This window comes from Artemia sp. Qi Xiang Cuo, chromosome 12 (assembly GCF_049724085.1).
Source record: "Artemia sp. Qi Xiang Cuo chromosome 12, ASM4972408v1, whole genome shotgun sequence".
In the NCBI taxonomy this organism is placed as follows: Eukaryota; Metazoa; Arthropoda; class Branchiopoda; order Anostraca; family Artemiidae; genus Artemia; species Artemia sp. Qi Xiang Cuo.
Window position 1 is genome coordinate 11,100,035 of NC_142805.1, and position 138,521 is coordinate 11,238,555.

Sequence of the window (138,521 nt, forward strand, 5' to 3'; positions counted from 1 at the left end):
GAATTTCAGCCCCCCCCCCTATATAGGCTATACCTAACCGAACCCAGAATTGGCATATATCGGGGGGAGACTGAAATTAATTTCCGATAGAAATGCTTATTATATTCGTAATCAGCAAAAAAAAGGCATTGAATGGTGTATTTACTTTAGTCCTAACTCAATAATATGATTTGGTATATATTGACCAAAATTCCAAATAAAGAAAAAGCTAAGACTGAAAATTCAAGTTCTTTTAGCCCAGTTTCTAAGCCCTATTTCACAAAAAAGATTTAAGACAGCCTTTGCTATATGAGTAGGCTAGCCTGTTGGTTGCTTATTTGCATAACCTACAAACCTGAACAGGTTCTTCTGAAACAAATGAGCATATAGGACAAATCAGATCTCCAACAATGTCTCCAGAAAATCTTGCTGTATATAGTCTGATTTCAAGTGCTACCTTAAATGGATTAATTAAGATAAATTTAAGACCTTAATATAAATCATTTCCAGTAATTACCAGGGTTGCCACTCAGCAGGTTTTTTTGGTACCCCTTTCGGTGGCAAAATAGTGTCACTTTCCTATAAAAATGTCAATTTCCAAATATTTGCGGCTCACGACACTTCGCGTCGCTCGCGCTGGTATCAACAAGCTTTTCAAATTGAAAATAATGGCCAATCCCCTTGGGATCCCCCCGCGCAGTTTTCCACATTTTTAAATTCTCCAGCAAGAAAAGTCGGCTCTAATGCCTTCTATCAACTATAAAAAAGTAAGATTGATTTTACCTAGGTGGTGCTGATTCTCCGCTTTGTGCAGCACTTCCACTCTTCTCAACTTTAACGCCAGCCCCCCCCCCCCATTCCTCAGAACCCGCTTAAACGTAAATGAGGCTTACTGTAGAAAACGGGAATTCGTCCCACTGAGTACTTTCTTTTCTTTTCTTCTGCGTAGTCTGCTCATAGCGTGTAAAAGGAACAAAAAAAGAAAAGAGGAAAAGCCGTCAGCTTATTTTCTTTTGAGAAAACAGAAAAAAGGGAAAGCAATACTCGTTTACACTGATACTTTTTCATCCAGTTTTTCCAAAAAATGGACTATCTGGACTATTACAGTGCGTTCGGGTAATTGAAACTTTTCTTTCCTCCGAAAATACCGAAGTGAATTCCACGAACATAGATCGTAGCTATTGATGACCTTATGATTAATACAACTAATAGTTGATCAGAAACTAACTCTTTCAAATAATTTATGTGGAAAAACTAAAGGATATCCTTCTGCTGAGGTATATGGGAGACAAAACTTAAGAAAATTATGATTCATTACACTAAAACTTCGTGAACAGGAAAAACCTAAGAGGAGGGAAGTGGGTCCAAATTCTTTTTATAAGACAATGCAGCAAACATTTAATACCGCCAAGGGTTTAAAGAAGAAATATGACAAATCCAAATGGGAATGTTGCTTTTCTTACTTTTTTCTTCTTTGAATTGCGGTTGATCTTCAACTTGTCATACATAAAAATTGGATTTGGACCCACTCAAGAATTGCGACCTGCTTGGCTGTTTTATCATCTATGAGCCTACGAATTATTGCAAAATTACGAAATAGTTGACAAAAAATGACTTCAATAAAGACAACTATATCATCTAATCTGTTTATCACAACCTTAATAGAATTGGTTTCACGAGAACTCCCTTCACTCCCCGTAAATTTTTCTTTCCGATGTCTCCAGGGACTAAAGCATAGGAATATTCAACGAGCAATTTAAGCATCAATATGAAAGCACCTTTTTAATAAGAAACGAGCATTTAGAATATCAGTATAAAAGCACATTTACAATCAAAAATTAGTGGGACTGAAATAACTAAAATGAGAAAGTGCGTCCAAATTCAATTTATGTAACGATGTAACATAAATTTAAGTAAAAAAAAAGGTGAAATTAGATTGTGATTTTGCCAATGATTGCATTGAATTTAAGATAGTGGAAGTCTTGTTAGAATTTTTGTTTTTAGTATGATGGTTATGTATGACCATTATATTTGTTCATTGCCAAGGGTTCAAAGAAGAAATATGAAAAATATAACCGGAAATGTTAGAGCACATTTTTGCGTCACTGGCCTAGTCACTGAAGAGATCACTGGATATTCTTGCGGGACACCAGTGAGCTCAGTGGATGTTTGTGCGTCTTTGTGTAATGTCACCAGTGAGCTTTTCAGTCACTGGGCTTTAAGAGCTCCAGTCACTGAAATCGATGAAAAGACGCGTAAAGTTAAGCAGTCATTGGCCCAGTGACTGGTTAACATAGTAACGGCTATTGACATAGTGGCTCAAAAATGCGCTCTTAACTTTTCTTGCTCTTTTCTTCTTTGAACTGTAGTCGACCCTCAACTAATAAAACATAAAAATTGGATTCGGACTCACTAAAGAATTTCAAACCGCTTGACTGCTTTATCATCTAGGAGCCTACAAATTATTGCAACAGCACAAAATAGTTGAACAAAACAACTGATTTGGAAGATTTCAACATCAACTAAGACTCGGCTTTAACCAATTACATCAAAATTTAGTGGCAAGAAATTTGACAAGAGTCTATCAATAAGGGAAATTATTTTATTTTTATACAATTTTGAAAAAGGGTTATGCCAGCTTTGCTTTTCACTGAGACTATTTGCCTTGGCTTTACTAAGCAAGCATTCCAAGTTGTACTTGGAAATGCAACTTTTGAGCAAGTGACCTCCCAATCGCCTCCCATGCATTTTGCTTCATCGAAGCATTCTTGTAATTTTCTTTGTTTCATCATATAGAAACCTTTTGTTCTCCACATGCACATTAAGTTGTTCAAGAAAATCAGCTCTTATGCCATTCCATATTTTACCATTTGCTCACCCTTCATTCCTGTCAAATCTCTTGCCATTAATCTTCTATGTAATTGGTTGAAACCTGGGCTTAGCTGCAGTTGAGTGGATCCAAATTGAATCATTATTACGCCTATGATTGTGACTCTGAGACCCGTGTGAATAAGAAGTTTTTGCCAAGTCGTAGTCGTAGTTACGACTACAACTACAACTATGCCCCGTGTTAACGGCCGCTTAATCCTTTCGACTTGACAAAAACTTCCCGTTCTCACTGGTCCCAGAATTATAGTCCCAAGCGTAAAGATAGTTCAATTTGGATCAACTCACCAGCAACAAAAACTAAGTTTTAACCAATTACATTAAATACATTCTAAGACCAAACTGGCTATACATGACAAATGAAACTAAGAGAGGAAAGGAAATAAGCTAAGAGAGAACCTCCGCCAAGTCGTCCTCAGTGCAAAAGAAAGAAAAAAAAATCTAACCTTTCGAAGTGTGCTTGACAAAGAGAGAACAGATACTCAAATCTGTTCTAGTATCTGTTCTCTCTTTGTCAAGCACACTTCGAAAGGTTTGATTTCTTTGCACTGAGGACGACTTGACGGAGGTCCTTGTTGAAAAATTTGCTTGTTCTTCATCTTCATATTTTGCCACTGGCTGACAAAATCCTCGTTTTCTCACCTTTTTGATTTTATTTTTCATTTATTATTTCCTTCTCTCTCTTAGTTTCATATACCAATTACATTGATGATTATCGGCAAGAAATTTAACAGGAATGGAGGGAGAACAAGTGGTACAGGTATAGAATTTAATAAGAGCTGATTTTCTTGAATGACTTATTGTGCATGTGGAGAACAAAAAATTTATCCTTAAAAGTATCCAATATACAGTGTCCTTTTAAAGCATCCATTTGATTTACAGCTGGAATTGACATTCAAACAACGTTTTTGGCTCTCTGAAGATTATCCATATCCTTCATTTTGCTTTGTCAGCTTTGCCTTCCATTGGCATATATAGTCCAAATCCGGACAAAACTCCATACAAGAATGTTAAGTCCTAAGCCTCCTCATCGATATATTTCAACTTTCAATTCTTACACCAAATTCATAAGCCATGATTGGCCGGTCTCATAGAACCAGGTTCAAGAAAGAACCCTCTGTGTGAACGGAGAAGCTTGGAAGCAAGGTGCAACTACCATTACGCCTAAGTGGTGTGAATGACCACTTAAAATTTGAAAACAAGCTTCAAAATTCAGAGATTTTCGGGAATGCCGGTGCAAAAATTTATTCTGGTAAGAATGTGAAAGTTCAATATTTTGTGGTTCTTATCAAGAACCATTAGTTTTTATCAAGAAATTTTGTGTATAAAAATAATGTGAAATAGGAAGATACTTTGCAAAAAAAAATAAACTTGGCATAGAGACTTTGCAAGTTTAAGCAGGGGTGAAGCTAAGGTTTTGAGTTTGGAGAGATATATAAAGAATACACAAGCAGTTGCCTTTAAATAGCTCACAAAACTGGTAGCTAGTAGTTTTGCTCTTTCCTCTCTTGGATGAATAAAGGTCAATGCCAAGAAGGAGCATCAGCCAACTTCGAAGCCTTAAGGACCCTAAAGTTGAGTCAAAGTGTTTTCTGCCGAAGAAGAGGAAGCCGATCTGAATTACCTTCACTGTATGCCTATCAACCTTAATTGTGCCCTAGGATGACAAACTATCATCAAGAGGGGGAAAATAATAATTTTTATACAACTCTGAAAAAGTAAGGCCAGCTTTACCTCTCATAGAGACTGCCCGTCTTGGGTTTACTCTAATTAGCCCTGGCTCTCAAGTCTTTCATCACAACTTTACCAAGCTGTCCTCATACTTATCGTTTTTCTGGTTCGTTTTTCTATGTGTCCGAACGGACTATAAATTTGCTTCAGTTTTGATATTAGGCTCAGTGGGGTTTAATACAATATGAATTTGGATAGTGAATATAATGTTTTTACGAAGTAGATTCTAGAACCAAAGCACAGGATTGGAACGTTTAGTTGTAAACAGATTGTGCTGAAATGTCGACATAAATTCCGAAAGTGTTTTGAAGTAAAAAAAATGGCTGAAACATACTTTGATACTCTATTACTTTAGCTTGCACATATATTGTCTTTGTTACTTTGTTTTTTTCCTCAAAATGAGGCTTTAATTTGCTTATTTTTTAGAAGGATGGCAACAATAAAGCACATAAAGGCGATAATCATATATAGGACAACTATATCTGCATTATTTCAAAACTAATGAATATTCTTTGACTGATGAACAAGAACTTACGCCAGGAATGATTGTCATACAATTGATTTGTCCATCAGATAAAATCATCGTATATTTGGTTCATTATCCCATAAAATAAAGCTATAAAAATCATATGAAAAGAATTTTGTCTTTTATCGGTTTGCCAAAAACGAAACGGGTGTGAAATTTTTGTAAAAACAACCTGTAAATAGAAAAACTAGAAATGTATTGTGGAACAGGTGTGGCATAAATTTAGAGTTCGGAAACAATCGCCACTGTTTCTTTGTCAGTGTCTGAAGCCTTAACTCATGCCAACAGTTTTACGATCTCATATTCACGGCAGGAGAGGATGAATCTACATAAAATTACTTATTTCCCAATTTGGTTTAATGAACGATCCATAAGGGGGAAAGGGAGGGGCATCCCCCCTCCGTGGCTGAATGACATTGCCTTATATTTTTATAATTTGGTTTGAAATTTCTATTATATAGTATCGAAAGTGCCAATTAGACTAAGTAAGCCCCCCTAAAATTAAGTATATAGGCGCCCATGTTTGGTTTGCAGGATTGATGCTATTAAAATTGTTGCCAAAGAGTTTCTTTGCCCGTTTTCGTGTCATTGTCCGTTTCGTGTTATAAAGAATATTAGTACATATATGTGATCCAAAACATATCTCAGATTTAAACAATAGCTTTCTTTAGGGGTGGGTAAGTTTTAATAAATTTTCAATAGTCTTCAACTTTCACCGTATGAATATCGATATCTTTCAACAAAACCGCAACTTTACTAGCACCACAACCAAAAAATTGAAATAGATATTCAATAGTAGAGCCAGGCGCATCACTACAGAATGAAAAACAGATGGCCAAATGTTCTGATGGACCCACATTCGTCGGTTCATCTATTATTATAAAAAATGGCATTTTTTTTCGATTCGTTATAGTTGCTGTTCTCACCATCGCTTAATAAAGTAGCTACATAACTTGAGAATATCATCTATGAGAATATTGCTGATTACTTGAGATATCAATGTATCACTTAATGTTCTTCCCATCTCAGTTTCATACTTTCCTCTAATTGAGGTCCTGGTACTAGCTTTAAATGACACAAGTCCAGACTGACTACTTCCTCTCACTTTCCATAACAAGGAGAGATGCTAAAAGCTTTGGTCCTAATCATCCTTATTAATCATATTATCATAATAATCAAATATCATAAATTATCATGATAATCATCCTATCATTGTCTCATGACGTTTTTGCGTGCTATGCACGCAAAAACGGTTAGGAATATTACGATTAAAGGTCAGCGCTGTTAATTATACTAAAAATAGAATAACGTCATGAGACAACATGTATGCTTTCAGTAAAATCTATAGATTAACCTTTAGTGGACAGAATAAGAGATTTAGATGGGGGGAGATGTAAGTTCCACAGAATAATTTGATCTCTGTTTGCTTATGAATAGCAAATTCGCTGATTCTTTTTTACGTGTGGTCCTTTTCTCGCTTTTTATGTGGGGAGCAAAGCCCCTGACTAGAATAATGAGTGTGTTTCTTGCCCTATGCCCTTTTTATAAACTTGTGTTGGAAGTATAATTTATACTTTATTCTGTGAACAAGAGGAAAGAAGATAAGGCCAAGACGAGCCGTATAATTATTTAACAAGTCAAATAACTTCATTGACTCTCAAATTTGACACACAACGGTTTAGTGGTCGGGTACTTATTATAGATACTGTTCAATTCGCGGAGGTAGGATCAGGGGAAATCTATAATATCTGAAAAAGCAAGAACAATGTATGTTTGTTTTTATCTGAGAAAAGGGTCCAAAATGGAGAGAGCACCATTGCACATGGTTTAACCGTCGGCAAAACCGATTGGGCTCAAATATCCCAACTGTATGAAGCTTTTGAAGACACATGCATACCATAAGCTTTCCAGATCTTGCAAGTAGTCATCTTCTAATAAACTGCATGTCAACTTAAAGTCATAATCAAACAGTGGCCTTATACTATATATTAGACCTTAAGCTGTATACCTTATTTATACTATATTAGGCCTTATACTATATTAGGCCTTATACTTATACCTTATACTATATAGATTAAGACCTTTACTATAGATCCTGTCACCCAGATTTACATCTTGGTCAAGATTACAATTGAAAATATGAAACTTAGTTTCAGTATAACTTAAATAAAGCTCAATTTTCTCATATCAACCTTTCATCATGTAAAAAAACATTTCAAAACAGGAAAACGAACAACTTAAATTAAAAAACTCATTAACATAAAATGACCCTTTGTCCCGTTTCGTTAAGAACGATTTTTTGAAACACAAGGACCGTGTAATTAGAACCTTTTTAAAAGTGCTTAAAAAACTTTAGCTTGAAAAGAAGGGTAATAAAAAAGGGACAGTCCCCCTCACATACGGAATAATTTATGTTCATTTTAATGCTGCTCCTTACTTTCAGCATAAAAACTTATTTTTATTATATATAATTTCTGATCTTTTTTCAAATAATTGAAAACAAGGACGATCTCTGGCATTTTGTGGACGATCTCAAAACCCCTATGCTTTCCCAAGGCCAGAACATAACTTGCACTTTGCTGAAAAGATATAAAAGTTTTTACTTTAATAACTTTAATAAATCAAATAATATTAACATTTTGATTACTAAATATCAGTATATGTATATTAAACTGACAATGCACATTCATTTGTATTTTTCAGTAAAGTTAACATTTTTTTCTGGGCTTGGGAAGGCATAGGGGGTTTGCGCCCAACTTATGTTAATTTCTGCTCATTTTGAGTTTGACTTGGTTAATTAGTGTAATTTCTGTTTGCTTTGGGTTTCGTTTATTTATCGATGCTGATTTGTGGTAGTTTCACACTCGGTAGATTATTTGATTTTATTTTTGCTCATTTTTTGTTAAATGAAGTTCTTTACTTTTCTTTGAAAAACTCATTTTGTGGAAAAAGTTTTTTTTAATTAATTTCTGTTCATTTTATATTGACATAGTCTTTTCAGGGAAAAAGAAAATAATAATTTAAATTTTTTCGTTTTTTAAGACTTTATAGTTTGGTCTGCTATTTATATGCTGGAGAAAAATTTTCAGCAACTTCTAACAACATACACCCTTTTAAAAATCTGGAAACAAATAGTACTGTTTTAATTTAGTTTCATACCTCCTCTAGTTGATCTGAAATGGAAAACTTGATACCATTAGCAAAAAAATCTGTTTACTTTCTTTGATAGCTTGGATAGACTTACGCTATTTTGATTCGGTTAAATTTTAAGAGCAGAAACAGCCCCGAAAGTTTGAATATAATACCCTCAGTCATTCTTGGGATACTGCCGAGATGCCTTATTGGGAATTAGCATTATCACAATGCATTTTGATTTGATCTTAAGGCATTATTTCGTTTTTAAACATAATGGGCAAAGGGGAGGGTGGAAGTGGAAGGAGGATTAGTTGCCCTCCAATCACTTTCTACTATTAAAAAGGGCACTAGGCCTTTCAATTTCCAATCGAATGAGCCGTTTTGGAAACGACAACGCTTTCTACAAGCACCTTATATGCCTCCAGGGCATTAATTACGACCCTTACCTTAAGGTCTGTTAGGGTGGTTGTCATCCACTAAGACCAAATTGCCAGAGCTTTCAACTATGTTAAACAAAATGGCTATCTCAAAATTTTGATTGGATGTGTTTGGGGAAAGGGTGGGCGTGAAAGGGGCGGTAGTTGTCTGCAATTACTTTTAATTATTAAAAATGGTTCTAGTCCTTTCAATTTCCAATCAAATGAGCCCTTTTGAAGTTTCTACGACAAAAATTTCACTAAAATTTTATATACCCCAAGGGCATAACTTACAACCCTTGCTCTTAGTACTGCGGGGGGGGGGGGTGTCATCCTCAAAGACATAATTTCCTGAACTTTCTACTACGGTTAACAAAATGGCTATCTGAAAATTTTGATTGGATGTGTCTGGAGGAATGGTGGGCGTGAGAGGGGAGTTAGTTACCCTCCAATCACTTTCGACTATTACAAAGGGCACTAGCCCTCTCAATTTCGAATAGAATGAGCCCCTTTTGAAGTTATACGACAATTCTATCTATAAAAACTTATGCCCCCAGGGCAGAACTTACAACCTTTGCACTTGGGGCTCTAGGGGGTTTGTCATCCTTAAATACATAATTTCCCGAACTTTCAACTGCGTTGAACAAAATGGCTATCTCTACACTTTGATTGAATGTTTTTGGGGAAATGGTGGGTGTAAGAGGGGGGGTTAATTACTCTCTACTCACTTTCGACTATTAAAAAGGGCAATTTCAATTTCCCATCAAATGAGCCCTTTTTGAAATTTCTATAACAACTTTCTATATAAACTTTATATGCCCCCAGGGCATAACTTACAACCCGTGCACTGAGGGCTCTGAGGGGGTTAAAAGACCTAATTTCAAGAACCTTCAACTACGTTGAACAAAATAGATATCTCAAAATTTTGATTGGATGTGTTTGGGAAAATGGTGGGCGCGAGAGGAGCGTTAGTCGCTCTCCAATCACTTTGAACTATTAAAAAAGGCACTAGCCTTTTCAATTTCCAATTCAATGAGCCCTTTTAAAGGTTTTACGTTTTCAATAACAACCTTATATGCCCCCAGGACATAGCTTACAACCTTTTCCCTTAAGGTTGTCGGGGGGGGGGGAGGGATTGTCCCCTTTAAAGACCTAATTCCCAAAACTTTCAACTACGTTGAATAAAATGGCTATCTAAAATATTGATTGGATGTGTTTGGAGAAAAGATGGGCGTGAGAGGGGGTTAGTTGCCTTCAAATCACTGTTGACTATTAAAAAGGACACTTGCCCTTTGAATTTCCAATCGAATGAGCCCCTTTTAGAGTTTCTACGACAAAGATTTCAATAAAAACCTTATATGTCCCAAGGGCATAACTTATAACCCTTGCCCTGAAGACTGTGGGAGGAGGGTCCTGCTCAAAGATATAATTTCCTGAACTTTGAACTGCGTGGAACAAAATGGATATCTCAAAATCTTTATTGGATGTGTTTGGGGAAATGGTGGGCGTGAAAGGGTGTTAATCGCTTTCCGATCACTTTCGACTACTAAAAAGAGCACTAGCCATTTCAATTTCCGATCGAATGAGCCCATTTTGAGGTTACTGCGACAACGCGTTCTATAAAAACCTTATATGCCCCCTGGGCATAATTTACAGCCCTTGCCCTGAGGACTGTTGAGGTGTTGTCATCCTCAAAGGCCTAATTTCCAGAACTTAAAACTACGTTGAATAAAATGGCTATCTCAAAGTTTTGATTGGATGTATTTGGGGAAAAAGTGTGCGTGAAAGGGGGGTTAGTTGCCCTCCAATCACTTTTGACTATTAAAAAGGGCACTAGCCCTTTGAACCTCCAGTCGAATGAGCTTTTTTTGAAGTTTCTACGACAAAGCTTTCTATAAAAAATCATATATGCCCCCAGGGCATAACTTAACACTCTTACCCTAAGGGCTGGGGGGACTGTCCTCAAAAACATAATTTCTATCTGAAAATCAACTACGCTGAACAAAATGGGTATCTCAAAATTTTGATTGGATGTGTTTCGGGAAATGGTGGGCGTTGAAGGGGTGTTAGTTGCCTTCCAATCACTTTTGACTATTAAAAAGGGCACTAGCCACTCCTATTTGAAATTGAAAGAGCCCTTTTCAAAGTTTCTACGACAACTTCTTCGATATGAAGTGCCCTGCTTTAAAGGTTAAAATTGATAAATAATACATTGTGCCAACATCGTTCTTATATGCCCCAGGGCATAACTTAAAACCCTTGCCCTGAGGGTTGTGGGGGAGTGTCTTCCTCTTTACTCCCCGTTTCTTGTCTCTTTAGTCCCCATTTCTTGTCTCGTTCTCGAGTGTCCCCGTTCTTTACTTAGGCAGCGCGATCGCCCTGCCTATGATTAATACAAAAACTTTCTATATAAACCTTATTTGCTCCCAGGATATTACTTGAAACCCTTGCACTGAGGGCTCTGAGGGGTTATCATCCTAAAAGACCTAATTTCCAGATTGTTCAACTACGTTGAAGAAAATGGATATCTCAAAATTGTGATTTGCTGTGTTTTGGAAAATGGTGGGCGTGAGAGGGGCGTTAGTCGCTATCCAATCACTTTCAACTATTAAAAAAAGCGCTAGCCCTTTCAATTTCCAATTGAATGAGCCCTTTTGAAGTTTCTACGACGACGCTTTCAATAAAAACTTTATATGCCCCAGGGTATAACTTAGGCTACAACACTTGAACTAAGGGTTCTGAGGAGGTTAACATCCTTGACGAGTTAATTTCCAAAATGTTCAACTTCATTGAAAAAATTGAATATTACAAAGTTTGGATTTTAGGTGTTTGGAGAAATGGCCGGCATGAGAGAAGCGATAGTTGCACTCCAATCACTTTCGACTATTAAAAAAGGCACTAGCCCTTTCAATTTCCAATTGAATGAGCCCTTTTGAAGTTTCTACGACAACGCTTTCACTAAAAACTTTATATGCTCCCAGGGTATAACTTACAACCCCGGCCCTGAGGGCTGTGGGGCGGGAGGGGTTGTCATCTTTAAAGACCTAATTTCCAAAACTTTCAACTACGTTGAATAAAATGGCTATCTAAAAATTTTGATGGGATGTGTTTGGGGAAAATTTGGGCGTGAGAGGGGGGTTAGTTGCCCTCAAATCAGTTTCGACTATTAAAAAGGGTACTAGCCCTTTGGATTTCCAATCGAATGAGCCCTTTTTCAAGTTTCTAAGACAAATATTTCAATAACAACCTTATATGCCCCCAGGGCATAAATTATAATCCTTGCCCTGAGGGTTGTGGCGGAGTGTCCTCCTCAAAAATATGTTTTATATCTGGAAATCAACTACGCTGAACAAAATGGCTATCTCCAAATTTTTATTGGATGTGTTTAGGGAAATGATGGGTGGGTGGGGCTAGTTGCCCTCCAATCACTTTCGAAAATTAAAAAGGGCACTAGCCACTGCAAATTCCAATCGAATGAGCCCTTTTCGAAGTTTCTACGACAACTCCTTCGATACGAAGTGCCCGGGTATGGAGAAAAAAAACACATTGTGCACACATCATTCTTAACTTAGGTAGCGCTAGCGCGCTGCCTATGATAGTATAATCATTTATGCCTAACATAAACTATTTTAAAATTGTGTCTTTGAAAGCCTGTATGGCGCAGTGGATGTAATGCAACCTGAATTATTTAAACCCTGATTACAAACAGGAAAAAGCCTATGGCTTTTTCTTCTTTGAAATAATAAGAGACGAACCTCAAAGAATCAGGTAGCTAAAAAAGTCCAATATATGCAATCGTTAGTTCTTCTAATGGACTTATTTAAATATAACTTTTATATAATCCATTTAGCATAGACTAGAGTTCGTTCTTTATTATAAATACAAATTTCATACTCCCTATTTATAATGAACTATATCAATCCAATATGTATGTCTTATATTATCTTGTCGAAATATAACCGCGTATTAATTTTGCATTCACTTATTACTTTATATATTGACTATCTACGATTATCACGATGTATCATACTGTTAGTTTCACAACTTCCATTACTGATGTCATAGTGCAAGTGGCTAGCACGATGGGCCGTTAGCCGAAAGGTTGGAGGTTCAAAGCCATTCGGGGTCGATTACTCTTAATTTGTGATTCAGCTATCATTAAAACCATGATACCGACGATACTTACAAAATTCCAATTTACAGCATCGATCCCTTATGTATGATCTCCTAATGATCATCTTTTAATATAACTTCAGTTACTATGGACTAAAGTTGGTTCTTTCATGTTATTTTTGAAAGAATTATTTTTCGAAATTTTTTTTTTATTTAATTTTTGTTCGTTTTTCATTGCAAAAAGTTTCAAGTTTTTATGGCATGGGGGAGTGCTTACTGTTCGATTATTTTTGACTTTAAAAAACGGATCTAGAACTTTCAATTTAAATCGAATGAGGCTTTTTTCAAAGTCTATACGATTACCTCTTTGATAAAAACCCTATATATGAATAATAGACAGCTTGCATAACTGGTGGACAGCGATTGATAACAATGAATGGATTAAAAAATAGCTCCAATAAGAGGGTTTAGACCATTTCCCTTGCTGACACAAAGGGATCACGACTGTTTGGAATTTACCTTAAAAAAAATTTGTGTGCCAAAGCAATTTTGCATCTATCACAGAGTATGCATTTTAACCTTACAATTGGATAATTATAATAGATTTCCTATATGTTCTTCCCATGCAAAACCCCTTCCCATAAGTTATAAACCCCCCTTAATAAGTTACATCGCCTACAACGCCTACCCCTGAGCCCTGGTGGGCTGTGTCGACACCGGAGTTTTTTTGTTATCAGAACTTTGAACGATTTTAACAAAATGTCTATCTCAAAATTATTATCTGATGCATTTAGGGCGTGGAGGAGGGAGAGGGGCTAGTTGCCCTTTAATATCTTTTGACTCTTAAAAAGTGAACAAGAACTTTCAATTTTCAATCAAATGAGCCCTCTCTAAAGTTTTTACGAGCATCTCTTCCATAAAAAATAATATGAAGGACTCGGAGAATCCTTAAATTACAACCCTTGCCCTAAGGGCTTTGGGGGAGTTGTAATCCTCAAAGACCTAATTTCTAGAACTTAAAACTACGTTTAATAAAATGGCTGTCTTAAAATTTTGATTGGATGTGTTTGGGAAAAAGGTGGGCGTGAGAGGGGGGTTAGTTGCCCTCAAATCACTTTCGACTATTAAAAATGGCACTAACCCTCGGAATTTCCTATCGAAGGAGCCTTTTCTCAAGTTTTTACGACACCGCCTTCTATAAAAACCTTATATGCCCCCAGGGCATAACTTAAAACCCTTGCCCAGAGGGTTGTGGGGGAGTGTCCCCCTAAAAAACATATTTTCTATCTGGAAATCAACTACGCTGAACAAACTGGCTATATCAGAATTTTGATTGGATATGTTTGGGGGAATGATGGGCGTGGGGGGGATTTGTAGTTGCCCTCCAATCACTTTCGACTATTAAAAAGGGCACTAGCCCTTTTAATTTCAAATTGAATGAGCATTTTATGAAGTTTCTACGACAAAGCCTTATATAAAAACATTATATGCCCCCAGGGCATAACTTGAAACCCTTCCCCTGAGGGTTGTGTGGGAGTTTCCTCCTCAAAAATATATTTTCTCTCTGGAAATCAACTATGCTGAACAAAATGGCTTTCTCAAAATTTTGATTAGATGTGTTTTGGGGAATGATGGGGGTGGGGGGAGGGGGCTAGTTACACTCCAATCACTTTCGACTATTAGAAAGGACAGTAGCCCTTTAATTTCCAATTGAATGAGCATATTTTGAAGTTTCTACGACAACACATTCTATAAAAACCTTATATTCCCCCAGGGCATAACTTAAAACCTTTGCCCTGAGGGATGTGGGGGAGTATCCTCCTCAAAAATATATTTTCTCTCTGGAAATCAACTATGCTGAACAAAATGGCTTTCTCAAAATTTTGATTAGATGTGTTTTGGGGAATGATGGGGGTGGGGGGGGGGGGCTAGTTGCCATTCAATCATTTTCAACTATTAAAAAGGGCACTAGCCCTTTAATTTCCAATCGAGTGAACCTGTTTTGAAGTTTCTACGACAACGCCTTCTATAAAAACCTTATATGCCCCCAGGGCATAACTTAAAACCCTTGCCCTGAGGGTTGTGGGGGAGTGTCCTCCTCAAAAATATATTTTCTATCTGGAAATCAACTACGCTGAACAAAATGGCTATCTGAAAATTTTGATAGGATGTGTTTGGGGAAATAATGGGCGTGGGGGGGCGGGGGGCCAGTTACATTCCAATCACTTTCGACTATTAAAAAGGGCACTAGCTCTTCAATTTCCAATCGAATGAGCTTGTTTGGAAGTTTCTACGAAAACGCCTTCTATAAAAACCTTATATGCCCCCAGGGTATAACTTAAAACCCATGCCCTGAGGGTTGTGGGGGAGTATCCTCCTCAAAAATATATTTTCTATCTGGAAATCAACTACGCTGAACAAAATGGCTATCTCAAAATTGTGATTGGATGTGTTTGGGGGAATTATGGGCTTGGGGGGGCTAGTTGCCCTCCAATCATTTTTGACAATTAAAAAGAGCACTAGAACTCTCGATTTTCAGTCGAATGAGCCCCCTTTGAAGCTTCTAAGACGACCCCTTCCATATGAAGTGCCTCTGGGAAAATAAATATATAATAAAACATTGGAACCGTATGGCCTTTACTATAGGCAACGCTACAGCGTTACCTCTGAAACCTCAAACAATCAAGTAGCTAACTAAGTCCAATGTATGCACTGGTTTGTTATTCCAATGATCGTCTTTTAAGTTAACGGACAAGGCGGTTCTAATTGTGTACTTCTTGTTTTAATCTGAATCTATTTTTAGGAGTTTTGGGTTACTTTAGTTTTTACTATAGGGCCTGATCGTCTCTTACTATGTTGTTAGCTACCGCTGCAACCCGAAAATAAGGGGGAAAAGGTAACATGTTGTGCGTTCATTCACGTTCATTCTAGTTACGAAAAGTTTGAAACTATATACATTAGCCATTAAATTATTATTGATTAAAGTAAATTAATAAAGTTATAGAAGGAGTAATGTCAATAATACCCTGCGATGACGGGGTGGATATGGCTGCACTTGTTTGCTCGTTGGAGTCTTAAATTATAATCTTATTTTAGTAACTATGGGCTGGAATTTTGTTATTTGCTGTAATAGAGGAAAAAGTTGAAGCTTTCAGGGAATTTTGAGAGGGATGTTGAACATAATTAAAACGCACTATATACATGAAGCCTACTAAAGGGATGTATCAGAAATATCCCTGTCTGGCCAGCCATGCCTTAGGGTATTAAGCTAAACTTTCAAGGCTACTAATATTACTACCGCTTTTGCTACTTTTTCTACTATTACTATTGGTACTATTGAACTAAATCATAATAGTTTAAGTGCATCCAGGTTGTCAAAATGGCACAGGCTGGATATCTTATGACTTAAATAGGGTATAAAGTAGAAAGTTTTAGGGAAGTTGTATGTTGCTATACAAGTAAATCAAAAGGCGCTATCTGCATGCTGGTTATCAAAAGATGTACCAGCAATATCTCGGGAACCGCTGTGTGTAATTAATTGAAACTCTCAGGGCCCATACTACTACCGTTCTCACTACTACTGCTGTAATGGAATCAATTTTCAAGACCCCGAAATTTTCCTAGTAAAATAAAATCGCCCAAAATACGAACCCAAAAATTCGAATAGCCTATATATCAAGGAACACTTATTCGTAAAACTTAAAAAGTAGCGAAACAATTGTATCACAATTGTAACTCTATCGTTTCCACGAAAAATATGGCAGCAATAAATAATCAGCGTGACCAATTGTACATGACAGGCAACCAACAATGTAATTTAAATCTTGAGTTTGAATTCCCAAGCAATCAAGAGATGGTAGAAATTATTATACAAAAAAACGGTCACGCGAGATACAAAATAAAACTATGTATTCCGCTATAAATACAAGGTAAAACTTTAAAAAATGGTTTCTTGAGATATATAGTAGAACTATGTATCCCGCTGTAATTACAAGATAAGACTTTAAAAAAATAGTTTCTTGAGGTACAAAATAGAACTATGTATCCCGCTCTAATTACAAAGTAAAATTTTATTACGCTAAGAAAAATTCCAAAGTGAAGTTTTAAAAGTCATAAATCGTATCGAAAGTTAGTTAAATTTGACTAGCCGATTGGTACATCCCTGTCCAATAGTAATAGAGGGCATAAAATCTGAACCAATAGAATCAGTGTAATGTACTTTTTAGTAACGCCTGAATGTAACCTTCGGCTAAATCTCAGGGTATAGTACCTTCGAACTTAGCAAGTTTGAGTTAGTCTATTGGGAGTCTTTGGGAGTCTATTGTCAGTCTATTATGAGTCTATGATGAGTTTTATGTGAGTCTAGAATAAGGCTTATGTGAGTCTATTTGCAGTTAGAATGAACTTCTGTAAACATTTATTATTAGTGAATTAACTGTTACTTGTATTGCCCCAGTCAGCAACTTTATCTTAGTATCTTTGACTGCGAAGTGCTTTTGGTATTCCCATCAAGCTTTGTACCGATCATGTGAGTAAAAATAAATACATTACTTTCTTATTTTATTCTCTTTATGTTAGTATTTCTCAATATAGTTTGTCCTTGTGGCTCCACTCGCTCTCAAGGGAACCTGAATCCTTTCAATCTGATTTTGACTCAGTATGGCCAATAATATATGCTCCCCATTTGAACCGCTAATTTAACACACGAAGTTCCCCCTCTACTCTGGTATGCTACTCGCGAACCGCCAACTAAGAGTTTAATTGAAAATACTCATAGAAACAAATAATTGAAAACTCCTATATAAGGATAAACAAAAAATTGAACCCCCCCCCCCATTAGAAGTGGCGCGGCGCTGTTTAAAGGAGCAAAACACAAGGACAAAATTTTCTACAAAAAAAGATTATTGAGAAATATTAAGCATAAAGAAAGTGTAATATTTTGTGCAGTATTTAAAGTGCAATATTCAGTTAGGCCTAAGTCCCCTTAAAAAAAGTAACAAAAAAATATAGTTTGGAAGTGCCAAATTTGAATTATATAAAAAAAAATAAAAACCAGTGCCGAATTTAATTTATTTTGAAAAAAAAAAAAATAAAATGCCGTTAGATCCAAACGAACAATTGTTAAAATAAAAACTTATTGCCAAAAGAGTGGAAATTTCAAAATCCCCTCCCTCATATACAGGAGATTCAGACGTAGATGAATTTAGTATCCAGTTAAACCAATTTGTAGAAGTAACCAAAACGAACTTAAAATCATTAGTAGGCATGTTATTAATGAGACTTAAGGGGCAAGCATTAACATTCCTAAAAAAATAGAAAATACAATAGGGGAAGATAACAACCTTCCAATAAACTCAATAGAAAAATTGCTAAAAGCGTTCCGAGAAAGATTTGTTGAAACCAGTTCAACACACAAATTAAAGCACGGAACGGTGTGTTTTGACGAAACCCAAAATGTTAGAAAATATCTACATAAAGTAATGGTATCAATTGAGTCTAAATATGGGAAAGAATCCGGTTCCTTATATGATGAAATTGAACTAAATGCTTTCTTGTAAGGATTAAGCCCAAAACTTTACCGAATGATAATATAAAAAAAATTAAAACATTAGAACTGGCAGTTCAGGAAGCAGAGAGAATGGTTGAAATTGACACGATTGTGGCAAGTCACAATAGGTCAAAAATAAACAAAGTCGGAGAATCAACTCCGGGACGATCACGAGGAATTTCACCCGAATTTTTCTCGAGAGATAATTCACCAAAACCGAACCAAAATAGGGCCCCAACCCCTACCAGGCAAAGAATTGTACGTTTCGTACCCACGAATACGGCAAACTACGTAAATAACCCCCCAATTATATGCTATGCATGTAATAAACCAGGACATATTGCCAGGAAATGCCGTACTAGAAACAGCTATACACCAGCAACCCCAAGTTTTAATAACCGTTTGTTCGGGAGAACAAACTTAAATGCCAGTGGGTCAGGAAGTTATAGAAATAACCCCCCACGCCTCCCATCGTTCCACAACCCCTACCAACAAGGATTTGCGTATTCAAATCCTTCACCCCACCGACAAAATAATTATCGGTTTCCCAACCCAAATACGCGACAGAACATGTACCAATTTAATTCACGGACAGAGTATCCGACTAGATTTAACAGGAATACGAGCAACGACAGAAAATATTTCTTGCCGTTGGGAAACGAAAGAAATTTTTCGTCAACACAAAATGAACAAATGCCGCGAGCCGTCGGCACAAGAAATTCCAACCCACGCAACAATACGTGGCAACCAAGACAATCAAATGTCAATAAACTTGCTAGGGAAGTTCCCAGCGAGCCCCAATGTCAAACGCCAACCTACCAAATAAGTGCACAGGGAAACAAATTAGGCCCCCAAGAAAATTAACTGGGACCCTGGAGGCCAGTATTTTTTATAGGTCCCTTCCAGTAGTGGTACCTTCTTTAAGTGATAAATATGACATATTACCTATATTAAATGATTTTGGTGTTGCAAGTATTAATTTCAAAGCGTCAATAGATTCCGGTGCATCAGTTAACATAATAAACTCGAATGTATTTAATAGACTACCAGTATATATTAATCGACGGAAAAATTTCAATATTTCCAGTTTAACTAGCGTCACAGGACATAAACTGGAAGCAATAGGCTCCATACGCCTAGATGTGACAAAAGATAACAGAATCTTTCCTACAAACTTCATAATATGCAAGAATTTCCCATATGAGGCTATAATCGGTGCTAATTTTTTGAAATCTAATAAAGTGTTATTAGATATAGCAAATCACAGACTCGTGTATCCATACGATCCTATTCTCCAACGCTGGAGGAAGGGGGAGCAACAGTGAATAGAATAAAGTCTTTTTTACTCCATTCCTCGTCCTGTGGGAGAAACCCAAGCAGTAAATGGATTGAGTCAATAAAAACAAAAATAGGGAAAATGCAGGAGTATAGACAAACAGAAATAAAGAAAATAGCAGAATTATGGAACGAGATAATAAATCTCAATACCGTCCCCTTACAGCCAACCCCACAAGCGGAAGATCTGACGCAACCAAGCGCCAAGCTCAACCTAATAGAAAATGACTCGGAAGAAAAATATTATGGATTCGCGGTGCGTAAAACAAAAATCCCCCCAAAAACAATGCTAAGAGTTTAAATCTCACAAATGGTCAACCCCGTAAACGACAATTCCGAAATTAGGTTTGGATCCCCGTGTGGAGAAATCCCCGAAAATCTATTTTGTGAAGAACAGATCATTTTATATGAGAAGGGAGAAGGTTTTATTTGGTTATCTAATACACATGAAAATGATACAATTACATTAAAAAAGAGAACATGCCTCTTCGAGATACAAGTGATTTCTGAGCACGAGCTAAACAAATGGAAAAACTCAAAGAAAAGATTAGTTAATAGCATTGGTGTTAGCAATCCAAAGAATAGGTACCCACTAACAAGACCCCAATTTCTGTAAAAATTTAAATTAGACCATATCCAAGATACACAATTAAAAGAAAAATTATGTGACTTGCTTTGGAATTTTAGAGACATATTTTCCACATGTGAAGAAGACATTGGATTGATACCGTTCTATGAGCATTCTATCCAAACTACAAGGTTGCCTGTAGCTAAACAGCCCTATCGCATCCCTCATCCTTATAAAAATTAGTTAAAAAATTAAATCCGCGAATTAGAAAGAAACAATATTATACGCCCAAGTATAACCCCATATTCGGCCCCTGTTATACTAGTACCAAAAAAGAAAAAGGACCTTAGGCTCGTAGTGGACTATAGAGCCCTAAATAAGCAGGTAGTCAGTGACAAATTTCCTCTTCCCCGAATTGATGAAATCCTAGACTCCATCTCAACCAAAAATAAAATTTTTACATCTCACGACCTCACACAAGGTTATCATCAGGTTAAAATAGCAGATAATGACGTTTATAAAACGGCCTTCTCGACGACTGAATGTGGTTCTGATGAATATTTAAGACTACCCTTCAGACTCAAAACTAGTTCGAGTGCACTATGTAGACCTCTGTTACACTTATTACGCGGTATAGAAAATATCATCCATTTTGTGGACGATCGATGTGATCTGTGTAGGAGAAACCCCAGACGACCATTTATACAAATTAACCAAAGTGTTTGAAAAATTTAGAGAGGGTAATCTAAAATGTAGACCTGAAAAAGTAAATTTACTTCAACCCGAAATAAAATTCTTAGGAATGATAGTGACCCAAGGTCAAATACGACCGGACCCTGAGAAGATAAAATGCGTAGAGAATCTCAAGCCGCCAAAAACTATAAAACAATTGAGAGCAATTATTGGTTTAACAAGTTATTTCAGAAAATTCATACGCAACTACGCCCAAATTGCAAAACCCTTAACGGACCTGACTAAAGGGACCCACCAAAATATCACCTGGTCGAATGAAGCTCAAACTTCCTTAGACAATCTCAAGAAAGCACTTACTTCTGAACCAGTATTTTCGCTACCAGACTTTGAAAAAGGACAATTTGTAGTCACCACTGACGCCTCAGCTATGGGCATAAGTGCAATCCTCTCCCAATTAATCCCTGTAGAATACTACCCCGATCCTTTACAAAAAAAACCTCAGTATATAGAAAAAAAAATATGCTATTCAAGTAGAACTCTATCGAAAGACGAAAGAAGTTATTCTGCAACCCAATTGAAGCTACTATCTATAATCTACCATTTAGACAAATTCAGACATTATTTAGTGGGCCGAAAGCTTAAGCTACGTTTGGACCATAAAAGCTTGCAGTACCTAAGCACATTCAAAAATTCAACTGGAATCTTAGGTAGATGGATAATGAAAATCCAAGATCTGGATAACGAATTTGAACATGTGACCGGTAAACAAAATGCCCCCTGTGATTACCTAAGTAAATATCCTGAGAATAACTCCTCAGATAATGAAACTAAATAAATGAATGCCATTCATTCCAGTAAACGAAAACATAAGAAGAATAAACCTAAAGTCCAAATAGAAGGAGACAAAGTCAATCATAGGCTCTTATTAATAGCTAACATTAAAAGAAACCAAGATAAGGATGAAATGTGTTTGTCTCTCATTAATTACTTTGTGAGTTCTGATAAACTCCCTGATAAGTTCAAAGCCCTGAGAAGGGAAAAGACAATTTTTATTATGATTTGGACGATGAAATCCTTTGCACGATAGTAACAGGTAAAACAAATAGAAATAAAACTTTAGTAGTCCCAGCGCTACCCCAAAGATTGATAAGACCTGCCTTTAAATATTTCAATTCCGATATAGGTGGACACTTAGGACTAACTAAAACCTTCCAAAAGTTAAAACAATATTTTTACGTACCGTCGGCGTTAACAAAACTTAAGGATTTTATAAATACATGGGAAGCGTGTAACTTAAGGAAAAATCCCCAAAGGTATCCTAATCCCCCGATGGGAAGAGTGCCAGTAGCAAGGTTTCCTTTCAATATCGTTTCATTCGATTTATATGGGACCAGCGGAGAATTTCCTGTTTCCAACAGAGGTCATACTTGCGTTCTTTCAGTCACAGACCATTTTACCGGCTTCACTTTTGCCAAAGCATTGAAAAATCAAGGCGCATATGCCAAAAGTAAAGCGTTAGCAAACATATTTTTAAATTTTGGTGTCCCTAACAAAGTTATTAGCGATAATGGAAGTAATTTGTTTCTAAAGTAACAAAAGATTTAATAGGTTTCCTTAAAATAGACAAATTGGTAACCTCCCCGTACCAACCCCAAGCTAATGGAAAAATTGAAAATAGGCACAAAATATTTTCCAATGTCTTGAGTATTTATACAAAAGACAAACGAAACGATTGGGACCAACATCTACCTTACTTAACCAATGTAATTAATACCGCCTATTCAGAAACAACTAAAGATAGTCCATTTTATCGTTTATTTGGACGCGATTTTAAAATACAGTATCAAGAAATCATAGAATCCAGACAATATTTCAATAATACAGAGGACTATAAGCAAGATTTTATAAATAGGATGAGGAAAACCTATAAAGTAGTTAAACAAGAGTTAGAAAAATGTAAGATGAACCAAGAGCTGAGAAACGAGTCCAAAGTCAAAGGGAACATAAATTTTAAAGTAGAGGATTGTGCATATCTAAAAAATGAGGCAAAGATAGAAGGCAAAAAGCTTTCCAATAAATATTCGGGACCTTACAGAATAATCAAGAAATACGACAATGATTATACTTTTAAAATGATAAACCCTGACAACGGAAGAACATATAAGGCACATGTAAGCCGTATAAAAGGGGCCAAGTACCCAGTCAGGTGGGCACCCAAACCCTCATCTACTGATTCGTCAAACACGGAAAATGAGTTCTCTAAGTCAAGACTAGCCGAATTAAAACCCTTTAATTTCAAACAAGACTATGTCGAGAACCATAGGGACGAGGAAAATTTTGAGGAATTTTTGGCCATGAAATATTTAGTCATCCCTAAAAGAAAATCCTTAATACCTATACCAATAAGAACACCAAAAAGCCCAAAGAGTTCATCATCAGAAAGCTCGGAAGAGTTAGACTATACGCTGTCCCCAAAAACCCAATTTTTCCCCGATAGAATTTCGACCGCATGTCCTCCCAAAAGATTTCCTGATGACATGGTATCCCCAGAAACCCCGATAGAAAGACCTTTATCGTTACAGGATGAATTAAACAGAGCTATGGAAACCCCAGGTGCAAAAATAAGGAAGACTCCACCCAGGGATACAAATAAAGGAAATACAAAAAATTTGAGAGAAGCTATGGACATTATCAATTACCCAATAAAAACAAGGCAAAGTACCTTGCCTTGGACCCAAGAATACCCTGAAGATGAAAATCTAGGACCATACCACCACATAACGGTATCCAAAGTCAAGCCCAAGGAATCAGCCTCCTGGCAGCAGACCTTGTTACAAAAAATACCCCACCCCCCAGAGGATATGGCATTCACACAATGGAGATACTCTCCACAAGCATTTAACTCCTCCCAGAGTTCCCAAGAATCTTTTAACTCCCCCGAAACAGGACTTCAGCGCGAGGAAATGGAAAATAAACCCTCTACCTCGAAAAGAGACGAAATATATGAAGCAAGGGCGGGTGATACTCCTAAATTGCAAGGGACCACCCCAGAAAGTCCTAATAATGAATACTCAGGAACTAGTTCGAATGAATCCGACGATGAATCAGCTCCCGATGAGCCCCAAGACACACAAAAATGAAAACCAACTTCGGCTACCGCACATGCAAAACAGGCTAAAATGAAAGGTCAAAAATTCCTATTAAAACAGTACAAAAAATTTGACCTAATCTCTATGGGAAAGTCAAAAAAGAATAAAACGCCGGAAAGCGAACAGGAAGTTACCACAAAGTCTGGCAGAGTAAGTAAAAAACAAGATAAAAGGAAATACGTCTAGGGATCAAGTACCCCAAAAACTAATATTTTAATATTAAGACGAAATGAGCAGCTTGAAAAAAACCCTTAAAACAAAGGTATATGAATAAGGTATTCAACGCAAACTACCCGTAAAAGGTCGAAAGAAATTAATAGCTAATATTTCCAGATAAACTGAATCCCGGCTTGATAAAAAAAAACCTGAAGATAGAAGCAGAAGAAGAATCGTTCAAGCCCTCCTCCAAAAAAAAAATACCTAGTACCACCTCGTTACAGACTGAACAAATATGGACCAGCTATTTCAAATACGATCGAAGCTTCTAGACGCCTCGGCACAATTGATAAACGAAAGACTGAAAATCGAGAATATGATAGAAACCACGCTTAAATCTCTTAGTGAAGTTAAGGCTTCCCAAGAAAAAATGAACAAAAAAATAAATGAGATCCTAGTAACTAAACAATTCGACAAATTAATTGAGACCCAGTTTATGGAAGTTAAGGAGCACACCGCCAAAATCCAGAATGAAATGGAATCAATAAGCGACGCCAAGCTTGTTAAGGGATATAATTATCCCGACAAGGTCCTAAAATTACAAGTATTATACAATAAAATGCAAGAAATTGGTAAAAAAAGTGCAAGATTACAGAAACAGTACTGTTCTATCCGCGACAATGGCGATACAAGAAGCCCTGGCACCCGAACGAGTAAAGCTCTTAGACTTACAACATAAACACGACCACTTAAAAGCACAAAAAGAAATAATTAAACTACAACAGGACAGTTTAGAGAAACAACTGAAGGAAAACCAAGCCGAAATTACCAGAGAATTACAAAAACAAAGAGACTTCTGCTCAAACTTAGAGAAGATGGTGGCAACATATTTTACAGTTGAAACTGACCTACCCCTCAATCCCCATTCGGAAAATATTCTTGCTAACGATTACAACGATGGGCCATCACAACCCTCGTATTTCACAATCCCAAACCAAGCTCGTCATCACCATATGAAACCCCAAGTGGAGTCTATTCAACAAAACCCCCCAACGGACAACAACATAATTGTGAGGACCCAATACCCCAACGCCCAAGCAAATGTTACAACGGGCCAAGATTTCTCAGAAGTCTCTGCACCACAAGGAACGCCCAAAAAACAACCATTACCAGATGATACAGAAAACTAAGGAATATCAACCAAGGGAATTAATTGAACTCCAAAAAAAGGAGGTAAAAATTCCTTTCTCGTTTAAAAAAATCTTTTTTATAAGCTAATATAGTAAAGTGGGTGCACCTTATAGGGTATAGCGTTTAGTGACAATATATAGCGAATAACCTAATTAATCGAGAGCAAACTCGTTAAACTAGAGACCTATACAAACTGCTAAAACAATTGGTCAAATGTAAAACCTTATTTTAGTAATATCTTGTTATCATCATTAGCATTATGATAATATCCACTCAAAAGACACGCAACGTGTAATTGCCTAAATAATAAATAACCGCTTCGAATAGTAAAGCTAAACAAAAACTTTAACCCAAGCATCAACGAAAATAACATGCTTTCGAAAAACAATAAAATTGTCCGAATTTAATCACAAGAAAATATGATCGGAAGTAGCCAACCTAACTCGCCGTAAAATTTATAAAATACTCGACAACCTAAAAGTACTTATTCGACAAAAGAAATACGTACACGTTTTTATCGCGTTAATTATAACCAACGTTGTTTTTAGCATGTAGAAACAATTTCCGTCAATCTAAATAACAGAATCAGGTTTGACTAATCCTTAAAATTCGTTCATATAGGCTTACTAAAAGAATTTTTTTTTCGCCAATTATTTGAGCTGACACATGAACTCAAGAAGTTGGCAAAAACTCCCTAATTAAAATTAAATTTAAGTAAAATTACATCTTTTCCTTGGCAAGTTAGATGGATCCTTAATCCATATGCTAGATACGTGATGACGAAAAGATTGAATTATCAAAAAAAAAATCATCCCTATTAATAAAATAAAAAGGAAATTAAAAACTGCCAATGGGAACTGAAGGCATTCTTCTGACGTTTAAAATAAATTTAATTATTTAAAGACTCCTGTAAATCACCAAGCGAGACAAAAAAAATCTCCTTTCGCAATTTCTACCAAATTGATATCACTTCTCTAAGAGTTATAAGTTGCCTATGCAGTTAATGCGACTCTATGTAAAATGCTAATTCTTAGCAACCTATTCTCACAGTGAAATTCAAAAAGAGCTTTCGTGCAAATTGTAACCAGAAGTATTCTTTCAAATAAAAGTCAACAAAAAAATGAGCCCCTACAAATGGCATTAAACATCTCTCATAAATTGACCCCATGTAAAGCGTCGATACGATAATAAATCAAAGCCCGTAACTTCCAAATAGTGTTGAAATAACAAAGATTTATGACAGTTTAGTTACCAAAGAATATTGTTCTCGAATTAAAATACTTTTCCTTTCTCATTGCTTAAAATGAGAATAATTGACCTGTATACCGCTATGTAATCTAAGCTAAGTGGATTCCTATAACAAACAGTCCTTTTGCTTGAAAACTAAGATCATAGGAATAAATTAATCAACGTGTTAAAATGATCCTTGAATACCAAGAATTAAAAAACGCTACTCTCGGTTTAATGAATTTCCTATGTGCCATAATTCAAGTTAAGTACACATATATTGTAAGATAAGTGTGACAACCACCCTAAATAAAATTGTTTCGACAAACTGTCCTCGTAATCTAGGACTAATCACGTGTCACTCGCACAGATTAAACAGACTTGAGAGACAAAATTAGGTACCTTCCATAAGTAAAAAAAAATACGTGAAATTAGTTAACAAAATTCTAAAGTATCGTACCTGTGAGTCACAAATAAGACAGAACTAAAGCAAGAAACAGGACAAATATTGATCAATTTTTTCGACTTTTGATGGCCCCCTATAGAACCAGTATTTTTGCTATCAAAAATTGGTGTACCATAAATTAAATTTGCAACCAACGCTTAGCTAACTGAAACATTAGTTTTATCATCGTTAGCAAAAATAGCGGGACCTATACAGCCGATAGGCAAAGGGCAAAATAATCGTAAAAAACCCTAACAATTGCAGCAGTAAATTCAACCAAAATTATCTTAAAACGAATCAAAGCGTATATAACAAGACAGTATTTAATACTAGACATAACAAGACAGTATTTAATAATTAAGACAGACATAACAAATGCAGTATATAATACTCGTATAACAAGACAGTATTTAATAATTTTTACTAACCTTATAAACTAGTCACGGCCTTAGTAATTGCTAAACCTTATCCTCCAAATAAGAAATGTAATATAAACTAGTCAACGACATATTATTCACCAAGTCAAGCCTTACGAAATGCTATTTAAGAGTTCAAAACACTACGTAGTCATTAACGCACATAGATGTTTGAACTAAAGTAGATAAAAACGAAATTAGTATTTATACGCGAACATGAAGGACTCAGAAATAGTTTCTAAAGTAATTGAACAAAGAAACTAATTAACCAACCTGGAATTGGAAGGTGTAACAAATTGCAAGTTTTTGTAACAAATTGGAAGATGTTGCGACCTGTAATTACCAAAACTTAATCTTCAAATCAAAATACCGCGATAGAACACAAAAAAATAACAGATCATATAAGTAATATTATAATCAAATGTATGACCCCCCCCTCCCCCTAGTCGCGTGGCACTTTCGTGTGGCACCTTCGTGGTACCGACGTACGGTGCCGCGAGGTCAAAATACACAAATCAAACTAATTCTTTTCAGAATCATCAAACGCACAAACATATCCCTGCAAAATTTTAGGTAATATCATACCTCTGCCATGTGGCACAATCTCTGCCACAAAGGAAAAATGATGGGACGTAGTAGATGTTGACTATATAAAGAAAAGAAAAAAAAACAGACTAAAAGCAGCTATTCGCGCATTTGAGGCTCCAATGCTCCAATTCCTGTCTATTCACCCCTAGTAAAGGGACGCGGTGTGCCTTACAACAACCCAGTAGGGTTATGATTAAAATACTTTACTTTACAATATTATAAGACCGTCATTTAAGACAGTTTCTTGCACGTAATGTTTTGCTTTCACAAAAATTTAAAACAAACAAGTTTTAAAACAACGCGTTTCGATTTGATTCCAATATTTTTCAGTCGCATTTCCAACGACTTTATAGCAAAAGGATTACATCTTGTGGTAAATTATTACATCCAAATTAGGTTAAACTGGTTTCAACCCTCCAATGAGTCCACTACAAAACGTAAATATATTTTAATTTCATTTGGGAAACACAAGGTAACTAAATTTATATGCATTATGACAAACTAGAAAACTTTTAGGTAATATCGCGCTTGATAATAAGTACCTCTGCCACATGGCGATAACTCCGCCACGGGAGAAGAAGAATAAGTCGACATGTTAAACATTAATGTTTTTTTAAATCATTTGAAAGAGAAAATTTAATCCCAACTAACAAGCCTTTTTGTTCTACCAATTTTGCACAATTTTGAAATACCCTGAAAAAAAGGGGGAATTTAATCCTACATATTCTGAAAATGTTATTTGAAAAAACATGAATAAACAAATCTATTCGATTCAACTTAATCGATAGCTATCAGAATAAGAAGTTAAGCAAGAACCGCCTTCAATATAAAATAAATTAACTTTCTTTAATTAATCGATTACAAAATGTAAGAAAATAAATCAATAGGTATTTTCATCCATTTCATTCTGAATTTTGGCGGTGTGCTCCTTAACTTCCATAAACTGGGTCTCAATTAATTTGTCCAATTGTTTAGTTACTAGGATCTCATTTATTTTTTTGTTAATTTTTTCTTGGGAAGCCTTAACTTCACTAAGAGATTTAAGCGTGGTTTCTATTATATTCTCGATTTTCAGTCTTTCTGTTATCAATTGTGCCGAGGCGTCTAGAAGTTTCGATCGTATTTGAAATAGCTGGTCCATATTTGTTCTGTCTGTAACGAGGTGGTACTAGGTATCTTTTTTTTTGGAGGCGGGGTTGAACGATTCTTCTTCTGCTTCTATCTTCAGGTTTTTTTTTTATCAAGCCGGGATTCAGTTTATCTGGAAAAATTAACTATTAACTTCTTTCGACCTTTTATGGGTAGCTTTCGTTGAATACCTTATTCATATACCTTTGTTTTAAGGGTTTTTTTCAAGCTGCTCATTTCGTCTTAATAATACTTTATGAGTTTTTTGGGGTACTTGATCCCTAGACGTATTTTTATTTATCTGGTTTTTTACTTACTCTGCCAGACTTTGTGGTAACTCCCTGTTCGATTTCTGGCGTTTTATTCTTTTTTGACTTTCCCATAGAGATTAGGTCAAATTTTTTTTACTGTTTGAATAGGAATTTTTGACCTTTTATGTTAGCCTGTTTTGCATGTGCGGTAGCCGAAGTTGGTTTTCATTTTTGTGTGTCTTGGGGCTCATCGGGAGCTGATTCATCGTCGGATTCATTCGAACTAGTTCCTGAGTATTCATTATTAGGACTTTCTGGGGTGGTCCTTTGCGATTTAGGAGTATCACCTGCCCTCGCTTCATATATTTCGTCTCCTTTCGAGGTAGAGGGTTTTTTTTCCGTTTCCTCGTGCTGAAGTCCTATTTCGGGGGAGTTAAAAGATTCTTGGGAGCTCTGGGAGGAGTTAAATGCTTGTGGAGAGTATCTCCATTGTGTGAATGCTATATCCTCGGGGGGGTGGGGATTTTTTGTAACAAGGTCTGTTGCCAGGAGGCTGATTCCTTGGGCTTGACTTTGGATACCGTTATGTGGTGGTATGGTCCTAGATTTTCATCTTCAGGGTATTCTTGGGTCCAAGGCAAGGTACTTTGCCTTGTTTTTATCGGGTAATTGATCATGTCCATTGCTTCTCTCAAATTTTTTATATTTCCTTTATTTGTATCCCTGGGTGGAGTTTTCCTTATTTTTGCACCCGGGGTTTCCTAAGCTCTGTTTAATTCATCCTGTAACGATAAGGGTCTTTCTATTGGGGTTTCTGGGGAAACCATGTCATCAGGAAATCTTTTGGGAGGACATGGGGTCGAAATTCTATCGGGGAAAAATTGGGTTTTTGGGGACAGCGTATAGTCTAACTCTTCCGAGCTTTCCGATGACGAACTCTTTGTGCCTTTTGGTGTTCTTATTGATATAGGTATTAAGGGTTTTCTTTTAGGGATGACTAGATTTTTCATTGCTAAAAATTCTTCAAAGTTTTCCTCGTCGCTATGATTCTCGAAATAGTTTTGTTTGAAATTGAAAGGTTTTAACTCAGCTAGCCTTGACTTAGGGAATTCATTTTCCGCGTTTGATGAATCTGTAGATGAGGGTTTGGGTGCCCACCTGGCTGGGTACTTTGCCCTTTTTATACGGCTTACATGTGCCTTATATGTTCTTCCGTTGTCAGGGTTTATCATTTTAAAAGTAAAATCATTTTCGTATTTCTTGATTATTCTGTAAGGTCCCGAATATTTATTGGAAAGTTTTTTGCCTTCTATCTTTGCCTCATTTTTTAGATATGCACAATCCTCTACTTTAAAATGGATGTTCCCTTTGACTTTGGACTCGTTTTTCAACTCTTGGTTCATCTTACATTCTTCTAATTCTTGTCTAACTACCTTATAGGTTTTCCTCATCCTATTTATAAAATCTTCCTTATAGTCCTTGGTATTATTGTAATATTATCTGGATTCTATAATTTCCTGATAAGGTATTTTAAAATCGCGTCCGAATAAAAGAAAAAATGGACTTTCTTTAGTTGTTTCTGAATAGGCGGTATTGATTACATTGGTTAAGTAAGGTAGATGTTGATCCCAGTCGTTTCGGTTGTCTTTTGTATAAATAGTCAAGACGTTAGAAAATATTTTGTGCCTATTTTCAATTTTTCCATTAGCTTGGGGTTGGTACGGGGAGGTTACCAATTTTTCTATTTTAAGGAAACCTATTAAATTTTTTGTTACTTTAGAAACAAATTACTTCCATTATCGCTAATAACTTTGTTAGGGACACCAAAATTTAAAAATATGTTTGCTAACGCTTTACTTTTGGCATATGCGCCTTGATTTTTCAATGCTTTGGCGAAAGTGAAGCCGGTAAAGTGGTCTATAACTGAAAGAACGCAAGTATGACCTCTGTTGGAAACAGGAAATCCTCCGCTGGTCCCATATAAATCGAATGAAACGATATTGAAAGGAAACCTTGCTACTGGCACTCTTCCCATCGGGGGATTAGGATACGTTTGGGGATTTTTCCTTAAGTTACACGCTTCACATGTGTTTATAAAATCCTTAAGGTTTGTTAACGCCGACGGTACGTAAAAATATTGTTTTAACTTGTGAAAGGTTTTAGTTATTCCTAAGTGTCCACCTATATCAGAATGGAAATATTCAAAGGCAGGTATTATCAAGCTTTGGGGTAGTACTGGGACTATTAAAGTTTGATTTCTATTTGTTTCACCTGTTATTATTCTGCAAAGGATTTCATCGTCCAAATCATAATAAAAATTGTCTTTTCCCTTCTCAGGGTTTTGAACTTATCGGGGAGATTATCGGAATTCACAAAATAATTAATGAGAGTCAAACACATTTCATCCTTATCTTGGTTTCTTTTAATGTTAGCTATCAATAAAGGCCTATGATTGACTTCGTCTCCTTCTATTTGGACTTTAGATTTATTCTTCTTATGTTTTTGTTTACTGGAATTAATGGCATTCATTTATTTAGTTTCATTATCTGAGGAGTTATTCTCAGGATATTTACTTAGGTAATCACAGGGGGCATTTTGTTTACCGGTCAAATGTTCAAATTCGTAATCCAGATGTTGGATTTTCATTATCCATTTAGCTAAGATTCCAGTTGGATTTTTGAATGTGCTTAGGTACTGCAAGCTTTTATGGTCCAAACGTAGCTTAAATTTTCGGCCCACTAAATAATGTCTGAATTTGTCTAAATGGTAGATTATAGATAGTAGCTCCAATTGCGTAGCAGAATAACTTCTTTCGTCTTTCGATAGAGTTCTACTTGAATAGCATATTATTTTTTCTTTATACTGAGGGGGTTTTTGTAAAGGATCGGGGTAGTTTTCTACAGGGATGAATTGGGAGAGGATTGCACCGATGCCCATAGCTGAGGCGTCAGTGGTGACTACAAATTGTCCTTTTTCAAAGTCTGGTAGCGACAATACTGGTTCAGAAGTATATCTAATATCAGTTGTATTAGTAATATCAGTTGTATATCTGATTTCAGTGAACTTTATGAAAAGAAAGGGGTGATTTTGTAGAAACAAATCTTTAAGTTGGAATCCTGTTTAAATCCTCTACATGCTATCCTTCAGTCTAGTATCAGGTTATTTGATAATGCTATCGGAATCGAGTCAGACTTCAAATTTAAATTTATTTAGCTTTTGTATTTAGTTCTGAAAATTCTGAGTTTAGTGACTGCGATTCCCATAGCTTTACGATACAATTTTACACATTATATTATCAATTTTTGATACGTTTTTTAAAGTAATTTTGTAATCCCCCTCTCTCTTTCTCTCTCTCTCCCTTAGAGAGGCTAGATATCTTGGGTCTAAAAATAGTACTACTGTCTACGCTTAGTGTCTCCAAAAGGGGTAATTTTGTTGATAAACTTTTCAACGTTAGTAATCATTTTAGGTTTTTTCTTCTAAAATATGAATTAGAAGCTAAAATTACAAAAAACCACGGTACTTGTCTATTATATAAAACACACTCGAGAATTGAAATTTGGTGACTGCTTGAAATAAAACAAAATATGATGAAAATGCAATGCTTTAGTAACAAAACCTAACAAAACCTAACCTAACCAAAATACCAACTAAATATTAAACTAAAATAACAGCTATTATTTGGTTTCTCAACAAGCCGAAGGTTATTGTCTGGTATAGACAGCGTGAAAAACCGGGTAATCGCAACACAAGTTCTCGAGTGTGTTTTATATTTTGGACAAGTACCAAAACCATATATAATTGACTAGGGCGCATTCAAGATTGTTGTTTGGGGGGCTGAAATATTTTTTGGAGGAGGGGAGTTACAAAAAACTTTCAAATTGATTTTGTAAAAATTGTTGTTACATTTTTGCGAGTAAGCCAAAACATATTGGCCGAAGGAGGGGTAAAAACCTGGTAAATCTTCCCACTTGGATGCGGCCTCGATCATTAATAAAACTTTGCTTTTTAGTCAACAAACGTGACTTTGATGCAGCCCTGGCATAAAATGTCGCAATATCGTCTATGCTTGTCTCCTTAGGAAGTAAACAAGTTTTTACGATACAAAGCTGGATTTTGCCTTTTCAAAAATAATTTCAGATTGAAAAAAAAAATTCTGCCACTGAAATACGTGTGGTCAATCCCTCTTTACCACATTGCTTGGGATCAGTACTTCTAAATCTAGATATTAGGTTTCTGCTTCTGAAATATGAGTTTGACGCTAAAATAAAGAAAAACCACATACGATTTACAATGGTGCATCCAGGATTATTGTTAGGGGGGGGGGTGAGACTATTTTTCGGGGGGGGGGGAGGAGTTACACAAAAAATGAGTATATAAAATTTTTGTTACTTTTTTGCGAGTAGGACAAACATTTAATGGGGGCAGAGATTCAAACGCTGTAATTCCCCCCCCCCTTGGATACGGCCTTGGTCATTAATGAAATTCGGCTTTTTTGTTGACAAACGTGACTTAGATGCGGCCCAGGCATAACATGTTGCAATATCGTCTATGCTTGTCTCCTTATGAAGTAAACAAGTTTTTACGATACAAGGGGGATTTTTGCATTTTCGAAAATAATCTGAGATTAATAAAAAAATTTTCCCACTGAAACACATGCGGTTAATCCCTCTTTGACACATTGTTTGAGGTCTGTACTTCTAAATCTAGATATTTCTAAAAAGCAATGATCTGTTTCTGGCGTTCTGGTACGAATGTTACAACAAATACTTTTTTTTCAATAAGAAACCTATCACCCCCAAAAAAGCAAGGTAATTGTTTAGCCTTGGCCCCCTCATATGTAGACATGTTAAGAAAACAATTCTTACTTTAAAATATGTATAATGATCCTAGTTCTTATATTATCCAAGGGGAGAACCTTTATCATCAAGTCTTTCCTCTAAAAATCCTCAAAACTGAAAAAGTTTCCAAATATCACCACGTTTTGAATTCAATGCTTAAGTCTTTGGAAATTGCCGCTGTAGCTGTAAACTGCTACCAAATAAGTTGTTTTATAGATAGGGTTTAGCACGTGTTTAACACGTGTGTCAAAAAACGTGTTTAAAGAAAAAGTAGTGGTATATTGAGATTATAGAAATTGTGAATTTTGTTATAAATCATGCCATTAACAAAAAATTTTTTTATATTACCAAATTATTAAAAAATTTTATAAAAATTTTTTTATATTATATTATAAAAATTTTTATATTACCTAACCTAACCTAACCACTGCTATTAATATTTTGCATTTACGCCACTGCTATTCGCCCTTCGCCACTTCTATTCGCCTTTTGCCACTGCCATTAATATTTTGTATTTACGCCACTGCTATTCTCCCGTCACCACTGCTATTCGCCCTTCGCCACTGCTACTTAAAAATTAAAATAAAATAAAAAGAGCAGCATGAATACTATCTATAAAAGAACTTATTAGGTGGCAATTTAAAGCGGCAATTTAAAAAGACTTAAGCATTGAATTGAAAGAGTGGTGATTTTTGGAAACTTTTTCTCTTTTGAAGATTTTTAGAGGAAAGACTTGATGATAAAGGTTCTCCCCTTGGATAATATAAGAACTAGGATCATTATACATATTTTAAAGTAAGAATTGTTTTCTTAACATGTCTCCTTATGAGGGGGCCAAGGCTAAACAATTACCAAAAGCTAGGCAACAATATGGCACAAGCTTAACTGACGGGAAAAACAACCTAGTGGTTATTGACTTAAAAATAGCATTTCAAATTTCAATTACTTTTGTTCTGGTACGTATGTAAATAAAATATTTTATGTTACAAAAGGAAACGATTTTCGAATTGCGTAAAAATGTTTTCTTCGGCTAAAAACTAAAGAGAAGAAAAAAAAAACTCGAGAGAGAAAAAACGGGTTAGTACTTTTCTGTTATAGCAGCCCCACTCAAGAAGTAAAGTTAGGCAATTCCTAAAAAAAAAAAAAAAGGGATGAAAATATAATGCTTTAGAAACACATTTGGCTATATGTTTACACACTAGGGGGTGGGGTTAAGATATAGCGGGTCTGCATGCAAAATGTATTACCTGCAATTACTCTGCATATTATGAAATAAGAATTGTTTTCTAATTTCACATTATCCAAATAGTTTAGCCCCCCCTAATATGCAAATATATAGCCCAAATTACATAACTCTCATGTATTCTGTCACCCGCCATTTTTTTTTCATTGAGTATAAGCTAATTGTCTTTTAATACAGATACAAGAATAACCGGTTCTAGGTTTGTTCTTGAATTTTACACAGCGTAATTCTTGAGTGGGATCAAGCTTTATTTAAATTAAACCCATTTTTATCTTTTTCATTTTTGTAAATGAAAAGGCAGTGTGGTCTAAGAAATAATTTTCCTTCTTTAGAAAGAAATTTTTTGATTACCCCGGAGATGGCTAGCCTACTCGAGTCAACTATATCGCGCAAGCATCCGCGACGGGGAAAAACTGGCAATTTGATTTTAAAATAAGCATTTCATATTTACAGCTAAACAAGTAAAAAATACCAGGCACTAGATACTCCTGATCCTTCATTTCTTTCTTTTTTTCAATCTTACTTCAAAATATACCTTATCCAAAAGTCGTCGGCTCCTTATATCGTAGTCAAATCTCCGCTAAAATTTCGTACTTTGGCGAAATGTCAAGTCTAGATGTTAAACGAGAATGAATTTCATTGGTTGGCATGGGTTCGCCCTGCATCTTACTTTTGACCAATAAACTGTACCGGGTGAAACCTATAGAACATGATCAAAGTTGCAAATAGCGCCACCATAGCGGAAAAATATGAATGGGCCCGAATCCAAACGTAAACGTTAAGAAATAAACATTCTATTTGTTTCAAAATATAATTTTGTATTCAAAAAGGCTATGCCTATAACACACATTTCCCTCCATTCCAAAATTTAGGAAATTGTTTATTATTTGATTTTTACTATATTATTCATTGCATGGTATTCTGTCAATTGGTCTTCTAAAAGTTGTACAAAATAAAAGTAGGGGACAACTTCTTTTTTCTAACTGTATTCTGGTTACATTAGGCAGTAACTGTAATCTTTTTGTCAAGGGCTGTACTCTACAGCCTTTGACACAAGAGCAACCACTCCTTTATCTTTCCCACTCATGTTTTTGCCTCGGTTAGTTATAATACATTTCAAGTTTTTCCATTGAAGGTTCTTTGGATTAATGGCCATTTCAACTCCTTTAAAAATATCTGTACCAGTAGTTGTGTCATGAATACTATACATATTAAGAAGTTCTTCATGCACTTCATAGCTTTTATCTACTCCTCAAATATAAATCAACACCTGAGCAGTATCTGACACATCTGTTGACTCATCCAAGGCCAAAGAAAACCACTCAACATGTCCATTTTTGTTGAACAGTTGAGAGGATATATTTTCAGCAATGTTTTCCACCCTTCAAGCCACAGTGTTTGCTGACATGCTGACAGTTTTTAATAAATTTACCTTTTCATGGCACATTTCTTCAGCTACTGCAATTGTGTATTCTTTGATCATTTTTCCATTGCTGAATGGTTTTCCATGTTTTGCAATTTCAAGAGCCACACAAAAGCTGGCACGAGTTGCAGCCTCTTGTTCAGTTTTGAATTTTGTCAAAGAAAATTGCTGCAATTTCAATCCGCACTTTATAGCTTTGAATTTTTCTGTCTGCATACTTCCTGTATATTTTGATTAATTTTGAAAATGTTTTGTTTCATAATGACACTTAATGTTATATTCCTTGAGAACGCCTGTGCTTTCATTGTAAATCCAACATAGTGCCTTGTTACTGGACTCAATTATGAAGTACTGAATGTTCCACTGATCTTTGAATTTTCTGCATTCACTATCAATTTTTTGCTTCTTTTCCATGCTACTAAATCACACACAAAAGCAACAATTCAAATCAAAATACTGTTACAAAGGTGTCTTAAACTTAAACACGCACTTACACGTTTTAAGGAGGTGCTCACTATTTTATTTCACAACAGTGTCATAGGAACTGACTTGTGGCTGTGCCACTAGCCTTCTTATATATTCCAATTTCTGCCATCTAGAAGTGAGTTCCTGCTTGTGTCCACCAGATGGAGTGTCGCGTTACTTCCATGAGTGGTACTATAGGACTAATCTAGAAATTACAGATAATGACAGGAAAATAATAATATTTAGTGCTGCCGTTTTGCAGACTTTAATCCGATTTGCAGCCTTTTTTAAACATTGCGTAATTTTTTGGACTTCTTTTTCATCAGTGGACTATTTCACTTTTTACCACCAACAACAATGATAATATGATTTTGGCCCTTGGAACTTACTGGAGTAATCAGTGTGGCCCTAAGGCTGGAAACTTTGGCGACCCCTGCTCTAGGCAATAAGGCTAAAGGAAAACTGTACTAATAAAGTCATTACTTTATAATAATTAAGGGTAACTTAATATATAAAATAATTTTGGTGGCTCCACAGAAGGAAATTTGTTGATAAAATAAAAGCATTGGGTTTCTTATTTTTAACAATTTTCAAATTTGATGTTGACATTACTTATAAAGCACCCCAGAACCCCTGATGGTTCCAAATATAGCCAAAGGATATACAAAAAACTAAAAGAAAGCACGAATACAATGTAATCCTTAATTTATGCTATGCAGCATGTTCCTATTCCTTCCATTAACCTTGGCGTTTTAAAATTATTTCAAATAGGCTAACATTTTATCCACAATTTAATGTTACAACACTTCACAAAATTATTATCAACAAGAAAAATTTTATTAAGGCTACATATGGGGCAATCAGGAGGAGAGGGGTGCAGTGTCAGAGAAGAGAATATTGTATTTGGAAAGGGCATTGATACTGAAGTGATTTGTCCTTTAATTTTGTAGCTAAATTCCAATAGTTCACCAGTGAACCATGTCCAACTCAGTAAACATCTGTCAAACTCAGTTCTAAAGATAAATCCTTTAGAAAGAGATCTAGGAGTACAAAATGATGAACAACTGAAACTCCATGACCACTAAAAACGTTCAATTATTTGAGCAAATTCAAGTCATGATTTTCTCAAATGGACCATAACTTGCTACTCATCTACAATCTTTCTATGGTTATAATCAGGCTTATTGTATTTCGGGCCATGTCTTACCTCCTATTTTTTTGAAAAGAATACTAGCCTAATCAAAGGAGTTCAGAGGTATGTCATGAAGTGTATATCTGGCCTACAAGATCTTCTAAACAACAAGAGAACTGAATGCTTGCAGCTGCCAACTTTTGTTTCTAAATGCCACCTTGGAGACATTATGCTGGTCAGAAAGTATAATGTGCAACTAATTAATCCCCTTTACCAAACACATAAGGCAACACCATATAAGAGGCTACTTGCAAAAGCTGTCCAAATGTCCTGATAATGTTCAAGAGTGGCAATATTTCTTCTCTGAACATGTTGTCAACAGCTGGAATAGCCTCAAAACTGACTCAGTGACTTTCCCCTCAATTGTTTTTCAAGTCTAGACTTATTGAGTCTTATAATATTTTAAACTTGTCAATGAATTTAATAATGATTTGACCCTTGTGAAAAGTGTTGCCTCTGTCTTATCAATCACGAGTGGTCAAATATCTGAATCGTTATTCCAATCCTGTCCTCTAATATGTCAATAGCACAAACAACAATGTCAAGGGTACATATGGAATTAAGGCTAAACAGAATTTAATAAATGAGAAGAATACAGTTATTGATTTAGATAAAAGGAAAACATAATAATTAAATAATAATGCCATGACAAAATATCACTATTTAATAACTTACTGCAGTACCGAAATACCCTAGGCAAATACAGCTGCACAATATTTTACTGTATCACAATCTATTCAAAATTTCCCTCTCTACTCACAACCAAAAAGTTCCAATTTCCTTTAAATCCTTTTGTATTAGATTTTTCCAGTTTATAGGACTTTCATTGTGGTTCATAAACCCTCTTGCATTATTTGCAAGTGGCTAACCTTCAGAAGTCAAGCTCATAGCCTCCCACAAATTAAACAGGCAGCAGTAATCTCTTCATCATAACATCCTATCAAAAAACCTTTATAGTCAGCTTATCATCTTTTTGTTACTTTGCTCCTTATAAAAGCAAAGTAGAATTTCACCAGACAAATGTACAGCACTGGGTTTCAGGATGTACTTGTATCTAGTTAGCTTTTTGTAACTGGGAGATTCAATTAATTGTTCTTCAATTCTGAATGTGCCTACGTATGCCTCTGTATAATTATGGTCTTTATATTAAAGGCTCCAACATGTGAACATGCATTTTGTAATAGCTGCATTACTGAGTGGCTAAAGACAAACAAGACTTGTCCTATAGAAAGAACACATTTAACTATTAAAGCTCTGAAGCCTGCTCCAAGGATCCTGAGAAACTTGCTTTCAAGGTATTTATTTATATCAATATGTTATGAACATTTATGTTCACAATCCGATACTAACTATATTCAATAAATCAATAGAATGGGACATCAACCCCTTTAACAAGTTCTGAAACAACATAACACTCAGGCTTTTCTAGCTAAAACTGCTTTCTACTTGACGGCATTACAGAAATCAGCTGCTAAAACTGCTTTCTACTTGAGGGCATTACAGAAATCAGCTTTTTGACAATGTTGAATTTCTTATCAGAGTTTATGCTTTTAGCACTGACTTTTCTATGCATTAAGGGGGGATTCAATCTGAATTTTTGTTTCAAGTAAAGTCACAGTCTATATTGGGATTGTCAGTCTATCTTAATTTTCACTTATTTTGTTTCTTTTTCAGAGCAACCTTCCAACTATATCATGTAGGGTCACAGGGAAAGTTCTGAGTTCCTTTTCAATTTTCCATTCTCTGAAATTTTTGCATGCCATTTCTAGGCAAGTTATGATTAATTTAGAGATAGCCACAACTGACTTAAATTCCTGTATATGTCATAAATGCCTTCCTGGAATGCATTTTACTTACAATATTTCCTTGGTTCGTCAGCAATCATCTGTTTCTGTCCTTTAATCAAATAGCAAAGTGTCACTGACAAAAAAATCTTAAGTCTCATTGTTCACAAGGAGTTTGTGAGCCGTGATGAGTACATAGCTGTCATTTGGCACTATTTATGGTGATACCTCTACATAGAACACTTATTCTGTGGAACTTTAAATAAATAGATTTAACTTCATTAACTTTAATTAAAAATGCAGTCTTGTCATTGGTCCTTCAAATATACTTATTTGGGCTAGTGTAGTTTTGGAGCCTTTGATTGGTCTGTCAGATACCCTTTTTGGGCTAGTGACTGTTTTGGAGCCTTTTGATTGGTCCATCAGATACATTTTTTTGGATTTGGAAGTCATGTGAAACTGTAGATAACCTGTAAGATTGAACTGCCAATCTTCGAAAAGATAGTTGATACAACAGTATATCAATATATACTTCATATATACCAATCAATTCAGCACAAAAAGTTACATAACAAGCTACCCGTAACTCAAAATCGAGAGAGGGTGCAGATACACTGTTTTGGGATGAGACAGCCAAGGTGATACAGGAGCAAATTGTTTAAGTCTGTTTATATATGCTCATTCATTCCATTGTCCTTGTTTGATATGTAGTGGATGTTTAAATGCTTGAGCATTTCAATATTATCAAACATATATATATATATATATAGATAATTAATATATGATCTGACATTTAGATGATAATTGAATGTGCCCAAGCTGTAATTGTGAAATTGTGGCATTCTTTCTTTAAATGGAATAAAAAACAACTACAGAATGTTTTCTTAGAAGCAGAAAAGCCCTTAAGTAGCTTTCAAAATATAAGACCAATTTGTAGTCTCTCACCATCCTTGACCATTCATGATGCTGATAACTCTTAGAATACGCATTAAATTATCAACAAGAGACTGCAGTTTGTTCTTTACATGCTTTAATTTACAGACGGCCGTAAAAAAGCAAAACAGTTCAATATTGCAAGTCCTTTTTTGGCTGTTAACCTAAAACATAAGTGAAGTTTTTATTCCTGGATCAAATTTAGTGATTTTTTTTTTCATATGGCAGTTTTCTTCAAACTTTTAATTGTAGTTTTTGCCTACTAAGGGGCTTTGGAGGGTAGGTGTACAAGAGGGGGTATTGTTGACCTCCAGACTAGATTTTTTCAATAATATTTTTATGGTGGTACCCTTGTTGCACTTCCTAGCCTTTCAAATCCAAAAATGGAACCAAAGAGTTCATTTTTATTGATGTATGGCACTTTATAATGATATTATCCAGAAGAACTTACAAAAAAGCACGCAGATATGATCAGTGACCTTAAGTGATCCATTCAAAATCTCCCTATGAGATTGTGGTAGCAAGTATGCAAAACCCAGAGTGTGGGTTTTTGACAATGGGGATTCCAATAGTGTTCATATGATTTCGATCAGCCATCAGTTTGAAAGGATTCGAGCTCTTTTAAGAATTTTGGAAATATTGTTTCTGCAATGAATTTTACTATTTGAGTTTTACTAACATGCATAATACTTTGCATTCCTTTATTACTTATAAAAAAAAAATCACATTTGACAATTATTATCAAGAATGACTTACAAAAAACACGCAGATATGATCAGTGGCTTTCAGTGAGCCATTCAAAATATCCCTATGAGATTGTGGTAGTGTGCTTGCCCTGGCGGAAAGAAAAGAAGAAAAAACAAACCCATAACTGCCAATAAATTAGAAGAATTTTCTGTCTTTTCATGATTCAGGCCCAAACTTAGAGTTAGGGTTTTTGACATTGTGGATTCCAATAGTGTTCTTTTGATTTCGATCTGCTACCAGTTTGAAGGGATTGGAGCTCTTAAGAATTTCTGAAAATTTATTTCTGCAATGAACTTATACTATATGAGTGAACATGTATAATACTTTGCATTCTTTTATCACTTAAACTCCAAAAAATTCATTTGACAGTTATTTTAAAAATGTGGTTTTATAACTTTTGGCTACTCTGGAGTGTAATTTGCTTCTTAAAGATTGCAGCTTTTGCTACAACCATGATCTAGTAAATATATAGGACATGCCAAGTCAGAACTTTAAGGGAAGATTTTACAATTATCATAACAGTCATGGATGGGTCTCAGAGTTAGAAAATGTTATTACTGCTCTAAGCTAGTTAAACTTGGTTATCCTGTGTAGTATTATTTATGTTATCAACAGATATTTCTTTTTACGTAGATTAACCTTGACATGTAGCAATCAGACGCATGGATGTCCTGCCAATTTGACATTGGAAACATTTGAGGCCCATCTTCTAGAATGTAATTTTGACCCTAAAAGAGTTGTTACTTGCCGATTGGGATGTGGGCTTGCTATCCTCTTTGGTGAATTAGTAAATCATAACTGTGTACAAAGTTTGAAGATTGAAATAGAGTTCAAATTGGCAATAGTTCAAATAGAAAATGAAGAAAAAATTAAAAAAATGAAAGAAGAGAATGAAGAAAAAATGTCAAAGATGCAGTCAGAATTGGACTTCCTTAAAGCAGAAATTGATGCATTAAAAAAAGGAAACCCAGAGAAGCAGTCAACAATTTCAGGTTCACAACTGTTACCAACAGCTGGACAAAGTCATGCAGTAAATCAGGTGATTATTTATTGTTCAGTGGTTTAAATTCATAGAAATTAAAAGGGGAAGCAAAATGTGATTTCTCAAAATCTAGGGGGGAGCATTATTTTTGTTCTTTGTTTTCTGAAAATATTAAAAAAAAACTTTTTGAATGGTAATACTAAAAAATTATTTATCGAAATCTTAAAGGGGTGAAAATGTTCCCTTATTCCCCAAAATGGAGTCCACTGTTACAATTTGCCACTGGATACTTAATTGTTTTTTATAGTTGCAACGAAACTGAAAACCTTTTGAAGAGTAATCTGTTTTCCATACTTATTATAAGAAATTGCAACCACAAAATAAATGCATAGGTGGAACAAATTCGTTTACTATTGCTGGCTAAAAGCAACAAATTATAAAATGGGAAATGGCTAATTTGGGAGAAGAGCTAACATTTGTCCAAATAAGAAAGTATAGATTATGTTTTTTTTTCTATTATGTTTAGCCTGCACATAATGATAGGTATTTGCATTTCTTTTCCGACCACCCTCCTTGTATAGAAAGAGGAGTAGTTGCATCTTTAGTTGATCGTGTTATAAGAATTTGTTCAAAGCCTCATATAATCCCAGAAGACATTTTATTTAGAAATGGATATCCCATCAAGTTACTGGAATCCATCACAGAAAAAAGACAAAGAAAAAGCAGAAAAGGATTCATCATCTCCAGAACCTCCAACGGATATCATCCCTTTAGTGGGTGATAAAAAAAAGTCTTTACTGTTTTGCCCTTTTTTCCCAAATTAGGTGACAAGCTGCAAAGAATTCAAAATAAACATAATTTAAATGTCACCTTCAAAAATTCTAATAAAATTCAGAACTATTTTAACAGCAGCAAAGATAAAACGAGCCCTATTTTGGGCAGTGGTGTTTATAGGGTTCCTTGTTCTAGCGGCTGTTTCTATGCTGAAAGAACCCACCAACAATTGAGGAAGAGATTGTTGGAACACAGGTCCTCAATCGAAAAAGCTATGGAGCTACGCCAAAGGCCTGAGACTTTTGATTCTGCCTTGGCTCAACATGTGTATGACAACCCGCACCATTTCGTTTTATTTGATAACACCTCCATTATTGCCCCTGTTAAAGGTCTCGTCCAAGTTTTCAGGGAGGCAGTTGAGATAAAAAAAAAAGTACATTCACCAAAAGGTAGCTCTCAATAGAGATACTGGAGAAACCTATTTAAGCCCCATTTATAATGGACTAAATAATTCTGATCGTTTTTACTTAAATATTAAAAAAAAAATCACATTTTGCAACCTAACCTAATCTGTGACGATGTCTTACCTGGAAAGCGTTTAGGTTTTAAAAATGCTCTGTATAAATAAAAAAATTGAATTCCCATTCATTACTGTATTTTTTCATTCAGTTACCCTTTCACCGTTACATGGAAAGGGTCTTCAAATTTTAGTTGTGCTTTGTTTTAAGGTTTAAACTTTTTTATAGTATCCTTGGATTTTATTAGTAATTTTTATTTTATTATTTTGCACTGAGGACGGTCAAGCGGAGGTCTTGACCGAAATATTTACATTTTAGTCCACATTTTTCACTGGTTTGTATAATCCTCGGTTTCTCTTTTTTACAATTTTTTCGTTTTATCATAATTGGCCAGTGTGGTCTCAGAAATTATTTAAGGCAAAAATCGATAACTACAAAAAAGGGAAAATTATTTTATAGATTGTCCTTCCGTATAAATATATCTTATTGAATCAAGATCTTCTCTGTTGCTTCCGGTGTGCTTTTGTTCAGTATTGCAGCAAATATAATATGCTTATAACATGTATAAGTATAACAAACATAGCTAATATTGAATTTAACATGGAACATGTACAACATACTAGGGGAAAGTGGAGAGTCGTAACATTTTGGTGGGGTAGATACAAGGCCTTCACCTAAGCTGACTTGCCTGATCGCTACCATTGACGTACTGCTGGCTCAAGTTTTACTCCCAAACTTGTTCAACAGAACTTTAAAAAATTTTTGGGCGCAGTTAGGCTACGTTTAATTCTGATCTAATAAGTTTGGGAACCAGCAAAGCCGTTTTCTTGGTTAGCTTAGATTTAAAGGAGCAATAAAAAAAAAAAGGTACTTTTTTTGGAAAAGTAAAATAATAGTTTTTGCCCAATCACTGTACTATTATTAAGTATTTACTAAGGTTATTGAATCATTAAAGTACCAAGGACACCAAAATGAAAACAAATTTAGCCCTCTTAATCAATTTTAGGTCTATACATACCTGAAAATCCGGGTTTCCTACGAGTTTTTGTTTAGCTGCTATTACCATTTTTAGTTTGAATAAATTCGCAAAACAGTTTTGTCAATAATAAAACAACGATAAACTTCGGAGCTGAATAATATTAGCGAAAACTATTTCCTACGAATCCGACACTGTTTTTCATTTGTGAAAATTTAAATTTACAAAATCTGTTGATTGTTACATATATAAATTAGTGAAAATACATTTTGTGAAAAAATATGACCTCAAGTTCAGAAAGTGACTATTCTGATGTGTCAGAAAATATTTTGATGATGACCAAGTGCTAGATGGTATGCAAGATACCATTTCAGGATACTTGTTCCAGCTAGACCCCGACGCCGTGCCGGCGGATCGACCACACGCCGCCGACGAGAGGCCTGGCGCCACCGATGTGTCTTAACGCCGCCGGCGCACCGCAAGCACGCCGCCACCGACAGAGGCGGTGGCGGCGTTCGGTAGATTTCAAATTAATTTTGCGGCAATTTTTTATTGCGTCAACCGCAAAGTCGGGGCTTTTCTTTCTCGTGTGGTTTAGTGTTTCGATTTTCCTGATGAGCAATCAAGCAGGGCCTGCACTATCCCCGAATTCTCGGATATTTCCCCGAAAATCTATGCGTTACCCCGAAAAAAAAATTGGTTCCTCTAATTCCCCAAAATCACGCAATCACGGTGCCACCCCTAATGATTTATCACCAGTGACTTTCCCTGACAAATATTACTTGGCATGCCATAAGTCTTCTCGACTCTCTTGTTCATTAATTTTCGTCTCTTTTGTTACTTTGCATAAATAATAGACAGATGCAATTACAAATATTGCAATATACACAGTTCTTCATATGTTGACAAAAAACAGGATCGTCTTTATGAAATAAGTTCAAATCATTTCGAATGCAGTTTCCCAATCGCTATTTCTTACATCGTTTGTAGTGAAGAATTTTATTTTCAAGTTGAATCCCCCAAAAAAACCTTCTATTGTGACAAATTTAGCTATAGACTAAGCTATGTACAAGGTTTGGGAATTAAGATTGAAATGGAACTTACCTAAAAAATATGATTCAAAAATAAATTGTAAATTATTGCCTATAGGAGGGGGGATAGGGGGCTATCATTTTTAAATGATGATACCTAATTTTTTTATTGAAAGCGGGAATGAGAAAAGGTTAATTATTTTTTTAATTTAAAATGGCCACAAAAGAAAATGATATCAAATTCACTAGGAAACCATTAAATTATTTTGATAGACCCAAGGCCCCCCATTAGGACTTGTTCATTGTCTTGGGTATTTTGCGATTTCTCATAGGCTACTGGCCTAATTTGGCTTTTGTGTGTGCTCCCTTTTAATTGTATTCTTTGAATCTTATTGAATGCCACGGCAAATCTATGACTCAGTTTTCCAATAATTTGAGGTATATCTGAGTAATTTCGACATTTTTGTTGTTGTCTTTGTACCCCCTTACTCATACCCTCAATTTTTTTCAAGGAACACTAAGCTTTTTAACGTTATTTTGCGTCTTTGTTTGAACCATATAGTGGCCTAGTTAATTGTTAAGTAACTTATTTTTCTAATGAAAGCTGAGATAGTATCCTATCAATGTGGTATCCAGAGGGGGGGGGGAGGGAAGTATTACATTTAAATGATAATATCTCGAAATTTTTTTTATTGAAAGCAGGGATCCCCAAAATTCTTTTTTTTTCTAATTTAAAGCAGAGACGGTATTTCATCAAGGTGGTATCCAGAGAGGGGGGGAGTAGTGAGCTATAATATTTAAATCATAATACCTCGATTTTTTTTAAAGAAGGGGTACCAATAAGTTAAATAATTTTGTTATTTAAAGCACAGATGGTATCCTATCAAGATAGTATCCATGAGGGGGGGGCATAGGGAGCTATTATGTTTAAGTGATAGTACCTTGATAGTACCTGTTTTTAATACAAGATATCTTTTTAAGAATCCAAAAGAGCAAAAAAACAATCAATATCAAACTCACCCATTTCAACTGTTTTAAATGTGATAGGCAAAGGGCACTATAAGAATAACAATCTTCTAAGTTCAAGGCTATATTAAAAGTTTTATGATTAGAATAATTTAATATTTATATGGTCTGACCTAAAAAACAAGACACAGGTATAGTCAGAACTCCATTGCAAATCCATATCTAGCTCACTATATCACGACTCTCCCCTCCCTCCCTCCATAATGGTGAAAAATATACCCTGAATTATAAATCAACACCATATTTTGTGCATAGCCTAGACTGCAGTTTTCAACAAAATTTAGCATTTCAGCACAATTCAAAATAATGAGTATTTTTCATGCTCTTTTATAATTAAATAATCACTTTACAGGGACTATTAATTTTGAGCCCTGAAGGGGCTAGAAGGCTCAGAACAGCCCATAGAAACCTAGTAACCCTATGCTCAAAAACTTGCTTCTTTAAATAACTGGCTAAGGAGAAAAATAGGTCATATGTAGCTGACTAATGATTGAAGCTGACTTAGGCTATATATTTCCATATTAGGGGGGAGTAAAGCAGAGGCTCGTGGTATCAACTTCAAAGTCTAATAACCATAATAATTTATTTATTATGAAGTAACTAAGTAAGAGTCTTTTATTCAGGTTCATCACTAAACAAAATATAACCCAGTTGTGCTGATGATTTGTATCTGGTAATTATGTCAGCGATTCCAATCCTCAAAATGTAAATGGGGCAAAAATAACCAGTTAGCCATGATAAAATAAAAAGTAGCAAAATAGAAATAAGAAGGTATTTTTCAAAGTCTAACTGAGGCAACTGCTTCCCCTCACATAATTGGCACCCCAAAATTATGTGGCTTAATGCTGAATTAGAATAAACAGTGTACAATGGCAAGTACAGACAATACAATAATATATTGTATATGATTCATAATACAATAGTATATATCACATAATAACGATGACAGATAATGGTCTAATGGTATTGCTTTATTTAATCAACATTTTTCATTCAGAGAAGCCATGACTCTCTAATTTTGTTCTTAATATAATTCCTGTTTTGTTCCACTAAATTTTTTTTTGGTGCTGTTCTAATATTTAGGCAACATGCAAGAATGCAACTAGAGAAAAGCCAAGAACAGATAACATTACCCAGTAATTTCCTATCTTATGCTCTATAAACAAGGGGTTTCTCACTCCAGGAACTATATTCAAGCTTTAGTTTTTTGGGGTTTAGGAGGAAAAAAAGTACCTAGGTTAATTTAGGTTATGTATTCATTATATGCTATGCTATACCCCCACCCTCCTAATGTGCAAATATACAGCCAAAATTTGTGTCTAAACTATTATATTTTTATCCTATTTTGTTTTATTTCACTAGCATTAACCAAACTTCACTTCTCGCATGTTCCCCAGATATTAGAACAGTACCTTTTTTTCCTGCATTGCTTTAGTGTAACACCGTGACATCCTTTTCACAAATAAATACCCATGATTTTTTGAAGGCCTATAGGATATATGTTCTGAAAATTCAATCGATTATTATTATTGTTGCTGGTTTGCCTGTGAGTCCAGGCACTTTGATGTTCATATGTTAGTCCTAAGACTCAGCTGCCCTTGCCTGAGACTATAGGCAGGCAGAACGTATGTCACTTGTTCACCTGCAAATCCAGGGTACGTGTTGGGTCAACCAATTATAAATGAATTTTGTTTTAGTGTAACTGTCTGACTTATAAACTTGGTTGCCTGTCTAAGACTTTAGGCAGGTAGACCCTATGCCACTTGTTTGCACACAAGGCAAGGCAACTTTTCAGTGAACCAATTTTCAATTAACTCTGTTTTAGTGTAACTGTCTTGGCTTACAGATTGGGTTTTCTGACTGAGGACTGCAAGTCCTGGTGACTTAGTGGTCGTGTTAATCATAAAACTTGGTCAAAATACCTTAGATTCTAGGCGGACAGGCCTACTTGGAAAGTCTACTTGAATTACAATAGAGATGACTAAGATTTTTGGGCTGACTCACAACAGATAATCTCTATGGAACTTGCTGATGAAGAAGCATCCTAAGCCTAATTTTCCTGTCAACATAAATTCTCAGGTAGGTTGACTAAGTCTTTGGATTGATATGTGACCACCAAGTTGCCTGAACTGCAATTGAAACTATGAAAAGCCATCTGTATGACTTTGTTGTTTTCTCTATGTATCAGTGGGATAATGTAATTTCTTTTGTGTGAAATTTTAGTGGATCATATATTAAATAAGAAAACCAAAAAGCTTTCTGTATAACTTTATTCTTGTTTCTCTATAACAATTTCATGTTTAAAAAGTCATACAGAAGACTTTATATCATTCTCAATGTTTAAATGAAACACAATATTGCCTATTGTTTTGATTTTATAGTGCTTTGTATATAAAAGTAAATGAAAATATTTGTTGCTTAGAGTATAAAGAAACAATGACTTTGTCTAGTCAAACTGTGCTCACCCAAGTAATATGTGTTTCAAATATAAAAAAAGCATATAAGGTATATGCTACTATTATATAGTAACTATGAGGTAGATTTATATCACAACTTTCAAGCAAATTGCACAACCTACTAGGTGTCTTACCTTAGCCTACATAAGGTAGGCTATCAGTGGAAGTCATTAGGTCTGTAAAACTACCAATAGGGTAGCCTATATATTGATGATTCCTTTTAGAATCCTTAATATTTAACTTTACACTGCTTCATGGTTAAAAGATCCTGGAATGCCAAAAATCCTAGTAACATAAAGACTAGAGAAGCATTCCTTAAAAGTATTTTTCAAAGAAAAGAGCTCTGCTGAACTAGGTTCCGATTTCTGTTTTACCAGAACATACAAGAAAACAACACTTTCTGAGGCTAAATGCTGAGTTTTTTATTTTTTGGTCATTTTCTACTGTTCTTCTGCTTTTTTAACAACCCACATTCTTTATTTTTGAAATTGGCCACGAACTTTCGTATTGGAATACATTATGTAAATAGGCGATCTATCTCCTTAAATTAAATAAAAAAAAACAAGTTTTTCTAACTGAAAGTGAGGAACGACGTTAAAACTTAAAACGAACAAAAATTATTGTTCATATGAAAGGGGATGTCCCCTCCTCTATGCCTCTATCTTTCCGCTAAAGTTTTTTTATTGTTTAACAAAAATAAGAGTTGTGAGTAAGTAAAACTTCAGCGTAAAGAGCGAGGCGTTGAGGAGGGGACAGCCCCCTTCATATACGGAATAATTTCTGTTCGTTTTAAGTTTTAACGTCGTTCCTTACTTTCAGTTAAAAAACTTGTTTTTTTTTATTTAATTTGTGAATGTTTTTGAATTAATGCAGGTTTTGATTTTGGCTCACCGTACATGAATAATTAAAACAAAATTTGCATATTATATTTGGTTAAATGGCTTTCTCGAAACTTGTTTAATTTTATTTACGAACGTTTTTATTAGTAATAAATATACGTAACTTAGAATTAACTTACGTAACGAACTTCTATATTCATAAATATTTTAACACGTATATTAGGGGGTTCGCCCCCTAGTCAATACCCTGCTCTTTAAACTATAGTTCGAATTTTTTTTCCAGTTCTTTAAAAATGACCTCTTAATCACAATCAGTTGATCAGTTGAAAAACTTCTTTTTTTTTATTTAATTCCTGATCTTTTTCTTTAATAATGCTGGGAAATCCGGCGCCCCCTTCGTAGCAATGTCCCTTCCCCCATGAAAACTTCCTTCATGGAAAAATCCTTCCATATAGCCCCTGACCCTCTCCTTCCCCCACCTACCAGAAAAAATCTCCTCTGAAAAAGTCTGTATAATTCCCAATAACCAATACTATATGTTAACATTGAGTAAAGTTCATAACTTTCAGCCCTCCCCCTGGGGACTTCGGGGGATCAAGTCATCCTAAAAGACATTTTTATCATATTTTCGACCATGCTGAACAAAATGGCTATCTCAAAATTTTGATCGGGTGACTTTGGGAAAAAAATGAGCGTGGGAGGGGGCCTAGTTGCCCTCGATTTTTTTTGGTCACTTAAAAAGGGCAATAGAAATTTTAATTTACATTCCAATGAGCCCTCCCACTATATTCTAGAAAGACTGGGTCGATACTATCACCCCTGGGGAAAAAACAAAACAAAAAACAAACAAACAAACAAATAAACACGCACCCGTGATCTTTCTTCTGGCAAAAAATGGAAAATTCCACATTTTTGTAGATAGGAGCTTGAAACCTCTACATTAGGGTTCTCTGATACACGGAATATGATGGTATGATTTTCATTAAGGTTCTATAATTTTTAGTGGGTATTTCCCCCTTTTTTCAAAAATCAGCCAAATTTTCTCAGGCACGTAACTTTTGATGGGTAAGATTAAACTTGATGAAACTTATATATTTAAAATCAGAATTGAAATCTGATTCTTTTGATGTATCTATTGGTATCAAAATCCCGTTTTCTAGAGTTTCGGTTACCATTGAGCCGGGTCGCTCCTTACTTACAGTTCGTTACCACGAACTGTTTGAAAATGAATTATCGGTTTTTCACACTAATTTAAGACGTATATGGCTGTGTAAGTTTGCACTTGACCAATTTAATGATTTAGTTTTCATTTTAGGTGTCCTTGGTACTTTAAGTATTAAGTATTTACTAAGGTTATCATTTACAGAACAAAATTTTGAACTAAGAGAATGGCTCCAGATAGCTACAATCTGTCATTCAATAAAGGTTAAACACAAAAAAAATGGAGCAAAAAAAGATTAAAAGGTCAATGATCATACCTTTATTTATAGTAATTTCTGTTGGATCCAATTCTTATTTTTCTCTTAATCTTATGTTTCATATATTTTTCAAAATTTATAAAGTTGTATGTGTATCCATTTTATATTCTTTTCGCTTGAAGTTTAATTTTTATTTATAGCCATTTCAATTCCTTTTAGTTTTCACTTATTGCATGGCTTCATGTCTGCTAGTTATAGGGTTTAAAATGGCCTTAATTTTCTCTGGAGAACTTTTTTGGAAAATGTGTTTTGGAAATAAAATCCTCTACGGTTTTTAATTGCTTTTATTGTTCAATTGTAAGAACATTTTTTTAGGTTTTTGAGGTCTTCATCTTTTGGAAAAAATGAATATTCTGCCATAATGTCTGATCACCTTTAGTTTTGTCCAATAAATTACAAGGTTATTATTGCCATTTGGGATATGAAGGCATAAAATTGACATGGATGTTGAACAGAGTCAAAACATACTGTCATTATTCAGGAGGATTTGAATCACAAAATTCTATTGACTGAAGTAATTCTGACGCGTCTTTTAGATGCCCTTGAACATACGTGAATTTTGATCGACCTATTATAATTCTTGTTAAAAAGATTGTTTTAATTTCTCTTTTCTAGCAGTTTTTTTCTATAATATTTGCATGCCCCATTAATTTTAAAAACTTTTTTTTTACAAAGAGATGAATATGCATAGCCAGAATTGTGTTCAATTATTATTTATTTGTTACTATTATTGATTTTATTTTATTTATATATTGTCATTTATTTTATAGTATTAATATATATATATATATATATATATATATATATATATATATATATATATATATATATATATATATATATATATATATATATATATATATATATATATATATATATATATATATATATATATATATATATATATATATATATATATATATATATATATATATATATATATATATATATATATATATATATATATATATATATATATATATATATATATATATATATATATATATATATATATATATATATATATATATATATATATATATATATATATATATATATATATATATATATATATATATATATATATATATATATATATATATATATATATATATATATATATATATATATATATATATATATATATATATAATATATATATATATATATATAAATAAATAAACTTGTGACCACTCGTGAACGAATATTACTGAATAAGCAGCTAATGAATATTTTTATGTTTCCAGGGATGGTTAACATGTTTCCAGGGATTTACAGATAGCGGATGGTTAACAAAATTTATGAATGTTCATAATTTTCAAAATGGTGTATTTTATAATGGTTTTGTTCCATTCACACCTACCCATAGGATATTAGAGGTAATTTTATTCCTTGAATATGTCAGCCATTTTTCCAAATTCTCAACCATTTCTTCCTCAGAAACTTGCAAAACTCACACATATGCATTGCAATTAATGCCAATAAACACAATTTTGAAGATTATAATCCCAAAGATTGCTCTAAAGAGCAAATTTGAATTTTTCATTTGTACTGAAGTGTAGATATTAGCTTGAATTAAGATGCTTAAATGAGAGCATATTTTTTTGGTCAATAAGATATTGTCATAACAAAAAAGTTAAGAGAATTATAGGTGGATCCCTTCAATATGTCATTCTGAGTTGTTGTGAATTAATTTAACGTACTAGCAATAATTATGACTGAATTACCAGCCGCATAAAAATATGAGAATTTGAAATTGAACAAAAAGTTAAAGGTATTAAAAAATTGACAACTATATTAATATTATAATAATATATATATATATATATATATATATATATATATATATATATATATATATATATATATATATATATATATATATATATATATATATATATATATATATATATATATATATATATATATATATATATATATATATATATATATATATATATATATATATATATATATATATATATATATATATATATATATATATATATATATATATATATATATATATATATATATATATATATATATATATATATATATATATATATATATATATATATATATATATATATATATATATATTAGTCTCTGACCAATTCTTCAATAATCAGAGGTTGACCAAAGAATAAATTGCGGAAGGTCAACATCCTCCACAATTTGTGGATGGTGTTTTTACTATGTCTCTGCTCCTTGCTGTTTATAATTTAAGCCCCATGTTTATCATTGTATATATTCTGTTGTTCTTTAATTATTTCTAAGTCCCATGTTTAATCATTTAATATATTTTTAAAATAAATGTTTGTTTAATAATTTAAGCCAAATGTTTATTATTGTATATATTCCGCTATTCTTTAATTATTCTTGTTATTGATAACATCTGCTTTGAATTTTAATTGTGTCTTTTATGGTACCAAGGACAGTAGAAATTTAAAAAAATGATTGGGCCAAGTAGCTCAAGGAGGCGTAACTTTGCTTTGAACTGTTTTATTTTAATTCACTTGAAGCTGCAAAAAAAAATATTAACCCCAAACGGAGAGCAGAGCTTGTAAAGTTGGATAAATTAAATAGAATTCAATAAATGAAACATCACAACTCTTAATTGTTAGGGAATCGAGTGACTGTTTTTATGAAAACTCATAATTGATTTGAGTCAATTGAGTCACCTCAAAAAACTCAATTTGAGTTTTTATGAACGTAAATCCTTATTGAATTTAAATGATTAGTTCTACCTATTTGTTCTCACGGCATAATATGGTAGACTGACAAAATTGTAGCACTCTCCTAAAATCTTGGCCATTTTCAATACCTTGAAAGGAAAATTGTTGAAAATTGTAGTTTTCAGGTGTGAATATACCAAAGGAATATATCAACATTGATTTTCACTTTGAACGACCTTTTTATATATGTGGTTTTATAACAAACTCTGCGACAAAAGCATTCATTGTAAATAGCAGGATTTGTTGGATTTTTTGTTACTTAATTTTAATGAATTATGTAACAAAACAATCAAAAGCACAAACAATTCCTGGGGAAAAATTGAAAAAGAAGTTTACATTAATCTAAAGTTAGAAAACAATCATCAGCGAAAATCACATATATATCGGTATCAAAACGTGAATATCGAAAAAATATTTTTAAAATGTTCAAATGTCAATTAACTGTAAAAATGTGTACAACTTAGGCATTTTACTCTTGAGTAAAAAATCTGAAACCTAAGATTAATAATTTTATCATGGTTGGAACTATAGCTGCCACCTAGTAAAAAGCGAACCACGGCCTATTGTAACAAAAAGTTTAAAATGTATTTTTTCTTAAAACTGCCTGTTGGGAAAAAATTGCCATTTTTCGCTGATCCAGGAATGGTAAGAATTTTTTCGAATAACTTTAATAGTAAAATATTATTTTGAAAACAAATTTACTGGGATTTGAAAAAGTGAATCCCACAAAAATGGCGTTGGATCTATATGGAAAGTAGACCCTTGGAATATTCATTGTTACACTAGAAGAAAAGCCAGCCGCGTGTCAAGTAGGCTACCAGGGACCGAGTAACGTTCGGTTTCCTTGTACTGTATTTATTCTTTTTGTTTTTTTATGCTGTATTTTTTTGTCTTTGAGTGGACCCATCCCAAATAGTCAGGGGTGTAATTCGCTAGGGCAGGAGGGGGGGGGAGGGCCCCTCCCAGACCTAAGTATAAGTTGGTTAGACTGAGGTTTTTGCAAATAGCAGGATTTGCTTCAAACGAGTTTCATTCCATTAAATATTGTTCTAAGAATCACAACGGATTTTTCTTGTTCCAGTTAGCCAGAATGTCGTTATCCGAGAAAGGATGTCCCTTGGAGATTGTTAAGACTCTGCTTGAAAACTCAAATGAAAGTCGATGGCCTCCTGGCCTACGTTCCGAAGAAGCTCGAAGTGCTAACCGGGATCGATTAAAGGACTATCGCCATAGGTACGGATTTCAGACGTGGACTTCGGAGTTCGGATGCATCAATATGTATATTACAATGGCATCAGACAACGCTCATATGGCCCAAGACATTTTTGTTATTAATCCTTGATTTTTAGTCTGGACCAATAAAACATGAATAAAAACTTTGAGCAAAGGTTTTTGCGTTTCCTATTAGTGTCAATAAATATTTATGATTATTTTTATTTTCTATAAGAATACATTTTTCACTGATATAATTATATATGAATAGATATCAATAATTTTTTATTTATTTATTATTATTATTATTCAATTATAGTATTTTGGTTTACAATGCCCAAATATTAATTTTTTTTTGTTTAGCATTACAAAGCCCAAAGCAATGATTCAACAATATGCCGTTTTCATTTAAAATTTTGTCCGTTATATTAAAGTTATCACTGCGAGGATTGACCTTTAATACCAGAAATATGTTTTCCGTGTAATTTATGCTCAGCTATTATACTCTCCAACTTATCGAACATATGTAATAATGAACACATGCAACATTCGTCTTGTTGCTAATGTTTTTCATAGGTAAAGAGGGTTTTCATTCCGCAACCCTCTTTACAAGCTCGTATCCATTTTATTAAATTACTTAAAAAAAAATTCTGAAAAATAAGTTTTTAAATGAAAAGTAAAGGCCATTTTAAACTTAAGCTCAGCAGATACAAATACCTGTTAAAATTCAAACTCAAAACGACCAGAAATTACTATTAAAGAATAAATGAAACCCAAAACGAACTGAAATTAAAAAATCAATCATAGCAAAAATATACAACAAGTAATAATAGAAATGAATAAATAGATCTTTAAGCGAGTAATGCTTAGATTGAATATGAAAATCAAGCTTAAAACGAAAAAAAATATTTTGCTATTGAAGTATAAATGAAACTTAAAACGAACAGAAATTGAATAAACAATCAATGTGAGCAAACATACAATAGATATTAATGTAAATGAATAAATAAATCTTAAATCGAGTGAAACTTAAATTGAATATGCAAATCAAGCTTGAATCGAATTAAAAATAACTACAAACAAGAGTTTGGGTATCGCCTCACTGCAGAAGCCTAAAACATACCGCCTCATTGGCGCTTTACTGAAAACGAATTATATTACAAATGTTTTTTTTGTACTTAATATTGAAAATAAATATTAAAATTCCAGTAAAATTTTGAACTGATGAGCTTTCAGCAATTAATATCATTATACATAAAATATTCAGTTTAATTAATTAGTTATTTCCAAGATTGTTCAAGACAAATATAGTTTCACTACAAACAAAATTTGGATACTGCCCCCTTCTTTAACTGTAAAAGCCTTCTGCGTCATTGGCGCTTCACTGAAAACGAATTACTCGTATATTACAAATTTATTCTTTTCCAGTTCTTACAGTATTGAAAATGAAAATAAAAATTACAGTGAAAACAAAATTTTGAACTGATGGATCTTTCAACAATTAATATCATTATATATCTAATATTCAATTTGATTTTGTTTATACTATCCAAGATTGTTCAAGACATATAGTTTTCAGTAAAGCGCCAATGACGCAGTAGGTTTTAGGCTTTTGCAGTGAGGCGATACCTAAACTCTTGTTTGTAGTTATTTTTATTCGATTCAAGCTTGATTTGCATATTCAATTTAAGTTTCACTCGTTTTAAGATTTATTTATTCATTTACATTAATATCTATTGTATGTTTGATTGCATTGATTGTTTATTTAATTTCTGTTCGTCTTAAGTTTCATTTACACTTCAATAGCAAAATATTTTTTCTCGTCTTAAGCTTGATTTCCATATTCAATCTAAGCATTACTCGCTTTAATATCTATTTTTTCATTTATATTATTACCTATATGTTTTTCCTATGATTGTTTATTTAATTTCTGTTCGTTTTGGGTTTCATTTATTCTTCAATAGTAATTATTGGTCGTTTTGAGTTTGAATTTTAACAGGTATTTGTATCTGCTGAGCTTAAGTTTAAAATAGCCTATAATTTTCTTTGAAAAACTTCTTTTTCAGAAAGTTTTTTTTAATTAATTTTTGTTTATTTTTGATTGCAAAAAGGTTCAAGTGTTTAAAAATTCCTTATTTCAAAATCAAACTTTTTTTTAAGAAATCAAATGTTTATCAAAGAATCAAAACTGGTATAAAAGTAACAATATCCAAGTAAAACATGGGTTTGTGTCAACCTCGGACTTTTGTTATATGATATTTGAACTATTTTTAACGAAATGGCTATCTCAAAATTTTTATCGTATGGGTTGGGGAAAAAGGGCGTAGGGGGGGGGGGGCTAATTAAAATTCGGTCTCTTTTGACTCTTTAAAAGTGAACTAGAAATTTCTATTTTCAATCAAATCAGCCCTCTCTGAAGTTTATACGAACGTCCCTTCTATAAGAACCATATATATCCCCAGAGTATAACTTACAACGCCTGGGCCCTGGGGGTTTGTGTCGAGCCCGTAGTTTTAATATCTGATGGTTGAATTATTTTTAACAAAATTGTAACCTCAAGTTTTTATCGGATGGGTTTATCCATCCGATAAACCCAAAGGTGTGGAGTGCGGGAGGGGCTAGTTGCCCTCTGCTCTTTTTGTACTCTGAGAAAATGAACTACAATTTTTTATTTCCATTGCTCCGGAAATTAAACTTTTTCGGAAAGTTTTTTTTAATTAATTTTTGTTCGTCTTTGATTGCAAAAAATTTCAAGTTTTTAAAAATTCCTTATTTCAAAATCAAACTTAAAAAAGAATCAAATATTCATCAAAGTATCACAACTGGTATCAAAGTGAAAAAATGGGTTTGTGTCAAGCTCGGAGTTTTATTATCTGATGTTTGAACTTTTTTTTTAACAAAATTTTTATCAGATGGGTTTCGGGAAAAAGATGTGGGGGGACTAATTAAGCTTTAGTCTCTTTTGACTATTTAAAATTTATCTAGAACTTTCTATTTGCAGTCTAATGAATCTACTCTTAAGTTTATGCGAGTGTACCTTCAATAAGAAATATATATATCCTCAGGGTGTAACTTACAGAGCCTATCTCTAGGCCCTGGGGGGTTGTGTCGACCCTGGAGATTTAATATCTGATGGTTAAACTATTTTTTAAAAAATGGTCACCTCAAATTTTTATCGGATGGGTTTATCCATCCGATAAACCCGAAGGCGGGAGGGGCTAGTTGTGAACGGTCGTTGCCTAGACATTGAATTGTGGCTAGACACGTGTCTAGACATGGGATTCTAGCTAAACACGCTCGTGAACGCCGCTTAAGGACAATAAATAGATACCAATAAATAAATCCAATAATAATACAAGAATGTATGAGCCCTTTCCTTACATCTATGTTGAATAATTTATTAGAAAAATGCTGACTGCTGACAAACAAGTTATGTCTTAATTTCTTTGAGACAGGTATCATTTCTGAGTTTGAAAGGAAGATACCTAGGCCTATGGAATTGCTAAAGGAATGCTCACTTGTTTTTTCCAGAAACATCTCAGATTTCGTATTAAGTTTGATCTTGATTTATAACGTTATGTTTTGCTTTAGGTTTCTTCCTCCTTCAAGAGGAAAGGCTCTGGATCCTTTCCTGAACATTCACTTTACCTAACCCAACTACTTTCCAAGACTGTCCACCAAAGTGTTCTACCACTTTACAGAGGCAAGATGTTAGAGATATAAGTTTTCAAAATTCAAAGAGTTGTTTACTAACTTTGATAACAAAATAATAAAGAGGGTTTTGTCTATTCTTTGTGATCACAGTTTTCTTTAATAGAGCAGTTAAATAATATCAGTTCTATTTTTTCGGTTTCATCTGGTAAATTGTTATCATCAAGTAAAGAAGGTTATGTCCTGGTTCAAAAGGTCTAGTAACTATGCCTGGTACTTTTGCATTATATGGGCCTCTCTAAAGAAGTCATATAAGAGATGCTAGATGCTACAGTCAAACGGGTGTTGAAAAACCCGTTTTTACAAGACGATTCAAGACGCCGCTGAGAGAAATACTTTGTCTAGCATGGTTTTAAGATATTTAAAGTGCTGTTTTTTTTAGTTTAGATGGGGAAAAGGGGGTAAAATTTAGAATTGTGACCCCTTAAAGGAGACATGTTAAGAAAACAATTCTTACTTTAAAATATGTATAATGATCCTAGTCAACATATTATCCAAGGGGAGAACCTTTATCATCCAGTCTTTCCTCTTTTTTCCTTCTTTTTCTAACTTAAAAGAAAAAAACTACAATTTTTTCCACGCTCTCAACACAATGCGTAAATCTTTTGAAATTGCTGCTATAAATTGTTCTTATACATAGCGTTGATCCTGGTTATTGTTAACTCCGTTTTTTTTAATGATAGATAAAGCAGTGGCGAAAATAAAAAATATTGCTATAAATATACATATACATACAGAGTATATACCCCCACCCCCCTATTGTGCAAATATACAACCAAAATTGCATTCTGATTCTAAATATAACCTTCATTTGCATCACAAATAAGCTTTACCCCCACCCCACTGATGTCCAAATATATACCCTGATTTATATATTTAGGGTTTGGGGTACAGTTCATTTGCTTATTTATAGGATCAGAATGCAATTTTTGGTATACTTTTGCACATTAGGGGGGGGGGAGGTGGGGGTAAATACTCTGTATGTATATTTATAACAATATTTTGTATTTTTGCCACTGCTTTATCTGTCATTTAAAAAAAAACGGAATTAACAATGACCGGGATGAACGCTATCTATAAGAACAATTTATAGCACTATAGCAGCAATTTCAAAAAATTTACGCATTCAGGTTGCCACCGGTGACACTTTAGTGTCACTTTTTTTAAATGGCAATTTTTGGGACACCTGACACTATTAGGACACTTTTTAGCAAAAGTGGCACTTTTTTTGCTAAGTAGCACTATTTAAAAAAAAAATTTCAGACAAAAAACCGGAAGGAAAACTGTCAATGTAGATATGCATTAATATCCTTTTTCTGTCAGTTAAGATTCTTATCTTAAATTCGCGCGCGGCAATTATTGGATGCAAGAATCTTTCTGTGCGGTGAAAAACGTAAATGTGTTTGTCTCTATCTGTGTGTGAGAAATTTTTATATTCCTATTCTTATCACTGGATAAGCGAAGATCACCCAGTGATCTTCGGTACGAAATACTTGGCAATGAAGAGGACAGAGACAGACATTTAACTTGACATTATTGTGGTGGAGAAGCCTTCAGTTGTTTTCAGTTGTTTAGTTCAACTATTTTGTGTTGTTGCAATAATTTTTAGGCTCATAGACGATAAGTCAGTCAAGCAGTTTGCAATTCTTAAGTGGGTCCCAATTCAATTTTTATGTTTTATTAGTTGAGGGTTGACTACAATTCAAAGAAGAAAAGAGCAAGAACAGCTAAGAGTGTATTTTTGCACCACTATGTTAATAGCTGGTACTATTTTAACCAGTCACTGGGCCAGTGACTGCTTAACTTTACGCGTCCTTTCATCGATTTCCGGGACTGGAGCTCTTGAAACTCAGTGACTGAAAAGCTCACTGGTGACTTCACCCAACGACTAAGCAGCGCAAAAACATCCACTGAGCTCACTGGTGTCTCACAAGAATATATAGTGACCTCTTCAGTGACTGGGCAAGTGACGCAAAAATGCGCTCCAACATTTCCGTTCATATTTTTTCTTTGAACTCTTGGCAATGGACAAATGAATATTCATACATAACCATCATACTAAAAACAAAATTGATACAAAAACTTCCATTATCTTAAATCCTATTCAATCATTAGCAAAATCAAAATCTAATTTCACTTTTTATCTTACTTAAATTTATGTTACATCATTACATAAATTGAATTTGGACGCGCTTCCTCATTTTAGTTATTTCATTCCCACTTATTTTTGATTGTAAATGTGCTTTCACGCTGATACTCTAAATGCTCGGTTTTTATTCTAAAGGTGCTTTCATATTGATACTTAAAATGCTAGTTCACTGTTCCTATGCCCTAGTCCCTGGAGACATCGTAAAGAAAAATTTACTGGGAGTGGCAAGAGTTCTCGTGAAACTCATTCTATTCAGGTTGTAATAAACAGATTAGATGATATAGCTGTTTTATTGTTTTTCCACTAGTTTTTGCCAAATAAATTATTTGAAAGAGTTAGTGTCTGAATCACTATTAGTTGTGTTTATCATAGGGTCATCAATAGTGCGATCTATGTTCGTGGCATTCTCTTCAGCATTTTCGGAGAAAAGAAAAGTTTCAAGCACCTGAATGCACTGTAATAATCAAGATAGTCTATTTTATGGAAAAACTGGATGAAAAACTCTCAATGTAGACGAGTATTGTTTCTTTCTTTTTCGAAGTATTGCTATCCCTTTTTTTCCACATTCTCAAAAAAAAAAATGAAGGTTTTTCCTCTTTTATTTTTCCGTTCCTTTTTCACGCTATGAACAAAGCCTTCTCAGAAAAAAAGAGAAAAAAGTACTCTGTGGGACGAGTTCTCATTTTATACAGTAAGCACCATTTGTATTTTAACGGGTTTTTAGAAGAGGGGCTGGAAAGTTGACAAGACTGGAAGTGCTGCACAAAGCCGGAAATCAGCACCGACTAAGTAAAATCAAAATTTCTTGTTTATAGTTGATAGATGGCAATAAATTCGATATTTCATGTTGGAGAATTTAAAGATGCGGGAAACCACGTGGGGGTGATCCCAAGCGGATTGGCTAATTTAAAAAGCTTGTTGATATGAGCGCGAGCGACGCGAAGCGTCGCGAGCGGCAAATTTTTAGAAAATAAAACTTTATTCAAAATTGACACTATTTCGCCACCCAAAGTGGCACCAAAAACACGGGCTGAGTGGCAACACTGCACGCATTGCATTGAGAGTCTGTTAAAAGTAGTAGGCTAATTTTTTTTCTTTTAAGTTGGAAGAAGAAGGAAAAAAGAGGAAAGACTTGATAATAAATGTTCTCCCCTTGGATAATATGTTAACTAGCATCATTATATATATTTTAAAGTAAGAATTTTTTTATTAACATGTCTCCTTATCAGGGGCCACAACTAAATTTTTACTGAAAAAGGTACCTAGGTCAGGTCAGGTTACATATTTAATATATGCAATGCTTTGCCCCCCCCCCTAATGTGCAAATATATAGCCCAAATTTGTTTCTAAGCTATTATATAGGCCCTAGTCATCCTATTTCATTTCATTAGCATTAACCAAACTTGACTTTTTAGAAAAGCCCATAGGCTATAATGTGAAAGTACCCTATGCCTCTAGGGATGCACTGTCCCCCCCCCCCATGGATCCCAACCTCTGTCCTTAATGCCCTTAGACTTTTTGGATACACCCAGATTCAAATATTTCCCTTTTTCCCAATGATTAAAATAATTGGCAGATTGCATAATTTACTATCTCTACCTTTGGGCTCTGGGGGGCATGGTAGCCTATTCCTGGAAGCACAGCAATTTGATCTTTTGACAATTAAACAAAATAACAACTTCTGAATTTTGGTCAGCATTGAGCAAAGGGGGAACCTAAAAAGGGTAAGGAAGGGGGCTGGCTGTATTCAATCCTTCTGCATATCCTGAAAGTTTCAACTTAATACCCTAAGTCATTTCATAGATATTGCTGATATTCTCTTTTCACAAAGAGTAGACATTGTGTGTTTTGAGTGGTATCTGTCCCAGCATTTCTTTAAGGTTTCCCTTTAATGGTCTTGTTTCCAATAAAAATTCTTACATGTTAACAACAAGAAACTTGCATAAGTTACAGCTCTTGCCACCAGGACTGGAGGGGGGGGGGGGGTAAACCTTGGAAGCATAGTTTTTGGTCAATATCTACAAAATCATTTTATTGAGTTAGGACAAAAGTGAATACACCATTCGCTGCCTTTTTTATGCTGATTACATATATAACACCATATTCTCATAGAAATGAGTTTCAGCCCCCCCCCCCTAAATATGCCAAGTCAGGGGTAGGTTCGGTTGGGTATAGTCGATAGCGGGGGGGGGCTGAAATTCATTTCCGATAGAAATATTTATTATATTTGTAATCAGCATAAAAAAAAGGTATCAAATGGTGTATTCAGTTTATTCCTAACTCAATAATATGATTTTGTAGATATTGACCTAGTTTTTTACTTTTGGACTATTTTAAGCAAACTTACACCATAGGCAGAGCTGTCAACAGTGGAGGCAGAGCTGTTTGACTTTAGGTAATTATGAATAAAATGGCTGTCTCAAAATTTTGATTTGATGCATTGGTTTTTGGACCATTTGAACAAAATTGTTGTCTCAAAATTTTGATTGGATGCATTTTGGGGAAAACACAGGGCTGATTGCCCTTGAATCACTTTAGATTCTGAAAAAGGGCACTAGGCCTTCTGATGTCCTATCAAATGAGCCCCCTCCAAAGTTTATACAGCCAACTTTCATGTGAAGTGCTCCAGGGAAAAAGTTCATATATTGTAGCCTTATGACTCTTTACTGTAGACAACACTACAGCATTGCCTCTGATAAATCATCTATGTAAAGAATGGGCAAGATGTGGAATTTTTAATCCTCTACCTAGCCCTGTATGTTGCTTGGCGTCCCTCAAGATACAATTATTAGACATTTGGACTGTTTTAAACAAAATAATTGTTTAAAAATTTTAATCAGTTTTGGGGATATGTCATCTAAATAAGGTAAATGGGGGAGATTGACTATTGTGAACAAAATGGCTTTTCAATATATCTATCAGTGTTGAGAGGGATATCTAATAAGGACAAGAGGGCAGGTTGCCCTGAAAGTGTCAATTTTATCCTTCAGCCTATCCTTAGATGGTGCTCATATGCGCTTTTGACAACCTTCCTGAATATAGTGTGTTTTGATTTTGTTTGACATCCCACTCCACATTTCCTGTACATTTCCCCTTATAGCTCTACAACATTTGCAGTAAATGGGGGATGAATATGGTGCCCTATGATCACTTTGGAACAATCCCTTTAACATGCCCTGAAAGTTTCAACATAATACCTTGTCCTTCATATATTGGTGGCATACCATTTTAATAACAAGCTAGCACATAGTTGTGTTGTTGTTTTGTTCAATATCCCCCTAAAAGAATCCCAAAAGTCATTGTAAGTAAAAGTAGTTGCAGTCGTTTTTGTAAAAAACATTATGCCTTACCGGTTTTAATTTTATGGCTATACGTGTTCCAAGATATTACTTGTATGCCTGTTTGATAACCTATAGGCACATAGCTTCTCCTAATTTTGTATAATATTTAGTATTTCCATGTATAATTTAATGTATAGATATTCAATTATAATTGTCAGACTTTTTGACTTTTTTGAACAAAATAGCTTTTCAATATATCTTTCAGGGTTGAGAAGGGTATCTAATATGGGCAATGGGGCTGGTTGCCCCAAAAGTGTTAACTTTATTCTTCAGCCTATCCTTAGATACTGCTCATATGTCCTTCTGACAACCTTCCTGAATATAGTATGGTTTGATTTGACATCCTTCTCCACATTTCCTGCAAAATTCCCCTCATTGCTATAGAACATTTTGAGACCCAAAATTAAACATTCCATCTTTCCCAATAATTGACCTTATATATCAATATATCTTTCAGTGTTGAGAAGGGTATCTAATATGGACAAGGGGACTGGTTGCCCCAAAAGTGTTAACATTATCCTTCAGCCTATCCTTAGATATTGCTCATTTGTCCTTCTGACAACCTTCCTGAACATAGTATGGTTTTGATTAGACATTCCCCTCCACATTTCCTGCAAATTTCCTCTCATTGCTGTACAACATTTTGAGACCCAAAATCAAACATTCCAGTTTACCCAATAATGAACCTTTTATATAAATAATGGGCAATGTGTATAACTTACTAACCTTGTCCCAGGAGTTTGGTGTGTCTTGACCATTTTCAGTTTGTTGAAATTTCTTTTCACCATTATAATTACCAATGTTGGTAATTATATTGCAATCCACTGGTAAACTGACCTGAGAGTTAGGAATACCAGTTCAACTTCATAAATCTTGTGGACTAGCTCATCAAAGATGGTGTGATCAATGATTTCATAATTTTCAACCTTGGTACTGGCCAATAGCTCTAGCTTGAGTTCTGCAAGATCTAGGTCTTTCCCCAAAAACATCTTTGTGGCTCCAAAAAGACATACATATGTCTTGTCCATTTTGCCTAATAGACTTTGGTACACTGGTTCCTTTTAATTTAATTTCTGGTTGTTTTTCAAATAATGTCAGAAAATCAACTTCCTCTTCCACAAAAGTTCCTCTTGGAAAGTTTCTCCCGTTTAAAATCCTCTCCCAGGAAATTACCCCTGGAAAATTCAATCCTTGCTGCAAATTCCTACCACAAAGTTTATTGTGAACGATTTCACCTGATACCTGTTAATTCTATTTTTGATCATTTCTCAAGCAAGGCCAAAAACCCCTCTATGTGAAAATTTTTCCTACAAATGCTCCAACCCCCAATGGAAGGTTCCCCCACAAAAATATTATCTAAAAAAATACTACCATACCTTTCCCCAACCCCTAACTGCTCATTTTTAAGCAATTACTTGTTTCATTTAACCCATAAAGAAGACACACAGTTCCCCTGTAAGATTTCATAGATTTTTTGGACTATAGAGTGTTGCTGAAGGCATGTTCCACAGTGAGATTCTCTGTGGAGTGTTGCTGAATGCATTTCCCACAGTGAGATGAGTTATGGATCAAATTTAGTGCATTAGTCTTCCCAGTTCAGCCAATATGTGCTCTTAGACACCCTGTTGAATACCAGACATATTGCTTGCATGTTCAGAGCTTTGAAACAAAAGCACTTCCCAGCTTATGCCTTCCTTTAAGATTTCTAGATTTTTTTGGCACTAATGTATGGCTAATTTGATTCTTTTTGTTGCTTATGTGGCAAACAACGTGCTCAGCTGCTAAATTCCATGGAGGCTTGCTTTTTTTTGTGAAAAGCAGCATACCTTTCATTACTTTATTCCTTTGCACTTGAGATCAATCATCCAAATTGTGTAATTTGGGAATTTTAAAGCTGGCATGTAGTTCCCTTGGATGGGTTTTGCTCTCTTCACCACTGTCAGCTCTTAATCTACTGACCACCTAACCTGATATAAAACGTGACTGTGACCCTAATGCCTTGCAAGTAACTGGTACTAAGGTAAAGGCACTGATGAATTGACAGTTTTTGTAAAAAAAACAGTTTTTCTACTCCAGAAGTACTAATTTAAAGACTTTTGGTTTGAAAAGGGTTCAGTATGTAGGGAACACATCTAGGAATCTAATTGTTTGATGAGAAGTTTGAAGTTTTATCTAAAAAGGGTACAAATTCAACCCAATAAAAAAGTTACCTGTTTTTGATGCAAGTCGGAACCCAATTCAACACGTGTCAAAATACTCGGGGAGTATGTGTCAGCGGAACCTGGTGTATTTGACGCATGTCAAAATATTTGGGGAATATCTATGGGTGGAACCCGGTGTATTTGACATGTATATTCTTGTTTCTTTGTTTTTCTTCAACTTCATTCAATGTATAAAAGTATAAAACACTATTCAAAAAGTAGAAGTAATAAAACTAAAAAAACTGTAAAAAAATTTTTTTTGAAGTATGTAGTATTTAATATAACAAAATTGCTTAATCATAAGGAGTGTGATATTGTGATTTAGATCACTTAAATCTTCTTTTTTCCAAGTGTTGCATATATACCACAGGAATAGCATCTCTGAATGCTATCTGGAATGGCCTAAATCCTGTCAGTTTTAATGGCCCAGCAAATATTTGTTCATTGTTAACAGTGTAAATGTCATCAACATTTGGCCATTTCAAAGTGTGATCTGCAATTCTAATCTACTTGAAAATTTTAGTTTGGACTGTCCTTTGTCAGGAAAGTCCAGAAACCTAATGACAAAATAGGGCATCTTGATTTTTTTGTTGCTAAAGATAACAGCATAGTATTTGTCAAGCTGCAGTTCAAGTTCCAACCCAAATTTGATAGTTTTTTATTAGTTTCATTGATAAGTGCCAAGGAAAGGGAAAAATGACTTCCATGTAAATCTCTGCATTTTTTGACAGTAGTGGATACCCATAAATTTGACAGTTATATTTTTTTGTCTGTGGACCCTGAAATTTTGACACCAATTATTTCTCATTTGTTTTACATGTTCAGTGAAGTTTTGACAAAGTCACCTATTTTTCAATAGGGCCTGGTGCTGTCAGTTGAAAATTTCGACAAGGTTACAAAAAGATTTGCAAAAGAAATAAATCAATTTATAGAGGCCATTATCTGCGTTTGAATTTGACTAAAGGAACATTTTTAATTCACCTGGTATTCCACTACGTTAAACAAGAATTTTTGACACTTGGAACCTAGTTTTGACAATGTAATATTTGTTGCCATTTTAATTTAATTTTACCAAGAAAAAGCTAATGTGACTAGAATTCAGATAAAATCAGATGTATCTTTATGCATTGGTGCTATTCCCAACTCTTTTTTTTGGAATAAATAAGCAAGTAACAGCAGTTTGAACATCGCATACCTGAAAAATTGTCGGTAGCTCCTTTTTTGTTGAAAACAGGAGACTGACTGAATTAAATATTCTTTTCTTATCTGGGTGTACTAGATATTGTGTCAACGTTTCCTTTTGTTGATATACAAAAACGGCTTCAAGAGATGGCACTCCAAGTCAGGACTAAGCAGAGCTATTCCGTTTTGAAGGAAAATTTCGACAGGGGTTCCAAAATTGCACTGTTGAATTATTGGTACCTTTACCCTAGTTTTTACCAAGTGAGGTCTCTGCCAATTCTTTCCAGTCAGTAAAACTGGTGCATTTATCAGCTGAGATTAGAATATTGGAAGATGTCTTGTCAGTATTTTCTGGTTATTCTTTTAACCAAATAAAAAATGGTGGTGTTATGCATAAAATTAGGGCAGCCATTGATAAAACCACTGCATTTACCAACCATGATGGGAATTTTGGTAGATCTCATTTTGTTATTTTTGTGTTCTTTATTTAACCAAATAAAAATAGTGGTGCTGTCTGTAAAATCAAGGCACCAGTTGGTAAAACTGCTTCATTTACCAACTGAGATCAAAATTATGGTACACTTCATGTCAGTATTTGCACATTCCTTTTTTAAACAAATGAAAAAATTTTGCACCATCCATAAAGGTTCAACCCAAGTTGGTAAAGCCACTAAATTTACCAACCTAAATTGAGACTTTGTTAGATGTCATATTGGTATTTTCATGTTCTTTAACCAAGTGAAAAACTGATGCCATCCGGAAAATCACTGCACAAAATTATTTCACCAAATAGAAAATTGTGGGACCATCTGCAAAATTATGGTAGGAGTCTGTAAAACTGAATTGTTTACCAACCAAGTTCCAACAGAGTTATGTAGATGACATGTCAGTATTTTCGTGGTCTTTATTTGAAAAAACTATGCTTTATTTTGTTCAACTATGCTGAACAAAATGGCTATCTAAAAATTTTGATTGGACGATTTCTGGAAAAAAGGGGTGTGGGATCCTAGGTGCACTCTAATTTTTTGGTCACTTAAAAAGGGCACTAGAGCTTTTAATTTCAGTTCGAATGAGCCCTCTCTTGACGTTCTAGGACTACTGGATTGATTCGAATGCCCCTGGAAAAAACAACAAAATAATAAATAAACATGCATCCGTTATCTGGCAAAAAAAAATTCCCAATTTTTTCTGATAGGAACTTCAAGCCTCTACAGTAGGGCTCTCTGATACGCGGAATCTGACGATTAGATTTTCATTAAGATTCTTTTACTTTTAAGGGGTGTTTCCCCCGTTTTTTGAAAATCAGGCAAATTTTGTCAGGCTTGTAGTCTTTCATGGGTAAAACCAAACTTAATGAGACTTATATATTTGGAATCAACACAATAAGCCGATTCTTTTGATACATCTATTGGTATCAAAATTCTGTTTTTTAGAGTTTTGATTATTATTGAGCCACTTTGCTCCTTACTTACAGTTCGTTACCACAAACAAATTGAAACTTTTTGACAAAACTTACAATAATTCGCCAGTATCCTCGTAATATTGTTTCTTTTTTTTAAACACTATACTCTTCATTCTCTTTATATTTTACGCAGTCTCTCTTTTGTATATATATACAAAATGTCTAGATCAGTAGTTTCCAGTCTATTTTGAGCTATGCCCCACCCAGGCATTTCTAAATTCCTGATGTCCCCCTCGTGATATTCAAATATTTTTATTTAAAGTTTTACGTGTATTCACCTGAAGAAAGCTGAAAGGATCATTAACTTGATATCTTTTTTAAGTTGTCCTCTAAGCATATATTATACAAATGAAAATACTATCTGAATACAACATCTTTAATCCAATGCATAACCTCATTGCAATACTATCATGAATTTCTTTGCTCTTTAAATGCATTTGAATGTGATGACATTCACATGTTTTTTTTTTTAATTAAGTCTCTAAAGTATAGACAGCCAAACAATGCATATCCTACTCATGACTCACAAAAATATTGCCATGATAAAAATATTGCCTGCGGCCCAGGTTGTAAATTACGGGTCTAGAAGCTAAGATGATCATTTGGCCTTTACTCATCCAGTGAACAACCATACAACAAATTTTTGGCAATGTACATGTTCTATGACTAACTGGCTTGTTTTGTTGTGAGTGTTTTATTTTAATTTTACTCTATTTTTTGTAGAAGCTGAAGACACATCCTCAAATGATGACACAAATATTTTTGTAAGTGTAGATCCTATGTTATTAATGGAAAATGAAGTAGATTTCATTGATGTTTCTCCTGGCATTTCTGCAGATTCTCAACATAATGCTGACTATCTTAAACTGGAGTCTAACATTGATGGTGACATAGGTATGCTTCTGATGTCCTGATCTTATTCTTTGTTTTAACATGTCCAAAATGAGAAGGTGTCTCCTAAACTCCCTTTGAAATTGTGGTGGGGCGTAAATATAGGCGTATATTGTATCTGAGTACACTGGTTGCATTTGAAAAAAAAAACAACAACAACAAAAACATATTGAATAGATTATAGCCCTAAACAGATTGATGGGGACAAATGTATGCCTCAGATGACCTGACCTTATCCTGTGTTTTAACATGTACAAAATGAGAAGTTGTATCTTGAACTTCCTTTGAAATTGTGGTTGGGCGTAAAAGGTTGGTGTATTGTATCTGAGCACACTGGTTGCATTTGAAAAAAAAAAACATATTGAATAAACAATAGTCCCAAACAGATTGACGGGTACAAAGGTATGCTTCAGATGCCCTGATCTTATTCTGTGTTTTGAAATATCCCAAATGAGAAGGTGTATCTTAAACTTCCTTTGAAATTGTGGTGGGCGTAAAAGATAGGAGTGTATTGTATCTGAGTACACTGGTTGCATTCGAAAAAAAAACACATTGAATAAATAATAGTCCCGAACAGATTGACGGAGATAAAGGTATGCTTCAGATGTTCGGATCTTATTCTTTGTTTTGACGTGTCCAAAATGAGAGGGTGTATCTTAAACTTCCTTTGAAATTGTGGTGGGTGTAAAAGATAGGCGTGTATTCTATCTGAGTACATTGGTTGCATTTGGAAAGAAAAAACAACTCATTGGATGAATAATAATCCAAACAGATTGACGGGACAAAGGTATGCTTCAGATGTCCTGATCGTATTCTGTGTTTTGACATGTCCAAAATGAGAAGGTGTATCTTAAACTTCCTTTGAAATTGTGGTGGGCGTAAAAGATAGGCGTGTATTGTATATGAGTAAACTGGTTGCATTTGGAAAGAAAAAAACCCATTGATTAAATAATAGTTCCAAACAGATTGACAGGGACAAAGGTATACTTCAGATGTCCTGATCTTATTCTGTGTTTTGACATGTCTAAAATGAGAAGGTGTATATTAAACTTCCTTTGAAATGGTGGTGGGCGTAAAAGATAGGAGTGTATTGTATCTGAGTACACTGGTTGCATTTGGAAAGGAAACACCTCATTGAATAAATAATAGTCCCAAACAGATTGATGGGGACAAAGGTATGCTTCAGATGTCCTGATCTTATTCTGTATTTTGACATGTCGAAAATGAGAAGGTGTATCTTAAACATCCTATGAAATTGTGGGGTCGCGTAAAAGATAGGCGTGTGTTGTATCTGAATACACTGGTTGCATTTGGAAAGGAAACACCTCATTGAATAAATAATAGTCCCAAACAGATTGATGGGGACAAAGGTATGCTTCAGATGTCCTGATCTTATTCTGTATTTTGACATGTGGAAAATGAGAAGGTGTATCTTAAACTTCCTATGAAATTGTGGGGTGGCGTAAAAGATAGGCGTGTGTTGTATCTGACCACACTGGTTGCATCTGGAAAGAAAAAAAAACTCTTTGCTTAAATAATAGTCATAAACAGGTTGACGGGGACAAAGGTATACTTACGATGTCCTGATCTTATTCTGTGTTTTGACTTGTCCAAAATGAGAAGGTGTATCTTAAACTTCCTTTGAAATTGTGGTGGGCGTAAAAGATAGGCGTGTATTGTATCTGAGTACACTGGTTGCATTTGAAAAAAAAAAACACATTGAATAAATAATAGTCCCAAACAGATTGACGGGGACAAAGGCATGCTTCAGATGCCCTGATCTTATTCTGTGTTTTGACATTTTCAAAATGAGGTGTATCCTAAACTTCCTTTGAAATTGTGGTGGGGTATAAAAGATGGGCGTGCATTGCATCTGAGTACACTGGTTTCATTTGAAAAAAACACATTGAATAAATAATAGTCCCAAACAGATTGACGGGGACAAAGGCATGCTTCAGATGCCCTGATCTTATTCTGTGTTTTGACATTTTCAAAATGAGGTGTATCCTAAACTTCCTTTGAAATTGTGGTGGGGTATAAAAGATGGGCGTGCATTGCATCTGAGTACGCTGGTTGCATTTGAAAAAAAACACATTGAATAAATAATAGTCCGAAACAGATTGACGGGGACAAAGGCATGCTTCAGATGCCCTGATCTTATTCTGTGTTTTGACATTTTCAAAATGAGGTGTATCCTAAACTTCCTTTGAAATTGTGGTGGGGTATAAAAGATGGGCGTGCATTGCATCTGAGTACGCTGGTTGCATTTGAAAAAAACACATTGAATAAATAATAGTCCCAAACAGATTGACGGGGACAAAGGCATGCTTCAGATGCCCTGATCTTATTCTGTGTTTTGACATTTTCAAAATGAGGTGTATCCTAAACTTCCTTTGAAATTGTGGTGGGGTATAAAAGATGGGCGTGCATTGCATCTGAGTACACTGGTTGCATTTGAAAAAAATATATTGAATAAATAATAGTCCCAAACAGATTGACGGGGACAAAGGCATGCTTCAGATGCCCTGATCTTATTCTGTGTTTTGACATTTTCAAAATGAGGTGTATCCTAAACTTCCTTTGAAATTGTGGTGGGGTATAAAAGATGGGCGTGCATTGCATCTGAGTACACTGGTTGCATTTGAAAAAAATATATTGAATAAATAATAGTCCCAGACTGTTTTGATTATTAAGACATAAAATTTTGTGTCCCAATTAACCCCTGAATAATACACCACACTCAATTTTATTTGGGACTTTTTTCCGGCTTTTGGAACTCCTCTTGATTTTTTTTTACAATTTTTGAAATATGGATTTAGCTATGTGTAAAAACACAAAAAAACAAAGAATTAGCCTTTTATGGCAAATATACCTTAGTAATATGCAAATGTACAAGTCCATAGTTTAAATATTTTCTTCTAGTAACGCCTTAGTTAGTTTTGTTTGATTTTAATGCAAAACTGTCGAAAAGAATTGGATAATTTATATGGAGTTCAGTCCTCAAGGGCTTTTGTAAAATCAAGGAAAAACTTTTTTAATATTGTCTTTTATAGAATTAATTTGAAAAACTTTTCAAAGAAAAGTAAAGAGCTCCATTAAGCCAAAAATGAGCAGAAATAGAGTCAAATAAATGAAAATCAAAACAAACAGAAATTACGATAAATAACCAAGTCAAACTCAAAAACGAGCAAAAATTAATATGAGTAGGGCTGATAACCCCCATGCCTTCTCAGGACCAAAAAATAACTTGCGCTTTACCAAAAAAAAAAAAAAAAAAAAAAAAAAAAAAAAAAGTAAGTTTAATTGACAGATACTGATATTTATTCCTGAAAGTTTAGATAGTGTTTTAGTTTTGAAAGTAAAAAAAATGAAAACTTAAAGTTTATGTTTTAACATGAATAACGGCACTCCTATATACCTTAGTATCTTGTATTGATTCTGTCAGTCTTCGATTTACAACAATATAATCAATAAGGTTTGCTGTCTTTCCATCATGTGAATACCATGTTAACTTATGACCCATATTATGATCAAACACCGTATTGGTTATAACTAGATTGTTATACCTACAAAATTGCAAAAGTCTTTATCCATTACTGTTTTCTTTTCCTACACCAAATTTACCTAGGCTAGGGTACCATTTATCCCTGTTTCTACCAACCTGGGCGTTTTTATCTCCCAGTAAAAACATCATATTTCTACCTGGGACCCTGTCTATTTGATCCTGTAACTGTAAGTAAAATTCATCTGAGTCACTAGTCTCCGTCAGTCGGTTCTACAGGGGTATATACTACTATAACTGATACTCTGAACTTTTTAGTCATAAAATGAGCAATTAGTATTCTATTATTAATACCTTCCCAGCCTAAACAAGTCTTAGCAGCTTCCTGCCTGAGTAAACAAATTCTATATCACCTAATTTCATACTTCCTACCCCTGGGAAATGAGTTTTTGAAACTCCTAATTAATCCAGTTCGAATCGTCTGAATTCCTCAGTCAAAATGTCGATACGATAGTCATTTTTTAACGTTGTAACATTCCAAGGTTCAGTTTCCATTTTTTTTAAATGATTGAAATTATTTTTGCCTCAGAAAAAGTAATAATCCTAGATACCAATGCAGGACAGGGCTCACATATCTTCTCAAGTCTACACCGAAGTGCTTAAGCCGGCTTAGAACCGGACAGCAAGAAGTCCCTGGGACCTCCTTGAATGGGGGCTTTGTGGAATCCTGGGCCCATCTTGGTCACAACATGGTTTTCAGCACTTGGCGATGCTCTTTTATCAACACGAGTCGAAATCCTGCACAGACAATCTCAAGCCTATTACCTCCGACTCATTATATATTCATGCCTACAAATACTATGTTATTATGGGGAGGTATCCCTTAATAGGTAAATTAGCTAGGAAGAGGTTTTCCACCCCGAAGAGGCATTTCAAACCAGACCAAGCCCAGAAGATTTATCCATTAATCAGAATCCAGTGCGAATGTTATGTTGTTTACTAAACTATAATTTCCTCGAAGGGCGCCACTCCTCAAGTAGGAATAGAGTTGACCGCAAGGTACCCAGTCTTGCAGGTACCCCAAAAGGGTCGAGGCAGCCCTCTGCAGAGGCCGTTCTCCATAGACCCGGATCTTAAGCCCTGCTACATTTGTCCTCCTATAGAGGATCCTCCCGCGATGGTGTTTTGCATCACCATGCAATTTAACCCATTACTGGGAGAAGGTTTGTAACTTCTGGGACTTGTGGACAAACCAGTGGGCCCTTTTGAGTGTACATTCGAGGGGCCTTCTTCCTCCTCCGCCTGTATTTATGACCCCTGGCGAGGGTGTCCCAGCTTCTATTATAGACCCCCCAGGGACAAGGTCCCCCTTGGTCCGTGCCTGCTGTGGAGGTACCCTACATATCTGTAGGGCGTTCCCCTATTGCCACTTGTGGACACGCTGAATTGCCTGGGGGAGGCCAACTAATATCTAGCCTAATTTATTGATTCACTTCAACATTAGCTTGTAAAACTAATTTAAGATTAATGTCTAGCCTAATTTATTGATTAACTTCAACATTAGCTTGCAAAACAAAATTCTTAGCCTTGGACTTTCAGACGACTGCTTCTTCCGTCCAATTGACTAGGCTTGATTCTCAGCCAGCAAGACAGGAATGTTAATTATAAGCAATGTCCTCCTTTATTTTGCCACTTTTTTGTCTGAGACGAATCATCACTACTATTATTTTAATATGTTTCCTTTGAGATTTTAAAATAAGTATTAATTCATTTTCAAAAATATACTTAATAGTAGCACTAAGTAATGTAAATAGTACCAATTAGTTAAATAGTGATCGCCAATTAATGATTACGGGAAAATACCGTGACTTGGCTTTAGGATTATAGGTCGAAAAGAGTTATAATTCAAATTATAATTTAGTTTTAGAGTCCATCCACAGTTGAGGGAGGGGTATCTCTTCACTTAATGCAAAAAAAAACCGAACTAGTGTAAACGGCCCCCCCCCCCCCCCAAGAAAAACAAAGGTAAGATTGCTATGCCAAAACAGGACTATGGCGCCGGTAAATTCAAGGCAAAAACGCCTGCAAGATTTTAATTCAGAGGGGGGAGGGCAAATTTGAAGAAATGCACAAAAGTAAATGATAATTAACACAGAAAATGTAAAGAAATTATAGAAACAAGTGTAGAATATTCGAAATTTTAAGGGCGCTTGGACCCAAAGACCCCCACCCTTTCTGCGTTTCTGATTCGATTGGCCGATTCCAGATCCTCGAGTTCTAGCCTTTTCGACTTCGGCTTTTTTAACTTTGGAAGCCACGACTCCCGCTCCTAAAATTTTAGTCCTGTGTGACACGAAAAATGCCGACGTAGCGTTGAAATTTGAAAACCTTAGGCACGAAAGTCTTAAGAGCGGCTGAAGTTTGTTATTTTCATCAATTACAATTTCGAACTCTCTCAAATTCTAACGCCTCGGAAGTCTTTGCCTCCAAACGACTCCACCTCCTCTATCAGTAAATTAGGACACACTCTGACTCCATTGCCCGTCAGATCCGTGAGTTTTGTGTGCATTTAAGACTTTTGTGTGCATACTTTCTTTCCTTTTTTTCATAGGCTAAACAAAGTAACCTAGGACGGAAATCAAGTAATCCTTGGGTTCAGTCTTCTCTCAGCCTGAACTTCAAGCTTTCAGTCATCACCCTCCTGCAAAGACTAGAATTTAAGTTCATCCTCATTCTAGGAATCTTTCAACATTTTTTCTAGCAGTTTTTTTTTATCAAAAGAGTCCTAAAGGCCAATTAAAATAAGAACTTTCGAATTAGATCAAAACTTCGGCGACAAGTTTAAGCTTTAGATTTACATTTGTTTGGATTTGAAAACTTGTTATCCTGAGGTATTTTATGCGAATCTATGTTTGCCTTGTCACCTGACAACATTTGTCTCAAGTTTGTTTTATACAATTTTATCAGATGGTTTCGGGTTAGAACCCCTCCCAGCCCTGGGGGAAAGGGCTGTAAGTTATACTAGCAACCTATCGTTAACATATAAAGCTTTCACGGAAGGCGTGGTCGTATAAACTTCGGAGAGGTTCATTCGATCGGAAATCGAAATTTATTGTGCCCTTTTTAAGAACCAAAAATGATCAAAAAGTAACAAGCCCCCCCCTCTTGTGTCTTTTCCCCCCAAATGTATCTTATAAATTTTTTTAAATATCTATTTTCTTCAAAATAGCCCTAAATTCAAATTTCTATAACTTAGGGGCTTAGAGATCCTCCAGGGAAAGGAACGTAACTTATGTAAGTTGCCCATTATTAGAATATAAGTTTTTGTGGAAGGGTAGACGTCTTAAATTTGGAGGGGGCTCATTTGATCGGAAATTGAAACTTTTAGTTCTTTTTTTAAGAGTCGGAAGTGATCAATGGGCAATTAGCCTACACTTCACTTTCCCAAAGGTCATATGGTCAAAATTTTGAGATAGCCATTTTTTTCAAAATAGTCCAAAGGCCAATTAACTATTCTTCTGGATTTGAACCCCCCCCTCCAGCCCCGGGGAAATGGCTGTGAATTACAAAACTTTCTTACTGTTACTTTGATACTTTGTTTACTTTGATACCTTGTTTACTTAGATGCTTTCTTTACTGTGATACTTTGTTACTAGTTTTGATACTTTTGTGAAAGTTTGATGTTGAAAAAAAATTGATTTTGAAATAACTTGTAACTTATTGCAATCAAAAACGAACAAAAATTAATTTTAAAAACTCCGAAAAAGAAAGTTTTTCAAAAAAAAGTAAAGGCCATATTAAATTTAAACTAGAAACGACAAGAAATTACTATTACAGAATAAATGAAAAGTAAAGACCAATTAAAATTCAAACTAGAAACGATAAGAAATTACTATTACAGAATAAATGAAACCCAAAACAAACAGAAATTAAATAAAGAATCATAGCAAAAAAAACGTACAACAAGTACTAATATAAATGAATAATTTATAAGAAATTACTATTAAGGAATTTATAGTAAATCTATTATGCTAATTAATCTATTATGGGTTGCCTCCCCGTAGTAGCATAATATTTGTAGGCAAGAATATATAATGAGTCGGAGGTAATAGGCTTGAGACTGTCTGTGCAGGATTTCGACTCTTGTTGATAGAAGAGCATCGCCAAGTACTGGAAACCATGTTGTGACCAAGATGGACCCAGGATTGCACAAAGCCTTCATTCATACTGGAGGTCCCAGGGACTTCTTGCTGTCCGGTTCTAAGCCGGCTTAAGCACTTCGGTGTAGACTTGAGAAGATATGTGATCCCCATCCTGCACTAGTATCCAGGATAATTGCCTTTTCTGAGGCCAAAATAATTTCCCTGATTTAAAGAACATGAACATTGGAACTTGGAATGTTACGACGTTAAAAAATGACTATAGTATCGATATTTTTACTCACATTTCAGACGTTTTGAACTGGAGCTATTAGGAATTTCAGAAACTCATATCCCAGGGGTAGGAAGCATGAAATTAGGTGATAAAGAATTTGTTTACTAAGGCAGGAAGGATGGGGTACATAGACAGGGAATAGGGCTCATGATGAATAGGGAAGCTGCTAAGTCTGTCTTAGGCTGGGAAAGTATTGATAATAGAATACTAATTGCTCATTTTATGACTAGAAAGTTCAGGGTATCAGTTATAGTAGTATACGCCCCTGTAGAACCGACTGACGGAGATATTAGTGACTCAGATGAATTTTACTTACAGTTACAGGAGAAAATAGACAGGGTCCCAGGTAGAAATCTGATGTTATTGCTGGGAGATTTTAACGCCCAGGTCGGTAGAAACAGGGATAGATGGTATCCTAGCCAAGGTAAATTTGGCGTAGGAAAAGAAAACAGTAATGGATACAGACTTTTGCAATTTTTTAGATATTACAATCTAGTTATAACGAATAGGGTGTACGGTCATAAAATGGCCCATAAGTTAACATTGTATTCGCGTGATGGTAAGACAGCAAACCTTATTGATTATGTTATAGTGAACCGAAGACTGACAGGATCAATACTATACACTAGGGTAAATAGGAGTGCTGTTGTTGATGTTAAATGTAAAAATCACCATCTAGTAGTGTCAAGGGTTAATCTAAAGCTAAAATATCAGAAAGGTAACCCCCTTCTTGAAGGTTATGATGTTGGTAGACTCCAGGATGAGAATTTGAGAGAAACTTTCCAGGAACAGTTGAATACTAAACTTGAGAGTTTACAATTTGATAATGTGGAAGATGGTTGGAATGATTTTAGAAAAATAATTTGTGAAGTTGCTGAAGGCGTATTAGGGAAGAAAGCTAGAACTGCAGCTAAGAATATTAGTGAAAAAGCTTTATGTTAAATAGAAAGGAGAAAGGACTTGTACAAGAATTATCTAATTAATAGATCGTATGAAAACAAAAGAAATGTAAAGAAAGTGGAGAAAGCATTAAAATATGAACTAAGGAGGTGTGAAGTGGAGGCCATGGATAAAATTGCCAAGGATCTGGAAGATGCAGCTAGACGGCAATATAGTAAAATATTGTACTGGCACGTTAATAAATTGAGAGGGAGTAGTCAATCCGGACTTGGCCCAGTTAAAGATAGGAATGGGGTCACAATTAACGATTAGGAAAAAACTAAAGAGAGATGGGCCGAACATTTTGAGAATTTGCTAAACCGAGATAGAGTTGCAAGAAAAAATATAGAGAAAGATGAAAGAGTTTGTGATACCTTGGATGTGAAGGAAGATTTGTTTTGTGAGGAGGAATTAGCAACAGTACTAAAAGGATTAAAGAATAATAAGGCTCCAGGTGCTGATAGGGTGGTAAATGAGTTTCTTAAATATGGTGGCTCTGAGGTTAGAAATAAGTTACTGAAGATGATGAATATGATTTCTGAAAAAGGGGAAGTACCTAACGATTTTAGAAGAACCTTCATTAAGCCACTTTACAAGAAAAGTAATAAGAGTGAATATGGTAATTATCGAGGCATTAGTCTGATCTCTGTAGGTAGAAAATTACTTAGTAATTTGATACTTTTTAGACTGAGAGATGCTGTAAACAAAGTTTTAAGAGAAGAGCAGTGCGGTTTTAGAAAAGGTAGAGGATGTGTCAACCAAATTTTCACTCTTAGGCTAATAACTGAGAAGTGCCTGAGTTTTCAAACACCTTTGGTCCTCAGTTTTATAGATTATGAGCAAGCGTTCGATTCTGTTGATAGAAGAGCTTTAGTAAAGGTTTTATCCTTGTATGGTATACCAGACAAATATGTTAAAGTGATTAGTGCTATGTACAAGAATAACACTGCTGTGGTTAAGGTAGGCAATGAGGTTAGTAGCTGGTTTTGTATTAAATCAGGAGTTAAGCAGGGTTGTGTTCTATCTCCCTTTGTATGGATCATTTTGACGGACTTTGTTTTAAGGAGCACAGGAAAGGCAATGGGAGACCACGGAATCAAATGGGGCGGAAAAAGTCTTCTGGACTTGGATTATGCTGATGATTTAAGCATCCTAGATGAAAGTGTGAGCAAAATGAATGAAGTTTTAAAGGTTTTGTGAGTTCAGGGGGCTAGAACTGGTTTGAAAATTAATGTTAGGAAGACTAAGTCACTAAATCTAGGACTAAGTGAAGATGAAAAGGTGACGTTGGATAATGAAAAGATTTATCAGGTTGGCAGCTTCACTTACCTTGGTAGTATCATTAGTAAAGATGGCGGGAGCATTGAGAATGGTCAATATAGAATGGCCAAGGCTTAGAGTGTTTTTTCGCATTTTAAAATAGTTTGAAAGATTTGGAAGACAAGTCTGAAAACCGAGATTAGAATATTAGAAGCTACAGTGATGACAGTGGCCAAATACGGCTCTGAAGCATGGACGCTCAGAAAAGCGGATGAAGATTTGCTAGATGTTTTCCAGAGAAATTGCTTAAGGATTGTTCTGGGTACCAGGCTGACTGACCGTATTTCAAACAATAGGATATACGAAAAATGTGATTCAATACTGCTTTCTAGGGCTATAATGAAAGAAAGGGTGAGGTGGCTATGGCACGTTGTGCGGATGAAGGATGACAGATTGCCAAAAATTGTCCTTTTCGGCCAACTATCTAGGGCTAAACGGAATGCTGGTCGTCCTCGTCTGGGGTGGGAGGATGTCATAAAGAAAGAATTAAGACAAATGGGAACTTCCTGGAAGGGTATAAAGAGGGAGAGTTTGAAGAAATCAGGATAGAAAAGGAACGTGTGCAATTGTGTTGGCCTCAGGCGGCTTGGTGCTGCGGTGGGTTTTTTGTTGTAGTAGTAGTAATAAATGAAATCCAAACCGAACAGAAATAATCAATCATAGCAAACAAACATACAATAGGTACTAATATAAATGAATAAATATATCTTAAAACGAGTGGAACTTTAATTGAATATGCAAATCAATCTTGAAACGAACAAAAATCACTACAAACAAGTTTGTGTTTTGCCTCCTTCTCTCACTGTTAAAGTCTAAAACCTACTGCGGCATTGGCGCTTTACTGAAAACTATGTGTGTCTTGAACAGTCTCGGAAAGTACAAATAAAATTAAACTGAATATTTGATATATAATGATTGTTGAAAGGTGATCAGTTCAAGATTTTATTTCGCTGTAGTTTTTATTTTTATTTTCATTTTCAATGCTTTAATAACTGGAAAAGAAAATATTTGTCATATAATTCGTTTTTACTGAAGCGCCAATGACGGAGTAGGCTTTAGAGATTTACAGTTAAGAAAGGGGGCAGTATCCAAACGCTGTTTTGTAGTGAAATTTTATTTGTCTTAAACAGTCTTGGAAAGAACTAATAAAATTACACTGAATATTTGATATATAATGATATTAATTGCTGAAGGTTTATCATTTCGAAATTTGATTTTACTACAGTACTCATGTTTATCTTCATTGTTATTACAACTACAAAGGAAATATTTGTCTTGTAATTCGTTTTCAGTAAAGCACCAATGACGCAGTGGGTTTTAGACTTAACACTGAGAGAAGGAGCCAAAACCCAAACTCTGTTTGTAGCGATTTTTGTTCGTTTCAAGCTTGATTTGCTATCTTATTTGCTTATTTTATTTAAGTTTCACTCGTTTTAAGGTTTATTCATGTATTTATATCATACCTATTGTATGTATGTTTGCTATGATTATTTGTTTACTTTCTCTTCTTTTTGGGTTTCATTTATTCTTTAATAGTAATTTCTTGTTGTTTCTAGTTTGAATTCCAACAGGTATTTGTATCTGCTGATCTGAAGTTTAATATGGCCCTTACTTTTCTTTGAAAAACTTCTTTTTTGGAATTTTTTTAAAAATTAATTCCACAAAACGATCTAATGGCATTATTCATTAATTCTGTAGGACACGTATTGGGTGAAGTATCGAGGGGAAAATACCAAGTCATACAGAAGAACAGTACAACATCTATGGATGTATCAGAGACAAATACAATACCCGTAAAACGTATGAAGGAAAAACATGTTTTATTTTACAGACAATCCCTAAATTACTCAATAATATTTTACTAATAGCTATTACATGGTACTTAAATGATATATTTTCGTCAATAATAATCCCAAGGTATTTAACGGAACTCCCGCTTAACAAAACCCTTCAGTGAATCTATTTCAGTAATCCAAGAATAATAATTTAGAGACCGTGAAAAGATAACAAAATTTGGCTCACTTATATTTAGGTCAAGCCTGTTTACCTTCAACCATAGACATGTCTTGGTTATTGCTGGATTAACTGTAGAGGTAAGTAGTTGTTTAGTTGAAGCAACAAACATCAATTTTGCATCATCAGTAAATAAGGGTGTTGTGATCCTGGACCCAGAAGGTGCAGGATCGACTAAATCCTTAATTCTAGATGTAGTTGCAACAGCATTTGGCAGATCACTAATAAAAAAAAGTAGGACCTAATAAAAAGTATTTACTTTTGACTCCTAAATCAATATTCTTGTTTTTTATACTTGGCTTTTGTGCTTTCAGTAAAGCGCTAATTTTCTGCAATCCTAGAAACATAGGGATATATCACCAGTTGATTTATTTGCACTATTTTTATTGGTATATGTTAGATAGGCTGTGAAGTAATAATTTTTGTTCGTGTTAAGTTTCAACTTCGCTCTTTACTTCCCTCGGAAAAACTTTGTTTTTAAATTAATCTCTGCTCGTTTTTGATTAAAATTTAGTTTAGAAACAACACTGCCATGGTCTTTTTTTGTCTTACGGAATAACTTCTGTTCGTTTTAATGTTGCTCCTTAGTTTCAGTTCAAAACTTATTTTTTTTTACATAATTTCTAATCACGTCCAATTTAGGGAAAAATTGTGTCGTTTCCTTTTTTAATTTTTTTTTTTTTTTTAAGAAGAAATATACCTTTAATTATTTGTTTTAAAAAAATCAAATTTAGTAGCATTTAAGAAAGTAGCTCCAGACGAGTAGCTTCGACACAAAAGGTTAAAACTGAGCGGACAGGTTTACATATCGATATGTTTCTGGGAAATTTTGTTAGCTCGACAGAAATGTGCCTTTAGGCTTTGGGAGCTATTTGACCTGTCCCTAAATAGAAACCCATTCATTACTTACAAATCGAAATTTCATAAAAGATCTTTTCTTGTGTAGATACCATCAATGGTAATATAAACTAAGCTTGTTTTCATTAAAAAAAATTTGGGGAGAGTTACCTGAATTTTCCGACAGAACTATTTTCATTTGTTTTTCTTCCTCTTTGAATGCAGAATCTTGCGTACGGAGAGACTATTAAAGCGGAATTGTCAAGTAAATAGTTTGAATAAGTAATTATAACAATAAGTAATCCTTCTTTTAATATACAACTTTGAGTGGTTCCAGAACCACATGCCTATGCTTCTCAAACCACTAAGTGGAAAAGGGTTGAGGTCAGGAGCGTAGTTTTCTATGAGGCAGAAGGAGGAACTGCCTCTCCCAGACCACAGTTTTCCCCCAGACCCCAGTCTCCCCCTCCAGGTCAAATTTAGTTTCTCCAAAAATGTTGTCAAAACTAAGATAAGCCTGCATAATTAAAAAAAAAAAATCCAATGAAACAGGTCAGCTTTCTTTAGTACATCTTTACCTTTTTTATTACTATATGGCTCGTTTTAAAGTTTTCTCTTATCATTTTCACTTGATTTGGGAAAAGTGGCTCCAGATTTCACAACCGCCCCCCCCCCCACAGGATTTTGACAAAATTGTGCCATTCGTTGGGGTATGGATTTAGCGATCTACTGAAAATTTCTTTGCAAACCATAAGATGCATGATCTCTATTCTCTTCTGATTCAAAATAATTGACCGAAAACCCTCCCGGGACATCGTTTAAAAAACGAGGGTATCACATTTACAAAAACAGTGCAATTATATGCAAGGGATCACATAAAAGGGGACAAGACCGCGATTGAAAAAAAAATTAGGAATCGAACCCAAGACACTCTATGTTGAAGTCCACCGCTGTACTAACAGAAACACGACCCTAATAATCTGATTTGATATATTGGTTTTTGTACCTTAGTTGCGTAGCTTATTAAGGGGGCTTGGAGGAGGATCATACGGGAGGTGTTCTTGCAAAGGATTTTGACAAAATTATGCCATACATTGGGGTATGGATTTAGTGATCTACTAAGAATGTCGTTGCAAACCATGAACTGGATGACCTCTATTCCCTTTTGAATCAAAATGCTTGACAAAATACGTTCCCGGGACATGCTTTAAAAAATGAGTGCATCACACTTATAAAAACAGTGAAATTATCTGAAAATTATCATATAGAAGGGGACGAAATCGTGATTGAAAAAAAAACAATTAAGAATCGAACCCAAGACACTCTAATTTGAAGTCCACCGCTGTACTAACAGAACCACGACCCTAATAATCTGATTTGATATATTGGTTTTTGTACCTTAGTTGTGTAGCTTATTAAGGGGGCTTGGAGGAGGATCATACGGGAGGTGTTCTTGCAAACTTCCAGTTAAGGGTTTTGGACCCTTAATTATTACAACGATGATATCGTTTTATACTATCAAGCTATTCAAACAGTTTTTGGTAACAAACTGTAAGTAAGAGGTGACCCGGCTCAATAGTAACCGAAACTCTAAGAAATAGAATTTTGATATCAATAGATACATCAAAAGAATCGGATTTTTATGCTGATTTTAGATATTTAAGTTTCATCAAGTTTAGTCCTACCGATCAAAAGTTACGAGCTTGAGAAAATATGCCTTATTTTCAAAAAAAGGGCGAAACACCCTTTAAAAGCAGGGCTGCCACAAAGTCCTTTAAGTCCCTAAAATTGAATGAAGGTCCCTATTGGTCCCTTCAATTGATAAGGTCCCTAAAGTCCCCTTTCTTTCTTTGGTTTAAAGTTTCGTATCCTGAAGGCTACCAATACCTGTGAGTATACGGTTTTCAGTATTTTTGTTTCAATTGAGATTCTTGGAACCTGTTTTTACTTCTCTAAGAAAGACAAAGCTTGTTGTTACATATTCTACAGCGTTATTGTCTTGACAGAGTAGACAGACTAGTAACAAAAAGGAATGACCCTCTTTGCCTCTGGAGTCAATAGGCTAGGAGGTGGAAGGGTTCAGTTGGCTTTGTTAATTACTTAGAAAACTCTTTTCTGGGTGTTGCTTTGTTACATACAGAGGAAAGAAAAACAACAGAATGACTCCAAGTTAAAAAACGAAGGAGGCAATGTCAAAACCAGGTTTCTTGCACGATTTTGAGCTTATATATTTCTCGAATTATTAGGCTACTTCCCAATGCCCTTTTTTATTTGAATGCATTTCTGATAATAGCATATTCATTTTTCTACTAATTTCTTTTCTTTTTTTTTGAGGTTTAGGGTTTGAAGTTTCAGTTTGAACAAGAATGGGAAAGTGCAAATTCAAGGAGACTTGGTTGGAAGAGAAAGATGCGACAGCACACCAAATGAAAGAGTGGTGTAAAGTTATTGCGGGAGATCTGTTCCGTTTCTACTGTTCTATCTGCAGTACATCACTTGTCTGCCATAAGGGGTCCTTCGCCTTAGTGAGGCACGCCAGAACTGCTGAACATAAGAAGAATGTTACCATAAAGCTAACTCCGAATCCGCTTCGTTTCTAGGCAGCATCCTCCATGGAGGGTGGTGAATTGACAGTACTGTCCATGCACATAGATGCTTAGGTAGTGCGGGATGGAATAGCAGTTGCAGAAATTACATGGGCTCTGAAGATGATTGAGTCTGACTATTTTGGGAAGTCTGCAGACGGAATAGTAGATGTATTTGGAAAAATGTTCAGAGATACAGTGGTCAAAAACTTCTCCTTTGGGTGAACTAAGGTTGCTTATTTTTTAACCAAAGCTCTTGAACCCCATTTCCGGAAGATTACCCTTGATGAAGTCGGCAACAGTTATTATGTTGTCGAGTTTGACGAAACCACAAACTCCAAAAGTAAGAAAGAGCTTCAAATGATGATCCAATTGATGTCCAAAAATATGAAACGAGTGGTAGCAAAATGTCTAAAAACTGCGTTTATTAAACACGCAATAGCTGAAGACTTGAAGTCAGAAATAATCAGAACAATCGATGAGAGTGGTTTATCTATCTCTAAACTACTAGCGTTAATTTGTGACGGTCCAAACGAGAACAGAGAACTTATCGAACTGATTGACAGTGAAAATCGTGAATTGACAGGTAGCAATGGTCTCCTTGATATTGGTACTTGCAAGATCCATTTGGTACACATCGCTTTTCGGAAGGGTTTGTAGGAAATCCGTGCGAATTTTTCCGATCTGATCATCAAAGTGTACTACTATTTTTTTAGTGGCTGGCCGGCTAGACAAGAAGACTACAGGAATATTCAAGAGAAAACTGGCATTCCTAAGTCTCACTTTTTGAAACACATACCCACCAGATGCTTAATTATAGGACCTGCTGCTTCGAGGCTAAGGAAACAGATGCTAGCTCTGTTTGAGTACTTTATTGTCTATATTTCAAAGAAAAACCCTAGTCTTATGAAATCAAATACATACAAAGAAATCATCCGGCTGATCTAACAACCGACCATGAAAGCAGAGTACCAGTCTGTTGTTGATAGTTTGAACCTCTTCACATATTTCACCAAAAAGTTTCAACGGAAAAGCCTCTAGTGCATGAACTCCATTCGGAGCTGAATCCCCTGGTCTTGACAGAGGTTGGGCGAATTTTAAAACCCGAAGTGACGAAGAACTTAGGAATGAACTAACGCTTCAGCCATACGAAGAAGTTTGTGCAACTTCTACAAACAGTTGTGAGTGACGAAATTCTCGACTGTCTGAGTCAATAGACGAGGCTCCAAAACGCTTGTTCATGCAGCGTTTTCAGATGCATTATTCTGCAACCGCAAAATATGTCCTTAAGCAAGTATTCTGCAGAGAATTTTTGCAGTTGTTGAAAGTGTTAACTTTTCGTATCCCGATGAAGTATCAAAGCCTCTCAGAGTTTATTATATATTGCCAGGAAGTCACCTATTGCGACGCAAAAGGACATGCTACCGACAAGTTTAAGCTAGTCCAGTTGTCCGGAATTCCGGATCGACAAGTGGAACAATCTGATCCAGGGAGGAAAATATCCAAACTTATCTCAAGTCGTAAAAAAGGCTTTGACCATTTCACACGGGTCTGCTAGCATTGAGCGGTGTTTCTCCCTTTTTGGGTGAGCTCTCAACGAAGAAGGAGCTTCGATAAATGGGCAAACTTTGACTGCAAATTTGTTTGTGATAGATGGATTGGGCAGATTTGGAGGACGTGCGTAAAATGTTGCTATCACTGAAGACTTAATAAAACTGGCCAAATTCGCTAGAAAGAAATATGATTTGTATCTACAGCAGCAAAAAGCCTTGAAAGAAAAAACTGAGAAAGAGCAGCAGGATTTGGAGGCAAGAGGACGGTTGAGAGATCAGTAGCTTGCTGAAACCTCTTTGAAAAGACAGACAATAGAGACTTTTGAAAAATCTCATAAAGAAAAAAAAAAAGAAGCGCTTGGTTCCAAGGAACAGGCCGCAGACGATTTGATGAAGGAAGCTCATAACCGGCTTAAAAAAGGTCTTGAAAAGAAGGGCATACAGCTAGCGCAGGCCATGATAGATGGGACTTTTTCAATACGTACTGAACAAAAAAAGGGAGCTGCTACTCTTGAAACCGCCCAGCAGTTAGAGTCAAACAAACAGTCGCTGATCACATCTATGTTCCAGCATAAGGTAGTGCAATAAAATGGAAAAAAATATGTTGTGTGTTCTAGTTACCGTACCCTTATCTATCATAATATTTTTGTATCTGATTTTTGTATTAGAAAGTTAGGCGTTCAGAAAAAAAAGAAGGAAAAAGCTCCTCCCGTTACATAATGCTTCTCAGGTGGCCTGTTTCTAAATTATTACTTGGCCTCTGATCCTGGAGAGATGTCTGCAAATGATCATTCCCATTTTCGTTACCTTAGTCAAGTGTCATTTGCTGTTGTGTCACTGCTTATTCTTTCAAAAGCTTTCTGAGAACTGGGTTTTTGAGGTAAATTTTTTGTCCAGAATGGTCCCTAGAGAGGTCCCTTTTTTGACTAAAAATAGGTCCCTAAGTCCCTATTTTTTACCACTTGAACCTGTTGCAGCCCTTTAAAAGTCATAGAATCTTAATGGAAATCACACCATCAGATTCAGTTTATCAGAGAACCTTACTGTAGAGGTTTCAAGCTCCTCTCTGCAAAAATGTGGAATTTTGTATTTTTTGCTAGAAGAAAGATCACGAATGCGTGTTTATTTGTTTTTTTCTTTTTCCCAAGGGTGATCATATCGACTCAGTTGTCCTAGAATGTTGCGAGAGGGCTCATTCGTAGGTGTGGTAATAGGAAGGTGTGGTAGGTCCTTCCTCTTTTTACTACAACAAATTTGTGAAATGATTTTTTTGTGAAAAATCAAGTCATTTGCTGTGATTAAAAAGCTAATACCGTAAACTAGGCTATACTAGATGTCAGAAATAAAAGAAATTAATCAATTCTCAAAGAAACGCAGCGACCTGTAACACATCAACAATAAATATGCACTGTGCAATATGCAACAATTGTTATAAAAACCAACAAACACAAAAATATCAATGAAAAAAACAAACAACAAACGAGACTGTGGCCAGTGGAGAGAAAAGAAAAGACAAATGCAAAACAACGCGGATATTTCGCCTGTATCACAAACAAGGCGTCTTCAGCACGAAAGACGGAAGAAGAACAAGATAAAAAAAAAGAAAAAAAAAGTTAAAATTAAAAAAAAACAATAAAACCATCACCAAAACAAAAAATATACAATTGGCGCAAACTAATCCACTTAGGGAAAAGATGCTAATATGGAGCTACTTCAGTGAGAACACCAGAGCAACTGCGGAAAATAAAAAATGGAAATTACTTTAACTATTCTGTTGTGAAATAATCCTTTTATTGAAGCAATTCGTTTTGGTCTATCAGGTAAAACAGTCCCCTGGTGATTATTTATAATCTTAATTCCCTTATTGACTGTTGATTAACTCTTTAGAAGATTATCATAAATTGGGTCAATATTTAAACTACCTGTGTCCCTATTTATTGAAAGGTTAGCAAACATATGTTTTTAATTTCAATGGCTTCTCTCGCCCATTGTATGTACTTCTTATAACTTGAAAGAGTTAAGGCCTCATCATATTTTACAAAGTGATATAGTTGAAACCAAATAAGTTCAGCTGAGGCTAAAACAAAGTTTTTCCGGACTCTTAGAACCCTTACGGTTTTTTCTACGTAATGCTGATGTTCAATAAACCTTTTAATAAATTGTTGGTGAGTTCTACCAATACAGAACTTGTCACAAGAACACGAAATTTTATACACCCCACTTACTAAATTTCCAATAGTTAAATCCTTTCCAGAACTACGGGAACCACCCATGGGCATCAACAATTGGAAACAGATTTCAATGCCAAAATTACACAAAATCTATTAAAGTTTCTCCCATAAACCTGGTACGTATCGCAATCAATCAATCAATGAAAAGCAATGAAAGGAAACTTTTTGATATATCAAAATCTAAAGACTGTGACAGCCCAGTATCCCTACTATCATGTTTAACAAATCTATTTTCAATTATTTTGTCCATGAACTTAATTGGGTAATTATTACAAAACAAAATATCGCTCAAGTATAATAATTCCGAATCCAGAAATTCCTGGGAACAAATTCTAAAGGCTCTATCCACTAGTGAAATTACAATCCTCCGTTTCACTGACATAGGGTGGCAAGAATGAAAATTCAAATACCTTCTTCTTCTTCTATTTAACAGCAGGCGGGCTTTTCAGTAACACTATTTAGCCCTTTTCCTTTTGCTTCACTCTGTGGGCTACAGAGCTACTGGCTTGATTGCTTAATATTTATTAGATATATTCAGATATCTTTCAGCAGATCTTTCGACTCTAGGAGTTCAAATATAAGATGATAGATGTTGATTTCTATGCTCTGTGTGTAGGTATAGTTGGCTAGGCTCTTGGCTGATAGTGGGATTTTGTGGTGTTTGAAGCATTTTAACAGTTTAGAAAGCAAGGTATGTTGTGCAGACGTCAGCATATTACATTCAAATTGGCAATGGTCAATTGTTTCATTATTCATATTACAATGCCTGCAAAGAGGGGACAGGGGAATTGAACCACTTGAATTAGAAAGCTTATATGAGAATGCAAGGAAATTTAGTCCATTTGTTCCAGAACGAATTCTATGATAAATTTTAGAAAGATACTTATTGGGAAAGGGGGAAAGGATAGGATTAATTTTATTAAAATTAATATCTGATAGCCTCCATCGGTAAATATCTCTAATTGGGATTGGTCTCCCACTTGGCTGGTCAATATTTATAGAATTTTTTGCTATTTCATCAACCTGATGATTACCACTTATGCCAGAGTGGCTAGGAATGTACTGAAAGTAAGTTTTTATGCCACTTGAAGCAAGATTATCAATAATACTGAGACAATGATAAGTGTCAATGTCCAACTTATATTGAGGAGCTGAGGCCAGCAACTCAAGGCTTGATAAAGAGTCGGAATAGATGATAATATTATTCAAATTTTCAATCAAAGATTGGTTTTTCTTAAGGTGTTCTAATGCCATGATTATGGCATTTAACTCAGCAGACATTATAGATAAATTATTAAATAATCTCTCGCCCATTGCAATTCTCAGGTGAGGAAGGAAAACACCACTTGCAACCTTCTCATTCGTTTTTGATCCATCAACAAATATTTGGAAGTGATTTTTATAGGTAATTGTATTAAGTTCTGCAAATTTTTTCTGAACAAAAGCAATGGGGGTTAAATCTTTATTCCATTTTGAAAATTCAATATTTATTATGGGAAATGACCAATTCCATGAAGGGGATTGGAGGAAAGTAGGTGCAATAGACTTTGCTGGTACAGGGAACTTCTTTTGAATATTGGCATACTCATTTGCAATACCTCTATACATGGCTGGATTTCTTGACCTATTATATAACGTGAGTGAGCTATTTGACTCAATTTTTGTAAGAAGTTTTGTCAAAAGTAAGCTACGTCTCTCCTTTATTGTTGTTAATCCACTCTCCATAAGCAGAAACTTGGTGCTTGTGGGTTTCCTAAGACCAAATATGAGACGTATTATATCATTTGGTGTTGTTTCAATTTTTTGCATCTGGGTCTTTGCACATGCATCATAGACAATGAGCCCATAATCAATATGGGGTCTTATATGTGATTTATAAAACTGGAGTAAGGTTTTCTCATTACAACCCCAGGGTGTGGAAAGAAGTCTTTTCAGTATATTTGCTTTTCTATAAATATTTTTTATTGTGTTTGAAATGTGTAGGTGGAAATTAAGTTTTTGTTCAAGCATGAGACCTAGGTAATTAATATTATTATCTTCTGGAATAGTTGTTTTATTTAGAGTTAGTTTTGCATTAACATGGTTTTGCTTCCTGTGAAATTGGATTATTTTTGACTTGGTGGGTGCAATGGGTAAATCTGAATGTTGAGAGAATTTTTCAAACTGGAAAAGTGACTTTTGCATATTTGACTGTGCTATCTGAAAGGTGTTGCCAGATGACCATAGCACCAGATCATCAGCATATTGTAGATTCGTGTGGGGTAGGTTCATGTCCCAGAGATATAGGGCAAATAGGAGGCAACTGAGGACTGCTCCCTGAGGTAGGCCTTTGGATATTGTCTTTTGGGGTGAAGAAGCTGAACCAACACAAACAATGAAACTTCGCACTTCTATGAAGGATTTAATAAACGATACTAGCTTGGGAGGTACTCCAAAGTTTGCAAGTTTATTTAAAAGGATTTGGTGGTTCACATTGTCATATGCTCCTTCAAAATCAAGGAAAGCTGCCACTAGGATATTATTTTTTGAGAAAGCTTCATTTATTGCATTTGTTAGCAAAATGAAAGCATCTGTTGAGGAGTGGTATTTCCTGAATCCAGTTTGAGTGTGTGGGATCATGTTATTTTTCTCAACAAACCAGAGGAGTCTGTGATAAATCATTTTCTCCATTATTTTCCCCATCAGAGGTGTAATCATTATGGGCCTATAAGACTCAGGGTTATCTTTTGGTTTATTTTTCTTTAGGATTGGTAGGAGGGACGAACATTTCCATATATTGGGGAACCTAGACGATGCCCAAGCGTGATTATAACAATTTAGCAGTTCTTGTTTGTATGAAGGTGTGAGATTCTTTATCCATGTAGGGTGTATATTGTCATAGCTGCTGCTAGTTTTGGACCTAATATGATGTATTGCATTATTCAATTCCTGGATTGAAAATGGATTAGTTATGTACTCGGATCCTGGGCGTGGTTGGTAACTAGGGTTCATAGGAATTGTGGACAGATTGCTTTGATTGTTTGATGTTAGCTTATTAACAAAGAGTTGCAAATAGGTTAGCCTTTTCAATATCATTGTCATAATGGGTATTATTATGTATAAGTTCATACAGGAGTGGGTTGGGAGAAGTCTTTTTCCCACATATGTGGCTTATGACTTTATGTATAATTGGCTCATGCATTTCTCTGGAGAGATTATTTGCAAAATTATTCCAGTATTTATATTTAGCATCTATTATAGTCCTTTTAAGATTAGATTCTGCTTGTAATTTTTTTAAATATGTAGTAGGTGTTGGTTTTTTTATGAATTCTGTCCTAGCTGCCTTTTTCATCTTCCATTTATTTAGGCACTCATTTGTCCACCATGCTTTAAGAATTTGTTTAGGGAATGTTTTCTTAGGTGTTGTCCTGGGGATAGCATGATTAGCTGTATTTATTAGTAAAGATGTCAAGGCTTCAGCATGTGTGTCAACTGTTGTGTTAGAAATGTATGAACTTTGGGTGAAACTTGTAATTTCATCATTTAGCTTATTTTGGAAAATAGACCAATTTGCTTTAGTGTTGATATATTTGGAAGTATGAGAAGAAGTTTCAGCAGGTTCATTTAGGGAGCAAACTATAGCAAAGTGGTCTGTACACAGACTATCAATTTTATTTATGTAAATTTTGTTCAAAAAATTTAAAGACACAATTTGTAGGTCAATTGTGGAGAATTTGGCACTTTTGGGGTTAAAATATGTAATTAGGTTTGGAGGGGTAGCAACAGCTAATTCATTATTATTTGAAATCATATGCTCAATAAATTTACCAGCTTTATTTGCTGGTTTATTCCCCCACAAAAGGCTGTGGGCATTGAAATCACCACAAATAATGATGTTTTTTATCATATTAGAATTATTTATATAATTAAAGAAATCCTTGGCATCTGAAGTTTGGCCATTAGGGTTATAAAAGCTTATTATGTAGGTTTTTAAATTATTCAGCCAAACACTTATACCAATTACATCAACATCATTTTCAAAATCTGGAAAATTGATGCCACAAAATTTTATATTATTATTAACTAATAAAGCTACACCACCTCCTTTTCTCTCTGAAGATCTATCCTTTCTCAGGATAGTATATCCCAGAGACTTAATTTGTTGATTTTGGGTTAAATGAGTTTCCTGGAGGCAAGCAATATTAATGGAATTATTATTCATAAATTATATTAGTTCATTTAGCTTATTTTCTGTTAGTGATCTTACATTCAATTGGAGTATTGATATATGTTGTGTTGTTGATTTATTCTTCATATGACTGTGTATCAATGTTCAGCTTTGTTAAAAGTAAAGCAAGATCTGTTTTTGCTTGAATGAGCATATCATCTGGGATGTAGATTTTTGCCAATTCTGCAATAATTTTTGTTTTGTGTAGTTGATGTATGTTCATGGCCTGAACTGCATTACAGTTTAAAATGAATAAGCATATATTTGGGGATTGCATTTTTGGTAGTGCATCCTGTTTGTTGGTTAAGGGATTGATTCCTGGTAGTGTTTCTGGTTTGTTTCTTCTTGGGAGGGAGGGCCAGGCTGGCCTCATCTCACCGGAAAACAAGGCTTGCTGGCTTGGTGATTCCTTCTGATAGGGATTTGAGCTAGGGGGATTAGAAGATGTTGTTTTATATGGGGTGCTTGATGCATTTGGGGCATTTGACTTGGGGGTTTTGGTTGGTTTCATTACAGGCTTTATTTGGTATTGTTGGGCAGCATTTGCTTCCATTGCTGCAAAGGGGTATGGGATGGCCTTCTCTGTTGATATTTGGAGTGTTAGAGCTCTTTTCTTGTATGCAGGGCATAATGATTTATTTGTAGATTCATGCGGACCTTTGCAATTGATGCATGTAGGCTGGGTGTTTTTGCAAGTTGTCAGCTCTTTAGGATGGAAAGATTTACAATTACTACACTCTTGGAGAATTTCATTGCATTTGTTTGTCGTGTATCCCAGTTTGAAACACTTCTGACACTGAATAGGCTTAGGTTTGTATTCCTTGTGTGGTTTGATTTGCCCAAATAGGAATAATTTTTCTGGGATATCAATTTTATCCTTTAGTGTGAATAAGAAGGATCTACTAGTTTTTAGGCCATTAGAGTTAGGTTTTCCAAGTTGGATAACATCCTCAACTGGGATTGTGTTTCCAGCCCTATCTGAGAGGCCTTCTTTTAACTCCTGAGTAGATATCTCTGGGGGAACATTATAAACTACAATTTTTGTTGGTGATTGTTTTGGGTTCCAATTAGATGCAATAATTGGGATATTCAGAAGGGATTTAAGGTTAATTATTGTATCTGCTGATTTCTGATCTTCTACAGCTATAAGCAGAGATCCATCACGGTTAATGTTAAGAGAGAACATTGATATTAGCAGTTTAAAAATTGCAACTCTTATTGCAGTGATCATTTTTATTTCAATGGGGGTAGTGGGAGTAATTTTAAGGTAAATTCCTAAGTTTTTGGAGGGAGGATCTTGGGCAGGTAGAGGGGAAATGCTTTTAATTGGGGAGATTTTTGTCCTTTTTTTAGAGCTTCTAGAGAGGACCTCTTGAAACCCATTATCATCATTTATGGTTGCATTAGGACCTACAGTTATCATTGTCCTATTCTCTGAATTGGAGCCATCATTAGAAATTTCAGTTATGCTGCTTGACCATCCTGATTGTTTATAATCCATTATGGTATTTTATGTAGTTTCTGGGAGTACGTTTTTTTTTTGGCGGTATCCTGTTAAATGACTATTTGAAAAGTAATTAGGAACAAATATAAAACACAATCTGGAAGGGGAAATAGATTATATAAAAAACTCTGCTCTATACTATGGGAAGGATAAACACCACAGTTTAGCCCTGAGGATGACTTGAGCAGGATAGGTTTGGTACAACTACTGATTAGAAGCGATAATAATCAAGAAAATATATTTCGATTTTCTTGTACGGTTGCTGTTGTTGTTCGAAAAAAAAAAAAAAAAAAAAAAAAAAAAATACCTACAGGGTGTTTTTTTTTTATCTTGTTCTTCTTCTGTCTTTTGTGCTGAAGACGCCTTGTTTGTGATACAGGCGAAATATCCGCGTTGTTTTGCATTTGTCTTTTCTTATCTCTCCACTGGCCGCAGTCTCGTTTGTTTTTTGTTTTTTTCATTGATATTTTTCTCTTTGTTGGTTTTTATCACAATTGTTGCATATTGCACAGTGCATATTTATTGTTGATGTGTTACAGGTCGCTGCGTTTCTTTGAGAATTGATTCACTTCTTTTATTTCTGACAACTAGTATAGCCCTGTTTACGGTATTAGCTTTTTAATCACAGCAAATGCCTTGATTTTTCACAAAAAAATTATTTCACAAATTTGTTGTAGTAAAAAGAGGAAGGACCTACCACACCTTCCTATTACCACACCTACGATGTCTAGTCTCTTGAAATTTGGAAAATATTCCAATATATTTGTAAAATGTAAAACAAATATTTTTTGCCGAATTTGATTAAAAGATCTTGATAAGAAATAATTGATTTGCTCTTAAGATCTTGATTGCTTTTACCCTGCTTAACAAACTCTTGGATATAGTGTCGAATTATTTACAATATTTTATTGTATGACCAATATAAAAAATTATAGAGATAAATATCATTAACGTATTTGAAGAAACTATGTTAATTGATAAAATAAGAGCGATCATGTATTATGTCGATATTACAACACATTTTTTTAAAGACAAACCCATCCTTAAGTAAATTGATCTGCAACAAACTGTTATAGACTCTCAACTGTTACAAAGCCTCAAAGTGGCTTTTATAGATACAAGGTAAGAGTCATTAAAATTACCTTAAAAAAAAATCATAAGACTAAAACTCACAAGTTGAGTTGTGTTTATTTATTAAAAAAGGGCAAAAATATACAAGTCTTTGTGATTTATTTTATGTAAATTTATATATTTTAGGTCTCCCAGTTGCAACGTTGTGTGGTAATGATGTCATTAAAGAGGAATGTGATATACCAAGCCAGCCAGGTCTTGCAACGATATGGCTAAAACACGAAATGGATTTGAATTATCAAAATGAGATGCAAAGTCACATTTGTGTATTTGCTGAAAATGATGTGACAAAACAAGAGGTTTCTCAAACCTGGGAAAGACCTTTCGAATGTAATATTTGCAAGAAACGGTTTACTACAAGTGCCAGTTTATCCCGTCATCAAAGAACTCATACCGGAGAAAAACCTTTCAAATGTAATATTTGTGAAAAAACATACCATCGAAAAGCCGACTTGTCGATTCATCAAAGAACTCATACTGGAGAAAAACCTTTCGAATGTGTTGTTTGTAAGAAACGTTTTACTTCAAGTAACGGTTTATCTAATCATCAAAAATCTCATACTGGAGAAAAAGCTTTTGAATGTCATATATGTCAGAAAACGTTCCGCCGAAAAGCAGACCTGTTTATTCATCATAGAACTCATACCGGCGAAAAACGTTTCGAATGTGATATATGTAAGAAATGTTTTACTCAAAATGCCAGTCTATCCAATCATCAAAGAACTCATACGGGAGAAAAACCTTTCGAATGCTACGCATGTAAGAAATGCTATACTTCAAGTTCCAGTTTATCCAATCATCAAAGAACTCATATGGGAGAAAAACTTTTCGAATGTAATATTTGTAAGAAATGTTTTAATTCTATTAGCAATTTATCTCGTCATAAAAGAACTCATACTGGAGAAAAGCCTTTTAAATGCTATACATGCGATAAATGTTTTACTTCAAGTTCCAGTTTATCTCATCATCAAAGAACTCATACGGGAGAAAAACCTTTCGAATGTGATATTTGTAAGAAATTTTTTAATTCTATTTACAATTTATCTCGCCATAAAAGAATTCATACTGGAGAAAAACCTTTATAATTTGATACTTGTAAGAAATGTTTTACTTGAAGTTCCAGTTTATCTAATCATCAAAGAACTCATACCGGAGGATAACCTTTTGAATGTAATATATATGAGAAAACGTTCCGCCAAAAAACAGACCTGTTTATTCATCATTGAACCTAGGTCCAAAGGGTATCTGCAAGAAATTCAATTGTTAAAATCAGAAATCAGGTGACCCAGTTCTCCAATTTGTTTATTTGCTGGTTCGTTTGTTTAAGTGAATGAATTTTTTCTTTTATTACTCAGCTGTTCGTTATTATCCGTCGATGGCAGTTCAGAATTTTTGAATTTTATGCAAGTCGCGGATATTGGCGAATGACTCACTTTATGGTTGTTAGGTATTTGATTTTAAGTCTTATAATCGTTGGTATTTTATTGAATTTTATTCATCTTTTAATTTTTTGGCTGTTTTTTTTTATTGGTTTTTAATTGGTTTTGTTGAATTTCCGCGTTTGTTTTTTTGGTTTTTTCTTTGGCATTTTCTTTGATTATATTATTTTGTTCACGCTGAAGAAGAGAGCCGGTTGTTCTCTTGAAATATTCGCTTTGTGTATTTCTTCAGTATTTTCGTTTGGCCTTTAAGAACCCCATTTTGGATCATTTTCTTTCTTTATGTTATGGCACGCCAATGTTGCTTAAGAAATTATCTTCATTGAACTTATTCTAGCGAAAACCTTTCAAATGTGATATATGTAAGAAACGTTTTACTTTAAGCCACGATTTGTCTTGTCATAAAATAATTCATGCAGAAGAAAAGTCTTTCGAATATGATATATGTAAAACATTCTTTACAAGAAGTTCAGGTTTATCTTATCATCAAATAAATCAAAAAGGAGAAAGTCATGAAGGGTTCAAACCCCCCTAGTCACCCCCTCCCCCTGGGTACAGTCTTGCAAGGGGGTGTAGTGGATAATATATGTGAGAAAACATTCCGCCGAAAAGCTGACCTAAAAAATACACAAAAAAACGCATAAAAAATTTGTTTTTATCCATTTTTGTCACGTTTTTACGTGTCAGAAAAACATTGGGGGGGGGGGGGGGTTCAAACCCCCTAGTCCCCCCTCCCCCTGGGTACGGTCTTGCAAGGGGGTATAGTGGATAATATATGTGAGGAAGTATTCTGCCGAAAAGTTGACCTCTTTATTCATCAACGAACTGATACTGGATAAAAATGCTTCAATGTTATATATGTGAAAACCGTTTTACTTTAAGTACTAGTTTATCTAATCGTCAAAGCATCCATACTGGAGAAAAGTCTTTCGAAAGTGATCGATGCAAGAAATGTTTTACTTCAGGATCGGGCTTATATAACCATCAAACAATTCTAACTGGAAAAAAATCTTTTGAGTGTGAGACATGTAAGAAATGTTTTACTTTAAGCTCCACTTTATCTTGTCGTCAGAGAATTCATACTAGAGAAAATACTAGAGGTTTATGTTCATTATGCATGTTTTTGACCGTTTTTAAACAAACCGCGTACCGTCTTCAAGTTTCAGCTAAAGATGACAATTTTGATAGTATTCTATAGCTGAGACTTAGATTTATGAACTCATCGCATTACATTTTTGAAATATGATTCAAATTTTTTTTTAAGAAAAAATGTTTATTAAAAACAGAGAATTTTGCGACTAATATGTAGCTACTAGGGCCGTTCTTTTACTCATCTATATGCTAAGATCTTACATCTTTTGACAAAGAACGCTTAAAATTGAAATCTTAGCACTAAGATCTTATGCCTTTTGTCGTTTTTATGCAACGTCTTTTATCATTCTGCTCTGATCAGCGTTCTGAGAACAATGATGAGTATATCATCTTCTCAAGTTCTCTCATCATTGTTCTATATGGAAAAAAGATGGCGTCTTTCACACTTTTTGCTAACATCAGTTAGCTGTAAGATCTTAGAATAAAGATGAGTTAAAAGAACGGAAATCTTTACAGAAAGATGTGAGATCTTAGTGCAAAAGAACGGGCCTACTATTTTGACCGAATAGACAAAGTATTTGTATCATTTTGTTCATTAGTTCAGATCTATATAGTCACCGTGTCATATTTGTTATATTACTTCGAAGTTTCTGTAGAAAATAACGTAAACTTGCAAGAGAATGCAAAAATTGTTACCCCTAGATGGACTATAATTCGCTATTTCTCATTCAAAGAATATTAGTGGATCCATTTCGAAGGTGTTTGTAATGCCTCTAGAGTTGACGGTTACTGTTTTGTCTACCTGTTTTACTGTCAAACTAGACGAAAAAGTTCTCGGATTGGCTGATTTGAATATTTTTTTCTGTGATCTATCGGAGTCTCTGATTCATTGTGGAGAATAAAAACGGAGGAAAGAAGCTGAAGCAAAACTCAGGACAATTCAAAAAGGAAGTAATCTTTTCTATTTGCATTTGTTCTATTTTTATCTTATCTTGGATATCCAATTCGATGCATTTTGTTTATAGAACAAAAGGAGTAATTTCTTTTGATATTGTTTTGTTCAAAGTTGTTTGAAAAATGTCAATATAATTTATTTATGCACGTTTCATAAATCTATATACATTTATTTCCAATCCACATAAAGTAGACAAAATGAAAATGTAGCATGACAAAGATAAAATTCTCTTTATTTTCATTCATTTCGAAATTTTGCCAAATTAGGGGTTAACTTTTGAAAGTTAGCTTACGAAAAAAATTAATATATGCATACATTTGCCATTTGTGCCTTTACAATGGAACTAATGGCTTGACTCATTACAACAATAGTTGAAAAACTAATTTTCTACGTACCGTTTTCCCCCTTATTTTTCATCAACAGTTTGTTCGTAATGTCAAACCAGCAAAAGAAAAAGTAATATCAATAAATTTATTGTCACATTCTTGACCCAATGAAAAAAATTTCGCCAAGGTTTCAATAAAATTACTATATTAAAATGTTATTTGAAGATAAACCAAAATGTGGGTAACAATGGAAGGAAACATCATACTCTGATTAATAGAAACAAACCATAGATATTAAGTGACAATTTCTTAGTTCTAGTTGTTTATATATGTTAGAATTATGCTGTTAACCATCAAAGGGTTACAGAAAAACTAAAAGTATTAGTGAAAATACTTCAAATAAAAAGGGAAATGTGGGTTCAGCAGACCCTATACCACCTGCCCGGAAAATGGCCAATTTTGTGGAAGCAGGGGCTTCAGCCGAAATTGACTCCACTCTTCCATCCCTCATTCAGAAATATGTAAATTTTGCTGTAACATGGTCTGACCTCATCCTAGAACCTACATCTTCTTCCGATCGAGGTTTATATGGGCAATTAGATGCAGATGGCCAGAAGAAGTTGGATGAAATACAAAAAGAGCAGGAAAAGGGAGCTACTCGCGGTTCCAAAATATTTGAAGGACCGAGAAAGCTGAGTGAAGACGAGAACTTTAAGGATCTACTTAACGAAAATTGTATCGTTAATATTTATCACTTCACTATAGAATTGCTCAGGATTAATTATCACCTTAAGTATTTTTTTTTTAATACCCCCAATTGTACTAAGCTAGTGGAACTTACAAGTTTACAAATTATTCGTAAAAATGACAAACTAAGGTAAAGACTAATTGGTTAAAAGTTAAGAATCCGGCAGCTTTTGGGCTTGCAGGGCTTTACAATTCACCATGATGGGATCACAAGCAAAACAAACTCTGTGTAAAGTTTAAGTCAAAATTGGAGATTCTTCGATTTTCGCTGAATTTTAAAATCTTTTTCCCGATAAGGTAACACTGGGTTTATTTAAAAAATAAAGTTTACATCATCAATTCCCTGAAGCAAGCTTGTGCGGGAGAAAACCCTCCTAATAAATCAATAAACAAGATAAAAAAGAGAAAAAAAAATCACAATCAGAGCTCGTTACCGGACCCGAAAACCTCCAAACAGCACCTAACAAAATTATAATATTTAGAATTATATTCAGCTGCAACTGAACCCTCCTCAAAAACTTAACTTAACTGGCCCAGAATAATCCATCCAAAATATACACATCAAAACAATGGTTCTTTAACAATTTACGAAATTCCTGCAAACCCCCAACACTCCTCAAATTCTCTGGCAAACTCTCCCAAACTAACGGAACAACATGGCGAACTGAAACCCTAGACCTAGACGTGACCATAGCTGGTTATCCTGCCAACTGAGAAGATCGCGTCAAATGATCGTGAATAGTAGACGCAAGAATAAACATTCCTGAAAAACATGATGGTAACTCTGAAGCTAAATAATTAAACATAAACAAAGCATTATAGAATACGCATATTCTTGCAAACGGTAGAATTTTATACTCGCGGTAAAGATGCCTTGCCGATACAGATAGGTCAACTTTATTACCATACAAAACTCTAATTGTCATATTCTGCGTTACACGGAGCGGATGGAGGTGAGTTCCGACTGTTTTCGACAAAACCATACAACAGTAAATGAGATATGGGTTAACCATAGAAATATACAACATTCGCAGAATTTCACACGAATTTCAGAACTTCATACCTAAGTTTACGAATAATACCAATCTTACGAGATAATTTGCTGCTAGTAGATGCAATATGGTCTTTAAAACTAAGGCTTTCATCAATAATTGTACCTAGGTATCTAGTACTAGTAGATCTTACAATAGTATGGTGTCCTACTTCTATCCTATTAATCCATGGATAATGTCCAGTAATTCTACCATAAATCAAAAAATTCGACTTATTATGATTCAGTTTCAGTTTATTTACTCGCATCCACTTTTCAATCGAAGAAATACCTTGTTTCAATATAGTCATCAACTCATTTTTAGTTCTAGCAGCTACAGTAAAATGGGCGTCATCAGCAAAACATGATATAATTCCTTTAGTACCGTAAGTATCAAGATCTAAAGAACAAGACACATGACATGAAGTTCTACAAAAACCATTAATATAAACCAAAAACAACAAAGGACCAAAAACGGAACCCTGAGGTACTCCAATCGAAATATGTTCAATTTTAGATTTAACTCCAGCCATCACGACACACTGAGTCCTTCCATTAAGAAAACTAACCATCACTTTCAAAAAATCACCAGGCATACCACTACTATATAACTTTTGAACTAGTAAATCATGATCAACAGAATCAAATGCTTTAATATATCCCAAGATACCGAAGCTATCTTCTGACCCTTGTCTAAAGCATCATTAATGAAAGTTGTTAAAAATAAAACTGCATGCTCTGTAGAATGATGACTCCTAAACCCAAACTGACTAGAACTAAAAAATGATCTTTTCTCGAGAAAACTTACCATCCTACTATGAATGAACTTTTCAACCTCTCTAGAAATAAATGGCAGCAAAGAAATGGGTCTATAATCACTAAAAGAATTCTTATCCCCTCCTTTAAATATCGGGAAAACACTCGCGCATTTTAGACAATCAGGAAATATTCCAGTTTTTAAACAATTGTTTATAAGTCCTAAAAAATGACTAGATATAACGGGTAAAATCGACTTCAAAACCTTCAATGAAATAATATTGCCTCCTGATGCACCATTTTTCATATTTTTTATAACATCAAATAATTCATCAATAGTTACTGATTTAAGTTTTGCAGACACATAACAATCTTCAGGTAGGAAATGACGAAAGTCTCCATCGTGATCAATTACTGGCAACGATGATGACACACGCTGCCCAATAGTAGCGAAGTGATTACACATCTTATCTACAACATTAGTATTCATTCCTATATTATCTGGACGGATCAAGACGCTACCAGGGCTAGTCACCGACTTAATCAATTTCCAAGTCTTACTTGGGTTACTCTCAACGTTTTTAAACTTAACCTTATAATATTCTACCTTAGCCTGTCAGTATACAGCATTTAACCTAATATTATAAACTCAATACATTCATTATCATGAGGATCATTGCTCCTTGTTGACAACTTATGTAAAAAAACGTCTTCTATTATTAACAAACGTCTTATATAAAAAACGTCTTCTATTAATTGACTAACAAACTCTTTGTAATCCAAGGTTTATTCGGAGACACCCTTCTCTTCTGTATTCCTGACACTTCACAACATTCCAACAACGTATCCTAAATCTAACCATACCAAAGCTCAAACTTCAAACTTAAATCTAATTCTTCTTGTAAAAATTCAAAATCTAACTGTTCTATCCTAAGCTTAAATCTTGAAAGTGTATTCGAATCAACTAATAATTTCCTAGGCTAAGGGCGAGCATCACTGTTAATATGAATATTCTTGAATATACCCAGAACTAATATTGCCAAACCAAAGTGATCCGAAACATCATTTAACACAACACTCGACGAATCATGGGGAAGATTTAAAAATACATTATCAATTAGAGATGAAGATGACTCTGTCACTCTAGTACAAATAATTACAGCAGGATGCCTCCCATAACCTAACATTAAATTCAAAAATTCTGGGCGTTTAAGTTATATGCTAACAATTTCAAATCAATGTTAAAATCTCCACACACAAAACACGGCAGGTTCTTGTGAGTTAGAAGTCCATTTGTTGCTCCAATAATTCTAAAAAATAACCTACAATAGCTGAAGGGGGGGCGGTAACAAACAGCAATAAAAAATAAGTCACCATTCTTATCATTCTCTGCAACAAAACACTCAAAAATCATCTCTCTATTAACGGACAAATCATCCCTAACCATCACATTCAAATCTGTTCTAGTACACAGGGCAAGTCCTCCATGCTGATGATGAGTACGGTTCTTAACATACATATTATAATTTAAAATAACCATTATTCATTAACCATGTTTCAGTAAGTGCACGAATATAAAAATCAGATAGCATACACAGCTCCGACAAATAATCCAACGTACTAATTAACCCCTGACAATTCAGATGAAAAATGCCAAGTTTATCCGATGCTAGTCTAGCATGTAAATCAACTGGGCACTTATAATTAACATTCGGAAAAACATCATCTATTCCCATATTAAAATCCCTGTGAATTTCCTCCTAATCCTAAATCCGAAACACTCAATGGATTATTCTCAAGCCAATCCAAATGATCATTACGAACGATTACCATTTTTTACAAATATATATATATATATATATATATTTTTACACATATATATATATATATATATATATATATATATATATATATATATATATATATATATATATATATATATATATATATATATATATATATATATATATATATATATATATATATATATATATATATATATATATATATATATATATATATATATATATATATATATATATATATATATATATATATATAAAAGGAGTTTAGTTGCAGCCAAACCTAAACAACTGAATAACTTACTGTACATAGGAGGGTCCGTGGTCCCGCATCCATCGTAAGGGAAGCTCCGAAAAAAAAACAGGAAATAACCTAAAAATGATTAGAAACATATTAACAAAATGGTATAATTAAACAAACAAATACAAATAAAGTGAAAAAATTCTCACTAACACTAACCTGTTACAATACAGGCTTATTGGTTTCATTACTGAATTCCAGAAAATAATAATTGAAGAAAGCACAATACTCTACAGGTGTCTACCACTTACCTAGACCCTGGCGCCGCGCCGGCGGATCGACTGAACGCCACCGACGAGAGGCCCGGTCGACCACCACCGAAGTGTCGCTACGCCACCGCCGGCAGATGCGGTGGCGTTGGGTTGACTTTAAATTAATTTTGCGGCAATTCTTTACTGCGTCAACCGCAAAGTCGGAGCTTTTCTTTCTCGTGTGGCTTAGTATTTCGATTTTCCTGAATAGAAATCAAGCAGGGCTTGCACTATCCCCGAATTTTCGGGTTTTCCCCCGAAAATCTATGCTTCATCCCCGAAAAAAAATTTGGTTCCCCGAATCCCCGAAAATCACGCAATCACGGTGCTACCCCGAGCGATATATCACCAGTGACTTTCACCGCCAAATATTACTTTGCATATCATAATTCTTCACTACTCTCTTTTTCGTTAATTTTCGTCTCTTTTGTTACTTTGCATAAACACCAGACAGATGCAACTGCAATTTACACAGTTCCCCATATGTTGACAAAAAAAGTATCGTCTTTATGAAATGAGTTTAAATCATTTCGAATGTAGTTTCCCAATTGCTATTTCTTGCATCATTCGTAGTCAAGAATTTTGTTTTCAAGTTGAATAGAATTATAGAACGCATTCATCACTATACAGCTCCAGCCTTCAGCTGAATTTTGAAATTGATAGCCGACAGATTGTTTCTACAGATGAATTGTAAGTTTGCAGAATTTTTTTTCTTTTGCTGTTCTTAGATAAGATTTTCTTAATGTTTAATACTCAATTGTTGAACGCCTGATAGATTAAAGAAAATACATTCTTCTTTCTGAAAAATTTTTACCTCCCCCCCCCCAATAAAAAACCCTTCTATTGAGACAAAATTTAGCTGTATACTAAGCTATGTACAAAGTTGGGGAATTGAAGATTGAAAAAGAAGTTACCCCAAAAACATGATTCATAAAAAAATTGTAAATTAGTGCCTATAGGGGGCTATCATTTTAAAATGAAAATACCTCATTTTTTTTATTGAAAGCAGGGATGCCAAAAATATAATTTTTTTTTTCAATTAAAGTGGAGAAGGAAGAAAATGATATCAAATTTTCAGGAAACCATTGAAATATTTTGATAGACCCAGGGCCCCCCATTGGGACTTGTTCATTGTCTTGGGTGTTTTGCGATTTCTCGTAGGCTACTGGCCTAATTTGGCCTTTGTGTATGCTCCCTTTTAATTAGATTCTTTGGATCTTATTGAATGCCACGGCGAATTTATGACTCAGTTTTCCAATAATTTGGGGTATATCTCAATAATTTCGACATTTTGTTGTTGTCTTTGTACCCCTTAACTCATATCCTCAATTTTTTTTCTTTTTATTATTTTTTTATATTTAGCTAGTTAATTATTAAGTAAAATATTTTTTCAATGTAAATCTGAGACTTTATTCTATCAAGGTGGTATCCAGGGGGGGGGGGGGGTAGGGAGGTATTACATTTAAATGGTAATATCTCGAAATTTTTTTATTGAAAGTAGGGATGCCAAAATGTTATTTTTTTTTAATTTAAAGCAGAGACGACATCCTATCAAGGTGGTATCCAGGGGGGGGGGGGTAGGGAGCTCTCATATTTGAATTACAATACCTTGATTTTTTTTAAAGCAGGGATGCCAATAAGTTAATTATTTTTTTTTATTTAATCAGAGACGGTATCCTATCAAGATAATATCCAGAGGGGGGTATAGGGAGTTATTATATTTAAGTGATAGTACCTTGATTTTTTTTTATTGAAAGCAGGGATGCCAAAAAGTTGAAAAGTTGACAAAAATTAACAAGATTTTCGTGAGTTATACTTGATACAGCACTTTTATAGTTTTATTGTTCAAAAGGAAAGGAAATTACGCGTCCCACCCGTTGTTTTTCTTATTGATGAAACGAGTTTACTTTGAAAACATTCATTCATAAGTACCAGGCAGAATCACACTAAAACAAATTGGTGTGACGAAAGTGATATCGACATCCCCATCTAACGTTGCGCTCGAGTGACGATGGCGCCCTTGGTCCAGTGCCCAAGTTACATTAAAAAGCCCGGTCATAATAAAAGCTTTCAATTTGGGAGGTTCAAAGAGGAGTCTTTGACAGTCTTATGACCTCAGGGTACTAGATGTTGTAACGTTCTTACGTATCTACAGTGGTTTAAAAAATTCGATCACCCCACAAATGATGACCAAAAATATGCACAAATGTAACATTTGGAATATTATAACACTTTTTTCAAAGCTTTGAAGAAAAACAAAAAAGGTAAAATACCCCTAACTACGTTTGAAAGCAATTTTAAAAAGAAACTCTTTGGAGATTTCCATGGATATGACAATAGCAGAAGCTTTGAGCCTGGATGGTGATCAAAGAGGAGTCTTTGAGTATTTTGACCACAGGTGACTTTTTGTTGCGACTTCCTTAAATTTGGTAATTTTTGTGAGCATTTGGAAATCAAAGCTTAAACTCAATAACTGATACTAAGTGTCCTAACATTTTGTTTGGATTAAAAGGGACGAACTAGGAAGAAAATATCAACAGCTTCCTGGAGCTACTTCAGTCTGCATATTATTTCATTAAATTACATTTTAATCAGATGAGCTTTTCATTTTTTACCTAAGAAATTAGCTGGCACTTCATTTTTCTTCATACCGAATAAACCATTAAGTGTTTTTTGTTTGATTGTAAGTGAAGTGTTCTCATGTGAAGTTCATCATGTATTTTTCAGTTTGATAAATTTACTCCTTTTAGATGCAGTTTATAATTTAGCTGATATTAGGTATCTATGAGTTTATAATTTGGAATGAATCCCAAAAAGAATAAAAAACAATATCCAAAAGATCAGCCAAAAGCAATAAAAAAAAGCAGCAGTTCAGCTTTAGCCTACATGACATATTCTGTAAAAAAAAGCCAAGAAAAAAACTTTAAAATGTATTTTTTTTAAATTGTTATTAAAAACCAGTTTTTAATACAAGGAAGGCGTTTTAGGAATCCTAAAGAGCAAAAAAAACAACAATCAATATCCAAGTCCCCCATTTCAACTGTTTTAAAGGTGACAAAACAGATATAGGCAAAGGGCATTGTGAAAAAAATTAAGCTTCTAAGTTCAAACTTATATTCAAAGTTTTTATCCAGATAACTGACAAATTTTGTGATACGGTATTTGAAGTTTTGTATGCAGAAATGCTCGATGAAAATAAATACTAATTTTGATAATTATTTATGTTTAGAATACAAAGCTAATAGATAATTCAACTATTATGCAAGGGTTCTGAAACGCCACAGCCATTTCGTTTCTACCAGATTTCAACTTCTCTTGATGAATAACGAAGAAGACAAGTTTCCAGCCAGTGACTTGTGAAGTTTTGAACTCATAAATAGGTTCGAATCTGTTGTAAATTTAAGCTGTGATTTGAGAAACACTGATAAAAGCATTAATGTTTGCGCTCAGCATTGATCGCGCCGGCGGTGCGCCGCCGACATCTTTCCGGCGGCGTGGCGGCGGCACGATTTTTAAGCCCCGCTGCCACCGGTCTTCCCTCATCGGCGCTATGCCGGGGTCTACACTTACCCATTCCAAATTCTAACAAAAACTAAATAAATGAAAAAAAATGGAACAATTTTTCTTTTCTTCTCCATAAACACAAATACAAAAAAAAACAATATCTAAACAAAATCTTAGTTCACCATTCATGATATAATCATCTAATGGTCACATAGCTCAGGGATAAGCTTATCGTAACTAAATTTCGCCGCCACACCACCACGGTCGATCTGTATATACGGTGGAACTGTGTTAGAAACCCATGATGTAACTCCAATAGCATTTAATCTAGATTTCTTTACATAAAACTTCCTCTGAGCTTCACGAACTGATACTGGTGCATCATCGCTAACAGATACATTTCTATGGTGTCCAAAAACTTTACTTTTTAATTTCTTTCCGTTCTTAAGCACACTGACCTTCGCATCTCGAGAACCAATATCAACTTTTAAATAATGTTGCTTCTTACGGATATTACCAACGACTCGAAACCGCGGGACCATGGACAGACCTACACCCTCCAAATACAACTGGTCAAAAAACGATTCAGCTTGTGCGGTATTTTCACAGGGAGCATTCCAAACGATAAGATTGTTCTCTGTTTGTCGATACTCAGATGCCTTAAGCCAACGAGACAGATCTGCACACCCGATTGCATACTTTTTCGTTTCTAACTAGTCATAATTGACATTTGATTTCTTAAGATTTCAACATCAGATTCAAGCTGTGTAACACGTGAACCCGTACTGTTAACTTCTGATTTTAGCAGGGACTGTGAATTCTTCGCTGATACCATACGATTTTCTTACACTTTTATGCTATCGTTTATAGAGTCCAGTTTTTTACCATTTTCAGTAAGTATTGTTAGCATCTTAGAATCATCCGCCAGAGTCTTCAGTGAAGCGACATCGTTATTCCCTTCGGATGAAACGGTCGAATTCAACAAACTATTCCCAACAGACTGAGATCCTACTTGTACAGTTTTAGCAATCTTCCTTTTTCGCCCCATGGCAAGTGCAAATAAAATAAAATATATAATCTCTCTTACCTATTCTGGCACCTATTATTTATCCACGTCGATGCGGACGTGAAGTTCGCTATGCCACTGTTAATTAGGGCACGGCTAACACCCCTATCTCCTGGACCGACGACTTCCGACAGCGATTGATTACCGACACTACATCAGGAATCACAGCCAATTTTCGGGAATACTCTGTAGCGTTTGCAAAATTCAACTATTCAACTGTTCAAATACTTGCATTTCATTCCACCTCCCCGGGCAAGCGTTAAAGACGCTTGAAATACTAGTCAGAGCTTGACTCATTGGCTATGGGCTTTTTTTTTGTCATAACTAAATGACGTAATCCCAAGGTGTATAATCCCAAGCCAATTCAATGTTTCACAATATCTTACTGTCTAACAAGTTCCCTTTTGCAAACCAATTAAATTCGAAGTTAATTCCAATTTGTGTCCTCACAGTTTAAAGACTAATTCAGTGCTGAAAAAAAAAATATTTCACGTTCCCTGAGATTCAATTCTCAATTATATCCTTGTTTGGTGAACTCCAAAAATATGTATTATGATTTTTTTCGTGAGAGATAATGTTATTAGGTAATTTAATTATTTTACATAAATGAAATTTATTGAATTTTGGCTCTTTGATTACATTAGAAAAACTTGTTTTTGCAGAACAGTTATTGAATTCTTTGGGGAAAAAGTAAGTAATATGCCAAAAAAGGGGAAAACACAACTAAAACTATAAAGAGTTCCAAGCGTGTTTAAATATAGCTTCGGAATACTCGTGCACAATATGCTGTACGTAGTGCATGGTGAAGGTACTATTACCTATAAAGGATAAAAGTCATTATGAAACTGTTCAGGCCTTTTTTGTTCTTTTTTTTGTCGTTCATTAGTCTTCTATTTCTAATATTTTTTTCTTGTGCTAAACTGCAAAGAGGGGTTAATTTTTTCAAGATCTTGCGTAGTGGCAGATCCAGAGGGGGGAGAGGGGGCGCGCGCCCCCTGATATAGTCTAAAGTAGTGTAATTTATTTAATCAAAGCAAGATTGGGTCAATTAAACTGGCTCCTAACGCAAGTTTATTTGATCAACCGATTTTGCGCCCCCCTAAAAAAATCCCGGATCCGCCACTGATCTTGCGTCGCTTAGGCAGCACTATTACGCTGCATATGAAAAATTCGTTTATTCAGAAAATGTGCGTCAAGTATCTAAATAATCTGTTGAGCAGTCTTAAGGGTTAAAGCCAGGGTTGCCACCCATACTGATTCATCACGATTTCTCGTGATTCTTTATATTGCCTAAACAAAAAAAAAATCACTAAATCAGCACATAAATTACTGTATTATTGAAGAAAATCACTAAATCAACCCAAAAAAATCACTAAAACTAGTGGTTTTTTTTAGTGATTTTCAGTGATTTTTTAATACACAAGTTTTACTAGGTTGACTCTATTGTAAATTAAACAGTTCTTCGTAGAGAGCTGCTGTAAATAGAGACCAACTTGGCCCCACAGCAAACAGTAAGTCTAAAAAAAGGGAATTTGACAACATTTGATACATCCCAAGAAATGTATTTTACGGTGATTCCAAATGTATAAAATTATATTAGTTTAGTGTTACCAATCAAAAGTATTTATTATTGAGAAATATACGCAAAATCTTCGGGAGAGGGAAAGAGGATAATAAATATAAATATTTCATGATATAATATAGATTATATTTCATGATGGATTTTCAGCGAGGATGGTATTATCCAGGAGGGAGTATTTTACTCGGGAGAATTTTTCAATTAAATTTATCTCCTTGGTGAAAGTGAACATAAATGTCGGGCGATGGTATATGATCCATTGCTATCCATTCAGGTAGAACTAATTTTTCAAGAGATAACTTCCACGAAGGGGGGGATTTACCAACATTAATTGAAAATGAATAGAGATTAAATTTTAAAAAAGAAGTTTTGATTATTAAAATAAAGATGTAACATTAAAACTTAAGATGATTGAAAATGAATGATTCTGGACATGAGAGGGCTGCCCACACTCCTGAATCCCTCTTTCGTTATTATAATTTAGTATCTTACCAAAAACTTTTTATTCTAATTCAACGGCGCTTGGGTTTCAACAGTTACTCTAAGAATTTTGGTAAGAAGTCAAAATTTAGGGTTAAGAGCGAGGAATTGAGGGGGGGGGGGGGTAGCCCGCTCATCTTTAAAACAATTTTTGTTCATTTTAAGTTTTAATACTGCTCCTTACTTTCGGTTGAAAAAATACTTTTTTTAATTAATGAAAAATAGAAATTACCATTAACCTATAAAAAAAAACTTTCTTTTCATCTTCCATTCTTCCTTTCTTCTTATATAGCAGGGACAGATTTTAGACTAAAAAAAAATTCAATTACTCTTTCTTTCTAGCTGTGAAAAAGGTGATTCTGAGAAACCTAAAATCCTAAAAATAGGAAAAATTGGTTTTCTTCTCCGAATTTATTTTGAATGCACTGGCTGCAGAAAAAAATTCACACTGACGAATGAGCCAGAGGCATCGACAGTAACTGTGAATCTTGACCATCCAATGTTCGTGACAAGTGACAAATACATTTTTGGTCTACTATTAGTGTCCAACTATTAAATAGAATATAAATGTTTCTGGGCTCTAGCTAATAAAAATAATTAATTTTCGGCCTATTATCAGCGTCTACCAACTAGCATTGACTCACTAATGGCAATAATATCTCCTTATGCATTTTCATTATATTCCTTTTTTTGTTTAGCCTTTTGAAGGTCATTTCATTTTGATTGGAAATTTAAATTTCTGGTGCCCTTGCTAATAACGCCTCCTTGACAAAAACTTTGAGATAATCAGCTTGTTCAGAATAGTCAAAAAGCTTATAAGCGGTCTTTCTCTGTCTCTCTCTCTTTCTCACCCTCTCTCTCTCTCTCTCTCTCTCTCTCTCTCTCTCTCTCTCTCTCTCTCTCTCTCTCTCTCTCTCTCTCTCTCTCTCTCTCTCTCTCTCTCTCTCTCTCTCTCTCTCTCTCTCTCTCTCTCTCTCTCTCTCTTTCTCTGAAACAGCTCTGGCATTAGTATTGAATTATTGTTTTAATTAAAAGGCATTCGTACTGGGTAATAGATTTCTAGTATTGAATTAATTTTTTTTCATATAAGCAGAAAGAAAAGTTGGACATTATAATTAAGTTGAAATGGAAATGCAGCGAAGGAGTTGGTACTCTTCGAAGGCAGAGTTTCTGATGATGGAGTTCCGTATACAAGGGTTATTTTGGATACTGGATGGGACAAAATGACATGCTTATAATACCTAAGCTTGCCATTATAGTTATTACAGTTATTATAGATTATTATAGACGCTTACACAACAAATTTTTTTTGTTAGCTCTAGATACAAATACTGCTATATTTGGTCTGTTGCCAGAACTAAAAAGACTCTACCACAAGATCACATATGCTATCTGAAGTGGAATGGTTTTTCTTCGGGAATGAAGGAGGACATGATCCCCAGGACATTATTAGGGATGGGTATTCAAGTTTGCACCTACGCATTATAGAGCGGGTGGCCTATGGAAAGTGATTTTTGCAAAAAATTTCCCCAAAAGCTGCATCTCAAGCCTCACTAAGAATCTTTGTGGAGCTATAGAAAAAACAGTGGAGATGGTGGATGTATTGAAAAATTTAAATGTCTAACAAGGAATGTACCTTTTCATGTATTTGGTGACCACCAAAAATGTTCATCTAGGTGTAGCAAATCTGAGTCCATTGAAGGTAAGTTTTCCAGGGTCCCTGAGGTTGTAATGCTAGCAGTCAATGAAAAAATTTGAAAGCTATTGCGTAAAGCGAACAACGATTTCTTCGATTCAACTACTAAGCTTTGCGAATCTTTCATGGGAGCCACTGTTAAATTCTTACGGCAAAAACAGGTTTGCCGATCCAAAAGGATTTAGCATGCCGTATGTGTCACTTCAGCAGTTCTTGTCACATCGCATGATAGTGGGTGGCATAGTCACCCATTAAAAAGTATATTAGTCCATAGTCCCACGAAAAGGGTAAAGAAAATTTCAATGAAACGTGAAAAACTTACATGTTAGGCAAGATGACTAATTCCACAATCATTTGAAAACCGCGGGGGGGGGGGTATGAAACCCGTCTAACTAGCAGTGGTAGTAGCTTGCAAGGATTGCTGCCAAAATTTGACTCAGAATATGGGTCAAAACTGTCAAAAGCCAGATCTCTCGTTTCCTGGCTTTAAGATGGCGAAATTAGCATGCTTAACAAAAATTACTCCCACCAAATGTTAACTCTAGCCGTAATCTAGCGTCACAGCTGGACAATCTGATCCTCCAAAATACATATCCAAAGAATGTCACAAAGATAACAAAGAAAATTTACAATTGAAAAAAAAATTCTTGGTTAGTCTCAAAAATATTTTACAATACATTAAGAAATACACAAAATTAAGTTGTGGATAGCTTTTAACTAAGGCTGCCAGAAATTAGTTACTACAGATGACAGTAATGTACTGTAAACAAGTTTTTGGGTGGATGATCGAGAATTTCATATTAGCTTGGCCTTATTGCTACCTTAACCGTTAACATTAGACAAACCTATCCTCCTTACACTTCCTTCAACTTCTGAGGTCTCACAGGAGGCAAAATATCCCAGTTGAACTACGTGTTATTCCAACAGTTCCGTACCTGCAATGTCTTTCAGTTGCAAATAATTGGAAAAGGATGTTTTAGCAAATCAAAAAGCATACCTTTTAATTCGTCAATGTCGAAACCTTATAAGAGTGTACATTAGGTACCATTAAGCGTGCTGCTATACACGTTTGACAGGGAGTACGTAGTCCCTGAGTCCCAAGTTCAAGGTCACGGGGGAAAAACCAGAAATTTTTTTGTCAACAGACACCTTGGGACAAATCCTGGTTACATAACATGTTTGTGAACAATTTTGGGAAAATCTAATTAGTTTCTCAACAAGGAAAGACTTTGGGAGGGGGGAAACCTAGTTACTTAACTGATTTGTCAACAGGATTTGAGAGAATATCCCCTAGCCTTGGTAAATACTCCATATACGGGGGGACCGAGCTGGTTAGTGTCATATATCCGTGATATGGTTCCTTTGATAGTATAATTGTGAATATTATTTTGTTGTGGGTGGAGTACTACAATAATGTGTAATTTCGCGGTATTGAATATTAAGAGACAGGGGAAAGAGACCAGTGATGAAGTGATAAAAAGAGCTGCAAATGTTGCAGTAGAAATAGCACCAGGGAGCAGATTAACTTTCAAGTGGGATGGGATGTTCAGTAGATATGTAATATCTCTGAGTCGATTCAATATGGATGAAAACATATGTTTTGCGGCCAAAGTGAATATAATGAATATATCTACCTTACAAGCAGGTTTGAATGCAATTGTTGAGCATATAGAGAAAAACGGACTGAGTCATTTACTGAAAAAGCCATAATATTGTTTTATATATTTATATAAATTTGTTGAATAAATATATTGATGATCATTTGCTTATCTTTTTTTTGTAGTTAAACATTTTTGTGAGTTGTTTACTCTTTCCAGAAGAACCAATAGGTGATGAGAGAGTATTTGAAACAGACTATTTTCTTTCTTCAATATTTGTTAGTTAGTATGTATTCAGCAGTGTAAACATCAACAGTAAAAAAAAATGAATGTATTTGAGAAAGAAAAAATCATGCAGAATCTTGTCACTTTGGAAAAATGTTTAAATCTAAATGACCAGTTTAAGAAATTCTCGGTGCAGAGGAGAATCTTCAGTCAAAGAATGGTTGATGACATCATGAAACGGGACTCTCCAACCTTTGATTATTGTATGAGGCTTTTACATCGTGGTCCCAATGCACTCACTCAATTTATTGACATACTAATTGAAACAAAACAAAAAGTATTGTAGATTTGCTTTTGAACATTATATAGATTTTCCAAAAACAATAGGAACAGTTTGTATGGAAAATCTAAAACCTCACGTTCCAATGAAGCGAATAGAAAGGGAAATAAATCCCGCTCAAACATGTTTAAAGTGTGACGTCACCTGTTTACTCCTCTTCCTATTTTGTCTCTAGGAAATCTGAAGCGAGTACTAGAAGCAAAAGAAAGAAAAACATTCTTTCTAGCAGATGAATTAGTTTGTGACCTACAGTCTGTGTGTCAATAGTGAAAAAAATGTGTTACATATGTCCTCTATGTCTTATACATTAGGCAGTTGGTCGTCCTGTGAGAATTGAACTTCTGTCATTGAATATTATGAAAAGTGTAGATTGTGGAATCCATTTAAACTTCACCGAGGATATTCCATTAAAATTAAAGATTGTAATTCATGCCTTGAAGACGTTTGCGATTCTCATGTCAGAGGATTCCTATGTTCAAACTGTCACTATGATAAATGTAATCAGTGGGAAAATACCTATCCTGGTATGATTAGAAAAAAATCGAAACGATCATTTAGTATATTCTTGAGAGACTGGTATCGTCGTGGATTTAAATTATATTGGGAAGAAGAATTTGGACCACGGTTCAAGTGCCAAAATAACAAAAGAGTTTGGTTTATACGACCTCGATGTGAAGATACTGGATGCTATGATTAAAAACCTACAGATTTTTATTTGGCAGTTACGGAAAGTGATTTTTTAGTTAAGAATTCTGTTTGTGACATTGCATCAAATACACAAATGGAAACACTTAAATTTTGCAATATAAATGAAAAAAGTATCATTGACTACACAAAGAGCGACGATAAGAGTGAAACTACATTGTATTGTACTAAACGTGATCCTGACTTTTTCCTACTCGATCAATACAAAGTGAATGTAAATGATCTACCACTACTAGTTGTCGTCGACAATGATGATCATCTACATGTAGAAGAATAAGAAATCTAAACAAAAAGAACCTTTTTGTTATGTATATACATGTTTTATTAATAAACAAATTTACATACATTTTTAAAACACTTTACTCGTAGGGCACTAAAATCAATATTATACAATTTTGAGAGCATATTTTCCACCACAAAGTCGTTCAGACGTGGATTGCTACGTAAATGATGAGAAACTGCATGTAAGTATAGCCACGACATCTGAAAACGAAATATAGTAGCGCATGAAAACCACAGCTTTTAGTCGATAGATCCTGCACTCTCTTCTGGTTTTGAAAAATAGGTTTCCCACTGCTTTCAATATAGGTTTTAATATGGTAACCATAGAATATATGTGGGAATCCGAGAGGATCGAAAAATTCAATAGTCTTCGTTGTTTGAAAGATGCACAACCAGTGACCAGTATTTCTTGTATCCGATGGACTGCTATTATCAATGATAATGGTATGAGTATCACCTTGAATTTTGTCAAGGAAATCTGAGGGTAGACAACAGGATTTGTATTTGGACATGAACGAATCCAAGTTAAATACATTAATTATTTGATTTGTGTTCGTGGTGTCAAGTCTAGTAGAACACTATCATCGGGAGTGATCTCCCAATAGGTTTGAATTTGATATAGCAATTAGAACGTAATATTTTCAATCAAAGCAATGGTAAATGTGCACTCTAAATGTACACTCCCTGTTCTGACAACGGTCAAATCCTGAGTGCCAGACAAGTCTAAAACAATTTCTCCATGAGTTTCTGAAAACATTGAATTAGTTATTCCATTTTCAAAAAGTTGTGAATCATGATCCAGTGATTGCATTGTCAATTCATTGAGAGTTCTGTAGGATTTGTACTTTGCACACAAGACTGGACAAACCAAAAAATAAAAATCATGAGGGGATGTGGTCCAGGACCCAACGGCGCTAGCACTCTTTACAAGGGCCAATGCAAGTTTCGAGGGGATTTCCCCACTGATAAATGACTACGTATAACTCCGAGAACCTGTGTAACTACGAACCTGTAGAACCTGTATCAGTATAGCTTCGAGAACCTGTAGCAATGTGACGTTGATTGGTAACTGTATGAGGAACGAACAGTATGATGTTGTTACCGTTGGCTCTCAGTTTTTCCACTGCCAATGCAACAGAGTTCATGACCTGTTGTTTTCGCACATGAAGTACTGCTGAAGTGAGATTGACCGTTGCATCAGGGGCTCCACCAATTGTTTTTCTCAAAATGAAATTACCTGGAGCAAGTTGTAACCTTATATCAAACTTGACGTTGGGTGGTAAACAATTGGAAATATCAAATTTTTCATTATTTTATTTACCAAACCAATGAAATTCCTTGGTCACACCTTTAGTCAGATTACCATCACTGTCGATATTTAATCTATGTTCACCATCTACTGCATGACCTTTCAATTCCTTGTATGATTTTGGTGTCATCAACATAAATTGTATATAGCTTGCATAGTTTGACAAATTATTGCTAGTGCTCATCAATGTTCCATTAATGTACACATTAATTTGTCTGAACAAGTTGTGTAGAAAACAGTTTTCATAGGATAGACCATCAACAGCGCGAGGAGTTTGATTGTCAGACTTTTTATTCACCACAACATTTAAATCAATAAATTTGGATGACAAATCAATGAAATAATCTTCATTGGAAAATATTTTAAAGTGTATATATTTGGACAAGGGTTGTTGAGGATAAAAATTGTTCATAGTAACCATGTTTGACACTGACAACAACATTTTCAGCATTGAATCGATTTAATGATGAAGTAATCGATGGTTGTGATTCTTTATGAGGGAGATAAGTCATCTTATGAGAAAAAACCTTGTTTTGATCTAACAATCTTTTTCTTCTTCTTTTTGTTGATGCTTTTTCTTTTCAAAATTGTTGTTGTTGATGGCTTATGCTTCTCACCTGGATGGAGATTGATGAGTGAATGACTACCACGCATCCTTTTTAAACCTTTCCCATTTTGCTGAGATTTTAATTGTTCGCCAACAGCTCTTGCTGAAGATCTAACATTTTCCTTAAGACTCTCGTTGAAATTTTTACCAGAGCTTCAGTCCTGTGGTGTTGAGGCAGCAAAATTTATTGCAGCTGGTGCAATATATTTCTTGGCAAGGGGTAGTGCAGAACAAAATAGCCTAGCAAACCAACTACCAAGACAATAGCCAGAAATTGTACTACGCCCCTTGTAGTAGTCCAATCCATGACCTATTTGATGAGGACTCAGAGCAGCAGCATAACAATTAATGTCAGGACAAACAAATGGGATTCTTCTACTTTTCATCTTGAATGACAGGTCGAAAATGACATGTAATAACACGCAAGCCCTTTATTACAGTTAAAACATCACCGAGTTCAGTTGTTAGTGTTAATTGATAAATTTCCAAATCTGGAGTGTTTACAGGAAAATACTGGAGGGGTCCTATATTATAGTGATGAACATTATTTTCTGTACTTTTTCTTTCTAGAACACGTAAAAGGGGGACACAGGAATAACCAACTCTGGAGGATTCCAGAAACAAACTGTAGATGAATATACAACTGTTCGAAGAGAAGCTGGGTGCATAGTCTGCATAGATAACATGGTCACTGCCACTGAATTTTCTGTCTTAATAATACGGTTTTTAAAACTGAGAACCTAAGTAAATTCTCATTGAGGAAAATTCTTTCATTCTCAAATGGATTGGTAACATAAATTCTCCTTTGTTCCGTCGAATAATTGAAAGTGAAACCACCTGTTTTTCGACTTGCAATTTTTTTGTTGATAACTCGACACAGCTCATTTTTATTCCCAGAGTATCTAGATCTGAAACTCAGTAAATTGAAAAAAACAATTTACTTTAAGAGGGGCGGGTGGAAACCGACGAATAAAATGTCATCCTGATTTGTCGGCTACAGGGGGAGTTCAAGGTTTAAGATTTGACGCAGGTTTGAAATGTTTTAAATATGCATTTTTAGCTGCTGCTCATAGACCTCTTGCGGTGGAAGCTAGCATGAAAAAACTGGACGAATTTGCGAGAAATGGTGGAGAAAATTTCCCAAAAGTAAATTTTGACTGTTTTGAGGGCAAGTATCTGGTGTCGTTAAAAGAAATAACTATGTTTGAAAAAGGAAATGAAAATTTTGGGTTGGGAGTAGTGGCTCTTCAATATGATACAGAATTTGTGGATGGGGGGAAGAAACCAAATAAAAAAGGAGTTTTGTATTCAGTTAGGACACCGGCAGTAGATAATATAAAAAAATTGGTTTGGATCATATATGAGCCTGCCAAACATATAAATTCATATGGTCATTTTTTCCCCATTACTGCAGTTAGTAGATTGTTATCTCAGAGAGTTCAGAAAGAGAAATGTTAATAATTTCCCATGTGCCTTTCCCCATTTCGAACTGAAAAAAATTCAATGATCATATGAAATATTGCAAAATTCACGGTAATCAAAGAATAGAAATACTGGCAGGAGACAAAGCCATTTTCAATTTTAAAACTTTCAAAATTCCCAGTTACAGAGTGATAAGGTGGCTTTGTATTGTGAAGCAAGATTGCTGGATGTATCTGACTTATCAAAGCCAAATATAGTCAAAGAACATAAACTTGTAGCCGTGTCCTATGCTCATGCTCAGCAAGACCCCAGCAACAAAATGAAACTTGTAGAGTTTTTTTGAGACTATGGGAGAGGAGGGTAACATGGAAAAAGCACTTGTAGCACTAATCAAAACAGCGAATAAGTCTATATCAAGATTGCGTCATACCAACTATCCCATGTCACTATCAGATGAGGAAGAATGTGCTTTAGAATTAGAATCAATTTGTTGGGTTTGTAGGGATGCACTTGACGAGAACGATAACGTAGGAGATCATAATCATCTTATTGATGCTAATTCCACATGGAGAAGTAACTTTCGGGGGTGGGCTCATAATAATTGTAATATAAATATTAAACAGTAACTCTTTCTTCCGACTTTTAAACACAATTACAAATCTGATCTGAAGTTTGTGCGACGATCAATGACACAAATTCAAAGAAATGGAGTTATAGATGATGCATGGGTGGAAGACAGCATTTCCTAAAAAATCATACCTAAATCATCGGAAAAATTGCTTGTTTTAGAATATATGTAGAAACATGTTGAAGACGGCGTTGAGTACACGAATAAAATTCGCTTTTTAGATTCCTTCAGCTTTTTTCCAAAATCTTTGAGCGAATTGATTATAGTACAGAAATACGATGACGGTTGCAACACTTTCCCCCTTCTCAAACAAAAATTTCCAAATGCTTTATATGATTTTTTAACAGTCAAAGGAATTTACGCTTATGATCATTTTAACTCCATGACGACATTTGCCGAGGAGAAAATTCCCTCAATTGAATCGTTTTACGACAGTCTGCACGATCTTAGGTGCACCCCTGATGAATACAACTCTGCCAAAAAGGATTGGGCAGAGGGAGGGTGTAAAAATGGATTTGACTACTGCAAATTGTATTTGTCAAGTGATGTGCTAACACTATTGGATATTGTATGTAAAAATACCGATCAAATTTACAAGGAATTTAATCTTGATCTAGGGTATTATTTTTCCAGTAAACATATGGTAATGGACCTATTCCTAAAACTTAGTCGGGAAAAAATTGGACTCATCACTGACATTGATCAACACTTATTTATCGAGAGATCAATGAGGGGTGACTACGTTTTTCATGGGAATCGTATCTTGGAAACTGATCCAACTGGAGAGAAGACGGGAGAAAAGAGGGATGCAGTTTTCCTTGATATGAATTCCCTATACCCCTCCGCTATGTCTCATTATGCTCTACCTTGCGATGACTATAAGTGGATCAATGACCCTTTTGCCTCCAATTTCTCCAACATTGCCAGTTTTGAGGAGAATGGGCCGGTGGGATGGTTTTTTGAAATTGATGGGGAGATACCAGTGGAGCTTTAAGATACGGAAAAAGATTTTGTTTTTCCATGCATTAATAGATCTGTGTCTAGGGACTCTTTGAGTCCTCGCAACAGATCTTTGGTGGAGGAGAAGAGAATGCATTGGTCACTTTCAAAACAAAAGCTTATTGCCGATCTCCTGCCGACAAAAAATATTGTAGTACACCACTTAGCATTGAAATGGGTGTGTAACAATGGTTTCAAAGTCACAAAGATCCATAGAGCCATCCAATTCAGTCAAAAACCTTATTTGAAAACTTTTGTTGACACTTTTGTCAAGAAACTTTCCGAAGCGAAAACAAAGGTCGAAAAATAAATCTATAAACTCATTTTAAATTCGGCCTTTTGTAAAGTGTGCGAAATGTGCGCAATAGGAGTCGTTGTGACGTTGTTACCGATCCTGACCAATGTGCTCGAATTATTGCCGATCCCAATTAAACTTCCTTTACAATCATTGCTACAGACATAGTACTGTCGAGTAGGAAAAAAAGAAACATAGTATTGATTAAAAATATTGCAGCAGGCAGTACCATCTTCGACCTTTCAAAAAAACTCATGCTTGAATTCTACTACAAAATGGCTAGGGTATAATGGCCGGGGAAGGAACAAGTAGAGGTCTGCTACGGGGATACAGATTCTCTATTGTTAAAAGTAAAAACAGAAAACCTACTTGACGATTTGGCTAACGGTGAAATCATCAGTTCTCGGATGAACTATACAAACTGGGATGGGGAAATCTATCCGGAACTAGTCAAACTTCAAGCTCCAAACCAACTTTTTTTAAAAAAATCAGAAACAGGAAGTGACATGATTTCTCGGGGTATGTTTGTAAGTCCGAAGGTGTACTTTATACTGACACACACCGAAAAAATCAAAAAACATTGCAAGGGAGTGCCCACGTACTATGTGGAAAAGAATTTTCACATGGACGTCTATAGGAATTGTATTGTTGAAAATACAATTCAACGAGCGAAACTGTTGGAAATTCGCTCGTTAAAATATAAAAATTTTACTGCAAATGTTGAAAAGATTGCCATGAGTACCATTTATGACAAGGTTTATGTTTGAAGAGATGGTGTAAGTACCATTCCCCTTGGGCACTACTTAACTTCCGACCGAGACGAGTGTGTTCGTCATAGGGAAAGTATGGGTGTGAGTAAACTTATTTAAAAATTCCTAAGACCTTTGGGGGGGGGGGGGGCTCGCGGTCCACGCCCCAGGGAGAGGGCCTTCGGCCGCCCAGCCGGCCACCAGCGGGGGGGGGGGGAGCCTTCGGCCACCCGGCCGGCCACCGGGGGGGTGCTACCGGTAGCATCTTTTAATGATTTAGAGCAGATTTTGTTTGGTTCCCCTGTGTTGTATTATTAAAAAAAAAATTTCTTAATATATAAATATATACATATGTGTGTATATACATTTACTAGGTTTTGTTGCATAATGTAAAAAAAAATTGTTGTATTTCTAATGTTTTTTTTATGTATTGACTATTTAATATAGTAAAAACTTTGATTTTACTTCAGTTGTTGTTGTTCATTGAATAGAGTTAGATACAAATAGCAGAGAAAGAAAAAAAAAGAAGCATAGATTATGTATCAGTTTATAACACCTTTCAGAGCTTTTCTCTGTGGGCCACAAATGAGTGGGAAAACAACACTTTTGATGAAAATAATTCAGAATCGAGATGAAATATTGAAAGCAGGAGATCATCAAACTACTATAAAAAATATATACTATTGCTATAGTGTTTGGCAACAATCATGTGATAGAATAAGGACTATTGGACCTAAAATTAAATTTATCAAGGGATTGGATGTTGTGTTCAATTCAATTGAACCAAATTCTTGGCTTATTATTGACGATTTAGCCGAATCAATAGAGCAATGGTCTGAGGAAATGATCTAATTGTACACCTCAAGTTCCCATCATGAAAAAATTTCCGTCACCATTGTTCTACACAATCTCTTTCATCAGAGTAAATGTATGCGAACTCTTGCATTGAACTGTACTCATTACATTGTGCACAAAGTTGTTCTTGACTCAAGTTCCCTCATAACATTAACCAAAATTCTTGTTGTCAGCTTACAATGAGGCTACAAGTAAACCATATGGGTACATTGTAATTGACCTTAATCAAAACACACCTTGTAATGGGATAGATTCTCAAAAAATATACATCAAAATTCCCCAATTAAAGTTACCCCAGTAAAATAACATCACCCAAGAATGTGAATTCCAAAAATTCAAGTAACCTATAAATCAAACAAAGATCAAGCGTTCAATTTAAAATACAGAAATAAACGTAGTTAATTAAACAAAATTCTTTCCCACAGAAAATGTAATAAGTAAATCTGACCCCCCGTCTCCAAAGTATTCAATAAATATTAGCTTGACCAAATCTTATACGGCAGGTGACTAACACCTGTGTTCGAATAATAAGCACTCGAAAATACCAAACCGTCAAGAGAGTAAGATTTACAATACAAAAAAGTAGTCGCTCGAGATGCAAAATATATTTGCTTAAGATAATCGAATTGTTCTGAAGTATAAGTTTAAAACTGGGTATCTTAGTGAAATTAATTTTTATTATCCCTTACAAATTTAAAAATAAATAAAATATAAGTCTTCTTAAAATTAAGCGACACCCTGCTGGGAAAATGTTACAAATACAAAACTTTGATCGCTTGAAAAAATCCCAAAGTGATAGCTTAAAAGTCATAAATTAAGCGACACCTGTTAGCAAAATATTGCAGTGTAGAATTTTTAGTTGATAGAAAAATTCCAGAGTGACATCTTAAAACTCATAAACTGTAATTAAACCCGAATAGCCCATTGGTGCAAGCCAGTCCAATAGTAATGTAGGACAATAGTGCAGCCAATAAGGACTGAGAAAATATACTTTTAGCAACGCCTAAACGTAACCTCGGGCATAGTTGCAGAGGATAGATAGTGAGAACTTAACAATTTTGCGCCAGTCTACTAGGAGTCTACTATCAGTCTTAGTTTGAGTCTTTTACAGTCTTCTACAGTTTTTAGTTTGAGTTCAGTTTGAGTCTTGCACCATGATTGCGTTGTAATAAACTTTTGAAGTGTACAAACATTGAATCATTTCCCGTGTTGTGAATTTGTTGATATAACCAAGAACTCTGCGACCATGATGTAAGTACAATAAATGCATCATTATTTTATTTTACTCTCTTGTGTTAATATTTCTCAAGCTCGATAGTCCTTGTGGCTCCACTCGCTCCTAAGGGAAACTGAAACTCATCAATCTGATTTCGAGTCAGTATGGCCGTTAATACAAGCTCCCCACATGTACTCCTGGATTAAGCTCCCCACTCTAGAAGTTCAGCCTCCACTCAGGTAAGCCACCCGCGGACCGCTAACCAAGAGCTTAACTAAATTTCCCATTGGATAAATTAATCGAAAATCCCAAAAAAAGATATAAGAATTAGTCATTTTGAAAACCCCCCCAATAGAACTAGCTTCAACTAACCAAACTCTGCCGACGAATATTTTCAAAGGAAAACCCCCCCATTAGAAGTGGCGCGGTGGTTTTAAAGGAGCAAAAACCCACGGACACAATTGAAAAAAAAAAAACGTTGATAAATATGAACGACAGGGAAATATTTTTTTCTTTTTCTCTTTGCATGATTTTAAGTGTAATATTTTTTACATATTTTCAAGTGCAAAAATTTTTTTTAGTCCCAAATCCTATGTAAATAGTACAAAAAAGAGGAAACGCAGTTAAAAAATAAAAATTTTAAATAGTATAAAACAATTAAAAAACAGTACCGAATTTTAACCCAAAAAAAAAAGAAAACCAATATTTCGTTAGATCAAAACGCACAACTATTAAAGCAAAAACTTATCGCCAAAACAGTGGAAATATCAAAATCACTACCCCCATATAACGGAGACTCAGATGTGGATGAATTTATTATCCAATTAAACCAATTCGTAGAGGTTACTCAAACGGACTTAAAATCATTAGTAGGCATGTTGTTAATGAGACTTAAGGGACAGGCATTAACATTCCTGAAACAAATAGAACAAACGATAGGGGAAAATAACAACCTCCCAATAAACTCAATCGAAAAATTGCTAAAAGCGTTCCGAGAAAGATTTGTTGAAACCAGTTCAACACACAAACTAAAGCATGGTACGGTTTGTTTCGACGAAACACAAAATGTTAGAGAATACCTGCACAAAGTAATGGTATCTATTGAAGCCAAGTACGGAAAAGAGTTTGGTCCCTTATACGATAAAATCGTATTAAATGCTTTCATGCAAGGATTAAGCCCCAAACTGTACCGAATGTTGATATCAAAAAATATCCAAACTTTAGACCTAGCAGTCCAGGAAGTGGAGAGACTGATAGAAATTGACTCAATTGTGGCGAACCACAATAAATCAAGAATAAATAATGTAGAAAATTCAACTCCGGGACGATCACGAGCAATTTTCCAAAATTTCTTTCCAAGAGACAACTCACCCAAACCAAACCAAAATAGATCCCCAACCCCTACGAGACAAAGAATGGTACGTTTTGGACCCACGAATACAACAAACTAAGTACAAAACCCCCCAATTATATGCTACGCATGTAATAAACAAGGACACATTGCCAGGGAATGCCGTACTAGAAATAACTTTACACCAGTAACCCCCAATTTTAATAACCGTTTGTTCGGGAGAACAAACTCAAACGCCAATGGGGCAGGAAACTATAGAAATAACCCCCCACGTCTACCCTTATACCGCAACTCGTACCAACAAGGATTCGTGTGTACAAATCCAACGAATCCTTCCCAATATACGAATCCCCAAACCTATAGAACTCCGTCCCCCAACCGACACACTAATGATCGGGTCCCCAGCCCACAGATGCGACAAAATATGTACCAACTTAATTCACGAACAGTGTATCCAACTAGATTCAACAGGAACACAACCGATAACAGAGGATATTTTTTTTCAACGGGAACTGAAAGAAACTTTTCGTCAATACGAAACGAACAAATGCCGCGAGCTGTCGGCACGAGAAACTTTAACCCACGCAATAATACGTGGCAAGTAAGACAATCAAATGTCAATCAAATGGGAATTTCACATACTAGTGAAGTGGAGGGTGAAATTCCCAACGAACCTCAGTGTCAAACCCCAACTTATCAAATAAGCGCACAGGGAAACGAATTAGGCCCCCAAGAAAATTAACCGGGACCCTGGAGGCCAATATTTTTTATAGGTCCCATCCTGTAATTGTACCTTCTTTTAGTGATAATAATGATATGCTACCTATATTGAATAATTTTAGTGTCGCGAGTATTAATTTCAAAGCGTTAATAGATTCGGGTGCATCGGTTAACATAATAAGTTCAAATGTATTTAATAGACTCCCAGTATATATTAAGCGACGGAAAAATTTCAATATTCCCAATTTAACAAGTGTCACGGGGCATAGGCTGGAAGCTATAGGCTCCATATGCCTAGATGTGATAAAATATAATAGGATCTTTCCTACAAACTTCATAATCTGCAAGAATTTCCCATATGACGCTATAATTGGTGCTAATTTTTTAAAATCTAATAAGGTGTTATTAGATATAGCAAATAACCGACTCGTGTATCCACACGACCCTATTCTCCAACGCGTGGAGAGAGGGGAAGCAACAGTGAATAGAATCAAATCTTTTGTACCCCACGTCACGTCATTTCCTCCCATTTCTCGTCCCGTGGGAAATCAAACGAGCAAACGGATCGAAAATCAAAATCAATGGAGCAGACGAAAAAGTAAATCAAACAGCAAATGGATCGAGTCAGTAAAAGTAAAAATAGGAAAAATGCAGGAGTATAGACAAAAAGAGATAAAGAAAATAACTGAATTGTGGAATGAAATAATAAATCCAAACACTGTTGTAAGGGGAAAGGACTTGGAATCACCCTTACAATCAACTGCGAAAGCGGAAGACTTGACGCAACCAAGCGCCAATCTCAACTTAATAGAAAATAACACGGAAAAGAAATATTATGGGTTCGCAGTACGTAAAACAAAAATCCCCCCAAATACTATGCAAAGAGTACAAATCTCTCAAATGGTCACCCCTGTAAATGACAATTCTGAAATCTGGTTTGCATCCCCGTGTAAAGAAATTCCAGAAAATCTGTTTTGTGAAGAACAGATCATTTCATACGAAAAAGGCGAAAGTTTTATTTGGTTAACTAACACACATGAAAACGATATGATTACATTGAAAAAAGGAACATGCCTCGTTGAAATACAAGTTATTTCTGAGCACGAGCTAAACAAATGGAGAAACTCCAAGGGAAGCCTAGTGAATAGTGTTGGTAATAGGAATCCAAAGAATAACTACCCCCTAACAAAACCCCAATTTTTGGAAAAATTTAAATTAGATCATATCCAAAATACGCAATTAAAGGAAAAATTATGTGAATTGCTCTGGAATTTTAGAGATATTTTTTCTAAATGTGAGGAAGATATCGGGTTGATACCGTTCTATGAACACTCTATCCAAACCACAGGGTTGCCCGTTGCTAAACAGCCCTATCGCATTCCCCATCCCTACAAAGGCTGGTTAAAAAATAAAATCCGCGAATTGGAAAGAAACAATATTAGACGGCCAAGTATAAGCCCGTATTCAGCCCCCGTTATACTAGTACCAAAAAAGAACAAGGATCTTAGACTTGTAGTAGATTATAGAGCCTTAAATAAGCAAGTAGTAAGTGACAAATTTCCCCTGCCCCGAATTGATGAAATCCTAGATTCCATTTCAACCGAGAATAAAATTTTTACATCTCTTGACCTCACGCAAGGTTATCATCAGGTTAAGATAGCAGACAATGACGTTTATAAAACGGCCTTTTCAACAACGGAATGTGGCTCTTATGAAAATTTGAGAGTACCCTTCGGACTCAAAACTAGTTCAAGTGCATTATGTAGACCCCTATTACACTTATTACGAGGTATAGAAAATATTATCCATTTTGTGGATGATGTTATTTGTGTGGGAGAAACACCAGAGGACCATTTAAATACATTAACCAAAGTTTTCGAAAAATTCAGAGAGGGTAACTTGAAATGTAGACCGGAAAAAGTAAATTTGTTTCAATCCGAAATAAAATTCTTAGGAATGATAGTGACCCAAGGTCAAATATCACCGGACCCTGAGAAGATAAAATGTGTAGAGAATCTTAAGCCGCCAAAAACTATGAAACAATTAAGAGGCATTATTGGTTTAACCAGTTATTTTAGAAAATTTATACGTAACTACGCCCAAATCGCAAAACCCCTAACAGATCTAACTAAAGGGAATTCCCAAAATATCACCTGGTCTCAGGAAGCGCAAACTTCTTTGGACACTCTCAAGAAAGCTCTTACTTCTGAACCAATATTAGCGTTACCAGACTTTGAAAAAGGTACATTCGTGGTTACCACCGATGCTTCAGCTCTAGGTATCGGTGCAATCCTTTCCCAAATAATCCCCGTGGAAAACAACCCCGATCCCCAACAGGACCCCCCACAAAATATAGAGAAAGTCATATGCTAATCAAGCAGAACTCTAACCAAAGGCGAAAGTAGTTATTCAGCAACGCGATTGGAATTATTATCTATAATTTACCATTTAGATAAATTCAGGCATTATTTAGTAGGACGAAAGTTTAAACTACGCTCGGACCATAAAAGCTTACAGTACCTAAGCAAATTCAAAAATCCAACCGGAATCTTAGCGCGATGGATAATGAAAATCCAGGATCTGGATTACGAATTTGAACACGTGACCGGTAAACAGAATGCCCCTTGTGATTACCTAAGTAGATACCCTGAGAGTAACTCCTCAGACACTGAAACTAAACAGATAAATGCCATTAATCACATTAAACAAAAACAAAAGAAGGATATAACAAAAATCCTTATAGAAGAAAAAGGACCACGAGTAATTCCCTTATCCCTAGCCAATATTAAAAGAAACCAAGTTAAGGATGAAATGTGTTTGACCCTCATTAATTACTTTGTGAATTCAGATAATCTCCCTTATAAGTTCAGAGCCCTAAGACTGGAAATAGACAATTTCTATTATGACCTTGACGAAGAAATCCTTTGCCGGATAGTAACAGGTGAAACAAATAGAAATCAAACCTTAATAATCCCAGTGCTCCCCCAAAACTTAATAATACCTGCCTTTGAGTACTTCCATTCGGAAAGAGGCGGACACTTAGGAATAACCAAAACGTTCCACAAGTTAAAACAATACTTTTATGTCCCCTCGACGTTAACAAAACTCAAAGATTTTATAAGTACATGCGAAGCTTGTAACTTAAGAAAAAATCCTCAAACGTACCCCAATCCCCCCTTGGGAAGAGTGCCAATAGCAAGGTTCCCTTTCGACATCGTTTCATTTGACCTTTTTGGTACAAGTGGAGGACTACCTGTTTCTAATAGAGGTCATACTTGCATCCTCTCAGTAATAGACCATTTTACCGGCTTCACTTTTGCCAAAGCATTGAAAAATCAAGGCGCATATGCCACTAGTAAAGCCCTAGCAAAAATATTTTTAGAATTTGGCGTCCCTAAACGGGTCATTAGTGACAATGGATCTAACTTCGTTTCTAAAGTAACAAAGGATCTGATGAGTTTCCTTAAAATAGAAAAACTAGTAACCTCCCCCTACCACCCCCAAGCTAATGGAAAAATTGAAAATAGGCACAAAATATTTTCCAATGTTTTAAGTATTTATTCAAAGGACAACCGAAACAATTGGGATCAATATCTACCTTACTTGACCAATGTAATTAACACGGTATATTCGGAAACGACTAAAGAAAGTCCACTTTTTATTTTATTCGGACGCGACTTTGAAATACCTTATCAAGAAATCATATAATCAAGACAATATTACAATAGCACAGAGGACTATAAGCAAGACTTTATAAATAGGATAAGAAGAACCCATAAAATAGTTAGACAAGAGTTGGAAAAATGTAAAATGAATCAAGAGTTGAGGAATGAATCCAAAATCAAAGGAAATATAAATTTTAAGGTAGGCGACCGTGTCTATCTGAAAAATGAAGCTAAATTGGAAGGCAAAAAACTTTCCAATAAGTATTCAGGACCCTACAGAATAATCAAAAAATATGACAACGAATTTACTTTTAAAATGATAAATCCAGAAAACGGAAGAACATACAAGGCACATGTAAGCCGTATGAAAGGTGCCAAATACCCCGTTGAATGGGCACCCGAACCCTCATCTTCAGATTCATCAAACGCTGAAAATATATGTCCTAAATCCAGTCTATACTAAATAAAACCATTTAATTTCAAACAAAACTATTTTGAAAAAAATAGCGAAGAGGAAGATTTTGAAGAATTTTTGGCCATGAAAAATCTTGTCATCCCTAAAAGAAAACCCCTAATACCCGTACCTGCAAGAACCCCAAAGAACCCAGAGAGCTCATCCACAGAAAGCTCAGAGCAAGAATTGGATTATACGCTGTCGCCAAAAACCCAATTTTTCCCCGATAGAATTTCAACTCCATGTCCCCCCAAAAGATTTCCTGATGACATAGTATCCCCAGCACCCCCAATAGAAAGACCCCTGTCGCTACAGGAGGAACTATACAGAGCCGTGGAAACCCCAGGTACAAAAAGGAGGAAAACTCCTCCCAGAGATAAAAATACAAAAAACCTGAGAGAGGCTATGGACATGATCAACTATCCAATAAAAACAAGGCAAAGTACCTTGCCGTGGACACAGAAACGCCCTGAAAACGAAAACTTGGGACAGTACCATCACATAACGGTATCTAAAGTAAAACCCAAGGAATCTCACTCCTGGAAACAGACCATGTTACGAAATACACCACACCCCCCGGAAGATATGGCATTCAAGCAGTGGAGACATTCTCCAAAAGTATTTGACTCCTCCCAAAGTTCCCAAGAATCTTTTAACTCCCCCGAGACAGGACCTCAGCGTGAGGAAATAGAAAATAAACCCTCAACTTCTAGAGCAGATGAGATATATGAAGCAACGGCAGGTGATACCACAAAACCTCAAAGGACAACCCCAGAAAGCCATAATGATGAATCCTCAGGAACTAGCTCGACCGAGTCCGACGATGAACCCCAAGACGCACAAAAACAAAAACCCACTTCGGCTACTGCCCATGCAAAACAGGCTAAGGCAAAAGGCCAAAAATTCCTTTCGAAACAATACAAGAAATTTGATCTAATATCCATGGGAAAGTCAAAAAAGAGTAAAACGCCATAAAACTGACAGGAGGTTACCACGAAATCTGGGAGAATTAGCAAAAGACCGTACAAATGGAAATACGTCTAGGAACAAGTACCCCCCAAAAAAAAAAAACTATAAGCTAATATTAAATCATAAAGAGCAGTTCAAAAAACCTATAACCAGAATATATGGGCAACTTTTATTGTGATGCCCATTAAAGTTCGCAATAAGTCAATGGTTAATTTTTCCATATAAGTTAGACCCCGACCTGGAAAAGACTCCCGACGAGAGCCAACGAACAAGCCGTGTTCAAGCCCCCCCTCCGAAAGAAAAATAACTAGTGCAACCCTATTACTGACAGAACAAGTATGGATCAGCTATTTCAAGTACGAGCAAAACTCCTAGTGGCATCGGCCGAATTAGTAAAGGAAAAATCGAAAATTGAAAATATGATAGAAACCATACTTAAATCGCTTAGCGAAGTTAAGGCGTCCCAAGAAAAAATGAACAAGAAGATAAATGAGATCCTAATTACTAAGCAAGTAGACAAGTTAATAGAGGCCCAATTTATAGAGGTGAAAGAACACATCACCAAAATCCAGAATGAAATGGAATCAATTAGTGACACCGCAATTGTCGAGGGATACAATTATCCCGACCAGATCCTAAAATTACAAGTATTGTACGATAAAATGCAGGAAATTGGAAAAAAAAGTACAAGATTACAAGAATAGTACCATCCTGTCCGCGACGATGGCAATACAAGAACTCCTAACACCCCAGAGGGCAAAGATTCTGGACATGCAACATAAGTACGACCACTTGAAGGCACAAAAAGAAATAATTAAGCTGCAACAAGATAGTTTAAAGAAACAGCTAAAAGAGAACCACATCGAAATTAATAAGGAACTACAGAAACAGAGAGATTTTTGCTCAAATTTGGAACAAATGGTTGCAACATGTTTTACCATTGAAATTGATCTACCCCTCAGCCCCCATTTGGAAAATCTTCTTACTAATAGTTACAACGAAGGATCATCCCAACCTGCATATTTGGCGATTCCAAATCAGGCTCGTCAGCATCACATGAAACCCCAAGTGGAAACAAATCAGCATAATCCTCTAACGGATAATAATATAATTACGAGGAACCAGTACCCTGACGCCCAAGAGAATGCTATTACGGGCCAAGATCCCTCAAAAAGCTATGAACAACAAGGAACACCCAAAACCCAACCATCGCCAGAAGCCGCAGAAAACTAAGAAATGCCAGACAAGATAATAAATCTAGATAAACAAAAACAAAAATAGTTAAAAATTCTTCCTCTTCAAACTCCCCTTAGGATAAATTAAAATGACTACTTTTACTAGAATGTTATGTTTTAGCGACAAAAAAAGTAGAAAGGACCCCACTGGAATAGCTACAAATATTTAAAAAAGATTATTTTTTTTCTTATTGAAATAAACTGTCATTTAAATAACAAATAAATAGATAAATGGCGGCCGCTCAAAAGTTCAATTTTAAAAAAAAAAAAAAAAATGCAATGGAACGCAAACCTTACATTACTAGGACAATGTCAACAGCCTGTAGTTTACCCCCCCCCAGAGTAGGTACAACTGACGAAAACCAGGGCTAGCGTATTGAGGAGCTTTAACTCAGGGCACGAGGATCAAATCCGTGTCCTAGGTTTGGCCAGCTATCAATCCATAACCCCGGTCCACTAAATCCCAAAAAATTACTTTTAATTCAAAAAAAAGTATTCGGATCGGCGCTTCAGTAGATTCTGTATCTTCTCAAAATCAAGTTTGTGGAATATTTATTTTTAATCATCATGCCAACGACATAATCAAATACGGAACTCCAAAATACACTAAATTTAATCATAAAAAGAGATGACCGGAAATAACCACAACCCAAACTTGCCGTAAAGGCTACGAAATAACAAACAACTTAAAATATCAAATCAATAAACTATATATGCAAGTTATTATTGTATTAACAGCCCAGCTAAGAAACAATTAGGAAAACGGGTAATTAGCGGCAACATAATAAGCAAACTTATCATGGTTTCTAGATAGTTAAATGTGTGCATATATATATATATATATGTACGAGAGTAATAATACAAGGCATGATTTACCTGCAAATAAGCATACGATAATTAACCAAATTGTAGATATAGGGCCGCTGTCAATCTAAATAACAGAAGCAGGCCTCAGTCATAATATGAACTGAAAATTCTGCAAAAAATCAACCAATCGAAAATAATTCAAACAAACAATAATGTTAAATTGATGGACTTGCTTACATATTCCTCCGAACAAAACCACAAACTCCAATGCATTCCAAAAATTACAAAAGCCAAAACGGCGAAATTTGGCCATCCACAGCCTTACCCCCGTGTGTTTTCGCTTGTTTTACCTCAAAAGTGTACGTACCAACAAGTTAATACAAAAAATTTAGTTACCCTAACGTGCACCATGCGTACTAGTCGGCCTCCACTCCAACCCAAAGGTTAGGAAATACGCTAATTTTCCCTTAAATATTAGTGCAAATTTTAATTATTGTAGACAAAGAGTTATTAATCTATCAGAACAACAAAGGCAGTCCTTACTATTCCTTCAAATCCTTTCCTAAATTTAAAGAATTCAAAAACCAATTTCCCGAAATTTGAAAGGAAAAATGACGTTGTGATTCATCAAGAAAAATGGTACTAATTTACCTCAGATGTCAATAATCGCGTGTACAATTCAATTGAACCCCATGTAAAGCATCGACACGATACGTTGCAACAATACTCAAAGCCAGTAATTTCAAAACGTAGTTCTAACCACTAAGATTTATGATTTAAGATTTAGTACAGTCAAATCACATAAGCATAGTTCCATCGATATAACTCACTTTCACTTTTCATCTTTTCATTAACAAAAAAATATTTGACAAGGGTGATATCGTGTACTCTGATTTAATTGCACACCTATAATTAATAATCTTTTTGCCTAAAAACTAAGAAGTAGCTTATCATGACAAAATGTTACACAAATATCAAGAAACCCGCAGCAGAAAAAAAAAAATTAGGCCTGATAAAGGTGAGAAAATGAAAAAAAAATATAGCTTGCTATCAAAAATTGATATCTACGATATATCCTTAACTATAGATTTAGTCGTATATTGTTCATAGAGTGATCTGGCATAATAGAAAATAAATAAAATAATACACAGTTCCGTTCCGAAACCTAAACGAATAAAAGAAGTTAGTTGCGAGAAGATTGACTAAAAACGAAAATTATAGTAACCTTAAAAAACGTAAAAAAAAATAGCTTGCAAGAAAAATGTAAAAAAATAAATCCTATACAAAGTCCCTATAAAACGTAAAAATAAGTCAAAATTGCAGAACTTAAAATATTAATTTTGACGCATACATTTCAATTTACGAAAATGCGATATAATCCTTAATAGTAATATATCCACAAATACCAATAAAACCACCAAGGCAGTTTTATCCGTGAGACACAAAAACACGCCAAAAAAAAATGAAAAAAAAAAAAAACCTAAAAAAAAAAAAAAAAGAAAAGGAGAGTATTTTTTTGGCCCAGCCAATTTTTTTGCTATAAAGCATTTATTTTTGTGGTCTAGCCTATTCGGTTAAATTAATTTCTTTAATTGCATAATTAAATATTAATTCACATATCCTCTACGTCAAGAGTGACAAACGTTAAAGAAAAACCTTCCATGAAGCCGAAGTATGTTAAATTATTACCAAAATTCCAAAATATCGTACCAATAAATAAAAATTAAAATATAATTAAGACAAAAAAAACCGCGATGGTATTTACGTATGTTTTTGAGGACCTACCATAGAGAATATGTTTCTCTAGCATACAATTTTTGTACAATAAAATTAAAATCTTTAATAAAAAGATCTATGCAACACCTTGTTCTTTGAATGAGTATTAAAAAAAGGAGAACTCTTACATCAAATAGTCAGAGAATAATATAACCAACAAAAACTGTAACAAACTGCAACAATAAATTCAACCAATTTACTTTGAATTGAATTGAAAAACAAAAATGAACCACCAATTAGAGTAAAATCGAACTAACATATGCCTGTCAAAATACTCTAAAAACCAAAATTATTCAGACGTAAAGAATTACAAAAAATAACCAATTAACGCAAAAGGAAGAAAATCCTTCCAAAAATTGACGATTAGTCATAAATACTCATATCACAAGATAGTATTTAATAATTTCTACTAACCTTATGAGCCAGTTGCGACCTCAAGTCCCTGCTAATCCTTAAATCCCCCAATAAGTAATATGGCATAGTAAACCACATGTTAGTCACAAAACTAACTTCGCGAAAGCACGTATTTAAGAGTTCGGAGAATACGTACTCACTAGTGAATATGTGCTCAACTAAAATCAATAGAACAAAACAGACATTTATACGAAGCATGAATAACTGAAAAGTAATTTCTAACGCAATTAAGTGAAAGTAAAAGCCATAAAATAGATTACAACATCTGTGAGATAATTTAGCCCTTTGTTCGGACATACGCTTCGAAGACCCTAAACCAACAAGGATAAATTATCAAACTTTCTCCCCGAATCAAACCCTTACAGAAGAATAACCGACTAAAGAGTATAACGATAAAATAACCAAAAAAAAAAGAATTACAGATATTATAAGTAACATTATAATCAAAGTTAGGTGCCCCCCCCCTCAGTCAGGCGGCAGAGTCGCTGCCGCTTAGGGGCCTCAATATATAGCATCACAGAATAGATTTTAGTTTTCAATTGAGAATTATAAAGGAATTAAGTTCATATGGCCTATGACAAACTACGAGACTCTTAAGTGATAACGCCACGAGGTAGAGATGTGAAAAGCATTATAGACTAGTGTGTTGTTGTCGGGCTATGTACCGAATGTTGACTCCCAAATCAGTATCCTTGTTTGTGAGGATTATTCAGCTAAAATTTACTTGATGATAAGGCTTCAAAGGCTGTATATTTGGAAATCAATTTAGAACACGATATTCAGTGGCGTTAACTCCGCCACAGTAGAAGAATGATTTGACCCCTTGAAAGTAAAGTTACACTTCAACTCACTTAACTCCCATTAACTAATAATATACAAAGCCGATAAAAGTAATAATTTAGTCGCGTCAAGTATAAATAAAATATCAAAATAAATGAAAAGAAAAAAAAAAACGTTACAGCCTAATAGCTGAATTTTGAATACATTAAAAAATAAGTCTATATTTTCAAAAAAAGGGCCTTAACGAAATTAATTGAAACTATAGATATTTAGAAAAAAAGAGATTGTTTAAAGAAAAAAATTTGCCTCGTTAATCATAGATTACTTAAGAAAAATCTTGCTGTAAATAAGGGTTCAACAATTATAGAAATCGAATGCCACAGCAAGTTCTAATAGAAACTTTAGAGTTCCCTCAAGCCGATCGACAGATATCGCACTAATTGAAATATACTAACCTGTAATATAATACAATCCTTTCCTTAATGTTTCAAACTCGAAAACCCACTTGGACCATGTAAAAGATACTTTTGGCAAAAAAAAACCCAGTAGTAAGACCTCATGTACTTCGTACGGTAAAAAAAAAAAAAATTTTTTTCTTTTATTTCAAAAAATCACACTTAAACAAAGCGAGGCATACTTTTAGCCGAAAAATCAGTAGTAACATCCATCACACTTCGAAGGGAACAAAATTTTTTTTTTCGGCAATTAATAAAGGCGCAGTATACATGGCAATTATAATTCATAAAAGCAAAATAAAATAGTCA

General features: G+C 34.9%; 2 protein-coding genes and 1 long non-coding RNA gene across 5 annotated transcripts in view; 2 read left to right on the forward strand and 1 right to left on the reverse strand.

The window, feature by feature from the left end:
* The window catches only part of LOC148945766 (uncharacterized), a 41,962-nt gene extending 41,504 nt beyond the window's left edge, over nt 1–458 (reverse strand). Inside the window, exon 1 of the long non-coding RNA XR_016142512.1 lies at nt 335–458. This is a non-coding gene — a long non-coding RNA (uncharacterized LOC148945766). The remainder of the gene's footprint in view (nt 1–334) is intronic.
* A 39,253-nt stretch (nt 459–39,711) lies between these two features.
* On the forward strand, nt 39,712–59,895 carry LOC148945768 (E3 ubiquitin-protein ligase NRDP1-like). Of its 3 annotated transcripts, none has more exons than XM_089097805.1 (4): nt 39,712–39,940; nt 42,743–43,148; nt 53,437–53,568; nt 59,731–59,895. In XM_089097805.1, exons 1-4 carry the CDS (start codon nt 39,780–39,782, stop codon nt 59,860–59,862), a joined length of 831 nt encoding a protein of 276 aa, XP_088953931.1. In that variant the 5' UTR covers nt 39,712–39,779; the 3' UTR covers nt 59,863–59,895. The 3 variants fall into 3 exon arrangements, with proteins under 3 accessions (XP_088953931.1, XP_088953930.1, XP_088953932.1); XM_089097804.1 differs by lacking the exon at nt 59,731–59,895 and adding an exon at nt 56,009–56,285; XM_089097806.1 differs by lacking the exons at nt 53,437–53,568; nt 59,731–59,895 and adding an exon at nt 56,009–56,285.
* Nucleotides 59,896–62,973: 3,078 nt separating this feature from the next.
* LOC148945769 (uncharacterized) lies at nt 62,974–98,797 on the forward strand. Its single transcript, XM_089097803.1, has 3 exons — nt 62,974–63,193; nt 70,909–71,079; nt 97,459–98,797. The coding sequence occupies exons 2-3, from the start codon at nt 70,965–70,967 to the stop codon at nt 98,415–98,417; spliced, it is 1,074 nt and encodes a 357-aa protein (XP_088953929.1). The 5' UTR covers nt 62,974–63,193; nt 70,909–70,964; the 3' UTR covers nt 98,418–98,797.
* Nucleotides 98,798–138,521: the final 39,724 nt, after the last annotated feature.

What these genes read in the sequence shown, in the direction of transcription:
- LOC148945769 (XM_089097803.1), top strand. Translation starts at nt 70,965, where the DNA reads ATGTTATTAATGGAAAATGAAGTAGATTTCATTGATGTTTCTCCTGGC. An exon ending in TAACATTGATGGTGACATAG is followed by an intron (nt 71,080 to 97,458) that starts GTATGCTTCTGA and finishes TATATATTTTAG; the next exon opens with GTCTCCCAGTTGCAACGTTG.
- LOC148945768 (XM_089097804.1), top strand. Translation starts at nt 39,780, where the DNA reads ATGGTCTTTATATTAAAGGCTCCAACATGTGAACATGCATTTTGTAAT. An exon ending in CTGAGAAACTTGCTTTCAAG is followed by an intron (nt 39,941 to 42,742) that starts GTATTTATTTAT and finishes CTTTTTACGTAG; the next exon opens with ATTAACCTTGACATGTAGCA. An exon ending in CTACCCATAGGATATTAGAG is followed by an intron (nt 53,569 to 56,008) that starts GTAATTTTATTC and finishes TTCTTGTTCCAG; the next exon opens with TTAGCCAGAATGTCGTTATC.